Source organism: Barbus barbus (genome assembly GCF_936440315.1).
Source record: "Barbus barbus genome assembly, chromosome: 31".
Classification (NCBI taxonomy): Eukaryota; Metazoa; Chordata; class Actinopteri; order Cypriniformes; family Cyprinidae; genus Barbus; species Barbus barbus.
In genome coordinates, this window is record NC_136759.1 from 7,836,120 (window position 1) to 7,971,406 (window position 135,287).

General features: G+C 36.1%; 8 protein-coding genes across 13 annotated transcripts in view; 3 read left to right on the top strand and 5 right to left on the bottom strand.

The window, feature by feature from the left end:
* LOC306851479 (ankyrin repeat and MYND domain-containing protein 2-like) overlaps positions 1-2,768 on the bottom strand; it is a 7,071-nt gene extending 4,303 nt beyond the window's left edge. Inside the window, exons 1-5 of the mRNA XM_079387745.1 lie at positions 2,159-2,768; positions 1,690-1,754; positions 859-997; positions 652-750; positions 1-135 (exon numbers count right to left, since the gene is read on the bottom strand). The exon at positions 1-135 is cut by the window's left edge and continues 26 nt beyond it. Of these exons, the coding sequence (XP_079243871.1) occupies positions 1-135; positions 652-750; positions 859-997; positions 1,690-1,754; positions 2,159-2,225 (505 nt within the window). The 5' untranslated portion in view covers positions 2,226-2,768. The remainder of the gene's footprint in view (positions 136-651; positions 751-858; positions 998-1,689; positions 1,755-2,158) is intronic.
* Positions 2,769-4,414: 1,646 nt separating this feature from the next.
* LOC306851201 (tetraspanin-13-like) lies at positions 4,415-7,288 on the top strand. Its single transcript, XM_079387352.1, has 6 exons — positions 4,415-4,705; positions 4,985-5,152; positions 5,371-5,451; positions 5,538-5,651; positions 6,058-6,168; positions 6,282-7,288. The coding sequence occupies exons 1-6, from the start codon at positions 4,643-4,645 to the stop codon at positions 6,354-6,356; spliced, it is 612 nt and encodes a 203-aa protein (XP_079243478.1). The 5' UTR covers positions 4,415-4,642; the 3' UTR covers positions 6,357-7,288.
* Positions 7,289-23,773: 16,485 nt separating this feature from the next.
* On the bottom strand, positions 23,774-43,018 carry LOC306851439 (large proline-rich protein BAG6-like). 4 transcript variants are annotated; one of them, XM_079387663.1, is made up of 25 exons: positions 42,621-43,018; positions 42,073-42,161; positions 41,780-41,897; positions 41,349-41,593; positions 41,207-41,278; positions 39,759-39,881; positions 39,449-39,630; positions 36,685-36,814; positions 36,107-36,310; positions 35,667-35,886; positions 35,527-35,586; positions 35,087-35,406; positions 34,593-34,677; positions 34,023-34,333; positions 33,455-33,734; positions 33,185-33,354; positions 32,420-32,473; positions 31,699-31,801; positions 31,371-31,495; positions 30,869-31,003; positions 27,452-27,505; positions 27,147-27,311; positions 26,803-26,910; positions 26,515-26,661; positions 23,774-24,977 (listed from the first exon to the last, which is right to left on the bottom strand). In XM_079387663.1, the coding sequence occupies exons 2-25, from the start codon at positions 42,154-42,156 to the stop codon at positions 24,882-24,884; spliced, it is 3,591 nt and encodes a 1,196-aa protein (XP_079243789.1). In that variant the 5' UTR covers positions 42,157-42,161; positions 42,621-43,018; the 3' UTR covers positions 23,774-24,881. The 4 variants fall into 4 exon arrangements, with proteins under 4 accessions (XP_079243789.1, XP_079243792.1, XP_079243791.1 ...); XM_079387666.1 differs by having other exon boundaries at positions 33,455-33,710; positions 39,759-39,857; positions 42,621-43,007; XM_079387665.1 differs by having other exon boundaries at positions 39,759-39,857; positions 42,621-43,007.
* A 6,402-nt stretch (positions 43,019-49,420) lies between these two features.
* Positions 49,421-55,136, top strand: LOC306851327 (uncharacterized protein). The gene is made up of 6 exons (XM_079387485.1): positions 49,421-49,451; positions 50,557-50,681; positions 51,321-51,405; positions 51,522-51,551; positions 51,755-51,802; positions 54,207-55,136. The coding sequence occupies exons 2-6, from the start codon at positions 50,565-50,567 to the stop codon at positions 54,557-54,559; spliced, it is 633 nt and encodes a 210-aa protein (XP_079243611.1). The 5' UTR covers positions 49,421-49,451; positions 50,557-50,564; the 3' UTR covers positions 54,560-55,136.
* An 11,106-nt stretch (positions 55,137-66,242) lies between these two features.
* On the top strand, positions 66,243-69,032 carry LOC306851703 (tumor necrosis factor-like). Its single transcript, XM_079388139.1, has 4 exons — positions 66,243-66,476; positions 66,590-66,647; positions 66,825-66,884; positions 67,396-69,032. The coding sequence occupies exons 1-4, from the start codon at positions 66,297-66,299 to the stop codon at positions 67,830-67,832; spliced, it is 735 nt and encodes a 244-aa protein (XP_079244265.1). The 5' UTR covers positions 66,243-66,296; the 3' UTR covers positions 67,833-69,032.
* A 4,641-nt stretch (positions 69,033-73,673) lies between these two features.
* On the bottom strand, positions 73,674-120,809 carry LOC306850934 (gamma-aminobutyric acid type B receptor subunit 1-like; the record flags this gene model as incomplete). The annotated part of the gene is made up of 23 exons (XM_079386905.1): positions 73,674-73,934; positions 74,331-74,474; positions 75,436-75,564; positions 79,248-79,375; positions 81,067-81,160; positions 81,368-81,475; positions 86,218-86,334; positions 86,485-86,617; positions 87,343-87,493; positions 94,972-95,049; positions 97,020-97,083; positions 97,350-97,595; positions 97,674-97,865; positions 98,056-98,121; positions 99,032-99,133; positions 101,585-101,755; positions 104,740-104,874; positions 111,903-112,063; positions 117,815-117,832; positions 117,945-118,130; positions 119,011-119,149; positions 119,279-119,343; positions 120,731-120,809. 23 exons carry the CDS (start codon positions 120,807-120,809, stop codon positions 73,674-73,676), a joined length of 2,967 nt encoding a protein of 988 aa, XP_079243031.1.
* Positions 120,810-126,449: 5,640 nt separating this feature from the next.
* LOC306851690 (SH3 domain-binding protein 5-like) lies at positions 126,450-131,684 on the bottom strand. Its single transcript, XM_079388124.1, has 6 exons — positions 131,133-131,684; positions 130,118-130,180; positions 129,372-129,500; positions 128,999-129,157; positions 128,238-128,411; positions 126,450-127,098 (listed from the first exon to the last, which is right to left on the bottom strand). The coding sequence occupies exons 1-6, from the start codon at positions 131,355-131,357 to the stop codon at positions 126,532-126,534; spliced, it is 1,317 nt and encodes a 438-aa protein (XP_079244250.1). The 5' UTR covers positions 131,358-131,684; the 3' UTR covers positions 126,450-126,531.
* A 2,624-nt stretch (positions 131,685-134,308) lies between these two features.
* The window catches only part of LOC306851361 (alpha-1,3-mannosyl-glycoprotein 2-beta-N-acetylglucosaminyltransferase-like), a 9,055-nt gene continuing 8,076 nt past the window's right edge, over positions 134,309-135,287 (bottom strand). For 2 of the 3 annotated variants that reach the window (XM_079387537.1, XM_079387538.1), the window contains exon 3: positions 134,309-135,287. This exon is cut by the window's right edge and continues 326 nt beyond it. In XM_079387537.1, coding sequence (XP_079243663.1) covers positions 134,915-135,287 — 373 coding nt within the window. In that variant the 3' untranslated portion in view covers positions 134,309-134,914. The other variant, XM_079387539.1, reaches the window with a different exon arrangement.

A 135,287-nucleotide genomic window follows, 5' to 3' on the forward strand; every position in this document is an offset into this window, starting at 1 on the left:
TTATAATTTTGTGTAGTGGTCCAGAAAGTTTAGGAGGGAGTTTTGGTTCCTTTTCCAGTCCCTGTGGTTTTGTGTAGTAATCCAACCTCGCCCGGGAGAAGAAGTTATTGATGACCGTCACACAATCATGCTGCCCTATTAAAAAAAAAAAAAAAAGTAGGCTACTATTTACTATTCAGTTTTGGAAACAAAAAAAATACCTTGCATCCTCTCAAAATCTGACATACTGGATGCATTAAATTGATCTTAAGTGACAGTAAAGACATCTATACTGTTAGAAAAGATTTCTATTTCAAATAAATACTGTTCTTTTTATCTCTGTATTTATCAAAGAATCCTAGAAAAAATGTACTTTCCACAAGAATATTAAGCAGGACAACCATTTTCAACATTAGGAAGACTGGAGTAATGGCTGCTGAAAATTCAGATTTATCATCGCAGGAATGAATTTTGTTCTAAAATATATTCAAATAGAAAACACTTTTAAAAAATCCACAGCATTATTGTTATACTGTATTTCTTGTTAAATAAATGCAGCCTTGGTGAGTATAAGAGCCTTGTTTCAAAATATTTACAAATTACCAACCCCATACATTTGAACTGACCAGTAAAGCACACCGTTTTCCCCATAAGGCCATATTTTTGTCATACCTACAAAAGCAGCCATTTGTGCTGCCGTTCTGCCGACCGAGTTCACTGCATCTGTCTCTGCTCCAGCATCCAACATCATCCAGGTGATATCTGTCTTTCCTGTACAATAGAGTGGACATGATTCACTGTCTTTTCATATTACTAGCATAAAATACAGTCAAATTAACAGTACAAGCACCAAAAGAATTTAGCATCTGTGATCCAGACCTGAGAGTCCTGCAAACATGAGTGCGGTGTATCCATGTTCGTGTTCGTTGCAGTTGACGTCTGCTCCATGCTGCAGCAGGAGTTTGCACATGTCTGCCTTGCCCTTATATGCAGCGTGCATGAGAGGAGTCATGCCATACTAAAGAAAAAAAAATGGGGGAAAAAAGCAGTCTTCAGCAAAGCATTTATCATCTTTTAAATATTAATGATGGGTACCTGAAACACTCAAAACATTAACCTGTGAATATGAAATTTTCAGCAAATTTTCTGTTCCTTTAAGTCATCTTTCAGCATTTTAAGCAGCAAGTACACTCATAATTTATTGTGATGTTTTATCATCTGTTTGGACTCTCATTCTGACGGCACCCATTCACCGAAGTGGATCTGTGAATTGTGAGCAAGTGATGTACATTTCTCCAAATCCGTTGAGATGAAGAATCAAACTCATCTATATCTTGGATGGCCTGAGAATGAGTACATTTCCAGCAATCTTTGACTTTTGGGTGAACAATTAATTCCTTAAATCAAGTGAAAGAAAAAATATTCTAAACTGTTTATTTGCTATCCAACAAGTAACTGATTCATAATTTTTTATTCATTTAATTTGTTTCTTTTCAGCTCCAACAGAAGGATTCGTAATGAAAGACAATCAATATAATTTCCAGGCAGCTGCTTTGAAAGGCCACAAGTGCCAGTGACATCTGATTTGGACAGGTCAATGTACTCAACCTGTATTCTATACAGAAGCTAAGCATTGTTTAAAAAGAACAAAGAACTAACAGAGTAATAAATTAAATTTATTAAAATGCATAATGACATTCATTTCCTTACCTCATCCAGACAGTTTACCCTGACATCTTTGGATCCAAGCAGTCTAGAGGCTTCTTGCACATTACCTACAAATGTTCAAACACAGCTATCAGACACTTAATGTAAAGAATAATAACACATCAGAGTCTAATGCATATTTAATGCTAAACGATCATCCTGATATTTTGAGGAATTCAACACCAAGCAACACAAAACATTGATGCTTAAATGATTTTAAATGACCTTTTACTGGTACGTATACGTATTTATCATATAACTGCATATCGTTACCTGTCATATTCAGTTTACATATGCAGGTTTTTGCATGCAACAAATCAAGAATTCATTTATAATATAAACAGATAATTGATTATGTATATTTATGCAACCACAGCTTTCAGATTTTGTAAATTAAGTCATACCTGATCATTTTCTGAACTGTTAAATGTCTTAATCTGCAGTTAGCCTGTTAGCATCATGCTATCATTACCTGCAGCAATAACTTGAAGTAGCTCCTTCTCCGTGTCGGTCAGGTCTCTTTTCTTTGGTGTAGACATTATTATAATCTAAGTGACGCTTTTTGGTTGTAATAAACCATATATAAGTTGACTGTGATGGATAGCTCTGCTGTGCTGTGATTGCTCCACACACCGACTGCGTTCTCCACTAACGGGTTAACACGCTACTGTCTGCAAACGGACTGAACCAACTGCGACAAAAGACGGGGGTGTAATTACCATTGTCGCTTTCCGTTATGGTTTTAGGATTCGTTTAAAATATATATATGGCAATATACAACTCTTTTATCACTTTAAAATACTAAATTTGTAATTGTGCCAAGTATGGGAGTAGTGAAAAACAATTTAATTATGTTTAACTATTTTTGTACCCCATCTGTTTGGTGATGTTTCATTCCCATGAAGTCTAGAACTTTCATCAAAGAGTAGTGCGTCCGAAATCGCATGCTTCATAATATATATATATATAAGTAGGTACTACATTTGAATTTGAACGTACTTCCCGACCGTTAAAAAAGTACGTTCTATATAGTATGAATGAAATTCGAACGTACAACATCCGCCATGTTGATATTATCACGTGACATGCGTGACATATAGCATATAGCAAGTAAAATTTACCTCAGAGTAAAAGTAGCCACAGCTGTGAACCTGCTGAATTTGAGTAATTTATTGTATTAAATGAGTGCGAATAAAAATAAATGATAAATAATTATATACACACACCAATTCATTTTCTTATATATATATATATATATAACAATACATAAACTAAACACAATAGAAGTATCATCACCCATTCATCTAACGTTAGTAAATTTTTACCTCACAATAAAAAAAACCCACAGCCAGCTGTAATAAGTAGTGTAACTAAACTGATTAAATTTGATAACTTCTCTAAATTTCTAATGTTTTCAACTGTTAATTTATTTTCAATCATATAAACTAGACAGGGTTAATTTCACAGTACTCAACAATAATAATAATAGTCTAACCTTGAGGTCATAAACGCATGAATTAGTATTTCTGTATTTGACGTTGAGAGCATAGGTCGCAATTTATGTTTTTGAGATGGAAAACGCAATTTTACAGATGCTAGAAACATGGCTTTCAAATGAAAGATTGCTATCAAACAGCACACCTAGGTTCCTGATGAAGAAGAATTGACAGAGTGTTAGATAGTGTTCTAAGTTATTACATGTGGGGTTTTTAGGTCTGATAATTAACACCTCTGTTTTTTTCAGAATTTAGCAGTAAGATGTTACTCATCATCCAGTTTTTTAGATCGACTATGCATTCCGTTAGTTTCTCAATTTGGTGTGTTTCACTGGGCCGCGAAGAAATATAGAGCTGAGTATCATCAGCATAACAGTGAAAACTAACACCATGTCTCCTGATAATATCTCCCAAGGATAACATGTAAAGTGTGAAAAGTAGCGGCCCTAGTACTGAGCCTTGAGGTACTCCATACTGCACTTGTGATTGATATGATACCTCATCATTCACTGCTACGAACTGATGGCGTTCCGATAAGTACGATTTGAACAATGCACTTCCACTAATGCCAACAAAGTGTTCTAGTCTATTTAAAAGAATGTTGTGGTCGATAGTGTCAAATGCAGCGCTAAGATCCAGTAGCACTAATATGCAACCACGATCAGATGATAGAAGCAGGTCATTTGTAACTCTAATGAGAGCAGTCTCAGTACTATGATATGGTCTAAATCCTGACTGGAATTCCTCACAGATACCATTTTTCTCTAAGAAGGAATATAATTGCGAGGATACTACCTTTTCTAGTATCTTTGACAGAAAAGGTGTCTCATACATACGCATTTGACAGAAAAGGTAAGTGTGTCTCATACTTACGCATCTTACTAGCATTAGGGTTTCAGTAAATTAAAATGATATTAATCAAATATAGAGATGTAAAATAATCCCACCTTTAAGTGGTTGAAAATCATGTTTGTATGAGATGAAAAACTAACACAAATATTAAACCATAGAGACCTATGTGTATATTTAAAACTATACAAGAATCGTTCAGAAGCCAAGAATTGGAAACCTGTCAAAAAAAAATGATCCACACGTCTTACTGAACCATTTGTCCACTGAGTCGGTTTAACCGGTTCTTGTGTGATCAACTGACTCACTGAATTCAGAACTGCGGCATTTGCCTTTGAACAGGTTCTTTCAAACGATCCGTTCGAAGGAACCGATTCACCAGAATGAGCCGGACTTCCTATTATGGTTACTTCACCTTGGAATAACAGTAGCCTACAAACGAGGACTTTGCTTATTTGCATACAGATAAAGAACGGACCAATGGCGTTAAACTTGTCTACCTGAGCAAATCTTAGACAACTTCTAGCTCCAGACGACTTGTCTCAGAGCGGAAAGTCCTACATAGAGGTTATTTGCAGACTATGGTTTAAGTGTGCACTAGATATTTCATCATGGCTTGTGGAGGGTTTGTTTGTTCCAAAACTTCTCTTTGTATCTTGAACCTTATTTATGTGGTAAGTGTCTAACGTTTACATTTAGTCTTTAAGACTTATTCTTATTCACATGAACAATGAGTTTTGTCTTTGTTTAAAAGTTTAACTGTTTGTTTTACATATATTCCTATTATTCTTTACCATAACAATGGCAATAACAATATGTAAGTTCTTTAAATTGTAGCCTGCTGTAAATTGGAAAACCTAATGAGAATGTATTTTTATGCTTATATTCATAATTGCCTTTTCTGGGCATGCACACTCCTTGAAGTGTAACCATCCATCTTTTCTTGTTTTCAGATGGTCAGTCTTCTAATGATTGGTGTTGCAGCATGGGGCAAATGGTTCGGACTGGTCTCTAGTTTCAGGGTGATGGCTGCTGTGATTGCTGTTGGATTGTTTCTCTTCGTCGTGGCCATTATGGGATTGTGTGGAGCTGTGAAGCATCATCAAGTCCTCTTGTTCTTTGTATCCTCCTGAGTTACTCATTCAAGAAATACTCTCCTTATCAATAATATGTCTATATGAGGTTTATCTCTGTTCAACACATCAGTCTTAATTCGTATTGTACTTTGGGCTCTAAACTTGCATTTACCAGTTTTGCTGGCTTTTAAGGATTTCCTTTGTTATCAACAGCTTTTGAATTTGTCCAATATGATGGTGAAACAACCTTAACTGGTCTTTAGTACATGATCATTCTCTTCATGGTATTCATTGTGCAGTTTTCAGTATCGTGTGCCTGCTTGGCGATTAATGAAGAACAGCAGGTAATTATAGTTTGTACTACTTTGACAAGGTGATACTGGTTTCCTCGTTCCTAGGTTTTAAATTCAAATGTTTTGTTCTCCTTCAGAACCTGCTCCTGGAGATAGGATGGAATAAGTCTGAATCAATGCAGGAGGATTTGGAAAGATCACTGGATTGCTGTGACTTCCTTGAAGTTAACTACAATGATACCTGTGTTGCTGTAAGAACTATTATTCTGCTTTTAAATCCAAGATGAATGAATTATGAAGTGTCTTCTGCTACTTGAACTTAATGTAAAAAACAGAAAGAGACTAGAAAGACACTTTAAACTTCTTGAACAAATAGTTGGAGAATGTGTTTATACAGTGAGCTTTGGTAAATACTTTATTTTTGTACATTACAATTTTAGGTATAAGGCTTCTATTTTTATTTATAGTTCATAATTAAGTTACTGAATGTGGACAAAATGAAACATACTTGTCAGATGATGACTGAGTGACTCATGAACGTCTTGAGCAAATAATCTGAGAGGATCACCTGAGTATGACATCATCTTGTTTATATGCAATGAACTAACATACAGTTTTATTGTGGCTATAAAGATTATTTTCTCCTCTTTCCATTAGAACTGTTTCAAGGATCAAACATGTAGACCATGTTCAGTTATAATCCAGGCCTATGCTGACGACGCTTTACAGTTTGTCGGAGGAGTCAGTTTATTTTTCAGTTTTACAGAGGTGAGCACTGGACATCACTTGGTTTGGTTTGCTGCTTGTTTCTTAGTTTTGCGTCAAGTTGAGGTGTTAATAAATTCATTTTTATATGAATTTTGTTATATTTCCTGTTTCAGATTCTGGGCGTCTGGTTAGCACATAGATACAGGAATCAGAAGGATCACCGGCAAAATCCTGGAGCTTTCATTTAAAGCACACACATATTGAAGACTTTCAGCTATACTGAATTTTTGTTCTTGAATGGACTTTTTTTATTTATGATCTGTGGTTCCTTTTGATAACACTCCAATTTCTTGATTTTTTGGGGATAAATTAAACATTCTAAAATATAGAATATATATCCTATATCATGAGTTGCATCTTGGTGGAGTTCACAAATATTTGTCACCGATTATGCAAGTAGGTTAACTGGGCTTGAACTTTGATCCCAATTGAACAACTCTTACAATGATAAACAGTTGCTAAATAAACTTGCAATAAAATGAATATTAAAGAAATGAAAATTCATCTTTCATTATTGATTATAAATCAAACTAGAAAACATGTCCTGCTTCTTAAATAAGCCAACAGTCATTGCATTGATCTCAGTTGCTCAGTAATGAGCTTGCACACTTAAACTACACCCAACCCACTTCCACATAATTCTGATCAGGATCTGACCAGGAAGTCTACATCATCTGTTTGCATTCCACATATTAGCCAATGGTGCAGCTCAGCTGGAGGTTGTCCAGCTGGTTTACCACAGATGCATTCATTGAGATCGTCTTGTTCTGCCCTCTGCTGGTTGCAGCAAAAACATACCAAACATACCCAGCTGCATTTTTACATGGATATGGATCACAACAAACCACCTGCCTGAGATTTGACATTTGATTAAATCTTTGTATTTTATTTCAATGGCAGATTATGGTTTTTGTATATTCATCTGCTTATGGAGATTTATGTAACAGTATACTGGTTCAACATATGTTATTGATTCAATTTTAGAAGGTCCTTTAGGTCATTTTTAAGCATGTAAAAATACAAAATAAGCATGTTTTTTTGTTCCAAATGTTGTAAATGTAAAATGTAATACTGTTTTCAGCTATAAACCACACACCTGGTATTATGTGACAGAATCTGCAAATAAAAAATATAAATGTATTTGTAATATGTATGCAGAGCCTTAAACATACTTAGATTTGTGAAAAATAACAAGAGAGCTACAGTAGTAAAGGGGATTTTGTTTCATTGACTGGAATAATTTAATTTAGTTCAACAAAAAGTTTCAGTTGGTGACTCTTTCTGTACATTAACAAGCCAGTACGTGGCAACTAGCATTTTTTTCAAATTTTTATTGTGTGCTTCACATGGTCTAATAAAAGTATAATCTATTAAGACTTATTTTACCTTCACTTTTAAAGAGTTGGGAAAATTAGAATTGACTTTTTGAAACGATTCCAGAGTCTTTGTAACAGACCTAGATTTCAGTGAAATGAGCGACCATCGCAGCAAAACACTGCGGTCAAGTGGGCCGCGCGTTGGAAATACACGGTCAAGCCAGCCGCACCTTTTTTTGTTTGCGCGTCTAATCGTGCACTTACGGTACGGGTGCTGAGAGCGGTCTAAACAGATGTAAAGAGGCTGTCATACCGGCGTTTCCTTTACACTTTTGATTTTAATGTTTGCAAATACATTATTTTTGTACATAAAAGTTTGTATTGTACATTAATTATCATATTAATGTTAATACATTTTATTTATTTATTTTTTTATTTTAATGTTTGTGTGTGTGTGTATATTTGTCTCATTTTCAAACACTCATAAAAAGCTCATAATATTTGTTCCTGACTATCAATGTATTTGATCCTGACTACCAATATATATGTATTCATTTTCAAGCCAATTTACTGTATAGTTTTGGAGAAAATTAAAATCAAAATCACCCAAAACAACAAAATCAGTCCTGGCACTTGCACTGTGTCCCATTTCCAACTCTTATAAAAAGTGTTTCTTAATAGGTTAGCTCATTCTATCAATTGATATGTATTAAGAGTGACCCTGAATATCACTGTGTTCATTTTCAAGTCATTTTACTGTATAGTTTTGGAGAAAATTAAAATCAAAATCACCAAAAACAAAAAAAGACTAGCACTGCATCCCATTTTCCAACACTCATAAAAAGTGTTTCTTAATAGGTTAGCTCATTATTCCAATTGATATATATTCGGAGTGACCCTAACTATCACTGTGTTCATTTTCAAGTCATTTTACTGTACAGTTTTGGAGAAAATTAAAATCAAAATCACCCAAAACAACAAAATCAGTCCTATCACTTGCACTGCATCCCATTTTCCAACACTTATTAAAAGTGTTTCTTAATAGGTTAGCTCATTATTTCAATTGATATATATTCGGAGTGACCCTGACTATCACTGTGTTCATTTTCAAGTCATTTTACTGTACAGTTTTGGAGAACATTAAAATCAAAATCACCCAAAACAAAAAAAGACTTGCACTGCATCCCATTTTCCAACACTCATAAAAAGTGTTTCTTAATAGGTTAGCTCATTCTATCAATTGATATATATTCGGAGTGACCCTGACTATCACTGTGTTCATTTTCAAGTCATTTTACTGTACAGTTTTGGAGAAAATTAAAATCAAAATCACCCAAAACAAAAAAAGACTTGCACTGCATCCCATTTTCCAACACTCATAAAAAGTGTTTATTAATAGGTTAGCTCATTCTATCAATTGATATATATTCGGAGTGACCCTGACTATCACTGTGTTCATTTTCAAGTCATTTTACTGTACAGTTCTGGAGAAAATTAAAATCAAAATCACCCAAAACAACAAAATCAGTCCTATCACTTGCACTGCATCCCATTTTCCAACACTTATTAAAAGTGTTCCTTTATTGGTTAGCTCATTCTATCAATTGATATATATTCAGAGTGACCCTGGCTATCACTGTGTTCATTGTCAAGTCATTTGACTGTATAGTTTTTGAGAAAATTAAAATCAAATTCACCCAAAACAACAAAATCAGTTCTATCACTTGCACTGCATCCCATTTTCCAACACTTATTAAAAGTGTTTCTTAATAGGTCAGCTCATTATTCCAATTGATATATATTCGGAGTGACCCTAACTATCACTGTGTTCATTTTCAAGTCATTTTACTGTATAGTTTTGGAGAATATTAAAATCAAAATCACCCAAAACAACAAAATCAGTCCTGGCACTTGCACTGTGTCCCATTTCCAACTCTTATAAAAAGTGTTTCTTAATAGGTTAGCTCATTCTATCAATTGATATGTATTAAGAGTGACCCTGACTATCACTGTGTTCATTCTGAAGTCATTTTACTGTATAGTTTTGGAGAATATTAAAATCAAAATCACCCAAAACAACAAAATCAGTCCTATCACTTGCACTGCATCCCATTTTCCAACACTTATTAAAAGTGTTCCTTTATAGGTTAGCTCATTCTATCAATTGATATATATTCAGAGTGACCCTGGCTATCACTGTGTTCATTTTCAAGTCATTTGACTGTATAGTTTTGGAGAAAATTAAAATCAAAATCACCAAAAACAAAAAAAGACTAGCACTGCATCCCATTTTCCAACACTCATAAAACGTGTTTCTTAATAGGTTAGCTCATTATTTCAATTGATATATATTCAGAGTGACCATAACTATCACTGTGTACATTTCCAAGTCATTTTACTGTATAGTTTTGAAGCAAACTAAAAGCAAAATCACCCAAAACAACAAAATCAGTCCTGGCACTTGCACTGCATCCCATTTTCCAACACTCATAAAAAGTGTCCCTTTATAGGTTAGCTCATTGTTTCAATGGATATTTATTAAGAGAGACCCTGACAATTATTGTATTAATTTTCAAGTCATTTTACTGTATAGTTTTGGAGAAATGTAATGGCAAATTCACCCCAAGTTTAAAGGGCATGCTGACACTTAAATCATCTCCCATTTCCAAACACTCATAAAAACCTTTCCTTTATAGGTTTGCTCATTCTTTAAATTGATTCCTGTTCATCATAACTGTTTCTGTATTAATTTTCCAGTAATTTTACCATACAGTTTTGGAGAACATTAATGACAAAATCACTCCAAAAATCGAAGTACATTCCAGCAGTTGCACCATTTCCCATTTTCAAAAAATCATAAAAATAATTTCCTTTATAGGTTTGTTCATTCTGTCAATTGATGCCTATTCACAATAATCCTGTACTGTAATAATTTTCAAGTAATTTTACTCTATAGTTTTAGAGAAACTTCAAAATTACTCCAAAATGAAAGTGCATTTAGCAGTTGCACCATTACCCATTTTCAAACATTCATAAAAATCTTTCCTTTTTTGGTTTGCTCGTTCTTTCAATTGATTCCTCTTCAAAGTGACCCTGACTATTACTGTATTCATTTTCAAGTCGTTTAACTCTACAGTTTTGGCAAAAATTAAAAGCAAATTCACTTCTGGAAATCAAAGTGCGTTCTAGAGTTTGGACCATTTCCCATTTTCAAACACTCATAAAAATATTTTCTTTATTGATTTACTCATCCTTTGAATTGATTCCTGTTCACAGTAATCCTGACTATTTCTGTATTAATTTTGGTGTCATTTTACTGTATGGTTTCTGGTAAAAATTAAAGGCAAACTCAATCCAAATTAGTTTTTGGAGTGCATTCTTGTATTTTCATACACATTTTAAATTGTTTAAAGGCATCATTGTGAAAACGTACCATGCTTATTACCATATAAAACTGAAACATCTCGGTTACATACGTAACCCTCGTTCCTTTTCTGTTGGTCACTACGAGTTACGTTGTGACATTAAGTGTTTACTTAGGAGACCCAGTCATCTCTGAGTTTAAGAGAAAATGCCAATGAAAATTGACTAGTGGAATTTTTATACTGAGCCACTCCCCATTCATACGGGTATATAAGGCGACAGTGTGCATCCACTCATTCAGATGTGTGACCCTGGACCACAAAACCAGTCATAAGTGTCAATTTTTCGAAATTGAGATTTCTTCATCATCTGAAAACTGAATAAATTTAGGATAGGACAATATTTGGCCGAGATACAACTATTTGGAATCTGAGGGGCCAAAATACTGAGAAAATCTCCATTAAAGTTGTCCAAATTAAGTTCTTAGCAATGCATATTACTAAACAAAAATACATTTTTGATATATTTACGGTAGGAAATTCACTAAATATCTTCATGGAACATGATCTTTGCTTAATATCCTAATGATTTTTGGCCTTAAAGAAAAATGGATAATTTTGACCCATACAATGTTTTTTGGCTATTGCTACAAATATACCCCAGCGACTTAAGACTGGTTTTTGTGGTCCAGGGTCAAATTTTTGTTTCGGAGCCGAGTGGTTGAATGAAAGCTGATATACTCCACAAAGGCATTCATCTGCTGTGTCAGAGAGCTGTTCTGGTTGGCGGTACGGTGCTAATAGTGGACTGTTCGCGTCTTTTTAAAGATTGCATTCCATCCGTGTCCTCTTGGTTGCGGGCATTTTTTGTCCTCTGTCGATGGCCACAATCGTTGTCTTCAGTGTCTGGGCATTCAGCATGCTGAAGCTGCATTCGTAGATGGTTCATGTGACCACAGCAACGCTGCGATCGCATCTCTCCTTTTTTAAAGGGAAAGGAGCAGATTCCTCTGTCACTGCCTGTCCTGGTTTCGCTGCCACCAGCAGAGGACTGCCGACTAGTGCTCTGGGAGATCTGAGGGTTACAGGGAGAGCTTCTCTGCCAGGCCAGTCCCCATGGACCTCTCACTCCTCTCGGTAGCTCTTGTCCTGTGTGGCTGCCGGGTGATTTTGCTGGGCTGTCTCTCGGCGGTCCCGGCATTTCATCCTGTGCTCAGCTGGAGGATCAGGTGTCGATGACAGCATCAGGGGATGGGCTATCATCCTCTGAGGATGAAGATTTGGCGGTGCTGCCCCCCTTGGGTGTTGTCACCACTGCCAAATCGGACCCAGAGCTGACAGCCATGCTTGCCTGGGCACCAGTGAGCATCGGGCTGGAGGTGAATACACCACCCAGTTCTGAGCGCTCACGGCTGGACAATTGGTTCACAGCATGGAGCGTGGCTCAAAACCGCATTCTGCCCTGGTTCCTTTCTTCCCAGAGGTGCATAAGAAAATGACGAAGTCGTGGACGGCCCCTTTCACAGCCAGAAGCTGCTCGTCTCCTTCCTCAATTCTCACTACCCTCGATGGCGGGGCAGGAGGGGGTACATGGACATTCCCCAGGTGGAGACTTTGCCTTACAGGCTACTTAAGTCACTGCGTGGTCCCTCGGGAAGAACAACTCTGGCTCAACCTGGTCGAGATGAGAGACGTTGACAAAGTGTGCTTTCTTGACCTCCCATCTCCCAGGCTGGCCTGTTGAGGACTTCAGCCAGCAGTTCTCGGCAGTACAGACTCGATTTGAAAAGGCCAGACTGACACCCAGCACCTGCTCTGATCTGCACTTCACACATTCACCTTCCCCCCCTGCAACCCCCTTTACTCCCTCCCCCACCATTCTACCTGCGTTTAAAGTCTGTGTAGAGGATGTTAGAAGGTCTTCAGAAAACAGAAATCTAGGAAAGCTTCAGGACCAGACGGTATTTCACCTGCCTGTCTAAAAGTCTGTGCCGACCAATTGGCCCCCATCTTTACACAGATCTTCAACAGATCTCTGGAGCTGTGTGAAGTTCCCTGCTGCTTCAAACGCTCCACCATCATTCCCATCCCCAAAAAGCCCAAAATCACCTGTCGCACTCACGTCTGTGGTCATGAAGTCACTTGAGAGACTGGTCCTGGCCTACCTGAAGGACATCACTAGACCCTTGCTGGATCCTCTTCAGTTTGCCTACAGAGCAAACAGGTCTGTGGATGACGCTGTCAACATGGGACTGCATTACATCCTGCAACACCTCGACAAACCTGGGAATTATGCAAGGATCTTATTTGTGGACTTCAGCTCGGCCTTCAATACCATCATACCTGACCTTCTCTCAGACAAACTGAGACATCTCTCTGTGCCCTCCTCCATCTGTCAGTGGATCACCAGCTTCCTGACAGACAGGCAGCAGCTAGTGAGGCTGGGCAAACTCACATCCAGGACTCTCACCATCAGCACTGGCACCCCTCAGGGTTGTGTTCTCTCCCCCACTGCTCTTCTCCCTCTACACGAATGACTGCACTTCAAAGGACCCCTCTGTCAAGCTCCTGAAGTTTGCGGACGACACTACAGTCATAGGCCTCATCAAGGACAGTGACGAGTCTGCTTACAGACAGGAGGTTGAGCAGCTGGCTGTATGGTGCAGTCTTAACAACCTGGAGCTTAACACGCTCAAAACTGTGGAGATGATAGTGGACTTCAGGAGGAAGTCTGCTCCCTGCTCTCCTCCCACTCACCATCATGAACAGCACTGTGACTGCAGTGGAGTCATTCAGATTCCTGGGAACCACCATCTCCCAGGACCTGAAGTGGGACAATCACAGTGACTCTATTGTCAAAAAGGCCCAGCAGAGGCTGTATTTCCTCCGCCAGCTAAGGAAGTTCAACCTGCCTCAGGAGCTGCTGAAACAGTTATACTCTGCCATCATCGAGTCTGTCCTATGTTCTTCTATAACTGTTTGGTTTGGTTCAGCTACCAAAACAGACATCAGAAGACTACAACGGACAGTTAGGACTGCTGAGAGGATTATCGGTGCCCCTCTGCCCAGCCTCCAAGAACTTTACACCTCTAGAGTGAGGAAAAGGACTAAGAAAGTCACTCTGGACCCCTCACACCCAGCTCACTCTCTCTTTGTACTGTTGCCCTCTGGCCGGTGCTACAGATCACTGAGCACCAGAACAGCCAGACACAAGAACAGTTTTTTCCCCCAGGCCGTATCCCACCTGAACAACACATAACACACCCCGGTACTGTACATATGTAAATAACTCATCAAACCTTCATCTGTACATAGGACACATGCACATTCACAGTTCTGTCTATGGTCATGTCTCTTTTCTGTATAGTTTTATTTTTTATTACTATTGTTATTCTTAATTATTGTCTATTCTCTTCATTATTAGTGTTCTTTATCACCTTAATTATATGTCGTCAGCACTATGTTTGTACTTTCTGTACTGGAAGCTCCTAACACCAAGACAAATTCCTTGTGTGTGCAAACACACTTGGCAATAAAGCTCTTTCTGATTCTGATTCTGATACAGAAGCAGACTGAGGCCATACAGCACATCCTGCCCAGACGTGATCCTCCTACTGCAACCGTTCCGTCGCGGGCCGCACCTCAGCCTGCTCGTCACTGTGGGCATCCTCCCGCTTCCTCCACTGCTCTGCCCTGTGCTGAGACACCGTTGAGGCCGGTGCGTCAAGCTCCACGTAGGAAGGTGACATCCCACGTGTCCAAGTGGTCCATTACATCCTACAGGAAGACGACAAAGCGGCCCTGAGACGAGCAACCTGGAGATGTGGGAAGCTGCTCTTTTTCAGGAGGTGCCAGAGACAGCACTTCTCCTTCCCATGGAGCAGGGCCGGGTGAAAAATCCTTTGTTCCTGCTCAATGGCCAGTGGTAACCACTTTTTCAACAAAAGAGCACTTTCCATTTCCTCTTGGTTATCTGGCTCGTGGGTTGACAATGAGCGATGCGCCGCCTCCTCACCATCGCCCACAATGCCCCCTATTGCCAGTGGCCAAGAGATTGCGGTTTGGGGACACATTGCCTCTCCACACGTCTCTGGCCAGTCCCTCCAGGAACAAAGGGAGTTCTGTCGTAATGAGCCAGAACGCGCTGCCTTCTGGACTATCCAGCACGACTCCCCACTGCTGCACCTCCATGGGTATGTCGATTGTCCCTTTGGTGCCACTCGCATGGAGTTTGGGGGCATGGCTTGCACTTTCAGAGTCTCCTGGGGCTTACTGCATCCGCAGCCACAGTCACGCAGCTCGGATTGCTTCATATGATACCACTCTAGCACTGGTTACACTCCCGAGTCCCAAGATGGGCATGACGCTGCGGTACACATCGTGTGACCATCACGCCAATGTGTTGCCACTCATTCAGCCCCTGGTTGGACCTTGCCTTTCTACGGGCTGGGTAGCCCTTAGAACAAGTGTCCCGGCATGTCGTTGTCATGACGAATTCCTCCAGTACGGGCTGGGGCGCTACGATGCAGTGGACCGCTGGTCCCTGGGGAAGTATGACCTGTCGTTAGGTTCCTGAGGGGTGCCGAGACTGTATGAGTTATTATAATCAGTAATAATATCCTCACTGTATGCAACAAATGCCTCGTTTATAGCGGGTTTTTATTGTTTTAGTCTCGTCGCACCGGGACATGTCATCACAACATGGTAAGGGCGGAACATTTCCGTCAAACGCTTGAGGTGTTGGGCCAATTACAATGCACCGGATAGCTGGCCAATCAGAGCACACCTCACTTCTCAGAACAATGAGCTTTGTAGAAATCTGCACGTTTCAGAAAGGCGGGGCATAGAGGAGCAACAATAATGTACAGTGTGTGGAAAATTATGTTTTTTGAACCTCGAACCGCGTAAACATTGCATTACACCAAATACACAAAATAATGTTCTTTTTAGCAATATAATATGACCCCTTTAATTTTTTCCAAAACTATACAGTAAAATTACATGGAAATGAATACAGTAATAGTCAGGGTCACTGTGAACAGGAATTAATTGAAAGAATGAATTAACCTATAAAGGAAACACTTTTATGCATGTTTTAACATGGAACATGATGTAGAAATGCAAGAATACACATGATTGGAGTGAATCTGCCTTTAATTCTCTTCAAAACTATACATTAAAATAACTTAAATGAATACAGCAATAGACAGGGTGACTGTGAACAGGAATCAATTGAAAGAAAAAGTAAACCTATAAAGGACAGATTTTTGTGAGTGTTTGAAAATGGGACATGATGTAAAATGCAAGGAAAAGTTTACGTTTGATTAATTATAAACGCACTCTGATTTTTGGGGTGATATTCTTTACTTTTCTTCAAAACTATACAGTACATTCAGTTGACAATTGATACCGTAATAGTACGCCTCACTCTGAACAGGAATCAATTGAAAGAATGAGCAAACCAGTAAAGGAAACATTTTTATGAATGTTTGGAAATAGGACATGATGTAAGAGTTAGAATGGACTTTTACACTTGGGGTGAATCTGCCATTAATTCTCCAAACCTACACAGTACAATGAGTTGAAAATGAATACAGCGATGGTCAGGGTCACTCTGAATACATATCAGTCGATAGAATGAGCTAACCTATAAAGGAACACTTTTTATATACATAAAAAAAATTTTTAATATACAGAAATAATGCACGTGCAACAATGGAGTTTGATGTTTGGGGAGATTTTGCTTTAAGTTTTCTCCAAAACTATATAGTACAATGATTTAGAAATGAATACAGTGATAGTCAGGGTCACTCTGAATATATATCAATTGATAGAATGAGCTAACCTATTAAGAAACACGTTTTATGAGTGTTGGAAAATGGGATGCAGTGCTAGTCTTTTTTTGTTTTTGGTGATTTTGATTTTAATTTTCTCCAAAACTATACAGTAAAATGACTTGACAATGAACACAGTGATAGACAGGGTCACTCTGAATATATATCAATTGAGATAATGAGCTAACCTATTAAGAAACACTTTTAATAAGTGTTGGAAAATGGGATGCAGTGCAAGTGATAGGACTGATTTTGTTGTTTTTGGTGATTTTGATTTTAATTTTCTCCAAGACTATACAGTACAATGACTTCAAAATGAACACATTGATAGTCAGGGTCACTCAGAATACATATCAACTGAAACAATGAGCTAACCTATAAAGGGACATTTTTTATGAGTGTTGGAAAATGGTATGCAGTGCAAGTGCCAGGACGCATTTTGTTGTTTTGAGTTATTTTGATTTTAATTTTCTCCAAAACTATACAGTAAATTGGCTTGAAAATGAATACATATATATTGGTAGTCCGGATCAAATACATTGATAGTCAGGAACAAATATTATGAGCTTTTTATGAGTGTTTGAAAATGAGACAACTACACACACACACACACACACACACACACAAACATTAAAATAAAAAAATAACATTTATTAACATTAATATGATAATTAATGTACAATACAAACTTTTATGTACAAAAATAATGTATTTGCAAACATTAAAATCAAAAGTGTAAAGAAAACGCCGGTATGACAGCCTCTTTACATCTGTTTAGACCGCTCTCAGCACCCGTACCGTAAGTGCACGATTAGACGCGCAAACAAAAAAAAGGTGCGGCTGGCTTGACCGTGTATTTTCAACGCGCGGCCCACTTGACCGCAGTCGCAAAACGACGCCAACCAAAACACAGAGAGACTTGAATCATCTCATAATCCATCGTCCGTTCTCTTAAACAACTGAAGTTTATCTTTGCCTAAACTGAAGCCAGATGAACCTGCTATGAATACCTCAGAGCATCGTTCACCAATCATAAAGCCTGACGTCTCAATAAAATCCCTGAGCATCTTTTCAAAACTATCCAAAGCTTCATTCGAATTGGAAAGAAAAATCAGGGCCCTGTCTTCATCGATGGCTGACTTTATGGTTTCCTCTTGAACTTTAGGCTCCAAAAACATGTTTTCGCAGTTAATGGAGTTAATCAGAGGAAGAAGGCAGATGCTTACTAGTAAAGGAGTCAGCGGACATCCCACCCTCAGACCTTGTGATCTGTGATCTGCCATCAAAAACAGCTTCAACACGGATCTAAATTGGTCAGGTAGTTTCACAGACTTTAAGCTATTAAACAAATATGGCCATTTCAGTGCACATGGATCTAGTTTTAATGCAATAAAGAGGACTGGGATTCGATCAGTGATGCTGTCTAGAACAGAAAGGTGTGGTTTGCTTTGACCTGGATTTAAAATATGTTCAATAACGCTCTTCAACCTCTCTGCCAGAATCAAAGCCAGAATTTTATAATCCATATTATATATTGTAATCAGGCTGAAGCGATATTGAATATCATAGCTGTAAGTATGATCGTTTTTGTCTTGGCTCAATGATTCAAAAAGTGTTTGTTTAATTGGCTTGAGGTCAAAGATATGGTTGAAAAATGCTTGTAAGAGGTCTATAATTTTACAAGCATAACGTTTATAGAAATGTACTGTTAGTCCATCTGATGTTAGACTCTCAGACTGAGGCAAGGACAGTACGGCGTCCAGAATCTCTTTTCTCGAAACAGGTTCACTTAGAACGGTAATCAGGGTGGATTTTATGTCTTCGAATCTCTCAGTTTGGTGCAAATGATTCAAGAAGTTCAGAAGACTCTGGGATGAAGTATTTGGTGTATGAAGAACCTCAATGGATGATTCTGAACTTGGACAACCTTAAAAAGAAATAGATGTCAAAACAAATATTGAACAATTTTACATCCAAAAACAAGAGCAGGAAAAGAAAAGCCCTACCTCCTTGTTCCATCTCTTGAGGAAGTTCAATCATGCCTAAATGTCTTGCTAGTTTTGGGGGAGATCTTTGTCTTTGAAAAGCTATTGCCTCACATACAAGTCTGACCTTCACTCCTGGCCACATGTATTCATTGCTTTTGGTATTTATTTGTGAAATTTTCTCCATTATGCTTGACAGTTGTTCCATACACGCTTTATCTTCAAGGAGACAAGAATCAAACTGCCATTTTGGTCCATCTGTCTGAATCTGAAGTGACAATGGGGCGTGATCAGAAAGGTACTCTTCTTTATCCGAGTACATTGGTCTCTTGTGAATGTTACAGGCAGTTACACTTGTTAAATTGTGAGTTTGCAAAAAGAAGTAATCCAATCTCGACTGACCTTTCCCATCAAAATACGTAAAGTTTTTTGCTTCTGGGTAAAGACACCGCCAGACATCCACCAAGCTGAAGTTTTCCAAAAAACATTGAAGTGCATCGAAAATCTTTCTGTGACTTCGGTTTCGTAAATTTGAGGTTTTGTCAAGGTCAGAGTCCATGACCGTGTTAAAATCCCCACCGACCACCAGATATGCAGAATGTGGGATGTAGGTTGAAATTTGTGTGAAATCTGTCATCTTAATTTTTTCATCATTTGAGTTATACACATTGATAAATACGAAGTCATGCCCCCAAATTTGACATGAGATTATTATGAATCTTCCCTTTTCATCGCAATTGACACTGAAACCACCACATCCCAGGTTGTTTTTGAAAAGTACGGCCACCCCTCGTGAACTTCCTTTAAATACAGTGAATGCCGCCATGTAATCGCATTCTAAATCTTGAATTTTGATGCTCCCAGCTTTGTAGATTCTATCTGGACCTACATGGGTTTCTTGAAGAAAGACCACATCAGCCTTCAGAAGACTTAAATGATGAAGCACCTCAGACCTTTTGCGGTTAAAACCGTTAACATTCCATGAAAGAATCGTTAATATTCGCTGATCTTCGTTACTGTCTGTCATCCTGATATAATCACTTTCAAAATGTTCAAGTTCAAACAAGGTTTTCGGTGTTGGGTTGGTTTACCTAAAACAATGCAACACAAAACATTTTTTTAAAATTGCAGAAGTGTTTTACAAAACCTGAAGAACTGGATTTTCAGAAAATACTTGTACAGAATTTTGCTTGTTGTTTCTTTAGTACTGCCCTGAACAAGCTATTCCATTTATAATCCAAATATAATCTACAAGATAAATATCTAAATTAAAATAAACACTTTTTCAATTCCATGATCAGGGTAAATATATTTACACACACACGGAGGTTCAAAATTATATTAATGATATTACAAGTTATATAATAGTTTTAACATTTATACATTTTTTACATTTTCCAGTGCAAGCTTCTGTGAAAATTCTTCACAAATTATAAAATTAAAAGGAACTGAAGTGATTAAAATTGTAACCTTCAGTTCAAGGTCAATTATTTGAACACAATTAAAACTATTAAAATAAAATATTAACTTTAATCATTTTATACTTTTTGAAAACTTCATTAAATTAAATTTAATAAAAAAATGTATTAAATGCTTACCACTTTAAACTAGCATCCTACACTTGTCTGAGATGTTTTACTCACCAGCATTACATATAACATCTCTTCCTCTTTTCTCATACCACACATGACCATTATTACATCATTAACATCGTCACATTTTAACTCCCAGTCTACTTCAGGGACATGGTAGATTGGTTCCTGTTCTCAAAGTAAATAATGGTTCCAATGAGATGCAGGAGTTCTTCCTCCTTTACTTATACAAGTTTCACAGATGTACACAGACATGAGGAATGTAGGCAAGCTAGGGAATGTAGGATTTGCTACTTAGTTTGTATTTTGGTTGTAATAAAAGGTCAAATTAATTGTGTTGGCATTTACTCCAATTCACTTATTTGCAAGTCAAAGTATGCAAAGAGTTTTATGCAAATGAGTTTTACAAGGTCATTGTATTGCTTTGGAGAGAAAGTCTGCCAAAATGCACCTACCTAAATTTCCTCCTTCAGGTCCCAGATGTCTTTTCTCATCGTTCATGAAGTAAATCACAGGCAGAAGACAGATGAGTGACGGCCACCCTTTAAGGGCACAGCCAAACTACCAGCAGCAGCAGAACTAGAATTTGAACCTGCCAGACATGTTCAGTGACTTTAATGTGCAGCTGGATCTATAGAAACAATCATCAGTGGGAGTGACCAGCTATCAGCATCCGAGATCCGAGAGCACAAAGGATGAACATATGACAAGCAGAAGACGTATGTTGTGTCTACTCGTTCAGAAAATATAAAGGGTCTTCTGTCATAAAGAAATTCTCAAAAATAAAAAAAGATGTCTCTTTTTCAAGATACTGTATTTTAAAGATAATTTTGTCAAATTCAAATAATCTTTACAGATCTGTATAGGAAATGGTTTGTTGAATGGTTGTTACTCCCTGTCTGGGGGAAAGGGGTGCAACATGAAAGGACTTTCATAGACCACTGATTACAAATAACTGAGTTTGTGGTAATTTAGGAATTTGAGTTCAGGAGACAATTCGGCCAAAATAAACAACTGTCTTGTTTTTAGCCCTGTGTCTTATTACATGAAAAGAAAAGAAAAAACAGTGTACTAATCTGCCTATAGCCATCTGGGGGCCCTTAGCAAAACTTTGTCAGGGGGCCTGTCAATGCGTTCATGAAACCCTCTGTGATAGACATTTCCCGAAACACTTGACAACCAATTTAATACTCTTTTTTTTCGCACGTCTTGGATGACGTCTCGCCCCTTTTGAACGCTATCACTTGGGACTAAGATCTTTATTGTTCTACTAAAGAGATAATCCCCATGACAAAGATGGCATGATTATAATGAATACAAATTGGAGGGCAATCCAAAATCAGTATCATAAAACAGACAAAGGGGTTAAATACCCCAACACAGTTCCACATATACAAACTATTTTCATCTCAAACGAGCAGAACACTCTCGAACACACAAACTCTGCACTACAAATATCTAACTTTCTCCAGTGGAGGTGATGACGGGCTTTTTAAAATAGTGTGCACTAATCAGGAGCAAATCAGATGACACTCCCCAAACAACAAAAATATAGAGTTTGCAACCATCTTTAGAATTTTGACTTTGAACGTCCGTTTTCGCGCTAGCTCTATATTTGCTGAAGCATCACTGTTATTAGCTGGTGAAGTGGATTTACTTGGAGTTAATGAAAGTTATCATGAGCATTGTAATGTTTGCAGCGGACGCCATAAATGTTAGTAGAACGGTAAGATAGGGGTGGGTGATCTGGCAAAAATATATCATGATTGGTTTTTAGAAATATCACGATTCTTTGTCATGTTGGTTTTACTATTTTGTCTGAGCAGTACAGCCAAAATAATTTCCCTGTTATAAAGACAAAGCCTTTCAAGGTAACAAAATATAAAAAAAAGAATTATTTTATCATTATTTTATATTTGTTATTAACATAACAAAGATACACGTTACAAATATACATAATATACAAATAAAACAAACGTGCTTTATTTTCAGGTACAATAGGCCTATTTAGCAGGAGCATTGAAGAAACTGAAAGAACAAATGTAAAAATAAAACATTATATAGATTGATTCCCATTAAAGCAGTATTATTTTTTTCAGTCAAGAGTAGTTTTTTTTCTCTTTGCGTTTTGTTTTAACATTAAAGAATAAAAATGGTCATCTCTGTCAATTCTTAGTGTTTTATATTTATACCATCATTTACTCACTCAAAACCAGTTTTAAACCTGAATGGGTTTCTTTCATCTGCTGAACATACATGATATTTTGAAGAATGTGGAAAACCAAACAGTTGCTGGTCCACAGTGACTTCCATAGTATTTTTTTTTCCTACTATCAAAGTCAATGTAGACCAGCAACTGCTTGGTTACCCACGTTCTTCAAAATATCTTCTTTTGTGCTCAGCACTAGAAAGAAATTAATACAGGTTTGGGACAACGTGAGCGAGTAAATAAATGTCAGAAATTACATTTCTATGTGAACCATCTCTCAACTGTTTACATTCACTTTAGACATAACCAAGAAGTCTACATGTAAATCTGGTGTTTTGACAGTATTTGCTCTATAGATAACTTAGTTGAGTAATCAGGCGCTGTTAGACAGGTTTTTTTAGTGCACGAGCTTCAGGTGTACGGGCTCAGAGAAATAGGCACGTCAGACCAGCGCACGAATGAAAAGCTTAACAGGCAAGGCTTTAAAACACACGCAAATAATGTACTTTTGTGATTGTGAATAAGTGCAGTGTTTCGAGAGTGTAACTCTACCGCTGAGTTAACACTGAAGTGAATGTATGTGGTGTTGAAAGTGTGACAACTAATATTGTATATTTTGTTTACTCACTATAACATTATCTTATTCAAAATAATAGACATGTTTAAAAATGTAATCCATGCACTGTTCTATGCAAACATGTACTAGTCTATGCAAAAGTGTGATATCCTACTGTACTGGATGTCTGAATACATATATATATAAATGGTCTTAGAGTGCCATCTATTGGTCATACTGAGTATAAAATGTTTTGAGGGATGAGCGACGGTCAAGGTCACAGGTGCTGCTTGTGAACTTAGAATAACCCGAGGAACTTTGGGTGACTTCCAGAATATGACAAATACGTGTAAACAACTGTGATGAATGTCTTCTGGGAGCACTGCCAACCAATGGGAGTAGAAAAAGAACTGTTACTTTTTAAAAATGGCGAATATAGACGAACGCCACCCTTAGAAGTTGAACAAGGTAGGCTAGTAATTAAATGTGGTAAAGTAGAACAAGGCCAAATAAGAAAAACAGGAACTACCAAATATGGGCAATAAAAACATATATATGCTCTGTACTGACACTCACAGAACTCAGAAGCAGTTGATGTGGCCGCTGCTTCTCGGCTTTGTTATCTTGTTATGATAAAGTCTTTTCTTCCACATTTGAAACTCTGCTGTTTTGAGCCTTTCTAATTGCACCAACTGAGATCCGGACGAGAGACAACCTCTTGTGCCACGACACTAACCCCAGTATCCGCTACCATAATCTGTATAGATAAGATCACCAGTTCTGTTTGCTTTCTATTTTGTGAATGAGCACATCGATATGAAAACATTTACTTCACCTGATCAAAGACAAATAATGGAAACCAATATTTGGTTATAAGATGGCTTTTTACTATTTTCAGGTTGCTAAAAAATACATTAAAAGTAGTAACCTGCCATTCTTACCTCAAAGAGCTCAATTTAACCCATTAAAGTTTGTTGTGTTTGTATAAATTAATGTAGCCACTTACATAAGAGGATCCACTGGTGAGCAAGTGATGTAACGCCAAGTTCCCTCAAATCTGTTCGAGGGTGAGCACATTTTCATTTTTTTGCTGAACTATTCCTTTAAGTATCCATAAACATTCAAAAGGGGTGGAAACTCACACTTTCATAAAACATAAAAATAGCTTTGTTTTGGTATATTTTATTCTATGACGATAGAGACATTTGAATGACTTAATTTCACAAACTGACTTAACCTTGAATAAAGTGAACTGTGATTTTGAAAAAACAGAACAAAACAAATAACGCATATGCATGCACTAAACCAGTGCAAAATGGTTTAATCTCGGGCATTTTACATTCATGGTTCCAAATTACATAGTTCTTATAATTTTTTGCAATGTATCATAAAGCCATAGCAGAGTAATGGAGGTGAAAGGCAAGGCAAAATGTTATATAATCAATAAAGCTTTAAACAACAGCATCAGTTATCAGTTCTCTCCTGTTCTCATCACGTCTTTACTCAGAATTCAGTTACAACACTGTTATTCATCAGACTGAATCATAAAAACACAACAGTTCTGATACAGCATGCTGGTAGGTGGCTTAAAGACAGGCTCTTGACACACGTGTCTGTATTGACCAGGACAAAACACTTGTCAGATGGTCAGTGTGTAGATCTCACTCAGCACCTCCAGCCACACATGATCAACACATCTGCTGATTAGATTCAGCAAGCAGATAATCAGTCAATTAAAAGGTATCGACAAATGTAGGGTGTGAAGTCATCTGACAACACGAAACTGTGCAAATATAACACATGCCCCACAAAAGGAACAGGGCATGAGGTGAACACATGTAAGCTGGCAGGTACAAAAGTTATGAGTCTGGAGAAAATACTTGATGTGTGTTAGGAAACCGTCTGGGATTGTAATCTGGATCCTCCTTTACTCGTTTCTTGATGTCGTTTTTCAGCTGATAAAAAAAACAACAATGTATATATAAATAAAACTTGTTATATAATATATATTTTACGATATTTAATAAAATAATGGTGGCTTTTATGTTTGTGGAAATGCCCAATGTTTTGTGTGTATTAAAAGTTCATGGGTAACCAATACTGAAAATTGTATATATTAAGAGCATCAAAAAAGGTTATTATACTAAAACGCTTTATTTCAGCTAGTTGCTCATTTTTTAATTTGACAAACATTACATTTTAATTAAAAGTTGTACTAAAATTGTCAAAGTAAAAATTAAAATAAAACTTAAAGACTGTATAGATATTCAATATCTAGTTTGTGGCCTCGATTCAATCAATGTTTCACAATCCTGACTAGAGATGCATCAATCCGATATGCAGTATCGGTATCGGCTCCGATACTGGCCTTTCTGCAGGATCGGGTAACGGTCAGACAAGACTGATCCAAATCTTTTTTCTGACAGTCTAATTCAAGCACTCTGAAAAACTCCCATTAAAATCACTGAAGCGGTTAACACTATGAAATTAATATCTTACAGTTTCGTACACACATTTGCACTTTGTTGTTTCTGACGAGAGAATTCACCAGAAAGAGGTATTCAGTCAGCGAGCAAGTGAAGAAAACACTGGCATTTTAGCGATGACTCATCTGAACACCTCTGATTGGTCATTGCATTCATAAGCTCAACAGAATTGTGTGTGATTGGTTATAAGCACCAGCCAGCGAACGCAGATTTTAATTTAGCAGCTGATAAGTTCTAATCACGCCAGAGTGATTGTATTAAATATAGAAAATATTAAAATCGCCTATATTTTGTCTTTTGGAAGCTGCATTCAAAATCCACTTGGCTCAAAAATCTGAGTTTGAATGGGCATGACGCCTCTGAATGTGAGGTACAGATGAATATTTAGTTGACGTAAACTCTTCTCTCCGCTGCTAGATAGGACTCCTATATATCATATGTTGCTACCTTCGTTACTGTTATACATATAAACTATAAAATTAAGACACTTTTAAATTTATATATAAATACATTTACTTGTTTTCATTCATGTATTTTACACTTATTCACTTTTATTTGTTCCCCATAAATACTGTTATTTCACTAAATTATTGGATTTTATAAAATTGTGCATTCATGACTTTTCTAGAATAACTTTTGCTGCTAAATTATCCACTAACCTAGTTTATAATAGTATTTTTGTCATAAATTATGAATATTTATTTTTTCATTAAAATGAAGTTGTCTATATTTAGTAGATTGTGTTTAACACACAAAAGAGTGACGATCAGGTCAACACACAGAGGTATAGAAATTCTCCACTGATTAAAAAAAACACTGCCCTGGTATCAGAATCGGCCGATATTCAGAACTTCCTGGATCTGATCTGAAAAAATGCTATCGTTGCATCCCTAATCCTGACATGCATAATGGAACAAATATCTAGTTATAGGAACTTGAGCATGTATGTCTGCATATTATGTCTATTTCAAGACATAATATGAAGATATCTTTTCACACAAGGTACCTGTTCACTGTATGCTTCTTGAAGTTCTGGATTTTCTAAATCCCCCTGTAGGGCATTGGGAGCTGAGATGGGTGTTACACCGGCTGACTTGGCAGCTTGACTCACAGCCTCAGAGAGTGACAGTTTCGGGGCGTCACTCTTAACCATCTAGGAGATACACAATAAGAAAAATGTTGTTTATTGTGACTCTTCCAGAGAGGCAGACCAGTCTGAATGAATACAAAGACATCAGCAAATGTGTACATTATCTCAATGTTAACATGTAGCTGCACGAAACTAAACATTTACCTTCCTGCGCTTTGCTGGCATCCCAAGCAGATATGCATCAGAGAGTGGAGGCTGGGCCTTTATCTTCCTCTGACTGATCTGATCTTGTCTGATAATAGGAACCCACTCCTGCAAACAACACGGCACATCAAATGGACACTCAGAATAACATACAGTCTCATATTCAATATTCCATGATCTGACTGGCAAAAAGTGATACACAAGGATGCCACCAACAAAGGTGCCTCGAGTAGATTATATTTTCCAAAATTGTTGTTGCATTTAATGTAAGGTACTAAATCTGTAGAAATAGCATATTTTGGTGGACATTGTTTTCGAGGTGAACAAAAGAAAAATCAACTCACAGGAGGCAATGCAGCTGCCCAGGCTTCAGCATCTCTGCCCGTTTCCTCTCCTCCAACAGCTCCCTCTCCTTCCCTAGCTGGACCGCCCACTGCTCCTGCTTCCTGGGAGGAGGCCAGAGCTTCTTCTACTGTAGTAGCAGGTGTTGGAGAGAGGCTGTCCCCCATCTGAACCATGTATGGGAGACGTTATTATATGAGACCATACAGAACAGTCTGTTAAACTTCCAAAGCCAAGTATATGTTCGGTCTGCAAAGCAATTGCATTTCATTGTAAATCCCCATCAAACCCTTTTATGTTTATTTACCTCCACGTTCTGAGGCTCAGAATGCTGTATGGGCCTCTCTACTGATTCATCACTCTGAGAAAACATATGCATTTATAAAGTAAGTAAATGTGAAATGTCATGTGAGATCCATGGTGTATACACAAAGAAAGAAGGCGCAACTTTTATTCTCGCTGTAGTACTGTCGTCGCCGCCACCATGTCATGGAGATGCCGTGTTTTCAAATATGGTAAGGGACGTAACATTTCTGTCACACACTTGAGGTATTCGGCCAATCACAATGCACTGGATAGCTGACCAACCAGAACACACCACGCTTTGTAAAGCTTTGTAAAAATCGTCGCGTTTCAGAAAGGTAGGGCAGAGAGGAGCAACAATAATGTGGTATGTGGAAAATCATGTTTTTTGAACCTTAAACCGCGTAAACACATTGCATTACACCAAATACAAAAAATAATATTATTTTTAGCAACATCATAGCATCCATGCCATTGATCCTGGCGACCACAAACTCGACAACGAATTAACTTTACTAAGAGGCCTTTGTGTCTGCGTAAAGAGAGAATCGCTATTCATTCCTTTCACAATAATTAAAAAACACGATTCTCTCTCATAAAAGGCTCATAATTGTATGGCTGTGGTCTGTCATACAAGTATGAATAAACATTTACAATTTCCTCAGCGTCCAAACTGCCATTGCGATTCCTATTGTTTAAATTGACTGCGCTCCCGTTACATCACTTCCGGTTTGGTGTTTTTTAGATGTGGAAGTAAAACATTTTTCACAAACAAATCCATTTCTTTCACAATCGTATCAGTTCGCTTCAGAAGGCCTTTATTAACCCCCCCCCGGAGCCGTGTGGAGTACTTTGTATGATTCAAAATCTCAACACCTGTTCCATGCTCTGCTATTACAAAGCATGGAACAGCCAGGATAATTTTAATAACTCCAAATTGTATTCGTCTGAAAGAAGAAAGTCACATACACCTAGGATGGCTTGATGGAGAGTAAATCGTTGGGCTATTTTAATTTTTGGGTCAACTATCCCTTTAACGACTAATTAGAATGAGCAGACCACATTCAAACTAAACAACGTTCACAGTATGTTAACAAAAGCCCTATTCTGACGGGATTAGTTTTACAGGGGTAGATGGGGTAATGTAATTTTACCACAGGACGTCTGTACTCTGTAATATTAATGGCCAATTCGCAAGGGATTAGAAATCTCAGTAAAACTATCAGAAGTGGGAGGGGTAACTCGATTTCCGCACTGCCGTCACCTGCCTGTCGTCACGTGCATTTTATGTTACTTCCTGAATGTAAGTGCTCTTCATCGTTCTGTAACAGTAAACATGCTTGAGGTGGTTTAGACAAGACGAGTGACGCGCTGAGTGATTGACAGGAGCAGAGGTGGGTAGTAACGAGTTACATTTACTTCGTTACATTTACTGGAGTACATTTTTTGGGTAACTAATACTTTTAGAGTATATTTTAAAATGGGTACTTTTACTCTTACTCAAGTATATTTTGAGAAAAAAAACGGTACTTTTACTTCGTTACTGTGGGCGACTCTCCTCTCGTTACTGTATCTTAATGCAATACAAGTTAAAAATGCTTCGGTTTATTCCAAACGCGCCGTCTACTTTTCTCTGGGCAATGAACGATGCCCATTCGCAAATGATTCATTCTTTTGAGTCGATTCTGTTTAAAGGCTCCATAAAACCAGTTGGCAAACCAGTGAATCGGTTCGCGAATCAGTTTGAATGATTCGTTCAGTTCTCTGCCGCACGCGCTGAGTCTCTGAAGCGGTTCTCGCTCAGATAACAGAAAGTTTAAGAACATCAAGAGCGCTGAAGACATGGCTTTGGATCTACAGTCAGTTGAAAGCAAATCTGCAAAGGCTTGTTTGCTAGAGCTATATAAAGATCTTTATTAGATGAACACCGCGTGTGCTGTCTACTGTTCCACAGGTATAGGCCACGATACCACTATGACATTACCAGTTTGTTGTACATGTACCTTACATTAAATACAATGTATAATTTATACATTAAATAAGCTGTCACAGAGTATGACATGAACACACGCGGAACCCGCGTTAGCTCTGCGCAGCGGCGCGCGGCCTGTTCTAGACAATTAATATTCATATTTTTACAATATTTACGCTTGCAAAAATATAGGCTACATTTGTTTACATTTTGCAGAACAGAAGATCTGTCAATATGCATTTGTTTCGTTATGTTCAGAGCAGTCATGTGAGGCGTTTTCAGAGTTTTCAGTGTCAAAGGTTATAGGATAATACAATTAAATTTACTTTAAAATATAATTTAATTCAGTGATGCAAATCAGAATTTTCATCAGCTGTTACTCCAGTTTTCGGAGTCATATGATCCTTCAGAAATCATTATAATATATCGATTTATTACCAGTGTTGGAAACAGTTTTGCTGCTTAATATTTTTTGGAACCTGTAACATTTTGTTCAGTATTCTTTGATGAATAGAAAGCTAAAAAGAGCAGCACTGATAATAAATCAACATGATTTCTGAAGGATTATGCGACTCTGAAGACTGGGGTAAAGGCTGATGAAAATTCTGATTATAGATAGATAGAACGGCAGTGTGTGTGTGTGTGTGTATACACATACACATTACATAAATGTAATCTATATATCTAAATAAAAATAGACTATATTCAGTACCTATATGATCCAAAGTAACTAGTAACTAACTACTTGAGTAGTTTTTTTTTTATCCGATACTTTTTTACTCTTACTCAAGTAACTATTCAGACTATTACTTTTACTTGAGTAAATATTTCTAGAAGTACTTTTACTTGAGTACAGTTTTTGGGTACTCTACCCACCTCTGGACAGGAGGCATGACTATGTAGAACTGCTGTCTGTGATATGAACTCACTGTCTGAGAGAGAAGCAGCATAGCGTAGCTGGTATTATTTTGCTAATCCTATATCGTTTTATGTTGAAAAGAATTGAGGTTTGCCACTGACTTGTCCCTCTGCCTAGAACGCAACTGAAAGCTTCTTCAAGCGCCTCCATATTTGAAAAACCGCAGAAAATGACAGGAAGTGACAGAATATTTACAGATATTTTTACAGCTGGTCTATTTGCAGGGGATTAGTATTACCTGAGGTGATTTCTCCGGACCTTTTTACAGAAGGTAAAAGTCGCCGTAATCTTTACTGACATTGTCTGTAATGATTACTGAGATGGCACATTCGGACGGGACTAAAATAACTAAGAAGCTCTGGTAATAATTACTTTACCCCACCTCTCCATGTAAAACTAATCCCGTCCGAATAGGACTAAAGACCATTTTGACTATGTAAACATCCAGCACTACGCACTAACCAACCATATTAAAAATGGTGGAATCTGAAAAAAAAATAAAAAATTCTGCTGAACGTGTGAAATCAAACCTGAGTGTGAATGACGTATTGAGTGATCTGCTCCTCTGTGATGGGGATGTGCTCCAGTATCACTTGCAGCCTCATGGTCATCATACTTGTTAACCAGTTCACCAGGCTTGGGTTGACCTCAGCTGACATTGTCCTCTAATAGAGAGGCGACATGTAAATTCATGTTAGGGATCCCATTGAGTGTACTTGAACATAAACATACTTTCCTCACAGAATAGATGAGTAAATATGTGCATTCAATTTTACATTTTAATAACCATTTTAATATCCCCTAACATTTTCAGGTTTTCCATGACCACGAAATCCTGTTTTGATGCGTCTAACCCCTAACACCTTTATCATTAATTGCTAAGTTTCCTTCATCAACCCAAGCCCCCACCAACATGGAAATGTCTCCTCCGCAATTTTATTTACAGTGAGCAGGTGTAGGATGAACAAAAAAAAAAAAAAACAAGACAAAAGGGGTTGTAGGAGTCAGATGTCAGTTGTTTTGTAAACTAACAATGCGGTGGTTGATGACGGCAGTAAGGGCATTTTGTTCTCCGTTCAGACAGTAAAGGTTGAGGCCAAGACACTCAAAGAGAGCACGGTTACACAGCTGCAGGAGCCGAGGTCCAAACGTTTGATCTGAAGAGAAAAAAGAAAAAAAAACCCAATGCATTCCATATGCTTCTGTGTGGAAATTTAGCATCACTATTCCTACAGAGCCCTAGGACATGATAAAAGAATGAAACTGCAAGCTAATAATAAGCTAGTATTTGGTGAATGCATGTTGTGTTTATCAATCTAAATAGAGACTGATCCTCGTGACACTTCTTGTCTAGACATACCGGTGCAATGCAGAATGTGGGTGGCGATGCCTACAAGTTGTTGTCTGAGAAAAGCCCGATTTGTCTGGGTGATATCCACCCCATCACGAACTGCGACGGTTGACTAGATGGGATGGACAGGAAGCATACATCTTAAATTTGCATCAGATCCATTGAATGGAAATCTTGTTTTCATTTTCTTTAAGCTAAGAAAATCATCTTTGGCATGCTTTGACTTTATATCATATAAAATCATATACCATGTTCGCAGTAATTCACTAACAATGGAAGTCTAGGCATAACATTCCTTAGAGTTTAAAATTCTGCTTGTATTTTCTTAAAATGCTTTATACATTAATTACCCCATACAAATGTGTTCAAGTTATTCAACATAACCCTGAAAGCAGTAACTATAACTGCTTTTTATTTTAAAATATTCAAAATGTAATTTATTCCTGTGATGTCAAATGCTGAAAACAATATTTTGTGGAAATAAAAATGTTTTGTAACATTATAAAATGTCTTTACCGTTATTTTTGATCAATTTAATGCAACCTTGTTGAATTAATTTCTAAAAAATAAATGTAGCTTGTCTATAGTGAATAGATGTCCACTTTACATTTACAGCACTTGTTACAAACTGAGAGATCAGTGGAATTTATTTTGAGTAGTAATTGCCAGTGTCACAGAGCTTTTCATAGTTAGCTTTCAAAGAGTCAAGAAAGAATCCAGGGATTCTTACAAAACTTTCTGTGATGTACTCCTCAAGTTCAGCAATTAAGTCATCAGCAGCTGCCTATAAAAACAGAAAGAAAAAAATAAGACATGGAAAGAGAAACAGAAAATAGGAAAAATTGAAGAATCAGACCAGGGAAAACAAAAGTGTTCAGGAGAGGACAAATATGCAGAATCAGACAACTGCATAAACACCTTAGAAACTTAAGTGTACAGTAAGAAATGTGATGCAAGATTGCTTACAAATAGTTTCGAATAATGATGTGTACATTCCTTGACTGCTGTCAGTGATAACATTTTATGTCGCATTCAGTTATGTAAATATCCCTATTTGCACTTCATCTGTCTTCATCTTACATTCATCTGTGTTTTTATGTTGAAGTTGTATTATCCTCTCAGGGTTAGTAACTTGTTAAAACAGACAAAGTAATGGCAAATTACTTTCAAAGCGGACAAACTACAGTGACTTCCTGTTTTGAATTTCAATTTAGTCAAAGCAAAATCATGGGATTTTCAGGATATTTAAGGCACTCCAATGCAGCTGTAATGTTTTTTGGAGGTCATTGTAAATATTTTAGACTGCTGTCACTCAACATTTTAGATGTTTCCTTTATGTAACAAACCCATTACAGGTTTTGGAGTCTCTATTAATAACCTGTTGAGTAATCAGGTGTAATTGATTAGAGAGGCATACAAGACGGGCAGTTTTTGGGGGTGTTCCAGGACCAGCATTGGGAATCAGGTCACTTGACACTGCTAAAGAACAACTTACAGTGATGTTGGCCTCTGTGGGCTCCCGGCCTTGCAGGAAATGCTCAATGAAGAACTGAGCGAGTTGGGGCTGGATACGACCAAGTGGCTGGTGCTGCCCATGGAGCAACAATACCATGTCCACCATGGAGAAGTTCTGACAGACCAGAGCCAGTAGATCACCAAAGAAACCTTAACACATACACAGGTTCTTTAGTTTTCCTCATTCTGCTTGGAAAAAAATAAATGAAAATGAACTAAAAAGGAAATGCATTAACCCCTAAGAGCTCACCCATAGCGTCTCCAGTACCAGGGGTGAAGATGTTACTCGTTTGGGAGAGCCTCTGGATGAACTGTGCGATGCTCTCGGTTTCGTTTTGAGGGGTACCCAGAGAGCCCATCATGGTGGACAGTACGCCCTGGACTATCCCAGTGAAGAGTTCAGGATTCAGACCGTCACTGGCTGTGGCGCCCCCAGGAGCGGTGGCTGCGTTTGGTGGGGCCGTGGGAGCAGTAGGGGTCGAGGTGGGAGCCTGTCCCGCAGGAGGCTGAGAGAAAAGTGTTTGGGAAGCCTGATGAAAGATGCATAAAACTGTCTTATAAACACTAGCATGCATTACAAAAACCAGTGAGAGAAAAAAAAAAAAAAAAAAAAAAAAAAGCAGAAATCTAGTGTTCCGGCAAGTGAACAGGAACTGTCGAGATCCAAAATGGGGAAAAAGCCTCAGGATATGTCGCTCAAGGTAAACGGTTTCATATAAGTTGGTCATGGCATCTATGGTATCAATGTTTGAAAATGATGAGTATTGTAATAATAAAATCTGGAAAAAAAGTCTATATAGCCAAAGGAGACTATTCACCTGCATGAAGTCTGTGACCCCCTGGATGAAGGTAGGGACCCCAGGCATGGTGACTGTTATAGAAGGGCCCTGGCCACCTGTGGCAACAGCTCCTCCCAGTAGAGACCCCAACAACTGCTCCAGGTTTCCCCCTAAAGGATTCTCCTGAGGAGGTGGCGGTGCAGATCCAGGTTGAGGAGTGCTGGTATTGGTACTATTAGACTGTGTGGGCCCAGAGCCACTTGTGGTGGTCGAGGTGGCGGATGGAGTGCTTGTGGAATTGGACGTGGAGAAGGTGAACGATTGTGAAGAGGATGTGGTGGTTTGGCCGGCTGTGGATACATAGAACAGTAAAATATATTATACCATGCCCTAACCAGAGGCATTTTACATCAGTATTACATAAAACATTTTCAGTCTTAAGAGAATATCAGATACATCAAGAGGACTATGATCTCGTTTGAGCTGATCCACATGTCAGTTATCAAATAAAATACTCAGAACTCATTATGTTTTATCAATTTTAAACAAAACGGTGTATGTATTATAAATTAAAGTTTTTTTTTTTTTTTTTTTTTTATGCAACTGTACCCATCTGCCCTGCAGCCCCTGACAGAAGCTGGCCAACCAGTCCACCAATCATCTGATTCAGAGCAGCAGGAGGAAAGTGTCCAGCCTGAAAGGAAACACACATCCATATAAAAGCAACACACAATGAACAAGTCTGAGCTAGGACTTGTATAAAACTTGAAAATAATGAATCCTAATGCTCCACATAGTAAAAAAACAATAAAAATAATCTTTATTTGTACATTTTCTCAGTAATTTGTCATCCGATTCCAACAAACCACACATAATTTTGAAGGTCTTTTAATGGAGAATGTGAAAATAAAAATAACTCCTTTTTGAAATTCTGCTCTTTGTGACTCATTTTGCCAGCACAGGTCACATATGTAGGGGTTTGCTGTGTATAGTTAATTAAAAACTGTAATCAAAACTACTTCAAAATTGAATTCATAATACATTCATTCCGGTCTAGAATTTACACCTTTACATTCCGGAAATATCATGTGAATTTAATTCACCTGTCCCTGCTGTTGACCCATCATCGGTGGCACAGCTGCTCTAAGGTTAATAGTGGCTCCCCTTGTGGCAAAAGTGGGGTTGGCCATCCTGTGAGTAAAGGAGGGTCTGGTGAAAACCACTCTGGCCTGAGGTGGGTAGGGGGGCACGGGGGCTGGAGTGGAGTCAGAACCAACGTTTGCTGCAGGTGGTGTGGTCTGTTGCCCCTGCTGGCCAGTAGAGGCAGTGTTTGCCATAGCCATGGCTTGCTGAGTGACTTGACGCACAATGGCTTGCATTAATTCTGGAGGTAGACCTGGAATCTGAACAGTAGGGGGGGCACCTGCAACATGCAAACATGTACATTACATATGGTGCAGATGCAGATCACAAAATCTGAACATGTTATCATCATGTTTATAAATAAAACTGTTTTCTAGTTACAGACAATTTAAAAACTAACCAGGTTGTCCAGTGCCAGCAGCATTCTGTTGTCCATTTGCCTGTGCAGCATTGCCAGAATCTGAAACATTAAACAATTAATTTATATTCAAGTAGGGAAAAAATGGTTACACCACTTACACACATAAAAAAGACACCCACCATCAATGTTCATCTGCATCATCACTACAGGCTCCATGGTTTGATGACTGATCCGGATGACTCTGGGCCCTGGCTGTGCACTCTGCTGATTGGCTGGACCAGGCTGACTGGCAGGCGTTGGTCCCTGGTCTTGCTGATCTGATTGGCCAGTAGACTGAGGTTGACCATCAGCTGCTGGTCTGCCATTGGCTGACATGGTCACACTAGTTCCAAGATTCAACTGCAGAATGTTAAAAGTTAATTGACGTGTTTTAATTAGGCCTACTTCAACAAATTACCATTACGGACCCTGCATTTCAGTATTTCCAGCAACTCTGGAAAATTTACTTCTACCAAAAACACCTCAGTACTCATCTATAAAGTGCTCTACAAAACTTTCACTTTCAGGGTTCTGCAGTGCATGTTTCCCACTGCACGAGTCTCACAGACCACATCCTAACCTGCACTGGTAGGTGATGCATGCCCGCTGGAGTCAGCACAGAGGAGGTGTAGTGAGACATGGGGCGGATAACATGCAGGTGTCGGGGAGGATTGCTCAGGAGGTTACACCGTAAATCACTCAGGGCGACAAGGGCGTTTCCCAAGAGACGGAGGGCCTCCCCCACGAGGTTGAGAATGCGTTGGTCCTCATCCCTCTCTTGGGTCTGTTGTTCAAAAAGAAAAAGAAAAACTGATAAATAATTTAACCCATTTACTGAAATGATGCACAAACATCCAACTAATCAACCTACTGCCATATTTCTGAACAGAAGTATTAATTCTAAGCCACATGATTTAAGCCGTTAATGCAGTACCACGTGAAACAACAAATCACTAAATATTGATATATGACTGGATTGCTAATCAAATTTTTACATTTCACATTTTCAGTAGGCAATGAAAAATGAGAAGATATTTTTATATTATGCTGGCTGAATGACTTATGTCCTCACTTTCAAAATGAATTTGCATTCACAAAGTAATTACGGCGCCTGAGCTCTACATAGAGGAAAACATTTATGATGAGTGGGCTTCTTACATTGTTGTTGTAGTCTGCAGTTGTGGCCGCCTCTAGAATGAGGTGAGCTCTCTGAATGAAGGGCTGGAGTCTTTCCTCCACTCTCCTCAGCTCCGTTAACATCTCCACCATCTCAGCTGGGCTTGGGTGGCTGATGGAAAAGCAGCAATAGGATCATCATATATCAATGTTTCAATATGCAATTTGTGTTAAACCATAAACATCAGGGCATCACTTTAATATACTTATGACAGTGAAAAAGGCTTACACAAACTGCTACTCGGTTTATAGATTACTGTGCAAGAGTAAGTGAAGTAGAGTATGGTTAAGAATATAGTGAATAATTAAACAAAACAAACTCTGCTTAGTCAACAAAACAAGACAGCTTACACTAAACAACCTTTAGTTTGACACTTCAAAAGCAAGTCACTCGTGGTAAGAATGGTGGTTTGTCTGACTTTTAAAACTGAGTAGGATACAGGAGCAGTGGGAGATTCTCTTTTCAGTGGCTAAGCAGACACATCGTATTTTTAACTAAACTCCCACTGATGGTTTGCATCTGCGCTGATTAACTGCACATGAAACCAAGAAAATGTGACTCATCATCTGTTTTGAGTGTTATTGTATGTATTGTATTATATCAACAATAAAAAAGAGGATCCTGCACTCTTTTCAATCCACATGTAACATGATTTCAAGTCATAAATTCTTCCAAAAGGAGTAAAAAATATTCGCTGTGTATTCAAAAAAAGGATTACATGCCGAGATCCTAGCAATATTCTTTTATTGTTACAAAGTGCAAAGTAAATTGCTCAATGCATTTAAAATCTACAACAAATGTTTGTCACGACGGACCTTCCCCTTTTTTTTTTTTTTGGATACACAGCAAATGAAGCATTGTATCATCTACTCTGGTTTTTGATAAAACCACACTGATCACATGCTTTGGAGTCAATGTCTCAAATGGACAATAAAATCATTGTTTTACTAAGGGAGGAAACATGAACAGAGATTTTTATGGAATTTTAGGTTTCTTAAACTTGTTCAAGGATATTGCATAGTTATTTAAGAGTAAGCTAGCTTATAATAACTTACAATGCAAAATAGTATATTTATATTACCGTTCAAAAGTATGGGGGTCAGTACAATAAATCTATTTCAAACAAATGCTGTTCTTTTGTATATCCTATTCATAAAAGAATCCTAAAACGGTTTTCAAAATTGATAAGAAATGTTACTTGAGCACCAAATCAGCATATTACAATGATTTCTGAAAGATCATGTGACACTGAAGACTGAAGTAATGGCTGCTGAAGATTCAATTTTGCATCACAGGAATAAATTGCATGTTAAAATATATTCAAGTAGAAAAGAGTTTTTAAATTGTAATAATATTTCACTGTATTACTGTTTTCACAGTATTTGTGTTTGATTAAATGCAGCCTTGATGAGCATAAGAGACTTTTTTTTTTAGATCATTGTAACCCCAAACTTTCAGATTGTGGTGTAGATAATTGTCTTATATAAATAGCTTACTATATATAAATAGAATTATATGCAGCAAGATGTTAGTTTCCTAACTTAATGAGGTTAATCAAAGCGGCAAACCATTTCTTAACCTGATGTTAAATGTCAACAATGTCTAAGGTAGACTGAACTGAATTCATGCCTACTCCTTCAATAGCGAAACTCAATCTCCCAGTTTTAACTCTGTTTCACCTCACGGTGTAGGCGGTTGATTTTAAAAGTGTCTACACATTTCCCACAAATTTCATTATGGGGCCAAACCAAAAGGTAAAACTAGACAAAAGGAACATTGTTGTCAGGTGTTTATGAAACTTAAAGACAGAAACTCAATTTGTTTCCAATTTGTTAGTCATTCTTCAGAAAGAAATAGAATCTATCTTTCATGTGACAATTCACTGGCGATTCAAATGGATTTAGCAAATTTGGTACACAGTCAGTTTAAGAAACATTAAAGATTTAACCAAAAATAGAATTGTACATTTCCTTTTTTCATGTGGATTTTCTTATTGATTTACCATAGAGATGAGACCTGATAAATATTGGTTACATGTATCATAATTACCAGGCTGTAATTCTCCCAAAAGCCTATTTTAGAAAACACCAGATTTTCTAATCACAATACCAAAGCCTTAACAGGGTAAGAGGAAGAAGTTTGAGCTACTACGAAACTTTACCAGATTTCGAGTGACAAGTGGACATTCCTTGACCTATTAAAAACACACCCCCAAAATGTCCCACTGTGTTTAAATAACCTAACTTATTAACAAGAAGAAATGATGACTAAAATGGTGACAGTGGCATTATAACTGCTGTATGAAAGATGGTTAGTCCTTTAACTTCTTGACTTATATTTTTGACTTCCATTAACTTTAATTTAATTAAAAGCATGTTTCGATAGGAACAAAAAATGCTTAGCAAAACAAAACCGTTTAAGGAACAGTTAATCCAAAAATGAATATTTCGTCAAATAGTAGTGCCATTCTAAAACCCATGTGGTGTTTCCCCTTCCCCTCATGGAACACAAAAAGAGAATTTTAAGAATTAGTATGCAGCTTTTTTACATACAACACCACTGTTCAACTATAAAACAAATCAAAACCGATTATTCAAAAGGTCTCATTTTATGTTTATTTTTAGATTAATTATTCGCTGAAACTACATTGGAAAAACAGAAAAAGAAAAAGTTAATTAATAAATCAGGATTTATTATTTTACTAAGCAAATAATTCAATTATAATTATGAATGAACTGGTCCTACCTGAGGCCTGCTGGAGGGGGTGGAGCACCCTCAGTCTGGGTGGAGGAGGAAGAGGATGGTGGGGTACTGGACGGAGGAGGAGAAGTGTCCATGGGCTGTACAGTAGGAGATGGAGTGGAAGTGGAGGAGGTGGGTGGAGGTGCAGAGTCCTCCTGAGATGCTGAGCCATCTTCGGGCTGCCCCTACGAAAGAAGGCAGAGAAAACGGAATAATCAAACAATCAATAAGCAATGAGCATGCACATTTATTTCTTCCTGATACCACAGTATCCAATAAGCCAAGCAAGGTAATTCTCAGGAATATAGCTTACCTCCAGTCTCTGGATCACAGCATTGGTGTCTCTCAGCAAGTTCTCAGCCAATAACAGCCGCAGTCTTGGCTCACTTTGCAATGACTGGTCCAAATCTATCTGAACATTCACAGAGCCATTGGTCTGGAAGGATTATATGGCATCATTGTATTATAGTAAATTAGTTGTGTGTGTGTGCGTGCGTATGCATGCATATTTACATACATTAATTCATTATTTATAAAACACATTTTAAAACAACCAAAAGGCTGACCAAACACACACACACACACATATATACATACATATACATGCGCTTATGCTAGCCAAGGAAGGCTGTTTTTTTTTTTTTTATAAATATATTTTTATATATTTTAAAATGTAATTTATTTGTGATAGCAAATTGCAAAGCTGACTTTCTCCAGTCTTCAGTGTCACATGATCCTTCAGAAATCATTCTAATATGCTAATTTTGTGCCCAAGAAACATTACTTAGTTTTATCAATGTTGAAAGCAGTTCTGCTGCTTAATAGTTTTGTGGAAACTGTGATGCATTTATTTTTTCGGGAATATCTGATGAACACAAAATTAAAAAAACATTCCATCTATAATTTTTTTTTAGCATTTTAAATATTGCTTGGCCATTTTTTTGTGGTAAACAGGAAAGTGGGTCCAGCTGAATTCAAATAGTGATTTGTTAGATGGATATAAAAAAAAAGGTTATTATACCGCGGCAGCCGTCGTGTAAGCCCTCCTCATGTGAAGACCGAAGAGTGTAAAGACCATCTACCCTACCGTGCGACTCAACAACTCAAACTTTTTATTTTTCCTCTTTCCTACAACTTGTTTCACTTCCGTTTCAGTTTTTATAACCATTTATTACTATGTGCAAGTAAGTTGTTGTTTTAAAACGTGTGCTTGGCTCAGTGTTGATGTCTGTATAAGTTGTTTATACACTTTTAGTTTTACTTAATTTTAGTACTTCATACTATATGGAAATGAAATAATATATATTGAATTTATTTTTATACGCATGTATATGTGTGTGGCTGTACATACACATGTAGTTGTTTTTTGGTGTTTGGCTTAGTGTTACGTTAGAAGCATTATTATATTCATACCTTTTGTTGTTTTAATAATTTGTTATTTTTTTGTTTTCATTTAAATGTTCAGTATTGAAATGTTGTTGTATGCATGTGTCAATATTATATAATTTCTTTATTTTCTTAAATGTGTGTATATTGTATTTACAGAGTTTTGACTTTTAGTTTTACTTTACTTTTAGTCATTTAGCAGACGCTTTTATCCAAAGGGACTTACAAATAAGAAAAATTAACAAAGTAAATATTTCACCCTTATTTTTGATCAACTTAATGCATCCTTGTTGAATAGAAGCATGAATTTATTTGTTTTTGCATGTAACTTCCACCACTACAAAAGGCCTCTCTTTAGTTCACAATGGTCCTCACCCCCGTGCTGGTACTGACACGTGGATTTCTTGCACTGTCTCCCAGGCCTGTCATCATCTGCTGAATGGACATCTAAGGAAAATTAATACATTAAGTAAAAAGAACAAAAATAAAAATGATAGCGAATTTAAAAAATTTCTACCTGAATTTGCTGAGGGTCCATAATGCTAACTGGAACATTAAAAGTACCCAGCATAACATAGCTGTTGGCATTGCGGTCATGCGTAGGCCCAAGAGGGGTCCCTTGAGAGCTACTGGTTGCATTTGGGTTCTGATTTCCTCCCTGTGTCGCCCCAGAGGACCCTGGTACACCACCCGAGCCGGAGCCCTGTTGGGTGGTCTGTGGTGGGGCCCGCTCTACCAGGTGAATTACTTTTCCGTCCACGTCTAGACAGAGATGGATGAACAGGGACAAGTACAGAAGAGTCACAAGACTGCAAAGGGAATATTATCCAAAAGCACATGCCGAATTCGACAGAATTAGCTTTATATGGAATCGTAAATCACAAAATGTAAAAAATGGAGTTCCCTCAAAGGATTTGGAGTCTGCTGTTTTTATGCAAATCAACTCACTGTACTCTGTTAGTGTTTTCTCATCCTGAAGTACTCTGCCCTGATAAATGAGTCTTTGTTTGTCAACAGGAATTCCAACAGAAGGTGATATGTGCTCCTTGAACTCTTTCACGGTCATCTACGAAGCAAAAGGAGAAGCTGTCAATTCAAAAGACAGTTGGCAGACAGTGGACAGTCTTTATCCGCTGTCGCATGACTTGTTCTTCACCTTAAATTGTGGTCAAATGCAGAATGCCAAGTCATCATTATAAAAGACATGTAACAATGAGAATACTACGAAAAATCCAGTTTACCTGTGCCTGAACTGTGTAACTCCTGCTCTGGGAGTCCAGGGTTTTCACAGTCACCTCCATGCTATTGTTTGAATGTTCTTCCATACTGTCTGTGTTAAGATAGAAAACAATAATAACCAGGCAGAAAGTTAAAAAAAGAACCTGCCGTCTACCACTGAACATGTAAAATCCTATAACAAACTACATCACAGCGAAGGAAAAGGGTTACATTACACACACAGGCCACAACTGATACCCAGCTGTCACGGACACCCCACCTTTCTTGATTTACTAGAAACATATGCTTTTAGATATTAAAAGCCATTTAACTGTAAAAACACAGTCTAGGACACCTGCTACAACAACCTGCTAACAGTCACTTGCTGCTAAATGTCCATCAAATATAGCCTTATTAAGATAACATATGTCCATTTATTAAAAATACATTACGTCTTCGCGCATTTTGACTTGATTGTCATCGATCAAATAAACAACAAATCGTAATAAACAGACCAATTAAAGTGCGCTCGAGCTGTGCTAACACCTTAGCACTCCTATATTTGTCCTACCTCGAGACGCGGTTATTCCTGGTTGAAATTTGTTGTTTTACATATACACTATACTTTCTGAGTTTACTAACAGTATGGCTGTAATTTGTGCTTGTTTGTATAAAACCGACTAGTTAATCCATTGATGTAGCGAAGCTAACAGCATCGCGCTATCATGCTAGCCGATTTTGCGCGACAAGCTCACGGAAGTATACGATGACGTCACGTCGTTCTCATAAACTCCAGCGTAAAGCCCCGTTCACACCAAGCACGATAACAATACAGATAACGATAAAGATAACGATATTAGCGTCCACGCCAGCCAACGATATCGTCTATTTATTTATTCTAAGCGCACGCGCGTCTGCCGCTTTAAATTCTCGAGCACATTATAGCAGGATGGATTCTGATTGGCTGTCAGTGTTTTAATCGTTCATCAGCTGGAAAAAATAATTCTGGAAGTGATTCCAACATATAATTTCTTTGTACCTTTATCCTTATATTTGTGGTGTGGACGCTGCTATTCTGTGATACTGAGAACGATTTTTAGAAATATATCTTTATCGTTATCGTGCTTGGTGTGAACGGGCCTTAAAGAACTGTACGTTTAATATTAATAAATGATCGATTTGGCATTTGAATGATCAATTAGTTCAATGTTAAAAGTAATTATAATAATGCATTTTAATGGAAAAATAAAAAAGCATTTTTACACTCATTGTTTACACAAACAGGCCTAGAGCTAGACTGCTATCATGAGATTTAGCTATTGAAACACAAAGGTTTTAATGGATTTCACATTTCTTATATATTTAGTTTGCCTTTGGTTATGCATAAATAATTTACAGTCGGTTTTAATTAACATAGACTACTATCCATATTAACATAGACTACTATCCATATTCATTTAGACTACTATCCATATACCCTGTTGAAAACCCAGCATATGCTGGTTAGGTACGTTCAAAGATGTTTTGAAGCATGGCTGCTGGTTTGAGCTGGTTTAAGCTGGTCTAAGCATATAGTTCCTGCTCAGGACCAGTTTAGGACCAGCACATGACCAGCTTAACCCAGTTTAAACCAGCAACCATGCTTCAAAACATACCTAACCAGCATATGCTTTTCAACAGGGTAGAGAGTAAATATGTAGCCTGTTAGTGTGCCATTTACTGATATGCCTGATTTCCCCTTCAGCAGTGGTCTGTGGAACAGTCAAAGACCACAGTTTCCATTTATGTATGTACTTATTTCATGGTTGGAAAGAGACAGTCATGCATAATGTTTCTGCTCTCTATCGTCATTAGTTATCTTATACCCAGATATCAAAACTGCACATGTGGTCATAGTTTGGACAGTTAGCATTGTAATTTCAAAATAGAGTAAAGGCAACCAATCTGTTTGAATTTCTATAATAATTATTTTGTGAAAATAATATACAAAACACTCCTAATAGATAGATTTTTTTTTTTTTGTGCCATTAAATGAAACAACTGTTTGAAAATTGACTTAGCAATTAAAAGTCAGGATAACTTCCCCTAAATATTTATGCGTTTCTGTAGTTCTGATAAATAGCACTGACTGTTTATGCTATGCATAGAAAAAACAGTGACGCAGCATATTAATTATTGACATATAAGTACAGTGAGGGGGCAATGGAAAATGGAAAAAGATTAACGAAGGTGGGCCAAATTGGGAGCATGAGAAGGGGAAGTGGCCCTGTGGAACAGTGCAGAGGCGTCAACTGATGAGAAGATCTGCGTAATATATATCATTGTATGGTATGCAGAAAAAAGCCTGACCCTGCATAGTGTGGTTAATACCATCTGACACTGGCATTTGATATGGCACTGCTTAGTGAAAGTATCTTAATGTAAAAACACTCTTACTAAAGGTTCCAAAAGAGGATTTTTGCAGTGAAAGAACCATTTTTTAATATTTTGTATCGAACCCAAATAACCGTCCAGTGAAAGGTTCTTAAAAATACAAAATGCTCTATTGGTGTTAAAAGTTCTTCATGGAAACATACAATAGTTTCCAATACCTTTATAATTTAATTAAAGGAGGGTGATGACAGCGTACAATTTGCAGTGCTGCAGACTTATAAGTTTTAAACTGATTGTGTTTACCTCTTAATTATATGATAAATCAATCTTCACCCCCCCCCCCCCCCCCCCCCCCAAAAAAAAAAAAAAAAAACCCTGGTGACATGGTTTTAAGATGAGGCAAATAAATGAAACTGCTTACATGCAGAGATACTGTACATGGAAACTTTACTATTCTTCTTATACCAAAGATTACAGTGAGTTGACAGTTATGAAGCAAATTCTCACTCCCACAGGTCACCAACAGCTGCAGAAATCTCCACAGTCCAGATCTACATCAATCGTACTGCAGGGTGTCAAATAAGAATTCACAAGTAAGACTGCTTGTAGTATACTGATCTGATCTTATCATGGGGCAGACTCCGTTGAAAGAATATTTAATGTAATAGAATAAAATTAATTGTGAATTAATTATTTAGTCTCACCAGAAATAGGATCCAGCTTGAGTGGAAGGTGGATGCTGGAAAAAAAAAAAGCTGTTAGAAACTGTGACACAAGTAGCTGTTTATTCTATAAAACATGTACCCTAAAAATGTAAATGAGTAGTCCACAAACAAACATAGGTGCCTCGGAGTCCAATATCAGCAGTATGCAAATAATTCCGGTAGCCATTGTTCCCACACATTTTGACCTTTCCAGATATTTTTGATTATTGTGTACTTAAAAACATTTTAATATTGATTTGCTTATGAATCAGTCATGTGATTTGTTAGTTTGTTTGAATGATTTATCAAAAATAGGTGACTCTAAACAATGATTTACTTACAATCATCATTAAGGCTTGCAGACAAGAATAAACCTATAAAAAAATGTATGTTAACATACAGACTATTTTCCATGACTTTTGGGATTTCTTAGAACACCTGTCCCAGGAAAGCCTTTTCCAGGCTTGGGGCATTCTAAAAAATCCTTGATATTTATAGGTTTTCCATGACTTATTATTCCATTTTATGCAAGTTTCACAGAAGTTCATGCTAGTAGTATTATCTTCTCATGTGCTTTGCTCCGAAACCTGATGATATAAGTTGTGGTTACTTATATTAAGGCATCCAAAGACTGTTCCAAAAGGATCTTAATGATGTGGCCTCCTGATTTACTTACTTACTTACTTACTTACTTTTGTCATTTAGCAGACGCTTTTGTCCAAAGCGACTTACAAATAAGAAAAAGTAACTAAAACTAAAAAGTTACAACTCTATAAATACTGTCTACCCACATATTTAAGAAAATAAAGAAATTAAATAAAATTGGCACATGCATATAACAACAACATTTCAATAATAAACATATCAATGAAAAAATTTAATAAAAAGCTACTACTATCCCTTGCCGGTGTCCCTGCCCGGTGGAGTCGCACGGTAGAGTCGATGGTCTTTACACTCTTTACTTTTTACTTTTGTCATTTAGCAGACACTTTTGTCCAAAGCGAATTACAAATAAGAAAAAGTAACTTTATTTACACTGTATAATTTACATTGCATTGTGAGTCTACATTGGTAGATCCCAATTGGTAGTTTTCACAGTAATGCCAAAGAAAAAACATTCTGGGTTCACTAAAGAACCTTTTTGGGTGAAGAACATTTTATATAATCTAAAGAACCCTTTTCCTCTATAAAGTGGTTTTCTGTGCAATTTCTTCATGTATGCCAATAAAGAATTTTTATGTTTAAAAGTGCATGTGGAAAGCAACAAATCAGTCACTTTTGGGGTTCTATTGCAGCAGCTAGAAAGCTGAACTGAATATGTAGTACAAAAAAAATGGTGCTAAATAGCACTAAAAGTGGTTTGGCTCGTAAATCATAGGGGAACCACTTCAAATGCTACATAGCACCTATATTTTTAAAGATGGTGCTATATAGCACCTTAACCATCCCAAAGAACCGCTGAAGAATCATTACACGTTCTTTATAGGTGATATACAGCACTTAAATTGGTTCCCCTATGATTACGAGCCAAGGAACCACTTAGCGGTGTTATATAGCACCTCAACTACCACAAAGAACCACTGAAGAACCAATTTTTGTGTGTGTGTCTGTGTCTACTAATGTAAACTGGACAGTTTTACATTCATATCCAGTTTTGTCTTGGTTTGGATCGTTTGTAGCAGGTGCACAACACAACGGTGGGGAAAGCACGGGGCATTTCATAATCGCTGTGGCTAACCTCATAAAGAATGTCACCTCACCAGTTTTTCTTACATAGATGGAATATGATGCTCCCAAAGTTGGATCTCAATCTCGTTTCCTTTATCTTTTTCTCTTTCTTTTTGACTCTTTCATCTGTTGTAAACACATGCATATCAATGCACAGCGGTCTTTTCCCCCTCCCCAACAAATGAAAACAGAGACTCTGGCAAATCACACTAAGGCTGACCTGAAAAAAGTACCAAAAGCAAGTATGAGAGTTTCCCACTGAAGAATCTCCACCTACAATTCGTAATTGACCTTCTATTCATATCTCCACATCTGATCTTATCACAAGTAAACATCTGCTTGAGTTTCCCTCTCATTAATATGAGCGTCCCCGCCTTCATTAATTAGAAAAGGAATCCTGGTTAACTTTTCTCTTTTGTATCTGTGCTAAATACAGTATATGACATATGCAGCTCTATGTTTAGTTGGTATTGTGATACTGATATTTAGATGGTTGTCTTTTCCTAGTAATTTAACTTTGATAGTCCCTGATATAAAACTTACGAGGTAACAATATTAATATCAAATTTAATGCCATATTTAAAGTTTTGGTTCTCTGCATTTATTTTGCCTTCAACGCTTATGCCAGGTTTTTCATTAGTTTTGCTGCCTCAACCATCACAACATCTGTCACAACAGCTTCAAGGCTTGTTTACACTAAGGACGATAGGTAACACTTTTTAGTACTGAATATTCATGCACTAATACCTAAATTGAATGTACTTTAATATGAACTAATGATAAGCTAAGACATGCACTACTCAAGAACAAACCATAATTACGACATGGATCATATTAATTCATGTGAGAATAATGACTGGCCTACATGTTATCATATTTGTTAGTTAACACTTTGGGTATTACACACATGAATGTTTGCTGTATATGTATATAAATATATGTATATAAATATAACAATACTGATTTACATTTATGCATTTAGCAGATGCTTTCATCCAAAGTAACTTACAAAAGAGGAACAAAGTGATTCATCAAATCGTTGTAGTACACATTGCTTTAACTATAATGTTTTAATAATTACTCAAAGTCTACAGGAATGGTGAAGTCCACACCACAAGTATAACAAAAAAGGCCTGTTCACACCAAGAATGGTAACTGTAAAGATAACTATATACTAGCATCCACATCAACGGTTCATAACATTCCGTTTACCATAATCGCACTGCAGTTACAACATCTGACTATCTGAGGAAGCATATTTAATTTTGACAGGAATGAAAACCAGGCTGTGAGAAACAGAAGTAGTGTGTTGAATGGATTGTAGTTTAACAACATACCGATTGTTCAGCTGACGAAATAACAAAATTAAGTTTTTGAGTTGCTCAAATGACAAGATGTAGATAAAGACTGTATAATGATTGTAAATCTATACCTCATAGACTTGTTTTCATCCATGTTCAATTCAATATGGCATCTAACCAGACTAACGTCCAGGGTTCAAGCTCTTTAAAATGAGATGGATTCTGATTGGCTATTAATGTTTTTATTGTTCATCAGCTTATGCACGTGATTTAAACAATAGTGTTGTCATTGTTGAGTGATTATTAAAACTGTATATTTATACTTAACGTCCTCAGTGTGAATGACCCTTAACACCTTAAACATCCTATTAAAAATACTATTAGAGGCAGTGCTGTTTGTGTACACTGATTTCATCTGAAGGATTCCTCCATATATATTCAAGGAATGTGTTTTGTTTATATGTTGATAATGCTATGGTTATTCACTTCACCAGCCACTAAAGAGACAGGGACAGTACAGGAGTGTTTGTTTTTGTGTGGGTTTTTGTGTAGGAGTATGTGGTATGCATGTCTTCATAGGAAAGTACAACGACTGAATTGGGGATGTCCCAAAGGGTTTAACACATCCAAGAGAAAAAAAGAAGAAACGCTGTGGATCAGTGTGAAAAAAACAACAAGTGCCTGCTTATCAGTGTAAACACGCACCTACTATCTCCTCTCATGGATGAAAAACCACATCACTTACACACATCATAACCCCTAATATCTTCTTGGGCAAACCACCTTTTCCTCTTTTTCACAAGTCTGGTAGAGCTGAAGAGAAAGTGCTGCTTTACTGACATATGAGCTTAAACAGAATCCACATATCAGTGACATTTTATTTTCATTATCTTTGTTGTGTTTCTGCTGAAATTCGGTATGTGTTACAATAAATAGGCAGAAGGGTATTCTATATATTTACTGACTGAAACCAAAGTATAAGTCCAATCACTTTCAGCAACTTCAGATCTCGTTTCTGTCAAGAACGTTGATTTCTGACCATCCACCTTCTCTTATGTTTCCAACCACAGCCACTACCACTGAAAAAAGAAAGAGAGAAACACACACACAGAGAGAGCGAGAGAGAGAGAGAGAGAGAGAGAGAGAGAGAGAGAGAGAGAGAGAGAGAGTGAGAGAGAGAGAAAAGGTCCAGGGCTAGAAAATGAGAGCTTGAAAAGGGGAAACCCTGTGGGAGAGACCATGTCTAGATGCTCATTCAGTCCCACAGCCACATTTCACACTACAGCACACACTAAGGTGAGTAAAGCAATCTCTCTCATAATGTAGTACTCAATATTAATAATTCATATTTAATTGTCATTCTTTATATTCCTTGTAGAAGATGTTATTTGAACAATTAATTGAATGATTTTGTAATTCTATTGGGGATTTGCATTTAGCCATAGATCTGTGACAAGTGTTCTTGCACACATACACACTCAGGGCAATAACCAGCATGGAGGGATGTGTCACTCCTAATATTCAGATTAGATGTTGATCAATATGCAATTTTCAATAACCAATTCTAAAAATGTCACTTTAGATCCCCCAATCCTAAATATATGGTAATATATTATCACATTTGCCAGCTAGGCTTCAAGAACTGTCCCATTTAGACTAGATTTATTATATAGTATGACACTTTTTTAAACTTTAAACTGATTAGTTAATTGGCAATCTGGTAAATGCAGGTTTATTTTGTGTTGCTTTTGGGTTCTCAGAAAGCTGAGGCGAATAATAATGGGAAACTCTTTGGAAAACTCTTTAGAAGTCGAGTAGACTAATCGATTTCTTCACCAAATCAAAATGTCAGATCAGTGGTCAAATAAACAAAACAAAAAAAACTTCCTTTAGAAGATAAGGTGTTACCAGTTTACAGAAAATGTCCAGCTTCTAAGTATTGAACACTCAGTAAGTTACATTCAACCCACCTGGGTGTTAGATCAGGGTATCTTTGTGGGCAACATGGGAATTCACCTCACTTAGGTGAGAGGCAAATATACCCCTGCTTTTTTTAGCCATACACACATGCATAACTAGAAACCGATGTGGAGAGAGAGTAGATGGGTCTGGGGGCCTGTAAGTAAAAACATATAGAGGTTTGTATGCAAATTTTTTACATGAAATCTCTGCAGGTTTCTTTCATGATATAAATAGATTTGCTCACCTCACTTGTTTTTTCTTCATTCACCGTTTGCGGTTATATATGCGTGATATTGTACTTTCTAAGACTGTGCATATAGATCAAGTCCATGCATTTAGGTCAGTAGGCTGTTATGGGGGTTTCATCAACATGATTCACTGTAAACATATATCTTTGGTTTCACGATGCATTTGTTTCCTTTTTCTTGGTCTCTGCTAGTCACGAAGATGACCAGCGCAAATCACCCCAGGTTCCGCCTCCTGATTGGCTGGTGCTGCCTGATGACCTCAGCTCTTCTGATAATGACCGTATATCTTATATCAACAACAAAATGTCAAAAAGGGGTAGAGTGACTTGCTATTGCATCCATCCAGATTGCTTTGAGACTGCACAGTATATCACATAGAACTATTTTAGTGTAGCCTGTTTTCAAGCATACTCTCGCCCATCTGCCATTGGTGTGCCAAGCTGATGGTCCCACCCCAATCTTATGCTATAGATCTTAATCAGGATAGATGCCATTGAATTTAACACAGAAACATGGCTGTGTGAGACAGACTTAGAGTCTTTAAAAAGGCACACACAGTATAAAGGTCCTAGATCATGTAATTTTTTTAAACTCTTCAACTTTTATAAAGTTTTTGTCTACTGTATTTTTTTGGGATGTTTCAATCCACTGAACACAGTATTTCGTTTCCTCGCAGCCTCATTTTGATTCCTGTCAAAAATTAAATGACTAAAGTCTATAGGTGTTAAGCAAATGTTGGTGGTTTTGCTGCTCAAATTAACAAAGCAATGATTTAAAAGTCATACCTTTTACACTTTTCAGGGGAAATCAAACTACTAATGGTTTACTTATAGTTGCCTCTCTGCATATTAAGTTGGGATAGAAGTATTTTCAGCATTGCACACTTCAGTTTTACTGCTAGTACCTTTTGTTTGTTCATTTTCAAATATGATTTTTTTTTCTTCTTCTTCTTTAGCTTGAAGCAAGCAAGACTGGAGATGAAAAGCCAAATTCAACAAGTTTGCTTCTTAAATCCAACCCCACCCACCACCCCAATTTAAGTAAAATATAATTTATTTAATATAATTGATATAAATAAAATATATATATAATTGATATAATATCATAATTATTGTGTACCTTTGTCATGACAGTAACAATAAATACTATTTTACAGAAATCAATGGCAAGACTGACCAACAAATAGGTGAGAAATTTTTATTTTTTTTTGTTTTATTTTTTATTTTATCCCCCAGTATGTAAACAATAAATTAAAAAAAGTACCAGTTCTGTCTCTATAAGCTCAATTCCTTTCTTTAAAAAGTTTTCATTCCTATTCAGGGACATTTGTATCTCTTTAAAACAATAGCTTTTATTTAAAAAGTGAAAATCATTTGGTTGCACTTTCAGGTTTTCCTCCTTGTCCATCCTCCAACGACTATATCCGTTTCATCAGAGGTGAGCAATATTTTTCTCCCTGGGGACATCTCTCACTTTTCCTCTGTGTCGTTTCCCCTCATCCTCTTTTGCACTTTCCCTTTCACACTTTTTCTACATCTCTCACTTCTCTGTATATCATGAAAACAAGACATAGCGGGACTTTTGGTTGTGTCATTGTGTCACTTGGTTTCTCTGCTGCATTGAGGAAGTTTGGCATGTGGTTCTCTGCTTTTAAAGAATCTTTTGTGGCTTAAAAGTCACTTGAGTTAGTTTACCACGTTGATATATGGACATCGCATGTCAATAAGCTCAGGCTAGTCATTTTCTGTGAGCTAACATGAGGTTATCTGGCAGCTCACCTTCACTCCATTCAAGTAGGAGGTCGTAACTTTTTTCAAAGCACATTTGTCTCATTCGTGTAATTGCCTGCGCTCGCTCATGAGATGAACCAGATTCAGTAACCACATTGACACTTCTGATGTGACACTGTATGTTTATCGCAGAGGCGTTGTGAATCAGTGGAAATATATCTAGTCTAAATGTGCACGGCTCATATGTGAGGAAGGAGGTGGAAATGTTCCTTTAAAAGACTCTCATTCCCTGATCTCACTTCGCGTCCTGTATGAAATGTGTTTCATATATATGTGGGATGAACGGCAGCTCCGACCCCCACATGTGGAACAATCATGAAAGTAAATGAAAAGAGCGATTACAGGCATATACAAGAATAATTCTGTACTTCTTAAATGAACTCCATTGCTACTCTTTTATTTTACATTTTAATAGCAGGTTTATATGTTAGAGTTTAATTTTGCTTATGTAACAGGATCGAAAGAGAATATTTGCACATGTATATATTTTTCACATTAAACTGATTAAAAATTGAGTGCAAAGACATTTATAATGTTACAAAAGATACTGTTTAAGGCATCTGGAAATTGCTTCCAGCATTAATAATAATAGGAAAGGTTGTGGCACTAAATCAAATTTAGCTTTGCCATCACAGAAACGTAAAAGTAAATTTTATAAAGAGAAAACAGATCTTTTAAATTGTAAAAATATTTCACCATATTAATTTTTACTGTATTTTTGAACAAGTAAACGTAGACGTATTGAGCACAAAAGACTTCTTTTAAAAAAAAATCTTACTGACCCCAAACTACTGGTCAATTCCTCCATTATCAACTTTTAATCAGGCAAAATAAAAGCAAACACTATTTAAAGGAACACTCCACTTTTTTGGAAATAGGCTCAGGGTCTGGCGGTAGCACTTTTAGCTTAGCTTAGCATAGATCATTGAATCAGATTGGACCATTAGCATTTGGTCATCAAAAATGACTAAAGAGCTTCGATAATTTAAAGCTTGACTCTTCTGTAGTTACATAATGTACTAAGACCGACAGAAAATGAAAAGTTGATTTTCTAGGCCGATATGGCTTGGAACTATACTCTCATTCCGGTGTAATAATCAAGGAAATGTGCTGCCGTACCATGGGTGCAGCAGGCGCAGTGATATTACGCAGCACCTGAAAGTAGTCCCCAGCTATATCATAACTAATTACCTAACTGGGGGCTACTTTCAGGCGCTGCGTAATATCACTGCAAAACTCTTTGGTCATTCATATGCTAATGGTCTAATCAGATTCAATGATCTATGCTAAACTAAGCTAAAAGTGCTACCGCCAGACCCGGAGATCGGCTGAATGGATTCGAAAACAGTAAAACTCAACTCTTTAACTCTAGGGGAGTTGTAAAATGAGCCTATTTCCAAAAAAAGTGGAGTGTTCCTTTAAAGTCTTGATGTTAACAATTAATCCATGCAAGTTAATCTGCTGAAAAATATTGTTTGTTTTGGTAATCTTTAATCAAAATCTGAGAATGCTCCTCCCCTCTAAAATGATGGGCCTTCTCTGATGACATCAGTTTGACTGCTTGGGCGTGACATCCTTAACCACGCCCCTCCAACTGTCAGTTAATTTCTGAATGAAACGCCTACTTTACTACATCCAATCAATTCGCAGTAGAAAAAACAAGCCATGCCCTCTATTTTCATTTTTTTTTCTCAGTCAATATTCTGTTTCTCTCGGAAGTACGTCACAATACGGAAGTAAAAACTTCCATTCCATGCGGACTTTAAGACTGTAATTTAAATTTAGGCTAAATTTGGAATAGCATACTATTTGGTAAGAGTAGTATGGTATTTCAATCCCTTTAAAATGCCCCACTCCAACTTCCTGTTCTAATAGGAAGCACGTCAACACAGGTGAGATAACTTTCTTGGGGTTTTGAATCATCAATAACTTTTTATTTATATAAATTTAATTAAAGTATTCCTGCTAAACATACCGAATAAAGAGTTAAAATTTGGAAAATGTTGGGAGATTTTCAGAATGCACACTAATATTTCCATTCTCTTCCTCAGACAAGGAAATCTGGATATGCGACCAGTGTAAAGACGACTTCTTGTCCCCAAAGAACAGCACTGTCGAAATTCTATTCAGTGGTCTATACTATTTCCACGCCCAGGTCACCTTCCTATCCACTGATGAAATGCCGAATTCAGCGACTGTTACCTTGCGCAAGAACAAAACTCCCGGGACACAAGACAGAATCCTCAGCAGGGTCCAGCAAAATGGACCAGGAACAGTGAATATAATCCGTATGGTCAAGCTGATAAAGGGAGACAGCATCAGCCTGGAGATAGAAGCTATCAACAGCATATCAAGACAAGATTCCGATACTTACTGGGAAATGATCTTTTTAAATAACAAATAACAAACAAGTCTAAATCTTTCAGATTCTTCTATGAGGATGTAAAGGGCAAACCTTGATTTAGGGTTTAAAAGAACAGTTCATTATGCCTTAAAGAATTACAATACTCACATTTCAGTGTTTGTCACCTCATTTTAAGTCAAATGATTCTCCTGAAGGATTAAAACTGTCTGTATTTATATTTACCAAAGTAAATGGTAAAAGATGTTTGTATGGTTAGTTCTCAAGCCCATTGTGTGTTTCAAAAGGGATATTTTCATATTTTTGTGTGTTGAAACATTTATAGAGTTTAATTTTATATTATATGACATATTTTAGAGAAATGTTTTGAGATTTATTATATTAAAATATTTTTAAAGACATTCCAATTTAAATGGATTATTGGTTATTTGTGTATAATATTTTAATTTTATTTAATTTCTTTTTTAAGTGCTGTTAATGTTCAAGAATTTCTTAATTTAATACAAAAATCATGACGAACAGTTGTCAATACAATCAACTGAAATGAAGCCATTTTTTCTAAATAATTTATTTGTAAACTTCTCTGTAAGCTATATAAAAATAAAAGTCAATTTGCTGCATTTCACCTTGTATTCTTGAATTTAACTCCATTAACCTCTGACTCACTTTGCATGTAACCCAGTTCCCATTTACTTCAGGCAGCCACATGAGGGAGCCAATCATTACAAGAACGCCTGCTAAACGTAGCCTTCCTTTTTAGCCCTCGGAAAGCAAACCACTGAAACTTAAACCCACTTTAGCCACTGTGTTTCGATTGCGTACACATGCATCAAATCTAAAAGGCCAAAGGCGGGACGAAGCTTCGTTTCATTCTAGAACGAACCAATTTAATTTTAAGGTCAGAGAGACAGAGAACAATGTGTCAAAGGTCAATATATAGTACGCAGTCTAGTTTTGGTTAGTATACTGAAACAATGCTGACATTTGAAGTATCGAGTCTTGATGGGGGGTATACTGTACAAAGTCGAATTTATTTCCAAAAACCTACCCTCGCCAACAAACTGTAACCGCAACATGCACGACAGCTAATTTCATATCCTATGAGTCACAATTCTGAAATTCCCCCCATTTATAAATCCTCTTTATTTAATTTATTCCTTTAGCCCACGCTGAAAAGTCATCTCACCTTCACATCTTAAATCATATCATAACTGTGGTTGAAAAACTGCAGAGTAGAGATGGGATGAGTTGCATAATGTACAAGGAGCATGTGACAACAGTGCTTCACATTAGGATGTCATTGAGAGAAAAAGCAAACTGCACAAACAATTCATGCAACATCACCAAAAAAAAAAAAAAAAACATTCCATTTAAGTCTTTAAATTCTTCCATCAAATAGTTTTGCTATTACAAAAGCAACTGTAGCATTTGAGAGAGATTTTCTCATATTTTTCAAGCCTACTGACAATTTGAGGCTTGGTTCATTTACTTCCTCTCTTTCTATCAGTTGTTGAACGGTGCGGAAAATCATTTGAGGAAGCAAACCATGCCTTTTTTACACAAACATGATATTTTCAGGTAGCGTTTTCTGTTCTTCTTTCACGAGACTGACCTCCACAGTGTCATCAGTATCATTTAAAGCACAATGCAGCTTTCATAAACAACACTTTTCTTGTGTCCTGAGATGAACCAGCCCCTTGCAAAAAATGGCATGTTTATGGACACAGGACTATCTAACTTTAAAATAAATAGAAAAAATAGAAATGCAACCTTTACCTTTAAGCAAAAACTTGCTTTAATATGAAGAACTAGAAGAACGGTGTGTCAGCACAATTCTGTTGCGATATGCAAAGCAATTGAACTTAACCTTTATTTGTGAATGCCTGTTTGTGCACCATCAACCATTTCCTGTTAGCTTGTGGTTTTTTGCACTCATGCATAGAATCATGCATTGAGCTTTATACAGGTGTATATACATTGTCACACATTTGACTCTAGTGAATATTTTGAGTGTTAGCCTAAGGTTAAAAAAAAAAAAACACATTAATGCCCATTAAAAAGTGATACAGTTCATCAAACGCATGTTGACATTTTGTGACAATAAAATGGGCCAAAATTTAGCATCACTCCCTCACCAGTGGATGGGTGCCGTCAGAATGAGAGTTCAAATAGTTGATAAACTATCACAATGCTCCACAAATAATCCACACGACTCCAGTCCATCAGTTGACATTTTGTCCAAAGCAAATATTTTGGTGGATTTTTGATGTGAGAGGACAACAGGGAATGGACACTGGAGGAAGTATTGTTATGGATTATGGAATCTTATTTTGGTCAGAAGTGACATTTAAATTTAGAATGCCTTAATTATGGATTTATTTCTTACAAACATGTAGCTTCTCACTTATAAGATGTTAACTGATGGACTGGAGCCGTGTGGATTACTTGTGGATTATTGTGATAATGTTATCAGACTTTCATTCTGACGGCACCCATTCGCTGCAGAGGATCCAATTGTGAGCAAGTTATGTAATGCTAATGCAAATCTATTCTGAAGAAATCTACATCTTAGATGGCCTGAACAAGTACATTGTCGGCAAAAGTTCACTTTGGAGTGCACTATTCTTTTAAAAGGTAGCATAAAAATATTAAATATTTGTTTAGATTAGTAAATCAGTGTAGCATTAATGCATTTCCAGCATTTAAAAATGTGACAACTTGCCCCATATATTTGTGGAATTTTACTATGAGGAAAAATTTTACAAAATTGCGGGTTTTACAATAGACATTTGAAAACAGCATGCAAAACCACTGGTAGAAAACATTTGTGTAATTCGATTTTTGACTCAAAACCTCACTGTTACTGAGATATGAGTGATACTATGAGTGATATAGATATTGAGTGGGCTCATAACACACATTGGCAAATCCGCTATGAAAATTTCCTCCTAAGCATGTCCTTCAAGTTTATGTGTCATATGGCAACGCAAACAAGGTGCCAGTTGTTAACTGCATGAAGTGGCATGGAGAATTACTGGTTAGAAACTCCTGCTCCTCTGTGCATCTTCCTCTGATAGGTGAAAAGAGAAAAGGTGCTTTTTGTTCTTCTTTGTGGTAGAAGTGTTAACCCAGATGCAGCAAGGAGCTGTGAAACTAAGTGTTCTACGTCACGTATCCCTTCCTACGTGGAGCGTTAAGGGGACACAAGGTAAAGGAAAATGGAGAGAAGGGCCAGAAGTGTGGAAAGCATGGAGGGAATCCTTACAGAATTATCAACCCAGGCATACCACTGAATAACCACATTAATATGACCTAAAACATGGGGGATTTCCCACACTTCCCCCTCTCAAAGATCTGCCCTTTGATGTTACATCACAGGTGCTCTTTGAATGTGGCTAGGTTTCTACAGACAGCACCTGCTATAGACAAAGATTTGTAATGCACGTGAATCTACAACAGTTTGATGACTATGATAATTTTAAAGAAAATTCAGACAACTTTTTCTTTTTGGTAACCAATCATGAAACAAAATGTTGGTACACAAATCTCATGAAATCATGGTCAAATAAAAACTTAAATGGCTTATTGTCAACTTTTGTCTGCTTAAAAATTCTTCAACAATCAGATTAGGCAATAATGAGCTTTTTCAGTCAAATTTACTGAAAAACAGTTTTAGTTAACCTAAATATTAAGCTGGACAATCTTTAATCACATCATGTGTTTTCCTGGATGTTAGCCAGAATACAATGAAAGTGAATGGGGACGGATAATAACAAAAAAAAAAAAAACTATATAAATTTAGTAAAAGTGTGACTTGTATGATATATTCCAAGTCATTTGGTAGCATTGTATGAGTAATAGACTGAAATATACCTTATTTACTGATAATCTCTCACCACAGATTTCTAATCGCATTCCCTTTCACATATATTTAAATATGACAGATAAGGCAAATTTACACCAAGTTTCATGTCAATAATATAAATGGTTCTCATAAACAGTTGGGACAATTCAAGTTTGATGTGAAAAAATAAAATTTAGAGAGATTTAGAGGGCAAGATTTAAGTTAAAACATGACCAGATCTCTTCAGAAGACTTGGATAAAACCGTTCCATCCATATGGATTAATCTTAATATGAACTTCATAATGAACATAACAATCTTTATTTGTGTTTTGAAGATGAACGAAAGATGAGTTTGGAATGACATGAGGGGGTAAATCCTACCATTTTCATTTTAGTTAGCTTCACAAGACTTAAAAGTTGTATGGACTCTTTTTATAATACCTTTTATAGTGTTTTTGTCATTTTTCGAGCTCGACAGTGTTCATTACCATTGAGAGAAGTATCAAGATTCATCCTACCATGTCCTTTTATGGTCCACTTTTATGGTCCAGAAAGAAAGTATGACAGATTTGCTTTTTCAATTACGCTATTATCTAACATTATCTAGTGGTCATTTCTCCACTGATGTCATTTACATAATAACACTTTGCCTAGTTCATAGCAGAAAAATACAGAAGTGCTGTTTGTTGCTATCACTGTACATTGATGCTAAAGATAATGTCAAAGGTATTTTACGTTTATTCAGGGACAGTCTTTCAGAACCTACATACAAACCCAAATCATCACACATAAATGTCATGTCACCCCACAACTACAGAACAGGGCCTGATAAATATCACTTCACACTGACACATCAGTACAACAGAAACCACAAACAAGGCCAGAGGAGTCAAATCCTCAACGAAATCGAGGAAGGCATAATGAGCTTATGAGTTTCCATTGCATTTCCTTAATTGGGCAAAAACAGAATGAGGAATTGTCACATGGAAGAGAGGGAGAGCCCCATGGTGCGATCTTCTGAGCAATCCTCCCATGTTGTACATGTGCATATCTGCTATTATTGTAGCAATAATTTCAAAACATGGCAAAAAGCAGCAAGAATGGGATGACTCACTCTGATCTAATAAACTGTGAGTAAGAAAGGCATGAGTTAACACACTTTCTTTAGGGTTTGTCTGAAGTTTATATGGAAGGGGAAAGAGAGATAGCGAGAGCAATATCAGGCTACTGTGGCTTCATACTTCATTTCCTTTCTCAGCCATTATAGAAGAAGGAAATGAGGCAAGTCCATAACGACATTGTCACACAGACAATTTAAGACCAGCACAGCACAAACAACATTAACAACCTATATAATTCTAGAATAATTCATTAGAACCACTGATCTATAATAAAGATATAAATAGATATATAGAGATCAGTGACTGGAACCAGCACTGCAATAGTTTTTTGTTTAACACATCATAAACAGTAATAATTATAATAATAATCATAATAAATATAATGATAATAATAATAATAAAATGTTGATTGAGAAAAATATATTCATTTTTGGTCTAGGTCATATTTTCAATTTCTCATTTCGAAATATTACAGCTGCCACATTCACACAGAAGCAGAACACATTTGCCTGTACTGCATAAAAATGCACCATCATCCCCGTCCCAAAGAAACCCAAAATTACTGGACTTAATGACTACAGACCTGTGGCCCTAATGTCTGTAGCCATGAAATCATTTGAAAGACTGGTTTTGGCTTATCTGAAGGACTTCACTGGACCCCCTGCAGTTTGCCTACAGAGCAAACAGGTCTGTGGATGATGCAGTCAACATGGAACTGCACTTCATCCTGCAGCATCTGGACAGACCAGGGACTTATGTGAGGATCCTGTTTGTGGACTTCAGCTCCGCTTTTAACACCATCATCACGGAAACCCTTCAGAATAAACTAACTCAGCTCTCCGTCGCCACCTCCGTCTGTCAGTGGATCACCAGCTTCCTGACAGACAGACAGCAGTTAGTAAAGCTTGGCAAATTCACATCCAGCACTCAAACCATCAGCACTGGAGCTCCTCAGGGCTGCATTCTCTCCCCACTGCTATTCTCCCTCTACACCAACGACTGCACATCTAAAGACCCCTCTGTCAAGCTCCTGAAGTTTGCAGACGACACCACACTGATCGGCCTCATCCAGGACGGTGACGAGTCTGCTTACAGACAGGAGGTTAAGGAGCTGGCTGTCTGGTGCAGTTTCAACAACCTGGAGCTGAACATGCTCATAACTGTTAAAATATTATTTTCTATCAATTATTTATATATGATATAATTATATATATATATATATATATATAATCAAACGTTACTGATCATGGACTTCAGGAGAAAACCCCTGCTCTCCCCCCACTCACCATCATGAACAGCACTGTGACTGCAGTGGAGTCATTCAGATTCCTGGGCACCACCATCTCTCTGGACCTGAAGTGGGATATTCACATTGACTCCATTGTCAGGAAGGCCCAGCAGAGGTTGTACTTCCTTCGCCAGCTGAGGATGTTCAACCTGCCACAGGACTTACTGAAACAGTTCTACTCCGCCATCATCGAATCCATCCTCTGCACTTCAATAACTGTCTGGTTTAGCTCAGCTACCAAATCTGACCTCAGAAGACTACAGAGGGTAGTCTGGACTGCTGAGCGAATCATTGGTACAACCCTCCCCACTCTCCAAGAACTGTACTCATCCAGAGCGAGCAAAAGGGCTGGCAAAATCACTCTGGACCCCTCGCATCCAGCACACTCTCTCTTTGAACTGTTACCTTCTGGTCGACGCTACAGAGCTCTGTGCACCAGAACGACCAGACACAGGAACAGTTTCTTCCCTCAGGCAATCTGAGAACACTGAACAATAAACGTGGAACACACAACTATAATACATTATCCATTCACCACACTCACTTATTTTATTTTTATTTTCTCATTTCTAATTTGCACATACTTGACCTGTACATACAAAGTTGTCTATATTATATATTGTGTTTTTGCTGTTTTGTACATTGCCTATTTGGATATTTGGGATATTTGGATATTATTCTTTTATTATCTGTGTCCTGTCCTGTTGCTGTCTTTCTGTTGCACTGTGGAGCTTCTGTCACTACAACAAATTCCTCGTATATGTAAACATACTTGGCCAATAAAGCTCATTCTGATTCTGATATTCTCACTATATCATAATATGTTGCCCATAAAACAAGATTTACAAAACATACAAAACATAAACCATATTTTAGATTTTCTTTTAAATTCAAGAAAATATTCCATTTGAAAAACGTAGATTTTTCTTACTGTTATCCGGGCTTTACAGGGTTAAAAGAGTTACGTTCATAACTTCACATACAGTTCTAGACCCATACATTTTCAGAACTTACAACCTAATTTACATGTCTTTTGCGTGTTTTTGTGTGGTTTCAGTAACTTCCACAGAGACGGACATATGAGTTTTAGATCCAGTCACTGTTTTCCACCATAGTGCTCCTGGACCTAGGCCATTGTTTTTTTTTGCGCGTGACTCAAATCAATGCGTGTATAAAAATCGTTGTTTCGCGTCAACTGTGAGACTCCCCAGTGTTACAGAGAAATTAATGACAATGAAAATATTTGTTTAGAAAGTCACATATCAAGTAGCATAGTTGTCAATCATAAACACTAAATGTAGGCTAACTGCTAGGCTTTATAAAAAGGCAATAGGCAACACAGAAGTAGTCTAAACAAAAGAAACAAATTATATTGTTAACATTATTGAATCTAAATTCAAACTGATGAAAATATTTTCTATCAATTATTTATATATGATATAATGAAATATATATATATATATATATATATAAATATATATAGTCAAACGTTTTTGTTAGGCCTAAAGCTAACAGTAAAAGTTCAGTAATTAACTTTATTTTCCATTTACTGATCTATAGACAGATTATTCTAGATATTGTCTAAATTATAGATCAGTGTTTCAAATTGACACATGGCTTCCAGCATCACAACAAAGTACATTTTTGTAAATTATGACTTTGCCCGGTCATCCATGCTTGGAACTCGAAAGTATTTTCCAGCTGCACCAGAAATCCAAAAGTGACACAAATGATAAGGATTTTTACTTAAGGAGTAGACCTACTTAAGGAAAATTGATTTACTTGAAGTATTTTACTGCAAATTTTATTTGTGCTGTGTTCCCTTTTTTTTCTTGTAAGGAATGTTGTGGCGTGCTAAAAAAAGAATACAATCTCACATCACATTTCATGGGGTTTTTAAGAAACCACAAACAAAATTCTAATCATTAGCCCTAGGCCTCTTGCAAAATGGCTGCACATGTATTTCAGGATTATTACCTTGCATCAGACAGGTTTTATGAATGCCGAATGAAAAAAAAAAAAATCATAAACATGACTCCACTTCAATAACAAACCTGTAGTAGCTTTTGACATAGAAAGTGTGCGTGAGATCATGTTAGAAAGAGAGAGAGAGAGAAAGAGATAGTGAAAAGGAGCGAGAAGTCAAAAACAAGACTGAAAAGGCCAAAAGATTTTCAGGGCGTGGAATCTCCCAATAGGAAGTAAGTCAGCTGTGTGTTGTTAGGCAAGTTGGATTCCCTCTTATTACATCACCAGCCTGAAACTGAAAGTGCCTGTGGCATATTACAGTTTTTTACAATCACGTTGCTACTATTTTCAGAACCTTGATGTCATTTTTAACAACTCTAGACACAAAACGGTTATCACTTGTAACACAGGCTGTCTAATGTTCAAAACATTGCATTGTGCATTCACATCTTTAAAGAAATCTTGCACAATCATTGGTTCAGAAAACTAATTTACTGTGAAATACCATTGAAACAACTATAGATCACCCACAAACAAGCAACCGATAGTTTCATTGTTCGTACAATCATTAAATATTGTAGAACAAAATAGGCGATACAGGTTTCATTATGGTACTACATGTACAGTAAATACATCTCTGTAAAAGTACTGCAGTAGTAGAGAGAATACTACAGACACAGTGGAATCATTGAACACAGTTTGTAATATATTGATGCAAAACACTACAGTACAATCACAACATAGGTTTATTTGAATCAAAGCAAAAAATACAGTAATTAGCTATGAAATAGAAGAAAAGACAGTACTGTAAAACATCAAATGCAGTGTTCCTCAACTTGCTTGTACTGCAAGAAACAAAACAGGAGTGATTACTGTACTTCTACATTGTCATCAACTCTGTTGTGGATTTGGCCACAGGTTCTCATCTACATCACAATGGATGTTTTCATTAGCCAAACATCTTGGAAAAAACCTTCACTGGTCTGCGGTGATGTCATTGCAGGTGTCATCCATGGCCTGGAGAAGAGTGACTTGTTTATGAGGGTGCCTATCATGAACCTTCCATCTCCATGCGGATAAAAATTCCTCAATCGGGTTAAGGAAGGGAGAGTATGGGGGTAAATACAGGGTGGTAAATTGTGCATGGGCCTGAAACCATGCTTGCACCACATGAGCATGATGGAACCTGACATTGTCCCAAACAATGACATAGGTCACACCTTCAGCTCTACAAACCTGATTGAGCTCATCAAGAAAGGTGACAAGGAGAGCTGCATTATATGGTCCAATATGAGGTCTGCATCCCACCACGCCATCTTCTGATATAGCCACACACATGGTAATGTTAGCCCCACGTTGTCCAGGTACTTGGATGGTTGCCCGCTGGCCAATGAAATTCCGACCTCTCCTCCTTGTCTTGGCCAGATTAAAACCTGCCTCATCCAAATATATGAATTTGTGATGGTCGTCATCAGCATCCAGCTCCATCACCCTCTAAAAATACATTTTGGAAAGAGACTTAGAGATTAATGTACAATGTAGAATTTTTGGAATGTTTTTACAACAGCCATCTTGAAACTGAACTTACCTGAACATACTGAGTCCTCATTTGCTTCACTCTGTCTGCATTTCTTTCGAAAGGCACACGGTATAGTTGTTTTCTAGATACCTGGTGCCTTTTCAGTATGTGTGCAATAGTCGGCAAACTTATGGATCCCACATTGTTGAACATGTCTTCATTGTCCAAGATATGTTGGCGAATTTCTGTTGGCGAATATCATTTCTGGCCCGAACCAAATCGACCACAGCCTGCTCTTGTTGGTCAGTTAGAATTTTGCCTCTGCCTCCACTATTTGGCCTGGTCACAATTCTACAGGGAACATTAGAGTAAGAAGACACTTGGTCACATCACCTATTCTGTGATACACATTGCATAATGTGTATCACAGAATAGAGTAGCATAATGTATAGTGCATGCTGATAACTTACCGGTTCTCATTGCGGAAAGTACTGATTATTGAGGCCACGGTTGACCTTCTGAGGTTTGGTTGTATCATTGTAGCCGCCTCAGTCATTGTCATGCCATGATTTATGACATGGTCTACAACTATTGCCCGAATTTCATTGGACACTCTATGCTGTTGCTGCCGCTGTCTTGGTCCGTGGCCTTGTCCTCTACCACGTTCCCCCACACCTCTCAAACGAGGCCCACGACCACCTCTCAGAAGGGGTGCCTGTCTCCTGCCATTCCTTTGACCAACACGTCTTCCACGTCTTCCTCCCACCACTGCTTGACCTCCATTGTGACCTGGATCACCTGCTGGCTCCATGTTACGTATCACTATGCTCTTGCAATTGGATCCCAATCAACTCTTTATATACTCATTCCACAATGTGCACTCAGTCATCAGTAACGAGTTGGCAGAATTGGACAAGCAATTACAAGGGCCTGCATGTATACAGTGCAGTACTGTCAATACTGTAAATAGTCTGAAAAGGTGGTACAGTATTTGGGACCATAGACACAGTGTCTGATGAAGCATTATGATAAAATATTAGGCTACATCCATGGATATTGTAGTCTAATTGGTTCATGCTCCACGCTAATTGATGACAATGAATCTCGTTACAGTATCTTGAAACTTTCATGATTTAAACATGGAAGATTGTCTGTTTCAGAGTAATTAAGAGTAATGCAACAGTTACTTATCATTTTGAGCAGTTGTATCAATTGATAGTTCGATCATTGTAAGGAAATGAATAGACACTCATTTGAAATGTAATGTGTGAATTGCCTTTTGAAATAGTAGTAGCCTACTTTGATGTTAAGTTGTGTCATATTGAACAGGTGATTTTTGTTGAATGAACAAATGATCTAAGTTTTATGTGTATTGCATCCAAGCAATTGAGAAAAGGGTTAGAGTTGTGAAAAATGACATCAAGGTTCTGAAAATAGTAGCAAAGTGATTGTAAAAAAACTGGAACATCAACAGTTTATCAGGTTTTAAATCAGAGAGGAGATTATGAAATTCGCTAATCAAATAATGTAGTTACATTACATTTTTTAAAACAATTAGGAATGCTCAACATTCTTTAAAAAGCCATTGATGAATGTGCTAAACAGATCATGAGAAATGCATGTATTTCAACATAAATTTCATGTAATTTCTAACTTAAAAGTACATTAAGTTAACTAATGATCTGTTGAGCATCATATAAATGCAGTATAAGATGAATTAATTAAATTTATTTTAATGTAAGCGTGTGTAAAGAGGATGCGTCATACTACTATTTGGCATGCAGAGTGTGAGGGTGTGTATGTGTGAGCGCCGTCTGGAGGCTAGTGTAAGTGTATGGGTGGAAAGTTGGTGTTTGAGAGCTGAGGGTGTTCTTTCCCTTTTCAAACCAACCTCTGTTCCTCAAGCAGGTTGCACACTGACATCACTGGAGTTTCCCCTATCTTTAGCATATATATATCACATACAAGAGTATGGCAAGCAGACAACTTCAGTTCAAAAGCTCACTCAAAAAGGAACACATCTCAGAGAACTAACAGCATGGTGAAAAACGAAATGACAATAAATGATCTGGAGGCTGGAGCAGGGGGAGTTTATCAGACAACAGTGGCACCCGTACCGGTGAAGCCCTCCAGAAGCTGGATATGGAAGACAGCTGCTGCTATCGCTTTTCTCGCCCTCTGTGCTGTGGTGGCTTTTTTCTTCGCTTCGCATGTAATGGTAAGACTGAAACTTTAGTGTGGGACGATACTATTATTCAAGAACATAACAGCGTAACCTAATTTGAAATGAGCCTTTGATAATCAACATTTGCAATGTCTTTTTTTTTACAGAATCAGGAACAAAAAGTTCACACTTTTTCAGCGGACAAACAAATCAGCACACCATCAGGTAAAAAAACCATTCCAAGCAATCCATCTCTGTCAGCAAAGCAAAATTTTTGTTTTTCAACCCAGACTCATGAGAACATGTAGCTATTTTGTACATTTACAAACATTATTTTACACATAAATAGGCAACTGATGTTAGAAGCAAACTTGAAACTGACTCCAGTCCTCTTTTCCACAGAGCAAGGAAGAAATCTGAAGCAGATCGCTGAGAGAACAAAAGCAGCCATTCATTTACATGGTGAGTCTCAAACTGCATCTTTGACTTTTCTCTGTGCACCGGGTTCATATACGTCATAGGTTATCTCATTTCAAGAGACTGAGTTTAGTATTCTTAGCCAAATTCATCTTATCAGATTCTCAAAAATCTGAGATTTTTAAAAGGCGCTTGTTGGCGCAGAGCTGCTCAATGGCCTGAACGTTGCAACAAGCCTGAGTTTTTCATTAAACATTAACTAATGTGGATTTACTAGTGTCATAGGCGTAATTCAAATACAGTAATATATTTGGCTCTTGGTGGGCGGCAAGAGGTGGGGAGACTCCAGTAAACTTCCTTTATCACATGCTCTACTGAAAAAGACCGTGATCTTTAACCCAAATTGGAAACAGGCCCGTTTCTACTAGTTTATGACTTCCAACTTTAGGATTCTATATATTCAGTGCAGAATGAGTTTGCATTACATTTTTACCATTCTAACACTTTCAAAGTGCCTGTGGTCCCCTTCTCACACATTTATCTTCTCTGTTCGCAGGTGAGAAAAACAGCAGCCCAGAGTCAAAGTCTCTGACATGGGTCAGCGGTGTAGACCAGTCGTTCGAACAGGGTGGCCTCAAGCTGGCCAACAACATGATTCACATTCCCGCCGACGGCCTTTACTTTGTATACAGCCAAGTGTCCTATGCTATACAGTGCAATTTGAATGAAGCCGATGAAGACGATGGAGCTCATAACTTCCTGAGCCACAGCATCTGGCGTTATACAGATGCGGTGGGAGACTGGAAGCCTCTGCAGAATTCAGCCCACTCCGTATGCCAGTCACAAGATGATGGGAAAACCACGTACAGCACCATCTACCTGGGCGCCGTCTTTAAGCTCATGGATGGCGACAAGCTGACGACCAATACCAGCCACGTGGCGGACATCGATGATAATTATGCCAAAACATTCTTTGGAGTGTTTTCCTTGTAATTTGTTAGCCACCTGAGTTGCGTGGCACAGTATGAAGACAAGTGTTTTACGTTAAAACTTCCAAAGTATGTTCTCAGGGCATTTGCTTTAAAGTAGTCTGATTAACGCTGAGTCCTTATTGCATCGTAACATAATGTTTTGGTTCTAAAACACATCAGATGCAGTGAGAGCCGTGCACTGAATACTATGTACTCAGTCACTATACCAAGGGCACTACAATTCGTATACTTATTTTAAGCTAATATTATGGTTATGTTTCGTTGTAGAAATTGTAAGGAATGTAGATGTTCGAAAGAACTATGGTATTTGTGGTATTATTGATCTATTTATAACTTTTGAGTGTATTTAATATATTTTATTTTGTATGTCCTATTTATCTATTTATTAATGATTGTGTATGCTATACTGTATGAAAATTAATGTACTGAAATTTTTTTGACACTCATCCTGTGATTCTGAAATTTTAATGGTGAATAAACGTGAAGTAATATCGTAATGCACTAGTCTCATTCCTAACAGCATTCAAAAAGAAGCAGCAGCTTGTGACAGGTCATATGAGTACACTGGGGGATTTTTGCATTCCAGTACGTGACTAGTGGTTCTTTATCTTCCTAAAGTCTGACTTCCTTTTATTTGTTAGAAATGAGGTCATGGCTTGTTTCCCTCATGAACGTTCGTGAAGGTGTGATTCGAACAAAAGCCCAGGGTTCTGAATTAACAGAATTGCGTCACTCTTTTATTTACACTTGTGAAGGGTGGAAATCTCACAATTTAGTGCAACATTGTAATTGTGAATTCCAGGAGGTGCTTTAATCTAAAAAGCCCCCTACTGGACAGACTCCAACGTTTTTGTCAGAAATGCCAGAAACTATTTTTAAAAATAAAAATTAAACAGGTTAGATGCCCTCAGTTAAAAAAAAAATATACAGGGGTTGGCATAACCACAATATTCCTTTGAATATCAAAGTCTACAATTCTAAAAACCCAGCAGTGCAAGAAAGCTGTATTTAAATGAGGTGCAACGTGTTTATGAGCTTCTTTGTATCAATTGCATGCATTCCTGATTAACTTCTAGCATACAGTATGCAGTGTTTAAACGTTTTACAAAACCTGTGTATGTAATGTATATATATATATATATATATGTGTGTGTGTGTGTGTGTGTGTGTGTGAGTATGAAATAAAATCACATTTCATACTAGTATATTGTACTTGTATTTTGTACCTGTATATAAATAAAAGAAATAAAAATACATATATTGTATAACAAATTCTAAAATATTTTGTACATGCATATTGTATTTACTGTATATGAGTGTGTGTATTATACACACAGTAAGTACAATATATATTTACAGAATATATATTTACAATTTTTGTATTTATAATACAAACAAAAATAAAAAAGCAGTGTAACCCAGATATTTTTTTTAAATGTGTATATATGTGTGTGTGTGTTTGTATAAAATACATATTTACATGTATACATTTATATTATACAGAAAAATATTTAATATATAAACGTAAAAAAATGTCTTAAATATATACATGCATGGGTGTGTATTTATATACATGATCAATATACACAGTACACACACATATACTATGCGAACAAAAACTTATTTTGATGCGATTAATCAAGATTAATCGTTTGACAGCACTTATATATATTATAAGTAATATAAAAAGGATAAAAATAACTACATTATAGAGTACAGTAAGATATAAGTCATATTTTGTAAGATAATTATAATTATCAATTCTTACAAAATATTGTTTGTATTGATAATTATAATTATCTTACAAAATATTACTTATATATTCTTACTGTACTCTATAATGTAGTTATTTTTATCCTTTTTATTTTAATTTTTATTTTAATCACACACACACACACACACACACACACACACACACACACACAGAGAGACACACACACACACACACACATGTTGGTTTTTGTGGTTTATGGGGACTCTCCATAGGCGTAATGGTTTTTATACTGAACAAACTGTGTGTGCTATTGCCCTACACCAACCCTACACCTAAACTTAGCCCTCACAGGAGACTTTGTGCATTTTTAGATTTTCAAAAATACACCATTTAGTATGTTTTTTAAGCCTTTTGAATTACGGGGACATAGGCAGTGTCCTCATAAACCACCTTCATATTGTAATACCTCTGTCATACCTATGTCATTATACAAATTTGTGTCCTCATAAACCACATAAACGCACACACACACACAGTTAAAGTCCAGGGTTTTACATGTCTTGCATCAGATCTTGAGACTGTTACTCGATCATAAACAATCCCGGCTGCACTCTCAGTGCAAAATAATGAGTTTATTGAATGTTGACATCCAGAAAGTTAGCATATTTAGAGAAACTTTCTAAAGCTTAACATACATACAGTTTTTGTCAGTTGAAAATTTACAAAGGAATTAATTACATTGTTTTTTGACGCTTGGAAGCATCAAAAGAAATTCCTCGTGGTACAGTGCACACACCTGACAATTAAACAGTTCAAGGAAAATCCATAACTGCTGTAATCGCAGAGCCTTTAGAGAAAGAAATGCCTCAGGATAACAAGAACCGTCCCATGTACGCCAACGGTGACTCCACACAGATGTTTCCAAAGAACCCATCCCATCCATTCAAAAGGCACCTTTATCGTGTGTCAAGTGTTACAGTATATAGTCACACACCCTGAGCTACATTACTAGAAAGTTGATATATAGAGGGAAAACGATGTGCTGTACTATGCCTAGCTGTCCAGTCACCAAGTGTCAATCATTGCTTGTTAGTTAGTTTATACACGAGCACTTTTTATACAATGAAACATGCAGCAATGCACAACTTAAATTAAAACCCCAAATATTGTATTATTGTGTAAACAAGTATTACGTGATTGTCTTACCATAGGAAATAAATATTACACCACTGTAATATTGCAATAATTCTAAACATACATAGAGATTGTCCACAGATACAAAAGTTTAAGCATTGACTCTACTTCTTATAATAATATAAAAGAGGAGAGAGTCAATCAAATTTTATAGATCTAGTTTTATGGTTATAGTTTCTATGATTTCTGCCACTATGACAGTGTTTTTGAGGTGATATATAATTGGGAAAGTCTCAAAGCATAACAGTTTAAATGTTAACGAATGGTCATAAATATCATTTTAAAATTTTACAAAAACTGTGGTATTATTCTTACAACACATACAAACAATTGTGAAGAGCACTCATTTGTTTACTGTTACTCAAAAGAGGCACAAAATTATATTTAACCATAATAAAAAACAACAATAAAGAAAATATTGCACATTGCAATGGCCTTGAATTTGGGGAAAGAAATGTATAATATGGAGAAAGAGCACAATACTGTCTACTGTCACTCGTAATAATTTTCAAACTATCAATATATAAATAAAAAAATCAATAAATAATGAAATAATAAATTACCTCCAAAGCACCAAAGTAATGGTCTTGAATTTGGCAAAGAAAATCAATAATTTGGACAGAGTGCTCATCAAAAAATAAATAAATATATAAATATACATTACTTAAAAATCATCTTACAATGTTGTATGTTGTGAGATGCGCTTGTTTGATAAATTTGGCCCAAAAGTGCAAAAGCTACAGAAGCTGTTTAAGAGGCCTGTGCTTGTGCTTGCTTGCTCAAACTGTGACGTAACACACAAATCACAAACCTCACAGATGATTTGACAAACAAATAAGCATGTAGCAATGATCTCATCAGAGGAACCTTGCATCACAACCGTATGATAATAGGAGGAAAAAACAAACCGATGCTTGTTTTGTACAGTCCATACCAAAACAAACTCTTCTTTCATTCTTTTCCATTTCACTCCACTTCTACGGTTGTAAAAAACGAGAGTCGGAGAGGTTGAGACAAGGACAGAAAAGCCATTAAAGCACCCTGGAACACGACCGCATACGAGGAAAATAGAGTATCGACCAGACTCGGGTCAAATACCTTTAGGAGTAAGTAAATCACAGGTTCGGCTAAAACCACGTCTCATTTCCTTTGTGAACTGGATGAGAAAGAGAACAATTCATCTGATATCATCTGTTGGTGCAATGCAAGGTCTGTCTCATTAAAGTGACAGTCTCGTCAGATGCTAAGTCAAGCACGGAGACACGCTCTTCTTCCTTCGCTGTCACTCAACAAAATAATTCAAAGAAATGTTTGACCGGGTCTGGCTCCAGCACCCACACAATCCTTCCTAAACACCCCTGTCCTAGTGTTTAAAAGACGCTTTATCCGAAGGGATTTACCGAGGTCCAATTGCAAAAACAGTCAGTTCCCCTTGAAGAACTCCGATTTAAGTGCTACGGTCAAGGGCACAATAATGACAGAGCACAAACCTGATTTATGTCACTCTCTAGCATTTGGACAGCAGTCTATCTGTTAACACTCTCTTAAAGAAACATTACAAATTCAATACAAGTTGAGCTCAATTCACAATATTCATTAGCAAAATTGATCCCCATTTGTCCCTCTTTTGTCTTCAAAACAAGGACAGACTTGGCTTATAGTGAGGCATTTACAATGGAAGTGAATGGGCCTAAACATTTAAAGCAAACATTTGAATTCCCAATGAAACAAAAGTATTTATAAAAGTATTGGATTATCAAAAACTAAAAAAAAAATTAGGGTGAAACAGTTCTATGAGATCTAGTTATGACATTTTCAAAAATTTAAACCGATTTTTTAATTTTAATGAGATTTAAATACTCATTGCTTCAAAAGTAGTGACATGATATGCATGTTTACATGATTTTAGAATAATAAACTGTTGCTCTCACAAAGAAACACCAAAAAATCCTGTAATATTACTATTTAAACAACTTTACAGTTCAAATAATACACACGTTTTAATTTTAAAAAATGCTTCACGTTTTTGCTTTTCAATCCTCCTTCCATTGTAAATGCCTCAACATAACCTAAAGGACAAGTCAATATGAAATTATTATTTGTGCAATTCAGAAGGTTTGATTAATGCACAAGCAGATACTATTTTCTGACATCACTGGTTTGTATTGTCTGAAAGCACCTCACTCAGTGACTGTGCAACACAATTTTTGTTTCCTTATACACTAACATTCAAAAGTTTGGGGTGAGTAAGGTTGTTTTTTTTTGGGAAGAAAGAAATTAATATATTTATTGAACAAGAATGCATTAAATTGATTAAAAATGACAGTAAATATGTTTATAATGTTACAAAAGATCAAATAAAAGCTGTTCTTTTGAACTTTCTATTCATCAAAGAATCCTGTAAAATGGAACAGTTTCCACAAAGCTTATGAGCAGCACAACTGTTTTCACCATTGCTAATAATAATAATAATAATAAATATTTCTTGAGCAGCAAATTAGAATATTAGAATGATTTCTGAAGGATCATGTGACACTGAAGACTGGAGTCGTGATGCTGAAAATTCAGCTTTGCATCAATTACATTTTAAAATAGAAAATAGAAACAGTTATTTTAAATTGTAATAATATTACTTTTTTTTTACTGTCAAATAAATGCAGCCTTGGTGAGGGATTTTTTTCAAAAACTAAAAGAAAAAAATCTTACTGACCCCAAACCTTACAGTATTTGGAGCAGAAAGTGGATAACAAAAAAATAATAATAATGTGTTTTATAACTGAGATAGGGAGTTATCAAAAGTGAACAATAAGGAAGTCATGGTCAAGAATGTCAGGAATCCAAAAGTGGAGTTAAAAACTCATCGACTTCAAAATAAAGTACATAAACTACAGACACAACTTTACATTGCCTTCTTGAGATTCCACCATCCCCGACTCATTTGTACAGCAGGGGCAGACGGCTGTTGTGGCAGTTGTTTCGGCTCAGTTTGCCCTCGCCCTGGTACAGGTTGGAAGAATTGGAGAAGGACGGAGCCAGGGACTGTTTGTCTGTTGCGGGGGAGTAGCTGGGGGGTTCGGCCTGAGACGACGGGACGCTGTGGTTCTGGTTCTGGTTCTGGACAGACGGGCGTCTGCGAGAGCGCAAGGCCTGGCGTTCTGCAAGCTGATTCCGCAGCTCCGTCACTCTTTCTTCCTTCTGCACATAAAAAAAAAACAGTATTTATATTTATATATCTGCTAAACTTCTCCATTTTTTTTGTTCCATAGAAGAAAGTCAGTCACACTGTATGGGACCACATGAGGCTGAGTAAATGATTTTCCATTTTTGGGTGAACTATTCTTTCGACATTTCCTCTAGCATGTATATTTCCTCATATATAAAGCATAGTCTGGCCTTAATGAATGAACAAATCAGAAGGTCAAAGACAAGGAGGAGTAGGATATCATTTCAATAATTTATTCTATCCTTCTGGGATCCCGTTTCAAGTGTTAATTTGTTAATCTATTATATGGTGATAGTTAAGACTCAAGCTGTGTGCTGTGTGAGGAGAAGAGGAAGTGACGGATGGAGGGAGAGAAAAGGAGCACGTGCCTCTTCAATGATCTTCTGGAGTTCCCTGTTCTCGCGCTCCAGCTGTCTTGACTTCTCCTCATCGTTGTTGTTGGTGGACGAGCCGGTTTTCAGCGTGTCCTGCTGCTCCGACTGCCACTCGCCACGAGTGATCAAACGCCGTATCTGCAGAAACGACCATTAAAATCTATGAGATGCTGCAGGGAACATTCGCTGAATTTATGAAATGTCAGTGAAATCAATAGTTCAGTATGGCTGATGCTGTGCAGGAGAGGACGGGTAATAAGTAAGGGATAATTTACAGCCAGCCAGTCGCAAAATAAATCGCCCTGAAGGGTTTATTCTGCGATAAAGATCTGTTTTTGTACATTATCTAGCTTATTACATGGCTACTAAACTGATAAATAAATAAATGAACATGAAATACTGATTCAAGATTTAACTTATGCGAGATGAGACCGCAAAGCAGGGTTATTAATGTAACTAACAAAACAAATGAAAATATTTTTGAATAATTGAAAAATAAAGCCGAAATAAAATTAAGTAGAAATATTACATGAAAAGTTTCAATTAAAAAAATTAAATGTTGCTTGGCTGCTAATAATCTAAGGCATTAAAATAACTAACTGGAAATGAATATAAACTAAAAGTGAAATAAAACTAAAGTAAACCTAAATAGCACTATTAAAAAAAAAGACAAAAACACAAACTAAAATTAACATTGCAAACTGAAAATATAAAAATAACTAAATTACTGAAGATTAAAAACACAAATAATATTCAATATTTATAAATCACAATATTCATAATAATTCAAACTAGCAGAAAACTGTTTCACATGACATTTAGAGTTCAACAGGCATTATATAAAGAAACTTTCACAGCATAATACTGTGATTGACCAGCACGGTGTAAAAAATAAAACTATTAATAGTATTAAAAAAAAAAAAAAAAAAAAGACAAAGATCCCTTTACTATTCTGAGGAAACATAACCCTAATGCAGTGACAAAAAACGAAACTGCAGCAAGGGAAAGAACCGAAATGAGAAATCGGTCTCTGCCATAAAGTCAAACCAGACTGAATGTGGAAGTGATATGAAGCAGGGGATTATTTGAGTGCATGCACCTTGGGCACAAAGAGCACCACGAGGGTGATGTAGACAGAGAAGATGATGGCCAGAGAGGCGAATGCAAATGAAGCATCCTGCTGAGAGGAGAGGATCATGGTCACCGGAGCAGTAATCATGCACAGCACCTGGAGACAGAATCAAAAAAAGAGAGAATAATGTTAATAATGTGACTCTATAACTGTGAAGATATAACTAAAAATGCGAAGATATAACTTAAACCAGATTGTTAGGACTCACTTAATTTAAATGATAAATTAAATTAAATTAAAGTTAGAAATGTTGCTTAGCATCTAACTGAAATTAAATTTAAGAAATAAATAATAATTAAAACTGAAATAAAAATTTATTAAACCTAAATAGTAATATTAACAAAAGATAAAAAAGCACATAAAATTACTAAAGACAGAACAACGTTATTAATGTGAAGATTTAACTGATTTAGTTTTTCTAATAAGACCTTTAGAACTCAGTCACTATGCAGGTGATACATTTTTTTTAAATAAAATATATATATATATATATATATATATATATATATATATATATATATATATATATATATATATATATATATATATATATATATATATATATATATTATATATACACGGCCTAATGGTTAGAGAGTCGGACTCGTAATCCAAAGTTTGCGGGTTCGAGTCTCGGGCTGGCAGGAATTGTAGGTGGGGGGAGTGAATGTCCAGCGCTCTCTCCACCCTCAATACCACGACTGAGGTGCCCTTGAGCAAGGCACCGAACCCCCAATTGCTCCCCGGGCGCCGCAGCATGGCTGCCCACTGCTCCGGGTGTGTGTTCACGGTGTGTGTGTGTGTGTGTGTGTGTGTGCATTTGTTCACTACTCACTGCTGTGTGTGTGCACTTGGATGGGTTAAACGCAGAGCACCAATTTCGAGTATGGGTCACCATACTTGACAATACGTCACGACTTAAAAAAAAAACAAAAAAAAAACTTATATATATATATATATATATATATATATATATATATATATATATATATATATATATATATATATATATTCAATTTAAACCACTTACAAATTGTGGTCTTGATCGGGTTTCTAAAAATCCGATTTCATGCGTTTGTTTTGCTCTTTGAACAAAAGAAAAATCTAAAATGGACTTGAGTCAGATATGTAAAAGATAAAAAAAACAAACGTGTGTGTGTGCATGTTTATGTGGTTTATGAGGACACAAATTTGTATAATGACATGGGTATGACAGAGGTATTACAATATGAAGGTGGTTTATGAGGACACTGCCTATGTCCCCGTAATTCAAAAGGCTTAAAAAACATACTAAATGGTGTTTTTTTGAAAATCTGAAAATGCACAAAGTCTCCTGTGAGGGCTAAGTTTAGGTGTAGGGTTGGTGTAGGGCAATAGCACACACAGTTTGTTCAGTATAAAAACCATTACGCCTATGGAGAGTCCCCATAAACCACAAAAACCAACATGTGTGTGTGTGTGTGTGTGTGTTCTTGCTGTCTAAACAAGACCTTTGTGTACCAAACTATTATCACCACTAGAGGGCATAAATTAACTAAGTAAAAATTAACTTGCAGAGCAGAAACAGTGTGAATGAAATCTGAGAAAGTGATGAGATAAAGATAGTGGGGGGAAAAGGAAGGAGCATGAGAGAAATGAAAGAGAGAACGAGAGCAAGAACTGTTGATAAAAAAAGAGAGGTCATTTTGTCGAAACACTCGCAGCAGGCGGCAGAGAGATTGAAGATCTTATACGATGAGTGGAGATATCATATCTGACAACAGAGTGGAAAAATAACTGGTATTTACCTTCAACAGATAGATAACAGCGAGCAATGAACTGACTCTCATGACTGTCCGGAGTCAAAACAACATCTAGAGTACCAAAAGTCTTATTTCCTGTTCGACCTCAACAGCACTGGAGCGATATGAGCTACTCTGCTGTTCTACCAGTCACAAAAACATGGCCTGCTTGTTACATTTGAGAGCTCAACAAAAAGACTTTTTTTGCTGTACGTAGATCAGATTTGCACTCTCGCTGAATCTTGCATCACTGTAAAACAGACGGTATATATCCTTTGTTTTTTGATCAACCCAACAACCCTCAAGTAGCATCAGAGCAGGCATGTTATTCCTGACACATGGCAGAAACATGGTGCCGTTCTGAGACTTAATCTGATCTCATGTAAAATAGCTGTAGGACTGACGTAAACCAGTGAAGTGTTACTTGTTTCCTCATTAGGATGTTTTAGTCTGAGTTTGAGCAAATGGGTGCAATTATGCAAATCAGCCTGTGAAGCACTTGGAGTTATTGCTGGAATCAAACTGTTTGCAAGCAGTTGAGAAATTCAGAGCGAAGCACAAAACGCCAGTAATCAACACCTCATTCAAAAACTGTGCTAAAAAAAAGGCTCAAACACAAGGCGAACATGTTGCTTTTGGCAAAAATAAATACACTTACAGTAAAATTAGCATTACGGCAATAGCTATTATTTTGTTTTCACAGTGGGATGTTATTGTAGGTTATAGATTATTTTAATACACTAATTTCATTTAAATTATATAAAAATAAATAAATCATATAAATGTGATATACACACACACACACAGTATAATTTATATTTATACTTTTTAACCGTACTACACAATAAATTACTAGCTATAAATTAAAAGTAAAAAATAAATTTAATTGTAAATACAAAATGTTATATTTTTATGAATAACTTCACTAATAAGTCATAAAAGTCAAGTTAAAATCTGGAATGAGTAAGAAACTAAATAAAATAGCAACTTTAAGCTATTATACACTATTTTTTTTTTTAAGTTTGGGGGCTGATTATTTTAATGTTTTTGAAAGATGTCTCATGTGTACCAATACTGCATTTATTTGATCAAAAAAACAATAAAAAACAGAAATACTGTGAAACATTACTACAATTTAAAATAACTGATTTCTATTTGAATATAATTTATGAACTTTTAGCATCATTACTCCAGTCTTCAGTGTCACATGATCCTTCAGAAACCATTCTATTATGCTGATGTGCTGTTCAAGAAACTTTACTATTATTATTATTATTGTCAAAAACAATCATGCTGCTTAATATTTTTGCAGAAACTGTGATACATTATATAGGATTCTTTGATGAATAGAAAGTTTTAAAGAACGACATGTATTTTCAATGGAAATCTTTTGTAGACATCATTAGAAATGTCTTCACTGTCACTTTTGATCAATGTATTGCATCATTGGGGAAGTATTCATTTCTTTCAAGAAACAAAACATTTCATTTTGTGATTTGAATAACTTTGTGATTTCAAGAGACATTTTTCATGAGCGAGCTGTTTATCCTACTTCTACAGTGCAGACAGAGAGCGTTTGAAGTGAGAGGGGGCGGTAAGTAAAACACTGATAGCTGCTTGGAAAAAGTCACCTTCATTTTCAATGAGACGGTCAAGCAACACAATACCACCCCAGAAACTCCTTCGGCCCCGGGTGACAGCTTATATTGCTTATGCAAGTTTCTGCCACTGCTTTAAGCAGTTTCACAATTAACTTAGCCTTCTGTCATATATTTATTAAGGAGTCACATATTATGGCTGTTAAACACCTAGGGAAGATATAATAGTTTAATAGTTTTGGCTGGACGTGTAGAGTATTCATAATATTCATATGATATATATAGCTATATATTAGATGAAACAGTCAAATGTGTTTCTCCCGGCTGTCAGCAACGGTTGGGCTACACTATAAGAACATTATGTGCTGTGAATATAGAATTAGCCAGCAGTCAGACTTACAGCTACGTTGTAGATGGCCATGCCAACTGCTCTATGGTCATTAATCTTCTCCGTAGAAATGGACTTGGTCTCGTAGGCCAGAAAGATTCCCAGCAGCAGCAGAAGTCCCTTGTAGCCGTACACCACACCTGAAGTGAGAAAGCATTACTTTCAGTATAGTGAGTGCTCTTAAAGCTCTGAGGTTGTCTCACATGGAAACTGTGAGATTTCTATTTCTGTGCTACTTGAGATACATGTGATGGTTTTAAATGTAGGCTCTTTCTTTGTGATGATTCTATTCAACTGATGCACATTAGAAACTAGGGGTTTTGGGAGTGAAACGGTGAGGTGGTTGATTCGTTAAAATCATAAATATCATCACATTCTATACTACCATTTAGATGTTGGGGATCAGTAAGAATTTATTTTGTAAGAAATTAATAGTTGTATTCAGCAAGAATGCATTAAATTGATCAAAAGTGACAGTAAAGGCAATGTTATCACAGTTTTGAACAATGATAATAATACGAAATGTTTATTGAGCACAACATCAGCATATTAGAATGATTTCTGAAGTATCGTGTGACACTGAAGAGTGGAGTAATGATGCTGAAGATTCAGCTTTGATCACAGAAGTAAATTACATTTTAAGATATATTAAATAGAAACCAGTTATTTCAAATATTAGCTTTTAGTGTATTTTTGAATAAATTAATGTAGTCTTAGTGAGAGACTTTTCTCAAAAACATTAATAATTCTTGCCAGCCCCAAACTTTTGAGCAGTAATGTATAAAACCTAATACAAATCATTATTTATAATTTGTCATATTTTTGTGTGGTGTCATAAATGCATGTGTCTGTTGGGGTTGACTATAAGACTTTTTAGATTAAAAATTAAAAGCAACACAACGAATAGCTACCTATGAATACTCAATTTAAATATTACAAAATGTTTTGTGCATTACAGTAAATATTTTTCCATTTTACAGTAATGAAACCTGGTGAAAATGTACTTAATTGTCATAAAAGTGTGGTCCTTCTAGCCCTATAAAAGTGACATATGGCATGTTTGTGAAGATAGATGATCTCTGTCCTGTCTATATGTCTATTTTTAGAAAGCTCTGAAAGAAATCCAATTAAATAAAAAACAGTAAATAAATAAAAAGAGGAAGAATGATAAAGGGTAGATAATGCTAAAGAGTGATATGATAAAGAGTAGAGAGGGACTAATAAGTCACATTAAGAGTTTAATCTCGTTTTGAGTTCAGGGAAGGTTTTTTTTTCTCTGTAATATTATCTTCCTGTACAGTGTGAGAGAGTCAGGCTATGAGATCCAGACCTGGGCACTGACCCACAAAATTTAATTTTACACTGCGGCGCTCTGATAGGAAGTCAGAGCAGGAGGAAACGTGTGAGAAAGAGATAGAGAATGAGAGAGGGAAAGAATGAGTTGTGAAACGGTGAGAGGAATACAAAATGAACTGGAAAAAACTCTTGAGCATATAACAAATTATTAATTTAAATTTCAAAGACAGATTGTATCACTGAAGTGTAGAATGAGAATCAACCGTATAGATAATTAAACTCCTAGATATATATAAATAAATAAAATAAAAATAGACCAGGTGTGTCAAATGCACAGTGCACAGGAAAAATACTAAAGTAAATTCTGCAAAAAAAAAAAAAAAAAAAAAAAGCATGTTTTTTTTATTATCGTTATGACATATTCATATTCTTGAGTTTCACAACAAAGTTTAATATTCAGGAGGATTATGTTTTTTTATTAAAAATACTGCACTAAAAAGACTGTGCACAGAGTGAGTGAGTGTTGGATATTTACCAAGCCACGTGTTCATCTTCTCTGAACTGCAGTGCTCGAGAAGAGGCTGAATCAACACATCTAGATCTTCTTTAGGAGCCTCTTTAGTGAACTTCTGCTTAGAGCGAGAAAACAAGATCGAGCGAGAGCACTTTAAAAGGACAGAGATTGAGGTCAATGCAGCAGAGCACCGCACTACAATCCTTCACCATTAACACCTACTTCCATGAGCTTGCTCGGCAGAAATTTCCAAAGCATCTCAGAGGAAACACATCATAAAAATCACAGTAACAACAAGAAAAAAAATCAAGTGTCACCACACCTCCACAGTTATGTGCAGAGGGTCCATGATCTGCCAGATAAGCAAAGAGAGAACATCAATAGCCAGCAGAACTGCAACGGTCGCATACAGCTTCCACGGCTCCAAATGCTACGGTGAAATAACAAGACCATAATCGTTAGTCAATGATACACAGTTGCAAAATATCAAGACACAAACGAGAAACTGCTATACAGTCACAGCAGTTGTAGACATTATTGGAGACTCTGTATACTGTCATTTTTTCTGTAGAACACAAAAGGAGTTTGCAAGAATGTGTTTCAAATATATATTGTCTTTAAAATAAAAAATATTTATATTTTATATTTATTGTTCTTCTGTTCATATGAATGGGGAATTGTGGAAGGGATTAATAATTGACATTATCTTATTGTTTACCTTGTTATCATTATTTAAATTTGTATTGTCACATAAAATACCAATAAAAAGTTTAAGTAAAAATATATTACATATGAACATCAAAAATGATCACAGTTTCCACAAAAATACTAAGCAGCACAACTGTTTTCAACATTGATAATTAATTAAATAAAATAATTAAATTCTTACCGTTCAGTGAGTCATATGTTGATTCAGTAACCACCCTGACTGATTCTGACGCAAAAACTTCAAACCATTATCTTGTGTTTAAGTCTTTCTAAACAGTAATAACAGGTTTAAAAAGTAATTTGATACTGATTCATAAGTCACAATCATTTGATTATGAATCAAACTACACTTCTGGTGTTGTATGTTTATTGCATGCAGCTTATGAGAACAACTCAGTAGAAAGACATGTTTTCTTGTCACTGTTTTATAATCTTCATAATCCATATTCGCAATTTGGGTAAACATGATTCCTTTTGCGGGCATTAGTGGAAAAGATTAAACATTAAAGGAAAAGGTAACAAACAACAACAAAAAACATCATAAAAGCATTACAATAGCTTTTTTTTGAGTAACAGATTTACACAAAAACATGCAGCAATGAAAATTATCAGTAAATAATTATTTCAATTTTGGTCAGTTTTACGCAAAACTACTGTAAAGGTCTCTCTCTGCACACTGAGTCTGAAATTCTCATCCGAAATTTTCGCACGTTAAAAAATGAAGACAACCTTACGTGTCAATCATGTTTACACACTGCCTCAGAAACTTTCATCTGTCATAAAAAAAATTCGGATCAGGTTCGATTTTCTGCATTTTCGCATCCGTAGCAAGCATTTTGATAAGAAAGGATGATGAATATGAAAAAACGCATACGAAAATTTCGGACTCACAGTGTGCAAGGACCTTAAGAACATATATGAACTACTTATTTGTTCTTTTTTTGGAGTTTGAAAGTCATTGTATGACAAGAGCTTTAAAAAGTTTCTTCAAATAAGTTCTACTTTTATGTTCCACAGAAGAAAAAAAAAGTTAAAAGTATTGGAACGAATCAAGGGTGAGGAAATAGCGACAGAACTCTTAAGAATCACCGCAATAGAGGTGCCGTTCTGAATAACACGTTTATTTTCCTGTCAAGGTAAATGACGGAATTGCTCTGACACCATAACAATTTTGTTTATTCCGCTGCATGGTGGGTAACAGGAAAGCAGAATGCCAATCATCAGCAAACATGACGAAAGTCATGTGTTACAAATGTGGACTTATTTTCAGTTGCAATTCCACCCATTAATCCTTAGCCGCAGGCTCCCTCCAGGCCATCAGACTGGGAAAACGGGATAGAACAGAGCTTCACTGCACATTTTCTCCTCTCTCTCTCTCTCCCTTAATCGCCGTGAAGGCGTCAAATGACCCAAGAGCCCCCTGTTTCTACCACATTCTGCCTGAGCGCCGAACTTTCTTCAAGTGCTGTCGAACCACTTAGGCAAATTGCCCCATTACGGACATCGGGAGAGTTGAAAGTCATCTCGATTCGTCGTGCAGAGCGCTTGAATAATAAAACCCCCTGAAGGTCGGATTTCTGTAAAAGAAGTTTAATGCTCATCCATATTCATACATATTGCATAGTTGGGGTAATCTGGTTGTCGTTTGATGAGGTCTTAGGGTTTCCCTAATGCTGTGTCTTATTGCTTTAGGACACGGGATCAGAGTGAACACACGTGTCAAGATGCTAATAGTGTGTTTGTGTTGTGTAAGGAAGAAACGGACAGAACTTCTCGCAGCAAGAATAAGAGAGAGAAGGGGGGAGGTTCTTCTCTATTTCATACTGGGAAACTTAATCTAACGCTGTAGAGTCAGCGGTGCGGGATTCTTTAATATGCAGCAGATAACAGTGAATTTGGCAGCGCTGCATAACGTGAGCATGCTGCTCGTCACATCTGCAGATTCTGCTAAATTATCTGAAAATTATTAAGGAGTTACTGAAAAATGCAAAGTCTTGTGCAAAACCTACAGCCCTGTCATCATTCTAATTAAACCAGATGTAATTTATTTTAAATTCATTACTCAGTTCACTCAAAAATGAAAATTCCGTCATCATTTACTCACCCTAGTGTTAATCAAAACTCATAGTTTTCTTTATATATATATATATTTTTTTTTTTTCTATATATATATAGTGCCCTCCTCCACTTATATTGGCACCCTTGATAAATATGAGCAAAGGCATCTCATGATGAAAAATGTTTTTCTCCAATGAATGTTGGCCACAATTATTGGCATCCCTAGAAATTCTTATGAGTAAAATATCTCTGAAGTATATTCTGAAGTATATAATTTTTTTTAGCACACCAGGGTGACTAGGAGCATGAAATTGTCCAGCCATGACTTCATGTTCCACAGGATTATAAATATGAGGAACACAACGGCCAAATTCCCTTAATCATCCATCACAAGGAGTAAAACCTAAGAATATAGCTTTGATGTGCAGAACAAGATTGTTGAGCATCACAAAATAGAAAGTGGCTGTAAGAAAAGAGTTAAAGCACTGAAAATCCCCATTTCCACCATCAGGGTAATAATTCAGAGGTTCCAGTCAACTAAAGATGTTAAAAATTTGCCATACAACATACATATACAGTGCACTCCATAAGTATTGGAACAGTAAAGACAAAATTGCTCTGTTGGCTGTGGAGTCAAGACTTAATATGATTAAAAGAGTTAAGACTTAATATGATTAAAAGATGAATAATGAGACACAACTACAGACTGTCACATTTTATTATTAGCCGTTTCAACACATACATGTTTTACCAAATAAAAAGAACAGCACTTTTAGAGTCCATCCCACTCATTGATGTGCGCATAAGTATTGGGACAGTTGAGGCAGATATAAAAGATTAAAAGCAATTATTTAGTTGCAGATCCCTTGCACACAATCACAGCAGTGAGTCTGTGACCCATATACATCACCAGACTCTTGGTCTCATCCTTTGAAATACTTTCCTCAGCCTTTAATGCAGCGAATTCCTATTGTTGCTTGTTTTGGGGAGTTTCTGCCTTTACTCTCCTCTTCAGCTGGTGAAATTCATGTTCAATCGGATTTAAATCTGGAGATTGACTTGGGCAATCTAAGACTTTCCATTTCTTTGCTCTTATAAATTCCTTGACTGAACTGGCAGGGTGTTTTGGGTCATTGTCCTGATGCAATATGAAGCACTTCCCAATGAATCTGGTGGCATTTTCTTGAATATTGGTAGGCAAGATGGTTTTGTACCCTTCCAAATTCATTCTGCTACTGTCATCATACATTAAATCATCAGTAAAGTTGAGAGGGCCTGTTCCAGAGACAGCCATGCATGCCCATGCCATGACACCACCTCCACCATGCTTTACAGATGAGGCTGTATGCTTGGGATCATTTGCAGTTCCCTTTTTTTCTCCACATTTTTGCTTTCCCATCACTTAGATAAAGGTTCATCTTTGTCTCATCGGTCCATAAACACAGTTCCAAAACTCTTCTGGCTCCTTTGTGCTTTTTTGCAAACTCTAATCTTGCCTTTCTATTTTCGGTGCTGGTCAGAGGTTTGCATCTTGCTGTGTAGCGTCTGTAATTCTGTGTCAAAGTCTCCTGAGGACAGTAGATTGTCAGAGCATCACTCCAGCTTTCTAGAAGCTGTTGGTGATTTTAGACATGTCTTTTAGGGTTCATTTTCACAGCTTTTATGATTTGTCTGTCATCAACTACTGTTGTTTTCTCAGCCAATCAGGTAGTTGTTGGTTGCATGCCTTTTATTTTTGCTATAGCTCTAATTGAATTCCTCTTTTCTTTTAGCATCCAAATTGCTTGCTTTTCTCTCAAAGTCAGCTCCCTCATTTTCATCCTGGTTTGTGTGTGTCATAATCGTATGCAAGATTCAGAATAGAGAAGTAATGGATATAACTGATACAACACATTCTCTGCTTTTAATATCTGAAGAATTAATGCATCAGGACACAGCTGATCACTTAGAAAGACCTGTGAGGCAACTGTTCCAATACTTATGCTCACATCAGATGAAACTCTAAAAGTGCTGAACTTCTTAGCTGGTAAAACATTTATGTGTTGAATCACCCAATAATGTGATATTCTGTAGTTTTGTCTCATATTCATCTTTTAATCATATTTGTAAATGTCTTGACTCCACAGCCAACAGAACAATTTTGTGTGTGTGTGTGTTTATATGTATAATTAATTTTACAATTGTAATTTTTATATTAATAATTGTTAATATTAATAATTTATTACAGAAAGATAGACAGACAGGCAGACAGGCAGACAGACAGATAGATAGCTTTCCATTGATATATGGTTTGTTAGGATAGGACAATATTTAGCTGAGCCACAACTTTTTGAAAATCTGGAATCTGGAACCCTCCCTTTATAGGTAAGATACATTTTTTTTTTTTACCCACTCAAAACGATTTACCTTTCTCTTCTCTTTTTTCTCATCTTTCTTGGTGAAGACGGTGTGAACCCACCAGATCTTGGTGAACATGCTGCCATAGGCTAAACTGAAGCCTAGTCCAAGCAGCCACAGGCGAAACTACAAGAGAATGACAGACAGAGTTCATTTGGGAGCTCAGCTCCAAAGCAGTTATTAGTTTTTTACAACAAATCTTCATCTTGCTCAAAGGTCAAGGCTGAATGAGAGGAAACGGCAATAAAAAATTGAGTATAACATTTACGAAACTACCTGGCACACCACTGGGAACTGTGATCGTTGGATATGGAGGCCATCGATGCCCAGAGGAAAGACAGCTGCTAATGCCAGCACGCAGCCCACCGCCGTCATGTTGTTCAGATAGGGCTGAGAGTTCTGAATGTATCTGTCAGAAGAGTTACAACAGACTACAGATATATTACACTGTTTCAAAATGAGAATTCATTTTCCGTCGGTCTTAGTACACAATGTAACTACAGAAGAGTCAAGCTTTAAATATTTTACATTTTTGAGCGAGATGCTAATGGTCTAATCCGATTCAATGATCTATGCTAAGCTAAGATAAAAGTGCTACCGCCAGACACTGAGATCGGCTGAATGGATTCAAAAACGGTAAAACTCGACTGTTTAACTCTAGGGGATTAGCCCATTTTCAAAAAAAGTGGAGTGTTCCTTTAAATTATGCCATACAACAGCAAAAATGTCCATCACAACGTTTTCAGATAACGTCATTTAAAATAACAACAAATATATATTTAAAATGCTTTATTTAAAATAACAACACACATATATATATACATATATAAAATTTTATTTTCTTCTTATTATTTTTTTTTTACCATAAACTTCAATACAACTTTGACAGATTTTTGCTTAAAACAATCTCCCTTTGTTATCAATGAGTTAACAAAAATAAAATAAAATTAAATAAAATAAATGCTCAAGAAAAAAAATTACACATGGGAGGTGCGGTACCATTAAAATAATTCAAATGGACAAAACTGACATACTGACCTACACAAAATAATTCTAAAATTACTTTTAATTGTAAGATTTTACTGCATTTCAGATCTCTTGCATGTGGAATTCTTATGAACACAGGATACTAACCTAACGCTACTGTTGTATATGTTGAAGGAAAGGCAAACTATGCCCAGAAGGATTCCCAGCCCGGCAAAGACAGACACCGATACAAAGAGCTTCTGGGAAAGGTAACGAAACTCCTCAATCACCTTGGTCTGGTCTGCTGGAGGGCCATGGCCTGTCAAAAGAGAAACCAGTCAGGGAATATCAGAGAAAACGAAAGAAACTCTGAAGCGCAGACAGAACGGATCGGCAGATAAGAACTTACAGATCACAATGACGTGACACTAGATGCAGAAAAAGTAAATATAAATAATCAGAGATTGACTTCATTAACAGTTCGAAGAGCAAAGGCGAAGTATTCCAGCTTGGTCATTAGCTACGTCTGTGCTGTCAGACTTCAGAAACACATGACTTGGAGGGAATAGTGATGGATTTTTTTGACTGAAAATTTTCTGTGAAATAAGGCCACTGGGCCAGCTTGAGATGTCAAGTATCTAGAAATTTTCAGGGGAAAAGGAAGCTCACAGCATTCGCACATTAGCAAGACCAGACGGAATCTGACTTCTTTCACACTTTCGCCGCTTGTTTTGGAGGAAAATCTGCCGAATTCTGTGAACCAGATTTAAAGATGTGTTAAATGGAGCTGGAAGTACTACACTTTCATTTCTAGTCCAAAAGATACAAACAAATATACAAAAAATATTCAATAAACAAACATACAAAGGACAAGGAATGTGTACAAATTTGTGACTGAAGGTTGCTATGTTTCTGAGCTGGTCTGAGATCAGGGAGCCAGGTGCCAGTTTCATTTTTTTGTTCAAAACTCTTGTAACAACAAAATGTTGCAAAATGTATATATCTCTGGTCTAATCCGATTCAATGATCTATGCTAAGCTAAGCTAAAAGTGCTACCGCCAGACCCTGAGATCGGCTGAATGGATTCAAAAACGGTAAAACTCAACTGTTTAACTCTTGGGGAGTTGAGCCTATCTTCAAAAAAAGTGGAGTGTTCCTTTAAGTCATAAATTATTTGAGAGAAATATATTATAATTAGTCAAAATAATTGATTAGTTAGTAATTGTTTTATCACAAACTTGTGGTGGACAACTGAAAATTTCGTAGAATTTTAACGTAGACTACAATTCAATAGTTTGGGGTCGATAAGATATTTTATATATCTCACCAAAGCTGCTTTACAGTAAAAACAGTAATATTCTGAAATATATTAAAGAACTGTTTTCTACTTTAATATATTTAAAAATATAATTTATTTCTGTGATGGCAAAGCTTTTGATCATTTGAATACGTCCTAGCTGAATAAAAGTATTAATAAAATTCATACTGACCCCAAACATATAAGTTTATGGATGACGTTGTTTGACTGAAACAAAATAGTTACGATCTCCCCAAAGAGAACATTCATTTTTTCCCAAAAGTTTAAATAAATCATGTTGTGAATTAAACCATCAGCCTTCATTCCTCATTCAAATGTACATCAGTAAGAACCCCTACATATGATCCAAGGAAAATTTACAATTTCACAGATCATCTACGTTTCAATGTATCAATCTAAAATAAGTAAAAAGAGACAACACCATTGTAAACTCATAGTAAAAGGGTTATGTTCTCACTCCTCACAGTAATGTTATCTCTATTACTGAAACTGTGACTAAAATGATGAATTTACGCCTCTCGCTGTTCAATCTGTCACTATAATTATAACCAAAAACAGCATTCCTGTGAGAACAATAATTACAGCGATGATGGCTGTCGTGTGCATATAAAGCTATTTGAAAAAGACAAATAAAAATGACAGCGACTGGCAGAAATCTAACACCGAACGACAGTTAAAATGAGAGTATTTCTCTGTCAGAACGGTGTCATTACCGGGGACGGAAAGCTGACCGTGAGGGACATGTGTCTGTGAAAGATAGCTGGCCCTCGGCTTCGTCAAAAGTAACACAATGGTTGTTGATACTTTTCCGAATGTCAGTACACTGATGGGTCAGGAGTAACACCTGACATTGGCTACTGCAATGTGGCAGCAATGCTGTGAGAGATAAATATGTGTGTATATGTGTGTGTGTGTGTGTGTGTGTGTGTGTGTGTGTGTGAGAGAGAGAGAGAGAGAGTGTTAGAAAGCTCTGTCCTGTCAGTTGATGCATTCGCACAGTAAACCTTCCGTCGTCCTTGATCTAAGAATCAGGACAGGGTGTTGCTATGGAGACCTGGCTTAACAACAGTTTCCACAGCAATTTGGAAGAGAAAGTCATGCTAAAGTGGTTGTCAGGAGCTCCAAAGAGATAGCTGAGAAGCAAGGGCACTGCCATATGTTTCAAGAAGACAGAAGAAACCAAGTCCTGAGTTTTGACCCATGTTGTGTTTTAAAGGGCATGTTTTTAATTTAATAAAGAAACCGCACAAATGCTTGAGAATCTCACCCGATGGATCCCGGAGGATGTTCTGTGCTATTTAGACAGAACATCTGCTGCTTCTGCTATTATCAAGGGCAAAAAACGAAAAGCAATGTCACCAGCTCAATGCTCCACTTTTCTCCATGGGGGAAAGAGGAAGACGTGACTAAATAGGCCATAACTGTGAATTCAGTTTTCTGCAAATAGCCATGATTGGCTAAAAAGGATGTGCATTTGCAAATGAGGGAAGAAAATTATTATTTCAAATGGCTTTTTGGAGGTTTTTGGATTCATGCCCTTTTGCAGTGCCTTTTGGTGACAGGAAGTTACTGCGGAGAAAGGATCACTTGCTATTTTTAATCTGTGGTCAGGTGTTATTAAATGAAGGAAGCATTTGTTTTAAATAGACAACATTTTGTATATGCCTTTACTGGGATATAAGCCTTGTGTGAAAGCAATTTTTTATATATACAATTATATTTAATTGTATACATATATTTGTATATACAATTAAATATATATTTATACACTAATAAACCCTAATGTGCTCACCAAGGCTGAATTTATTAGGTCAAAAACACAATATAAACAGTAATACTGAGAAATACTGTTACAATTTAAAATAACTGTTTTCTATCTTAATATATATTAAAATTGAATTTATTTCTGTGATGCAAAGCTGACTTTTCAGCATCATTACTCCAGTCTTCTGTAGGGCTGGATGACCTAAAATCTAAATCTTGATTAATTGAACATTTTACTTAGATTACAATTAATGAGCAAAAATGTGATTTATTTACTTCATGTTTTTGCCCTTATAGTTCACTGACAAAGTTAGTAATGTAAAAATATTAAACTATTAAAGGGGCTATTTTTTTTTTTAAATGAAAGAGTGCATTTCTTATCTATGGTATTTTAAAATATTTTAAGGAAATGCAAACTGTTTATGGTTATTTATTGATTATTTAAAATAATTGAAATGCAAAGCACACATTTCTTAAAATGAAAAAGGTCACATTTCAGTTTTAATGTAAAAAATATATTTTCACATTAAAAATATGTAAAAAGCACATTATTACGCTGCTCCTGTTGCTCAGGTGTTTGAGTTCTCCAATAAGTTGCTTTTTTGACTGGATGGAGTAGCGTGACAAGGTAGTATGTTTTTAAGGGGAAAGTTAGGGTTGCCAATTCGGGCTGCTGCCGCGGGTTGTTTTTCAGTCCGTTTTTTTAATTAAACCAATCCCCTAAACACAATTATGATGGAGGGAACACACAATGCAGGGGACAACTGTGGGAAAAAATGAGATTGGGCTAGTTTTGGTCTAGTTTTGAATAGCAATTGGGCTTGTTTTGATTTGTGGACCTGGCAACCCTAGGGAAAGTATTAACATGTTTAAAAGACGAAATAACCGACATGAGAAAATTACTTCGGTTAATTACTTTACTTTACAGGGAGTTAATTGTCCAGCCCGTCTTTAGTGTCTCATGATCCTTCAGAAATCATTGCAATATGCTGATTTGCTACTTAAGAAACATTTCGTGTGATTATCAATATTTAAAACAGCTTACATTTCTTTTGGTGTAAACCGTGGTACATTTTTTTCAGGATTCTTGGAATAGAAAGTTCAAAATGACAGCACATATTTCAAATCTAAATTTTTGTAACAATGTGACAGTCTTTGCTGTCACTTTTGATCAGTTTAATGCATCCTTCCCAAGTAATATATATATATATAAATAAATCCAAAAGTTTGGAAACACCCCTGGCAAAGTGTGGTTTTGGATGATATCAGCATAAATCCTTATCATATTTTGGTGCAAATACACCAAAAAATGCCTGATAATGCATTTTAATGCAATGCAATGATAATGCAATGATAATGTCAGTACCTTGACATTATCATTGAAGACCAGCAATAAAACATAATAATGGCAACATACACATGTCAAAGTCAGACATGCCCCTTTGCCAGCTGTGATGCCTGGTTACTGGTTTAAACTTGGCCCAGGTTTTTAAAAGATTTTTGGGTCAGCACACCTTAATAGCTTCAACAATTGATTGCCAATTCAAAGTCAATGTTTGAATAAACTGACAGCTCGGATGCCCAGATTATGCAGAGCTGTAATAGCTGCTAATGGTGGATATTTTGATGAATCAAAAATTTAAGTTTGTTTCTGTGTATAAACGGTCTATGGAATAAAATATGTTTTCGTAGTTTGTATTGTCCCTTATCAGTGCAAAATTATCACAAATTAAAAAGGATTCATGTCAATACTGTCCAAAACCCCACTTTTATAGGGCATTTCCAAACTATTGGAGGGCAGTGTATATATACGTATATATATATATATATATATATATATATATATACACACACACACACACACACACACATCTATCTATCTCTCTCTCTCTCTCTATATATATATATATATAAAAAATTTACTGTAATTCATTTTATCACACTGAACCTTACTATAAAGGATTGCATTTAAAGTTAATCTTGTGAGGATATTAGCATACGCAGTATATGGTCTCAAAAATAATAGCCATTGGACTAAAAGCCACAAAACTCCCATCCCACAGAAAAATTATTAACTATATAAGTAAATTTATGTGTAGCTAATGTATCTAAACACACTCTCTGACTTCATATAACCCAACCTTGTGTGCTTTAATAAAATAAAACCTTCAGAAACTTGCAAATCTGAATGCATTTCATACACTTTGGAAACACTGTAATCACCCCCTCAAATTGAGTAGATTGCAGTGTTCAGTCACTAAGATGACATTGACATCTATAATAATCTTTCACTTTTTCCAAAATTTCTGCCTGCAGCATTGATCTTCACCTTGTAGCCATTCAGAAAACAAGTTCTAGTGAAGTGTGAGGTCATTACTCGTCTAATGTAGGGCAGCGCTGCTTTGTTACCGTCACGCTGGTGGAATCCACTCAATGGGATCACAGCATGAAGGATTGATTAGAGCCTAAATCAAGAATTACTCACAGAAGAGCACTGGGCAAATCCAGCATATAATCGCCTCTGTATCTCTTGGGTGAGAAAATACAGGATTTTGGTGGTGGCGATTCAATTCCCATCTCTTGGCAGAAAACCAATTTGTGGGGTAATAGGAAAGGTTTTTTGTTAATGATTCACTAGAATAGTATCCCGGCATCCATGCAAAAAAAGGAACAAGTAGAATTTTTTATTGAAGCTATTCTAAAAGTGACATTGCACCTGACAGAACGCTTTTAAAAGTAAAGTGTTTCTTTGTTCACACTGCATTTTTAGGATTGGCTGCCCAAAAAGGCCAATGGAAAACTGGCAATGATTTCACGAGGCGCATTGCACAGTATAAGTGTCAGAGGCATTTCTGTACTATTTACACATTCATGCATATGCTGAGTGTGAAACCACTCACCCTTTCGCTCATACAGTACACTCTAAATGCAGTCAATGTGAGCATAAATAAGTGAATTCATTCACAGACACTGCACTTTGTGTGACGGTACAATCACACAGCATCCTGAATGATGAAAAAAAAGTACTTCATCTAATCTGATCATTCAGACTGAAACATATTTCTAAAAATATGATTATAATCATGTTTCAGACAGCATTTAAATATGGTTTGCATTGGGTTCCACATTTTTTCCCCCACAGCTATTCTGAGCTTTGACATTATTAGCAGCAGTATGGGAAAAAAAATACAAGTCAAATTTTCTAGACTGGTAAATATTATGATATTTCATTTTTTTCATATTTTGAATTAGGTTTTATTTTTGTTTCATTTTAATTTTAAAGTTTTAGTAATGTCTATATAGTTTTTATTAATTTTATTTCAGTTTTAAGTACATCAAGTTAAACTAAATGAAAATTAAAAAAAATAATATTTAGATTTGAAATATTTCTATTTATTTAGAAATAAAATCATTTAAGTTTTCTAATATTTTATTTTATTTTTGTTAACATTAACAAAAATGTCAAATGTATTACTTTTATTCAGCAAAGATGCATTAACTGATCAAAAGTGACCGTAAATACATTTACATTGTCCCAAAAAAATCAAATAAACGTTTTGAACTTTCTATTCTTCAAAGAATCCTAAAATGCCTTGAGACTTCATTCAAAAACATGAAAATTTATATCATAATCTTAAAAAAATAATCACACACACACACACACACACACACACACATATATATATATATATATATATATATATATATATATATATATATATATAAGTGCTGTCAAACAATTAATCGCATCAAAAATAAAAAAATAATCTTAAAATAATCACACACACACACACACATATATATATATATATATATATATATATATATATATATATATATATATATATATATATTAGTGCTGTCAAACAATTAATCGCATCAAAAATAAACATTTTTGTTTAAATAATATATGTGTGTGTACTGTGTATATGTCTTGCGTATATAAATACACACACATACTGTATATATTTTGAAAATATGCACATGTATTTACAAAATAAATATACACAGTACACACACACATATATTACGTAAACAAAAACTTTTATTTTGGATGTGATTAATCACGAATAATCATTTGACAGCACTAATATATATATATATATATATATATATATATATATAATTTTTTGGGGACAAAAGACAGCTATTTTGAATGACTGTCAATGGAAAAAAAATGCTTTTTAGAGCCACCAGCAGGGCCACGCTGAACCTTGCTAACTAGTCAAACCTTGACCCTTTGTTCAAGACTGCAAACAACTTAATGGATTGGATTTTGGATGCCTTTCTGAACAAAACCTTGGTTTACCTTTCCACAAGAAGATTAAATTACTTTTTCAATTTCACATTCTTTCCTACGCATTGTACTTTCCCATTTATCGACGAGCATCATCGCACATTTTCATTTGATCCGCTCTGTGCCTTACATCTCTTTCATCAATACCGGTTTGTCAATTGAGAAAATTCACAGAGCTGCACAAAGGTCAGAGCGAGCTCCACTTCTCCGCTCCCCTGGGTCTGTATGGCCTCCTCTAGTAGAAAGGACAGCTAATTGTTAGCGATGTATTAAAGAGCGCGACAGGGCTTTGTTGAGCTAACAGAAATCAATACTGGTAAGCCTCAATCTCGACGGGCCGAGCGCGGCTGTGAAAGGTGACGGGAGTGGAATGGACAGAGCTGTCCAGACGTGCAGAAAAAAGGCTGGTTTCACTTACCGATCCATTTGTCGTTTCCGTACCAGGACAGGTTGCCTTTTGTGCTATCATAGTATCCAATCTTCTTGTAGCTCCCACCTGAGGGGGAAAAAAAAGTAAGAAGTTAAATGAAAGACGAGAAAAGCCTGAAAGAAAAGTGTATATGAAATCATCTTCTTCAGCCTTGACCCGAAACAAAGAGACCCTCATCTCTCCGTGAATTCATGTTGTACTATAGACAATGTAACGAACAATGTTTTTAAAGGCTTGTATTAAAAGTTTCTTGTGTAAATATAGCATGTAATTAACAGTGTGTCAACTAAAGGTCACATTAAGAAAACTTGCTTGCACTAAGCACTGCAATAAAAGTTTCAAAGGATGCCTGACTCGACAAATCTGCAAAAGTAGTCGACTTAGAGCTGCATCAATGGGTCGAAAAAAACAAGCCCAACTGCATTGATCAAAGTTAATCTGAAAGGGAACATATTGTAGAAAAACTTTGCTCTTTTGAAATCTTTTGCAACACTAAACTGAGACTCTCTCACCAGTCCAGACCATTCATTGAAACTAAACAGGAAATTTGGGTCATTCAGAAATCTTTAACACTAAAATACGACCGCAGACACAGTGAAGTAATGAGGACGAAGTAGGATAAATGGGCTTTTCTTTAACTACAGGCAGTTTAGGCCCTATGGTGTTTTAGAAAGTTTCTTTTAGACATTTTACTTCTAACAAAGTGACTTTTCACACTCTCACTAGTTTAATTTGTCTGCTAACAATGTCAAACAGTGGACATTCATACATCATAGAAGAATTTTGTCATTTTGTCCCCCCCATCACAAATGCATAATTTCCACCTCAAATCAAATGTTGCATTCAATAACACTCTTAGTTGGCTTTTTATTTTATGATTCATATTATATATTATACCAAATTACATGACAAAAATTGTAGTTAGTAATGTAACCCATTACATTATACATTTTAGGTAATATAATCTGATTACTTTTGGATTACTTTTGGATTTATTTTGACCTAACTCCTTTATCACATTGATTTAAATAGGAAAATCTTCTACCATATTGCTATAAAAATGCAAAGAGAAAGCAAAAGCATTACATTTGTTGTTATTAAGAACATGAAGTGCATAAAACATCTAGGTTTCACAAACTGGGCTTTGTGAAAGAATTACAGGTGGTTTGTGAGTTTAATGAAAAGCTGTTAATTAATTAAATCATAAAAATGTAAAGCAAAAATAAATCATTTTAAAATGTTTACTATTTTTTACCTGTATGTCACATGACCTTTAACCAACTTTATAAAACAGTGAACATGCAAAAGTTCAAAAATCCAGTGCTGTGTGGCGTCTCAGTTTTCTGTGTAATTATAGCCACCTGACTGGTCTTTGTGTGAATGTCCACAAAACTAGAAGACTTCTGAATAAGTGGTGGTCTATTTTACAAAGGAAAATTTAAAAGATTAAAAAGATCAATAAAGAAGAATCAAATTCTGAAACTTGTATTCCTATTGTGTGACTAATATGTAATCAAATAATCAATAAAAATCAACTATAGTCTGATTAGGAGTATTTTAGAATGTAATATTATCTAATTACAAGTACTTAGTTAATTTTTGGAATCTGATTACGTAATCCAGATTACACGTAATCAGTTACTACCCAGCTCTGTATATGTAATATATTCATATACATTCGATACAATTTGGTGCACTTTTTTTTTTTTTTTCAAGGGGTGGTGGAATTTTTTCTATCCAGCTAAGCAAATATCACAGCTAAAAAAAAAAAAAATCAGTTGACTGGGAACAATAAAATACAAATTTTCAACTGTGGTAGAAATTGTGTCACAGTTATTACAATCATAATCTTAAAAAAACTGTCATATATTTATGTAAAATATTGAAAAAGTGTTTATTGGTTATTCTGTCATAAGTGAACAATTATACAACACCACAAAAATGTAGGATGTGACCCTTTTTAAATGCAGTTAAGTGCATACTGTTATTATCATTATCTTCTACATTAGTTTTTTAGGGATTTTGTTTTTTTGTACCTTGTAGTTGCTCAATGAGAGTCCAGGCCATACGTGAACCTTGAGCATCAAACACGACATGACCCTACGAAACACAAATGCATAAATATAAAAAGTTGAAGACAATACATCAATACAAAATCATTTCTGAAATCCATTTGTGACTCATCATGAAATCAGAAGTATAAAAGGCAAAAAATGTGATCATCTGAGACTGATGAGTGTCTCTACGAGTTTAAGATTTAAAAGGCTCTTTGACAGGTCTGGGAAATTATCGTCTGGAGTGTTTTATCTCATTGTTATCTGACAGCTATTTCTCCTGTTTTTCAGGAAAGTTATTCATCAACTCACAGACACTCCTTCAAACGAGCTGGTGTTGAGGGCTCGGTAAATCTCAGCAGTGATTTCCTTGTTGTTGTAGTTGAAGTTCTCCAATGCCCAGCTTTTGGCCCTCAGAGGGGCCACCGTTTTATTGAGGGCCAGTGCAAGAGCCCACACAGCATCATAGGCCAGCGGAGCTTCCTGAAATCCCCCCGTTTCTTCCGGATTCTTCCCCCCGAGACGTGACATCAGCTGGGCCAGGAACTCTTGGGAGGTCTGTGGAGGGATTTTTATAGACAGTTGTAACATAAGCACCATCCAATGTAAAATCCTTTGTCTGAATTAGTCACTCACCAAGTTGGAGGCACCGCGGACAGTCTCCGGGTTTAGCATGACGATTTCAGTGGTGACGTGCCCTTCCACGGCTTCCGTCATGTTCTCCACTGTGCAATTGATGGCTGGATCTTTGATCTTAAACCAGTTGTCTGCGTACCAGCCGATGAGGAACCATACGTGCTTCTTACCATAGAGTTTCTCTTTGAAGACCTGCCAAAGATGACACCACGTTTTGAAGGTTTGTGCTTAAGCAATAATCTTATTCAATATTTTAATCTCAGTTAAGCCACAGTGAGTTAAATCAAACTGAGTAGAAACATCGAACTGAACTGTTTTGAACTGACATAAAAAAATTGACAGTTCAGATGTACTTGTAAAAAGAACTGTAATTGTCACTTGCCTCGCAAAACACCTTTCTGGCTTCAGTCTCGTAAAAGAGGCCGACTATGATTCTAGCATCTTGTCGCTGGAGACATATTAGAGAAAAGAAAACAAGACAGAAACATCACTCAATGTGTCACTAGCCTGATTTACAGCCACATGTTTTATGCAAATTTGGGATCATGCATAAAAACACTGGATGGAAACAGCATAAAAGATATTTGAGAATCAATCGCTATTGCTTTTTTTCATCATTTTCCCTGGAAGTGATAATTATGTTCTCTTGTGGCTTTATGCACACATTGCTTGCATGAAAATCAGATTTTAAAATTAAATTCACAGCATAGGTGGAAACCTAGCTACAGACAACAAATAGCAAGAATGATTTTTAATTTATACTAACACTAACTACAAAAATATATATCATATAATAAATATATAAATGAATATATATTATTATATTATGCTTTATTATATAATGCTTTAAAGTTGAAGTGTGTTATTTCTGAACAATATGCATTACCAAACAGAATAGCAAAAATAATGACCATTTTCAAAAAGCTTTCCTAAACATCTTCAAGAGAAATCATACAGGATTCCTTATAGTTCTCTCCGCATATTAATGTGAAAGGAGAAAATATTGTAGCAGCGAAATTACACACATGACCTTTAACAGCATTTAAGATTTTATATTTGGCTGAATTATATAAGGCTAGGCATATGCTAAAATATTTTAAGCCAAGCATTTAAAAAGACAGTCTCATGAGATCTTTATGCAATATAATTTTACAATAAAAATGCTGTCTAACTATTCAATAATAACTGTCAGCAGCGACCGAGACGGTATCCGAACCGCCACTTGATCTGACAGAGGGGACCGATCCTTCAGAGTGTTGATTTATTCCACATAAGATTTTCATGCGCTCTGCCTGCTTGCTACCCGACATAGGCTGAGGAGAGGAAGTGAGCGGCTGGTGAATTTTTCATCAAAGCACCTTCAGGTTTTTGACAGCCACTGCGGGATCCGTGAGGAAGCTCTGTCTAACGCTTATCTCGATGCCGGCCTCCTTCACACGCTCCTCCAGATCATCCAAAGTCTGCAGAGAGAAAGAAAGAGCGGTGAGACAGCAGGAGTGACAGGACAGGACTGATGTTTGTGGAGAGTGGAGGACAGACAGGAAGAGCGCACATGAAAAGATCAAGGAGCGAGTGAAAGAAAAGAACAAAAGGAGGCCATGAGATGAATGGTCAAAGTGTACACCAAAGTAAAAAATGACAAAGTAAAGGAAACAGAGAAAAAGAAAACAGTCCAGATTAGAAAGGTGAATGGAAAAAAGATGGAGATATGAGTTCTGTTCCAAAACCCATTTTAAGCCGATATAACAAAATTATTAACCAAAAATATCAAACGCATTTAAAAAAATAAAAAAAACATTTTCATTACATTAAATAAAATGAACTAATTTGATCTCAGTTAGTTTCCAAAGCAACATATCTCAGTTTCTTGTTTAGTTGCTAAAAATAAATTAACTAAATCTAAAATTGAAAAGAAAACTATATAGACATATTTAAATAGTAATATTTATGCCAAAAACACACAACAAATTACTCAAATTTGAACTAAAATTCATTCAAAATGAACTATAAGTGTATCAGTAACACTAATATAACAGATAAAAACTGATGTATATAATATAATAAAAACATAATATACTTATAATATAATTAAAATGTATTAAATAGTAAAAATCTAAATATTACATATAAAAAAATGATAGATATACCCATGATTCTTTCAATATATAACTATAATATAAAAATAGCATCATTACATGACTGATATATTCACTCAGGAGAGCTATATATATACACATAGATCATAGATGCCTATGTAGAGCTTTGTAGATCACTATATGTAGGCAATGAGGCAGAGTATTTTTGAAAAGGTGCCAACGAGACACCCGACTGGGATGAACGTAAATGAGAAAAAGAGATGAGCTGGTGAAGAGATGGAGGGGTATCATTAGCCTAGCGAAATTACACCAGCTCAATATTGAATCGATGCACGAGAGATTTATGACTTGGTCAATATTCCTAGCAGCCAACATGAAGAAAAATGACTTTAAGAGTCCTTCACCACTTAAGGAGAGAATAATCAACCACGGTCTTTGCCATTTACTCGGAGGCATTAACCTTAGAGTAAAGGGGCAGCTAAGCTCGCTAACAGTTTTAAGACCCACAGGAAACCACTTTTCTGGAAAATTACTTCCTTTAAAGGGGTCATTCCATTTTTTTTAACATTTAATTCCCCCCTGAGGTCTACTTATAGCGTTCATCAAAGTTTTTTGCGCAAACACAGTCATAAGTTAGTTTTTATGACCATTTTCCATTTCCATCCTCTTAGTGACCTTTCAAATTTTTGTGCCGTTTTTTTGTTGCTGTGGGTTTAAGACTTTTTTTCATGTGAAATGCATTACAATACTGTGATGCAGCTCTTTGCAAAGCATGTACTACATTGTGTGTACTGTAAAAACTGAGAAGATCTTTTTTAGTAATAGTATATGCAGAGCAGGGGCTCCACACAGCCAAGAGGAGCACATGGTTGGATGGATTTTACTACATTTTCCCCTCATTATTAGTTCTTCAGGTGGACAATTAATATTTTGGTGTTTATTATTAACACTGGCCCATCTAGTCAACTTCCTTCTTCTGAGCATGTCAAGTCACTAAACACTAAATAAAACAAGCGTTCTATGTAAATTTATGTGGATTTTTGCAGTTTCTGAGTTTCTTAGTATTTAAAGTTTCTGTTTAAAGGGTTAGTTCACCCAAAAATTTAAATTCTGTCATTAATTACTCACCCTCATGTCACTACAAACCTTTAAGACCTTCATTCATCTTTGAAACAAAAATGAAGATATTTTGGATGAAATCCGAGAGCTTTCTGACCCTGCATAGACAGCAACGCAACTGAAACCTTCATTACCCAGAAAGGTAGTAAGGACATCGCTAAAATTGTCAAATAGAATGGGCGTCAAAGACTGAAAGGGAAAAGAAGGGATTGTTAAATAAATTTTTTATTTTAGTTTTCTTTGCGCACAAAAATTATTCTTGTAACTTCATAAAATTACGACGTTCATATAATTATCAACGTCCTTACTACCTTTCTGGGTCTTGAACGTGGTAGTTGCATTACTGTCTATGCAGGGTCAGAAAGCTCTCGGATTTTATCAAAAATATCTTAATTTGTGTCCCGAAGATGAACGAAGGTCTTATGGGTTTAGATTGACATGAGGGTGAGTAATTAATCAGAATTTTCATTTTCGAGTGAACTATTCCTTTAAAGTTTCTAACTAAGAAGAGTGACAAGATGCAATTCACAGTGAGCTGTATTTGCGGTTTCACTAAGAGGACGGTATCAACCAAAATCTTATTTGGCACCAGAAATGTTCAGAACCTGGTAGCAATTGGAAAAGCACAGCATGAATATACAGAGTACGATAAATAAGAGAATATACAGAGTACGATAAATTGAATGTTGGACTGACTGAGGTAAAGACTTCAGTGGTCTGCTGGATGGTGGCAATCTTTGTCCATCCCCACTTCTGGAAGAGCCGCACACGTGTGGGATTATGCAGAGTTGCTGACGGGTGCGTACGGAAGAAAGTGGGGAAACGCTGGCGGTTGGATAAAGCTGGAGAACTGGAGCCGTATGAAAACTACAGAGAGACAGACAGAGAGAGAGAGACAGCAGTTAAAAAGGTGGAAGGATAGAGAGAGCACACTGGAAAGATTTACTCAGCTATATGGTTGACCTTATTTGATACCCCTGAAAAGAACAGAACAAAAAGCAAAAGCAGAGCAAAAATATGAGTCAGATTTCTACACACACTGGGAACTGTAAATGTCAACCCAGTGAAGCCAGAAACCGGAATAAATAAGCCAATCTGTTTCTACATCCAATGTTGACGTGTCAATACTTAGAAAGGCACAACGTAGGAATGCTAACTGCTTTCTGCTTCAGAAATAAACCTTTGTATTTCAAGCAAATGAACCAGGTTTCCTGATGGAAAAAAAAACATTCCTGTGTGAAAAATAAATAAATGTGTAGGCTACTTCACATCTTGACGTATTTTGGTAACACTTTATTTTAAGGTTTCCTTGTTACACGTTACATGTACTTACTATTATAATAATAATAAATTATGCATAATTATATTCAAGTAACCCTAAACCAAACCCTAATCCTAATCGTAACCATATAGTAAGTACATCTAGTTAATTAATATTACTCCGTACTTAAATGTATAATTACACTGTAACAAGGACACTTTAAAGGAACACTCCACTTTTTTTGGAAATAGGCTCATTTTACAACTCCCCAAGAGTTAAACAGTTGAGTTTTACCATTTTCGAATCCATTCAGCCGATCTCCGGGTCTGGCGGTAGCACTTTTAGCTTAGTTTAGCATAGATCATGGAATCAGATTAGACCATTAGCATCTCGCTCAAAAATTACTACAGAGTTTCGATAATTTTCCTATTTAAAGCTTGAGTCTTCTGTAGTTACATCGTGCACGAAGACCGACAGAAAATGAAAAGTTGCGATTTTCTAGGCTGATATGGCTAGGAACTATACTCTCGTTCCAACGTAATAATTGAGGAACTTTGCTGCCGTACCATGGGTGCAGCAGGCGTGGTGATATTACGCAGCGCCTGAAAGTAGTCCCCAGCTATATCATAACTAGTTACCTAGCTGGGGACTACTTTAAATGATTTAAATTATCGAAACGCTTTAGTCATTTTTCAGCCAGATGCTAATGGCCTAATCCGATTCAATGATCTATGCTAAGCTAAGCTAAAAGTGCTATCGCCAGACCCGGAGATCGGCTGAATGGATTCAAAAACGGTAAAACTCAACTGTTTATCTCTAGGACAGTTGTAAAATGAGCAAATCTCCAAAAAAAGTTTAATTTAATATAGTTTAATTGTACTCAATGGCAACATTACACGTGTTATTTTAATATAGCCTATATATAAATGATATCAACTTTCAATAGAAATTACATAAATGCTACATTACATACTGTATAAGGATCAGAAAACACCGGTCAAAAATGCACCATAAAGTTCAGAAAAGTCCATTTACTAAAATTTATACTATAATATATTTTATTTTAACTGCAATTAACATTACATTTAGTTTGCTCTTAAGTATATTCTTTTAAAGTATATTATTTCTGTAACAAGAACTATTTTTAAAATATGCTAAAGTGTAATTCTTTTTCACAAGGGTTGATTTGCTGTCACGTATAAACAGTTATTCATTTTTCATGAGCATCTCATAATCTACAGGAGTACTAATCCATCTGTCAAAAATGTAACTGAAGTCTTATAGGTTTCCTTAGAGAGTTGATTTGTTAAAAGTAAACTCACTTTTTCCAACTTCTTCTAAATTACATGCAGCAAACTCAACTTTTCCACATAAGTAAACTCATTCGCAAAAAGAACAAATTCAGTGTTGAGAACATTACATTACAAATTCCTGCAAACCTCGGCGGATGCCAGAAGATGGAAAACTTAATTATTTTGTCAAATTGCTAAGGGTATCTTGTGTATTTTTTTCACTTTCACACTTTCTCATTCGGTTCTCTGACTTCGTTGAGAGCCTCTTTTGACAGTTTTAATTTGTCAGCTTCTTCAAAAGTGTCAACAAACTAAAAAAAGTCAATAAGATCACAAGTCCAAATTCTTTTTGTTCCTTGACCCAAAAACAACACAGAACAGCTTGTTTTATGTAGCACTTTTGCATTGAAATCTCTAATCTAGTTGCAGTTAAAGATAGTGAAACTGTTTTATCATTTTACCATTTTGTTTAATCAGGAATGTATGGAGGCCTGTTTCCGTCACAGAATAAAATATAAATATGTAATTGTTACTTTTTAATCCCAAAACTCTTGACTTTTTTTCTTGTAAATCTGAATTTATATCTCACAATTCTGAATTGTTTACATCTCGCAATTTTGACTTTTTTTCCCCCTAAATTCTGAGTTTACATACTGATATTCTGTTTTTTGTTTCCATCACTTAATAAACAATAAAGAAGGTAATAGCAAGTTTAAACCTCACAATTCTGACCTGTTTTTTTTCCAAATCCTGACTTTATATCTCTCAATTCAGACTTTTTTCCTCTGATCGCAAATCAGACCTTTTCTTCACAATTGCACGTTTACACCTCGCAATTCTGAGAAAAGACGACAGAATTGTGAGATAAAAAAAATCACAATCACCTTTTTTATGTTTTTAATTCCATGACGAAAACAAGCTTCAATAGAAATGACAATAAACCAACTTAAGGTCATTACACAGTCCGAAAAATGTTCGCATGCGTTTTTCCGTATTCCTCATCCTTTCCTATCAAAATGCATGCTACGGATGCGCAGAAAACACAGAGAATCGAACCTGATACAAATTTTTTTATGACGGACAAAAGTTTCGGAGGCAGTGTGTAAACATGATTGACACAACGTGAGGTCGTATTCATTTTTTAAAGTGCGAAAATTTCGGACTCAGAGTGCAATGACCTTTACTTCCCAATACGAAACTCTACATTTCTACAGTCAAATCCATGTGAATGGAGAAACCAATGATCAACAATGCAGATGTAAATAGTTCAGACAGAGATCTGCACAAAGCAAACACACCACTATAAGATTCCACATGCGTGCCGCCTCGGCCACAAGCGTTGACACAGAGCTGCAACCGGGCATCAAGACGATCTTTATGGGCTCTGTGTACAGCAAGTCATACAGCAGTTTAGTGGCCTCTCCTGGATCACACTGAAGAAGGAAAGAGAAGAAAAAAAAAATCAAGACAGTCATAATTAGCCTACTACCTTTGAAAAAGTTAACTGAAGCTTGCAGGATGTAAAAGCTTCACTTGAGCATGTCATAATCAGTAAAGGATCAATGGAATCGGCACAGAAACACAGTATCTCATGGCCCAGAAAAAGGAACTGCAGTGATGCTGTAACCAAAGACCTCTCATGCTGCAGTTCACTGTGACAAATACAACAGGAAGTGATTCACAAATGAGGGGGTGATTGCTTGCACGCCGCAGATGCAGTCACACTGAAATGGTGCCCTTGGTAACAATCAGCAGAAACGCTTAATTAGGAGAGACACGCATGCTTTTATTTTTGGTAAAGTTAGAACTAAATGACACGATGCCAGTCTTAAAATTGATGACAATTAGAAAGCAACCACTTTGGATCCATCTCACCAGGAGTTACTAGAAATAGCTAATAATAATATTTTTGTCAGATATCACTTTTCATATCAATCTAGTAAATTTCTCAAAGAACCATGTTGTTTCCTTGCTCCAGTCTCTCTTGGCGTCTCCAGAGAGCTGAGGCGTTTTCATTCAGCTCACGGCTTCAAAGAAGCAGCCTTCGAGAGGAACTAAAGACGCTTGACGTGACGGAGGCATCTGTGTTCTTAAAGTCCCCGGGGATGAAGGTTATGCAGGTCTCTGGACCAGAATACTGAACGCTGACTAAAAAAAGGGTCAAGATGCTCCTTCTCTCACTGCTGTTGGACACGAGGACAATTTTGTTTTTGTTGGGTCTGACATAATGGTACAGGGTTGGGCTAAAAAAATAAGAATTGAAGAATTGGGTACCTATCAGTTCACAAGTCTTTGAATTTGAATAGATTTGACTGCACTTCGTAAGGACATTAAACTACTATCTACACTATCTACTCTTGTGAAAATAAATGCACTTAACTGTACTGAATGTGCACTTGTAGTGAACAACTCTTAATAGTGTATTTAACAACTGTACTTGCAGATAATATAATATAATACAATATTAATTAAATAAAAGGCCACTTACTTGTACTTAAAGAGAGTTATTACTAAGTTTCTTAACACACTTAAGCGTGCATTGACGGTAGCCATCAACTCCCATAGTATTTTTTTCCATACTATGGAAGTCAATAGCTACCGTCAAGTATTTGGTTACCAACATTCTAAACTCATACAGGTTTGGAACAAGTGGAAGGTGAGTAAATGATGGGTGAACTATCCCTTTAAAGTACATTTTAAATCATTGTTTTAATAAGCTTTATTGTACTTTAAATAATTACACATTTTAATTTTTCAAGGGTTAAAATATAAATAAGCTGAATAAATAAGCTTTCCATTGATGTATGGTTTGTTAGGATCAGACAATATTTGGCTGAGATACAACTATTTGAACATCTGAAATCTGAGGGTGCAAAAAAAAAATTTGATTGCCTTTAAAGTTCTTAGCAATGAATATTACTAAACAAAGTAAGTTTTGATATATTTACAGTAGGAAATTTATAAAATATCTTCATGGAACATGTACAGTAATCATGAAATTACATATAATGTGCTTAAATGAACTCCACTACTTATAAAGTCTTTTGACTGAGCCATAGAAGGATATTTGGCGAACGCAAGCACAGTGTGCGTAAAAATAAAGACATTGTCGCATACAGTGCAAGCTGCTAGCCAGATCTGTAGCTTCGACTTTGTTTACTATACAGGTTCAAATGCTAAATGTCTCATCCCAACGAAGCAAAACACGTCTTCCCGTGACTCAGACCATGAATGAGTCTTTATCTGCTGTTCTGACTCACATTAACTTGCAAGTGTTGGTTTGTTATTCCTAAGCTGTGATTCTGTATCCCTGAACCCAGATGAGAATGAATAAAGCATGCATTTGGATATGGAAATCCTTCTCGTTACAATCTGGATACAACAGATGCCAATTAAAACAGGGAAAGCACAAGTGTCTCATCAGGGCATCAGTCTCTCTCTCTCTCCCCCTCGGTCTCGCTCTATCACAGTTAATAATTGATCAAAGTTTTCAGGCTGAGCTTTGATATAACCATGGCAACGGTCTGGAGAGGGAGAGTGTATCTGTGCAAGGGGGTTCCTGTAAATATCTGCTCTAAAACACACACAAGATGGACCATAACTTCTGACACCAGTGTCTAAGACTGTGTCTTTTGAGATTTCCATTTATGACCAGTATCATAGCATGAATCAAAAGTCAGATGTGTTTTTATTTATTTTTATTATGAAATGTGCAATTTTGTATCATTCTAAAAAAGAGGTGCAGGCTAATGCTGTTAAATTATTATTTAGCTTACCATAAATGCTTGTTAGTAGATATCGCAGTACACTTTCAGCATATTTCAAATACAAAAGAATTATAAAATTACATATAACATTGCACTTAAGTCCTGTAAGTTAGTCAAAACAAGTTCAGCTTTCATTGTATTTCTGATATATATTATAATTGTAATATAAATATTATTAAAATTGTATTTTATATAAATTATTTTTATATTTTATTTTAATATATAAATTAAAATGTTACACTTAAGTATATTAATTATGCAACAATATCATCTCTTTTTTTAAAGTATGTTATGTAATCTAATTTTTTTACCTTTTAAACATGACAAACTTTGTTATTCTAGATTTCAAAAATACAGTTATATGAATTTCTCCAAAGTCCAATTTGTTTTAATTCTACTTTATTAGATTCAGAAATCTAATTCTGCATCCTGTTTCTTTTCTCAGATCAAATTTACATATCTGGTAAATAAAATAAAACTTACAAGTCTTTTGATTAGTGAAAACAGTGATTATTACTGTTGCATGCTAATGCTATTCTCATACTTTTGAAAAAGCTAAATATTCTATTTGTTGTGTAACTCTATGCTGTTTGCATTACAGCTGTTTGTATCTACAGTAAATGATGCCTCAAATCATACGGCTTATTAAATAGAGCTTTGATATTACTTGTCTAAGTGATCAGACTAACAATTGTTGCCTGGCAGATGATAAAATGTGGAAAAAAATAAGAAATCCCATAGGCTTACACTAAAGAAAGAACCCATGTCATATTTACAAAAATCACAGAAACGTAGCATAGCAAGATTTGCATAGACAAGCACCCTTAACATTTTCTTCACAAAAAGTCAAATCTATTTAGTCTCAATTTATCATAAAACAAATGTCCAAAGTGCCATTTCAATATGACATAAAAACGGAAGGAAAAAAATGAAAAGAACAAATGGATTAGAAAAGCACTGATCTGTGTTCTGCTGCCAGAGCATGGAGGGGTTATAATAACTCATTTATGAAATAAATATTTATCAAATGTCAAATGAAATTGGAATTTTGAGGTGACTTTCATGTTTCTATGCAAACATTGCTCAGCGTGATAATTGGCTATTTGAGAGAGATTAAAAGAATGCCCCAAACATGCCTGAGATTCTTTGAACAATAATTAAATGCAAAACCCACTTCAAATTTGATTTTCTCCCTTTGTAATTACATTTCTGACACCCGAAAGCAATTTTGATTAGAATCTCATCCAGGTATGAAGTGCTCACCAATCAAGAGGAAATGCTCAAAATATCTGTCGGTTTAAATGTCAAGGAGTCTGAGCATTTATACAATGTCACACTCGGCCCTTCTGATATTGCATTCTTCTACTTGTGGCACCTGCAGTATGCCTGAGATTTTTATTAAGATTAATGCTAAATTAAAAGAGACTTGAGTCATGGGTGGAATTGGGTGACATTTCTAGAAAGCAGTTAATAACAACTGGAAACGTACATAGCATTTTCATTAAATCAGGTGAATTAAATCAAGATTATTGCAGTACTGTTAATATCGCCTTTTGCATGATAAATTGCTTGTGCTTTTTCTCATTTAAAAGTCACTTTGGATAAAAGTAGCTGCTAAATGATTAAACGTACCCTTATAATCAAAATTAAGTATGAGAAAAGAAAAAACACAATTAAACCCTTTCGACCTAATATTTTTGTATTTTTATGATTTTTTTTTTTTACATTTATTTATTTAAAAAATGTGTACAGAATATAGTTTTAACACAATTACATATTATATATTTATTCTTTATTTATTGTAATTAAAAAAGTTCCAACTGTCAAATTTTACACTGTATTTGCCCCAAAATATTTGACAAAGTCCCTTTATATGTAATTTTTTTTTCTTTCCCAGATAAATTGTGTAACTCAATATAATTTTTTAACACAACACAACATTTTTGGATCTCATTAGGAGATTAAAAGATATATAGAATAAAGAATTGATCTAATTTTGACATGAAATGCACAAAATAATTTCTGCAAGTATTTAGTAACTTAATTTGTACGCTCTTGAATAATTAAGTTTGCATATGTGCTAATATGATCACTAAGGAAAATCCACCAAGTGGTTAATCAAATTTCATTTTCATGCAAGACTAAAAACAACACAAATGCATGTGTTTTTCCCACTTTTAATACAATATACAAGTGTAATTTAAATATTATCAAAATAAATAAAAAATAGTGATTTTTAAAAAATGGTTGCATCTTTCAAATTTGAACCCATATTTAAAGAAACACTCATTGTATCCTAAATATTAAGATTTTTAAATGCTTTTCAGTGTGGGTCTGCTGTGATTATCTTAACACATTACAAACTGTTACCATTCATCTCAGTCGTGAGTGGTCAGACAGGTGCTGCAGATGCACAGGAGTCTGCAGAAGCACCTCCTTATCCTTACAAGATCTACAGGGATGCAAGTTTGTTTGAACTGTGGTTTCACTGGTGGCTGTTGCCATGCCAACCCTCCTCTCCCTGATTCTTCCTCTATATTGAGTGCGATTGCAATGCAGAGTGCGGTTCACCAATCACAACCATGATACAACACATCTCTGTCCACTTAGAGCACTCTTTAACTGTTTCCTCACCGACAGGAGGTCAGAGGCCACACCGGGAAACTAAACTCAACTTCTGAAAGCGCTACATATTTATTGGTGGTCTCACATTTTTGCACATATTTACTATCATAAATTTTTTATATCAAACCAGCACTGGCATATTTGAGGATATAAATGATTTAATGGTTTAACAGCACAGTTATTTGTGGCTGCTGACAGAACTGAAACTCAGGACACCCAACTTTCTACAAAAGGCAGAAAAAAATCTCTCTCCACTTATGCATACTGCACAAAAAATACTATTTAAAAATAAATAGAGTGAGGGATACACTTTGGAGGTGATCTTGGAAAACTCTATGACGCTAAAGGCAAACATAAGCATTTATGGTGCACAAGTATTTTTAGGAAGCCAAATTACTTTATGCAGCTGAAGCCTTACAGGCTGTTGATAACAGCCAAGTGCAGTGACTTGTGAAATATTAATGTACCAACAACTGCAATGTCAATTTGACATCAACTCCTGAATCTCAAGATACAATCACCGCCACAACATTAATGAAGCACCTGCAAAACGCTGATAATTTCTACCATCTTAAATTAACATCTTCTACTTATCTTTGTTTCAGTGCTTGAACGAATAAATTAACAAAAGGTAAAGAGGGCAATGACAATTCAACTTTCTTAGCAAAAGCTTCTGAAAAGTGTAACATTCATTCCTACATGGTTGAAAAACACTATTGCTTGGCTAATGCAATTAAGTGGGATTAGGAGATTAAACAGATATAGTATAAAGACTTTATCTGCAGGAACTATGGCATGAAATATTTTAGAAGTATTCAGTAACTTGTATACTATTGCATAATTAAGTTTGCACTTGCTAATATGATTTCCAAGGGAAGTACATGGTGGTGAACTCAATTTCATTGTAATACAAAATGGGCAGGGTTATTAGTTAACTAAAACTGAAACTGAAAATAAAACCTTAAAAATATCTTTGAAATCCTGAAATAAATGTTATCTGAAATAAAATATACATTTAAAAAAACTAGTCACCAAGTCAACATTTCTCACTTTAATTTAGTTTATCTTGAAGTACAAAAATAACTCAAACTAAAACTAAAAAAAATGATAAACAATAATAAATGGAGAGAAAAAAATGAAAACTACTAAAAATGACAAAAAACACCACAAAATTACAAAACTTTTTTTTTTACTAAAATTAAAATGTAAACAAAAGAAACAAAATAAAAACTGGTTCAAAATATAAACTATAATATTACCTCAATAATACTAAAATAACACTGGTGATGGGACAGTTTAATTTTGGATTAATTTTGCACATTTGCGGGAGAAACTTAATAACTGATGCAGATGAAGTATTATGTCAACTGCAATCTTGAATGCAATTATATAATTAAATGCTGAGAAAAACAACATGAACTTATATATCTATATATGTGTGTGTGTGTGTGTGTGTGTGTGTGTGTGTGTCTGGACCACAAAACCAGTCTTAAGTCGCTGGGGTATATTTGTAGCAATAGACAAAAATACAAAATTGGGTCAAAATTATCTATTTTTATTTTATGCCAAAAATCATTAAGACATTAAGTAAAGATCATGTTCCATGAAGATATTTTGTAAATTTCCTACTGTTAATATATCAAAACTTAATTTTTGATATGTAATATGCATTGCTAAGAACTTAATTTGGAAAACTTTAAAGGCGATTTTCTCAGTATTTAGATTTTTTTGCACCCTCAGATTCCAGATTTTCAAATAGTTGTATCTCAGCCAAATATTGTCCGATCCTAACAAACCATACATCAATGGAAAGACTATTTATTCAGCTTTCAGATGATGTAGAAATCTCAATTTAGAAAAATTTACCCTTATAGCTGGTTTTGTGGTCCAGGGTCACATATATACATACACACACACACACACACACAACTTCATTATATGCATGCACGTACACACACACACACACACAACTTCATTATATGCATGCAGGCTATATGTATACATAACATTTTACATTTACAGTGTTTATATTACAGTAATATAATATAAATATAAATTTAAGTGCTCACCATACTATCGTAATGAATGAGCTCCAGCTCGTAGTCCGGCAGAATATCGGTCCGGTTGTTCACGAGATCTAAAGCCATCTGGGCAGCGGGGAGACACGCTTGACCACCGGGCCATCCTCCACTCATGGGAAACAGAGCTCCGATGTACAGTTTCTTCTTGCCTGCAACCGCACACGGCCAGGAGAAAAAGATAAGCAGTGCGTAAAGGACAGCCAGGCTTCTCCAAACTCTCCCCAAGATCCTGATCCTCTCCGTGGATGCCATCAATATCCGATTCGATATTTATAGGTTTTGAACTTAAATTGTGAGGTTGTGTCCGATGCTGAAAGTGTCCGCACGTGCGACGAGTCCCGTTTAGAGTAGCCTAACAGAACCGTGCACGGAACGCGTAAAAACAGCAGTGCTGAACACTTTAAGCGCAATATGAAATTGCAGGCGGGTTAACCACAGTCTGGATGCTCGTTGGGATTTATATGTTTACAGCAGTTATAATTTCATATCAGATGTCAGTCAGGCATGGCTATGAGCTTTTAGCGTCGTAACACACAGTTAAGACATCTCATCTTGCGCGCTTTCTTGGAACTTATTTCTTATTCTTGAGAGCGTCTAGAATAACTCAGAATCTTCAGACCCGTTTAATCTTAAGAATCTTTTACAATTTGCAGACCTTTCAGAATCTTTTCGATGCTTCAGAACCTTTTGGAATATAATCTTCAGAGTCTGTTATAATCTTTTAATTGTTAGGAATCTTTTAGAATCTTTAGGCTCTTTTGAATCTTCTGAAGTACTTTTTTAGAATCTTCCATCTTTACAATCTTTGGAAAGACGCAGAATCTTTAACAATCATCGAATTATTCTGAATATTTTATAATGTTTAGAATGTTTTCGAATCTTCTGTATATTTAGAGTCTTTAGAATTCTTTAGAATCTTTTCAGCAGTTTGGACTCCGACACCAAATCACTAATGTCCTGTCACAGAATGCGCTTCAGAACAAACCAGCTGTCCAAACATGTAAAAGCACAAAGCTACAGAAATCATGCTTTGAATTTTGGGTAAAAACAAATGCGCCATCGGGCAGTTGTCTCTTTCCCTTTCACAGTCACAGACGGTGTGTTTGTAGTGCAGCTATGCTCATGGTTCACGACAGGAGAGAAAAACAGGTGGTGTTGCGCGACATTGTCGATCAGAAAGCGCTCCGCTGATCCTCTGGCGTTGCTTTATTTACCGCGCCGCTCGCGAAACGTGATTAAGTTTTAAATTGTCGAGCATATTATTCCGGCATCTGATCAGAATATTGGAAAGTAACAATTGTGCTGCGGCATAATCCTTTAATCCGCCGGGAGGAGAGGGGGAGAGATTGACCACCAAACGCAGTACAGAGGGATCCGCACTCAGAGCAGACAGCACAGAACTGATCCACTGACAGACGAACAGTACTGTTATATAGCGGGATGGGGGCGGGGTTAAAGTAAACGCTCTCTTCTGAATCAGAATCACTTTCAAAAGTCATGCAACTGAATAATGCACGATACATCTAAACTCAGCTGGAAAAAATAAACATTATGTGAATATGAATTGTGTCTGTCTTTCCGTGTCTCTCTCTTTCTTTCTTTCTTTCTTTCTTTCTGTTTGTCCGTCCATTCATCAATCAATAGCTGAGTTCGTCCATCCATCGAAAATCCTTCCCTCAAAATAGCCTTTAGAATTCTATTGGAAAACAAACAAATCTATCTATCTATCTATCTATCTATCTATCTATCTATCTATCTATCTATCTATCTATCTATCTATACACATTCCATACACTACATCTATCCATCTGTCCATCTGTCCATCTATCTATCCATCTATCTATCTGTCTGTAGAATAAAAATAAAAATCAAGAAATATTCCTCTATCCATCCATCCATCGATTGATTCTATCCATGTGATCTCAGGGTGCACTTACATAGCCAATATTGACACCAAACACTTAATGTGGGTAATGTTTATTCCCCGCACAGCTCTCTGGATTCGGCTATTCACTTTAAATACTCTAAAACAGAGTAGAGCTGAAGTTGATGATTTGAGCCACTGTGAACCTAAGGCCCTGAGACGCTCCAGTGACATTTGGAGCTCCCTTTGAATTCGCTCTCTCCATATGCCAGTCATTAATTATTCATCCCTGATCTTTAGTTGTTATTTAATAAAAGAAAGGCTGGAGAAGGCTCCTGTGAGGATATATAATTACCCATTAGTTTATGTGATAACTAAATATGTTTACAAAACAGAATGAGATTTTATGTACAACGTCAGTTCTTGTTCATAAAGGGCTTTACAGAGGGCTGGCAAACAAAAGGTCACCTTTATGCTGAATTATCCCTTTAACAACCACAATAAAAGAGATGCAATCACCACCCGGTACACACAGGCTCGAATATAGACACACACATAAACACACTCTGCGCTGAGATGCACACATCACCTCATATACATTCATATACACACAGGGCAGAAATACACACAGTGCTACACACTCTGGCCGAGTGTTAATCTTCAGCCTGCTGAGAGTGCACTACGTTGGTGATCTCTCGCTGTGAGTTAACAGAGGGAGTCGAGAGAGAGAGTGCATTTGCGTGGCTTGATAGTCTAAATCAGCAGAACTGAAAAAAACGAGGGGAAATGAAAGAAAGGACAGAGGGATTAAGAGGAATGGAAGGCAATTAGAGGGAGGAATGGATGGATGAATGATAGGGTGCTACAGTCGTGCTACAGACTCATCCTGCACTACACAGATTTCCGACCAATCAAATGGTCTCTAGAATGAGAATTGCCCTCCATGAGGTCTTACAAATGTATTTGTCACACTTTATAACCAAATAAAAAAAAACTATAAAAAGGTAAAAATTTGTTTAAATATTGTGGGAAAAAATGGTGACAAGTTACAGGATCACTGTCATATAGATTCCTATACATTTTAACTGAAAATCTAGTTGTTGATCAAATAAATAAATGAATAAATAAGATCATGAAGTGCATCCACGTAACACAACAGTTCACAAAAGTTTTAACTAAGAGAGAGAGAGAGACTTTTTAAAAAAAAATAATCAAAACCCTCTCGACTTCCCAATTACACATGAAGAATTTATGAAAAAACTCAAAAGCCAAAAATGTAAAAAATCTTGTGGCCCTGACAACATTCTAGGTGAAATGCTGAAACACAGCACACCTGAGCTTCAGACAGCTGTGCTCAAATTATTCAACCTTGTACTTAGTTCAGGCTGTTTTCCTGACATCTGGAGCCAGGGATTTATTACCCCTATTCACAAGAGTGGAGATAAATTTGACCCTAATAATTTCAGAGGCATTTGTGTGAGCAGTAATCTGGGGAAGTTATTTAGCAGTATTTTAAACAATAGAATAGTAAACTTCCTTAACGAACACAGTGTCCTGAGTCCTAGTCAGATTGGCTTTCTTCCTAATTATAGAACTACTGACCACATTTACACCCTACACACCCTAATCAATAAACATGTAAAACAGACTAAACACGAAAAAATATTTGCATGCTTTGTCGATTTAAAAAAAATCATTTGATTCTATTTGGCACAACGGATTATATTACAAACTTTTACAAAGTGGTGTAGGGGGTAAAGTTTATGACATTATTAAATCAATGTATTCAAGCAACAAATGTGCAATACTAATTGGCAACAAACATACAGAATTCTTCTCCCAGAAGAGAGGAGTACGGCAGGGCTGTAGCCTGAATCCAACACTGTTCAACATTTACATTAATGAACTAGCGATGCAGTTGGAACAGTCTACAGCCCCTGAACTCACTCTACAAGACAAAAAAATCAAGCTTTTGCTGTACACATATGATCTAGTGCTGCTGTCATCCACCCCACAGGGACTACAGCAACACCTAGACCTGCTGGAGAACTACTGCCAGAACTGGGCCCTGGCAGTAAACCTCAAAAAGACCAACATTATGGTCTTTCAGAAAAAGCCCAGATGTCAGGAACACAGATACCAGTTCAGTCTAGGCAGCACCGCCCTAGAACACACGATGCAGTACACTTACCTCGGCCTGATCATCACTGCATCGGGGAGTTTCTGTATGGCAGTGAATGCTCTCAAAGATAAAGCTCGAAGAGCTCTATATGCAATCAAGAAAAAACTCCAAAATATTGAAATACCGCTTCCAATTTGGTGTAAAATCTTTGATAGTGTAATTCAGCCCATAGCGCTGTATGTAAGTGAGGTTTGGGGTCCACTCAGTGATCAGAGCTACACTAGATGGGACAGACATCCAACAGAAGCCCTACACACAGAATTCTGCAAAATGATTCTAAAATTACAAAGGAGAACACCCAATAATGCATGTAGAATTAGGCCGTTTCCCAATGATTATAAATATACAAAAAAGATTCCTCAAATTCTGGATGCATCTAAAATCAAGTCCCACAGAATCACTACATTGTAAAGCACTACAAACCCAAGAACTGAACCCCGAAAAGAGTCCACTCAGTCAGCTGGTTCTGAGACTTACTAACCTGACTAACTCTACTAACACTAACCAGTCTCAGACCAGCACTGCTTCTCACCCAAACATCAAAATAAATCAAATTATCAAACAATCTAAAAATATATATCTGGAACATTGGGATCAAGAAACCAAAACACAAAGTAAATTACAACTCTATCGAACTATAAAATTAAATTATGAATTAGAAGAATATCTCCAGAGTGTCAAAGACACAAAGCAGAGACAGATCCTGAACCAAGTACAGGCTCAGTGAGCACAGACTAGCCATCGAGACCGGCAGACACAGAAAGAGCTGGTTACCCAGAGAGCAAAGAGTGTGTGTTCACTGTGAGACAGGAGAGATCGAGACAGAGACACACTTCCTACTTCACTGTTACCAATTTAAATCAATCAGAGACATATACATCAACAAATTCACAAACATCATAAAGAACTTTACAGCCATGACTGAAGAGGAACAAATAAAGATAATACTAGGAGAGGGACAGACAGCAGCACTGGCTGCGAGATACGTGTGGACGTGCCACAGCCTGAGAGACAGCAGGTGAACGTGTGTGTGTGTGTGTGTGTGTGTGTGTGTGTAATGTGTGTATTATGTCTGACCTCAGTGTGTTTCCCTACTGTCTACCACAGTGACCCTCAGCCTGTGTGTTTATATGTTAAACACTGTGGTATGAAATGTTTACACAAGTTCTAATTTGTTACACTGTTTATTTAAGTTTATATTGTTATAATGTTTTTATTCTATTATTTTGATATTTTCATTGTTATAATATTTCAAGCTTTGGCAATATTGTATTTTTTACAGTCATGCCAATAAAGCAATATTGAATTGAATTGAATTGAATTGAGTCTGTCTGTCTTTTATCTATTTTACACATTCCACATTACACTCTATCTATCTATCTATCTATCTATCTATCTATCTATCTATCTATCTATCTATCTATCTATCTATCTGTCTGTCTGTCTGTCTGTCTGTCTGTCTGTCTGTCTGTCTGTCTGTCTGTCTGTCTGTCTGTCTGTCTGTCTGTCTGTCTGTCTGTCTGAGACAGCACTAAAATCTTGAAAATTATTAGATGCTTGAGGGAGCAGATTTCAGACAACTGATGGTAAACTACAGCCCCCTTGTGGTTGAACTAAGCATTACAATTAGACTTTCACAATTTGGATACATTTAAAAAAAAATTGCGTATTAACATTTTTACAGTGTCATTTTACTCTCTGCTATTTGTTTTTACATATTTTAAGCAAACTAACAAAGTGGACTGTCAAGTGATAAACAGATTATCATGGGCAGTTAAATATCAGTATTTTAGGAAATTCTTGGGAAATGTAACCTCTGAAAAGAGAAATTAAATAACCATTTTTATGTCTTACCTGTATAGTTACTGTCATCTGATAGTGCACAAAAGAAAACAAGAGACATATTAGGTTAAAACGATTCATATTAGGGAAACAGATACATTTGTATTTGTGAGATTGACTGTTAAATCATAAACATACTCACAGATACAGAATGGTTTAGGTGAGTCCCATTTGCCCAGCTTGGTACAGTGTGAGATATTGAAACCCTCCAATAGGAAGCCAGCATGACAGCTGTAGTGAAGAACTGTGCCCTCTACCAGCTGTCCAGGGGGCAGCAGCGCCACCCTCCCGTTCTCCAGAGACATCCAGGAACGCGAGCAAACCATTACTGAGAATTTTAACAAGACTTTTAGCACATCTCACATCCTTTTAGCACATTTATATAAACTTGAAATTACACATCCTTAAAGAGTAACTCCACTAACACAACAACACATAGACAATCCCTTACCAAAAAGTAGTATACTTCAAGTTTATTTTATTAAGTAAAGTTCAAGTATATTTTTAAGTATACTTTATGTAGTAAGTATACAAATATCAGTGTACATGTAGTGTACTTGTAAGTGTGCTATTTCAATACTCCTTGGGACTAAACTGGCCGAAAAAAGTATACTTTAAGTATAACCGTAGTCAACTTTGAGTACACAACTAGTTTAAATTTGTGTTTTTAGCTTGTACTGCAACTATACTAAAAGTTAAAGGTATACTGATAGTTTAGCATTTTTAGTACACTTTAGTTTTATACTGAAAGCATACTCAGTATACTAAGTATACCATTTTTTAATTGAACTTTACATCATACTTTAAGTATACTACTATGTCCCTATTAAGGTATTAATTTGTATATATTTTGTTATATGAATATCAGAACATACAAAACATCAAAAGAAAGAACGGGTATCTGCTTGTAAACAAAAACATTTTATTCTAGCTTCATGCATTCTTTTTTTAAACACTTGAATGTGGGTAAGTTTCATAAAGAAATAAACTGAAAAGCTGAAAAAAGAATATGAATTGGATTCAGAATGATAATCAAATCGTAGATGGTGTCGAGAGAGGTGTGTGAGAGGACTGTTTAGTTCATTTGTAAAGCATTTGAACTCAGAATGCTGTTACTGACCAGAATCCTGATCAGAATCCAGTATTCCACAGAGCTGTGTGAAAAATATAGATATTAATCAATACAATAGGATAGCAAGGGCACCTACAGCATCTGCTGAGCTGGTTCATGTCAGTCCAGGTGCCATTGGGGAGGCATTTTCTGACCTTGGGCCCCACAATAATTCTGCTTCCTCTACAGATATATTCTATCTCATAGTCTACCGGCAAGATCTGCACACTGCGGATCTACAGAGAGAGAGAGAGAAAGAGAGACGTTTTGTAGATTGAATTAGATGTTGCTATGGGTCATAGTCCCTTCAGAACTGACATTGATGTTTATGACTGCCATGTTAATGTGCTGCCGTAGACTTTTACCTGTTCCTGAGTCAGTCCTCTGTAGCGAATCCCTCCGTCTCTGGGGGGGCGAATGATTGCACATCCTGAATGAGAGTAAGAGAGATGGGGGAGGATTAAACGAATAGAGATTAAATGTTTTCAGCTTAGTCCCAATGCACAAACTAACATCAATAAACTAAAATGACAGATGTTCCGGGTAACTTTATATCCGGGACTTTATATCTGAATCCCCTTGCAAGACTGTAATGCAGTGATGGTTTATAAGGATTTTAATGGTACTGTCTCATGTCAAAATACAATCTTCATACCCCTTGGAGAATCTTTGAGATGTTTAACACTTAAAAAGAGAGAATGAGAAATGCATTTAGTTTTTTTACTGAGTACAGCTCTGAGAAACAGATCTCAAATCTCACAAGCAAATATTGAAAGCAACAGCACAATTGTGAGTGTGATGTGATTTAGTTAAGGTAACACTTTTTAAGGGGTCCTTGTTACAAATTACATTTACTTACTATTATAATAACAATGAACTATGCATAATTGCATGCTATTAACCCTAATCCTAACCCCAACCATATACTAAGTACATGTTAATTAATATTATTCAGTACTTAAAGGTATAAATACACTTTATCAATGACCCCCTTAAAATAAAGTTAACATTGAGTACATTTTTAGACACAACATTGCAAGTTGGTATCAATTTTCAAAAACTATTTTTAACAAACCCTCACTGTGCATCTTCGAACAACATATGAAAGGGTTCTGATATAATGAATGATTCAATGACTCACTCATAACACACTTGTTATGTTCCTGAATTAATCAGTTTTGTTGAATGAATTGGTTAAATCAATGATTCACTCATTCATAAATACAGTCACTTGTCTCCACCTACTGGCATAACTATGTAACCTGCATATTCACTGATAATCCCCAGCACTAACTGTTAGAATTAAAAAATATTTAAAGAAAAGTTTAGCAAAAAATATGCATAAGATAATTGTTCAAAACTTTACATTCATTTGGTTAACAAATTAATTATTATTCATTATTTTATCTTGCAATTTTGTGCAATTTGATGATAATCTCTTATGTCAAATAGTTCCCACATAAATAAAAAAATATACATTTTTCACATCTTGCGAGGGGCAATGAAACCTACGAGCTGAACTGTATATGACACTGAATTGTTTTGATTCATGTAGGCTATATATTGCTTTTACAATGAAAAAGGATTTTTCATTTTTTTCCTTCTATAGTTCCGGCTGAACATGATCCCATGAGGCCTGAGGGCAGATCATGGTTTGAAATCCATGAAACTCAGTTTACAGAATCTAAACAGAACGTCTTCTAATCTCACAAAGCAACAGAGGTGGGCCACTTTAGGACCAATGGTGGACCAATTCTGTGGTGTTACATTCAACATGCACGGACCAGACATCATCCCCAAACACACACACACATTACCTCCGGTCGTTGAATTATGTATGGACGAGATGAGAGTAGGAAGCAAGTAGAAAATTACAAGAAATAATAGCTGCTCCATTACTGCATCTGAACAAGAATGAGAGAGAGAGACAGAAAAATGAATAATAATGTTTGATTTCAGCAGGTCACAATTCACGCTCGTTTCAAAGCAATTAAGCTGCTTGTGGCACGACGTGATCTTGTTGGCATTCAGATATGTAAAACATAATAATAACCTGCTGTCTGATTTAATTACACCACACATGGTTGTGGAGGAGGAGGATTCGTACAACATGGAGGCAGTTTGCCGTGCCTGCACTGTAAAGATTTTATGAGCTTTCCCTCAACCACTCTTAAGAGTGAAAAAAGCACATCCAGGGTGGGTCAAACATGAGCATGCAAAATAAACAGAAGCACACGGGTCTAACACACACATACAGCTTCTTACAAAAGACATTTCAGAAGGACAAAGCATTGAACAGAGAGTGCTTTCATCAATATTGACTTCTGTATTGAATACACTTGAACCTAGAGGTCAAGGTTACTTGATACATTATTAGATAGATAGATAGATAGATAGATAGATAGATAGATAGATAGATAGATAGATAGATAGATAGATAGATAGATAGATAGATAGATAGATAGATAGATAGATAGATAGATAGATAGGAGTAAAGGAAAGAGGAAGTGGCAGATAGAGAGGGAGGGCTGTAGGGACTGGGATTTTCTCCAGGCTCACAGTAGGGAGCGACAGAAGATGATTCGGGGAGGTGAGGATCAGAGGGATCAGTTAAACTTTAAACACGTCTCAACAGCACTCTACCTCATTAATTCAGAACAGCACAGCAGACGAGCACAACACTTCACAGATTACAGTAATCCAAACCAACAGGATGCACTAACAGTGATTGGTTTGCATTGCATTGTTGAGCAAATACATTTTTAGCTTTTTCGATTATCCTAAGTGTTCCTATTTTAGGTATTAAACACAGTAAAAATTGCATGAAAACTTTATACAACTGGAGTGAATGTGATAGGGAGTGGACGGAGGTTGCAGTCTCTTTTTTCTTATTTTTTAATGATTGCTTTTGTTGATTTTGTTGTTGTTTTGACAAAGAGTTAAAAAAAAAAAGCTCAAATGTTGGTATTTTTATACTGACCCCATTTATGTTCAAGTTATTTATTCTTCTTTGGTTCAAAACTTTATTATTTATTATTAGTAGTAGATATTATTTTTGTCTTGTTCAGTTTATGAATATCACATCTTCATGACAGATGTTTCATAGTAAATTTATTTTTGATAAATATTGAATTTCATTAGGTCCCTCTTGCTTTACTTACAAGTCTTGAAAGGTATATTTAAACCTGTCCTGAATATGACACCATTAAGAGGCTTTCTTATTTTCAAACAGTTGTTAGGATTTATTAAGAACCTTCTTTTTCCTGATAATTTTTTTTAATGCTGTTTGATGGTGTTTTTATATGATTAACCTCATGTATACTTAAGTCATTTACTCTTCTTCTATTTTCTGTTTTAATTGTAATTTAACTGGCGTGAATCATATTGCTACCCTCTGCTATATTAACAGCTTTTTAATTCTTTAGCCAATTTTATTACTTAATTGTCCATTTTATTCTATAAAACGATAAATAATAATTTGCATTGTTACACAAATATAAAGTCAGCTTTCTGAATATCCTTATTGTAACGCTATGTTATATTTCAGATATTAAACAGTAAACCATCCACATCTACAAGACAGATACAGCGGTCTGAAAGTGGTATTGGCACGGATAATGGATTGTTAAGGTCCCGTTTGGGGAAGGTTTTCAGCACCATGGACAAGGACTTTACGCGGAACCCCATTAAGATGCATCACTGCTGCTTTATTCTTATAACGCTCTCTGTTGTATAATATTACATGCAATTTGATGTTCTCTAGTCTAAAAATGTATGCTGTCGGGGAGACGGTTCCCTGAAGTTTCCATATTAACATGGCTTCGTCTGTCGTTAGGGTACTGTAGTTCGTCTACACCTTTAAGCGCGCTGTTTGTGAAGTTTTGTGTCCCGTGGAAAGCATATTACAACGGGCTTTCGTTAAACAAGCGATATCTGTCAGATATACAGGATAAAAGAGCAGCGAGCTACTTCATCATATAAAACACATGCAAACACAAACATCGCGTAAAAGTGATTTACTCACAGCAAAGGCCCGGTGCATCTCCAGCAGGACCGACCCGAAGAAAATAAACACAATATCCGTTCACGGAGAGTTTAAATATAACATCCACCCAATATATGCGCGATGTGGCTTTGATTGTGCAAATCTGTGCATCACACATTTATGGCTTTTAGAGAAGGGTCTGTATTGCTTTGCATTAGATCATAGCAGGTATAAACCACAGGCTACATAGAGAAGAATTATCTACACAGCGCTCATCCTTCCTCCTTCCTTCCTTTTTTTCCACTCCCTCCTCAATCTCACTTACTTGTGACGTAACGGGGGAACGCAGCCTACGTCATTTCATCCTTGCATCCCGAGTCATATTCTGTGCCAAGTGTACAATTATTAATATACTCAATTTTTTTCTCTCTTCATATAATTTATTTTGTATTTTCCCCCCTTTCTAATATAGTATTTATTTATTATATTTACTGTATTTTTAATATTCTCTTATTTTAATTATAACGTGTTATATAATTGATGACAATATTTTTCAATCATTTTAATTACATATATTTTTATATATATATAAAGAAAAATATTGTTCAAGTTTAATATATATATTTTAAATTATTTAACTTTTTTCTGTATAGAACAATTTTATTCTTAGTCACATTTGCCCTCTATTTGAATATCCAACAGTAATATAATACTATTTATTTATATAACACCTTTTATAAGTGCTTTGCAGCATGAATACGATCAGTTTTCCCTTCCTCCAGGATTGTCTTTTCTTCCTCTAAGCTATTCGTTATGGACAAAGTCGTCTATTTATACTTTGCACTTTAATAATTGAGAAGAGATGAATCCTTTCGAAGAGTCTATTTTCAAGCCAGTGCTGACTGTAAAAAATGAGGTGTTAGCAGAATGAAGAGAACTTAAGAAAATGTCTCGACTGAATTTGAGATGCCAAGTAGCCTTGAAAATGTCAAATCTGCCATTATTGTAACAAATAATTAACTTTAAGGCACTTCGGTTCTGTGCAAATTGTTCTTTATTTAATATTATGTGGATAATCTCATGTTCTATGCAGGATATCTGCAGGGTTTTTAAATCAAATTCAAGTCTTTTTAAGACCTTTTTTAAGACATGCACAAATAAAATCAATACTTGAGTGGGATAGGGCAATGTGTTAACACTAAACTGTAAAAAACACAATTTAAAAAACTTTACAGTTCATACACGGGTTTCAATTTTGACTAAAACAAGAAGTAAAGAATAAATAAACAAACTGTGTGTGTGTGTATATATATACACATGTGTGCGTATGTGTATATATATATATATATATATATATACATACACACACACGTATTTTTTTGTTGTACAGTTTAAAATATTCAATTTTTATGGCCTTCAATTTGATAAAAATTTAATTTAAGACTTTATTAATGACCTTTATTATAGGCCCTATGAAGCGGTAAGAACTAACAAATTATTTTAATATGAGAAACTCACCCTGATACCCCAAGACAAGTTATTACAATTGAAAACAAAACCAACAATATGGTTTCAATATGGCGAACAGCTGCTTGTTGTTTCCACTTCCAAAAATCTGAGATGCATTACTTGTGTTCTTGAAAATTATTAAGATTAGTAAGGAACGAAAAAAATATATATTATGACAATCTATAATATATGGTATAACTCTCTAGATCCAAAAAAGGGAAAAGGCTACAATCGGACTGCACACAGACCAGGGCAAGGAGGAGAATTTTGCAACTGCACCGTGTGAAATCTTTTTGTCTCACTCTTTTTCAGAATCTAAAGAGCTCAGGAGTCAGGAAGGTAGCAGATGCTGTGCAAAATCTGACGGGATGGTACAAGTTGCCAGAGAAAGAGCGCAGGGATGACTTCAGAGAGAATAAATTACAGTCAAAGTGTCTTATTTCAGTCATCTGCTGGAGCTTAACTTTCATATCCAAGGAGAGAGCGCTCTGCCCTTGCAGATCTAAGCCTGTTTTGATGGTGGCAGTTTATTAATACCAGGAGCGACATTTGCTGACAGATACATCCTGAATCTAATTTAACACCTGAATAACACAGAGGTACAGGTCAGTGCCTTTGCCCTGGTCATTTAATTTGTTCTGCTTTTAATATCAGCCTGGATGAACAGAGACAAAGCAATATTTTGTTTTAGATTTTGTAATGTATATAGATTTTTATTTTTTTTTCCTTCATGTGTGAATTTTTTTTTCTTTTGCTTAATGATTGAAAAATATTGTTAAACATGTCACCCTGGCCTATATTAGGCACATCAAAAAAGAATTATTTACGCTATGCTAATCTGACCACGATTCATATATTAAATTCCATTAAAACAAACAAAAAAAAAAAAACTAAAATACCCAAAATAATATGAATTTATACATGTATATTTATTGTTCCATCAGACGTCACAAATGTCACCACTGTGCACATCATCATACAGAACACTATTAAAGACAATAATATCAACATCCAATGCTCACACTGAGGGTTAGCAAAGATGTATAAAGCACACTGAATGAACATAGCCTCTCGAAAAATGAGGAAAACGGCATTCAAAAACACCTGAAAATGCATTAAATGAAAATAAATTCTGAAACTTGGAAAAGTGATTGTCATAAACAGCAAAACATCAAATGCTCAGCAGCGGGTATTTTCAAAACCCTGCATTGAGAATCAACGCTTCATCTCTCCAACAACACAAAACCTGTATTTCGTCGTCGTCGTGACGTATTGACAAGTATGGAGACCCATACTCGAAATTGGTGCTCTGCGTTTAACCCATCCAAGTGCACACACACAACAGTGAGTAGTGAACAAATGCACACACACACACACACCGTGAACACACACCCGGAGCAGTGGGCAGCCATTTATGCTGCGGCGCCCGGGGAACATTTATTCCAATTTCGGTTGGAATAAATGTTTCTTCTGGTGAAAAGGCCAGAGCGCACTAATGCACACAAGACTAACATAAAGAAAACCTCATGCATGCATTTGTCACTTGGGCACAAAGCACTTTTTGTGAACCACTATTTCAAAATCAGCATGGGACTACTGTAAAAATAAAAATAAAATCCATTTTAAATTAAGAAAAATAACTGGCATTTTAGAGTCTAAAGATTGATGGCAAATAGTGTGATTATGTCAGTAAGTGAACTAAAGTTCACCAGTGATCAGTAAAATTTGAAAAGTATAGAGCAAAACGGCCTTATTTTATCATGTCAGCTATAGAGATTATAATAAGAGTGTTTATTAAGACACGGTTTTTTTACATTTGCATAGAAAAACATTAAGTGCTGATTAGGATGAAAAAGAAACATATTTTAGTAATTACAATTAGGTTAATCAAACCACAGTGTTGCAACCCTTACAAATATTGTCAGTCTTTTACCACTTGATTTAACACACCAAACAGTAAAACCTCTCTCTCAAATAAAAAAAACTATTTAAAGAAAAAAATAAAAAAATTTATATATATATATATATATATATATATATATAAATAAATAAAAATGGAGTTACTCTGTCAATCAAAAATGAAGCTTAGAAATGATAAAACATGAGCATTATTCACGGACGCGCTCATAAACTGACACTTCTTATGTGTTGTTTGAAGAACTCCTCTGAAATGTCTGCATTTTTTTGCCACACTCGCTTTTTATCATTCTCCAGCCCGTCTCTCTCCCCTTCTTCCCCTGAGAGACTGACGTTACTGCTGAGGTGGCCCAGGTGTTCGACCGAATCACACTTTTCGAGATCAGAGATGATGGTCTGGAGGCTGACGATGGAAAGAGAGTCTGAACCAGATCGTGTCACCTCTGCTCTTCCCATGTCCACCCACCTGGAGTTCTTATGTGTCTCCACCCACTCTCTCGCATTAGCCATGCCCGCTTTTCCATCCATGCAATCGTTCGGTCTCGGGTAGCCTCTGCAGGCTCCGCCTTCAGTACCTGTGCTGCTGACTGTCTCCGCTCCAACAGGAGGACTCCGCCCACCGCACATTTTGATTGGTCCATCCTTTGGTTGGTCCTGCTCTCTCTGGGCATGAATCTCCTCGCTGATTTGCTCCAGGTGGCGCAGGGTGCTGGAGTAGTTTAACTTGGCTTTGGAAATACGCTCCTCTAACAGTAAAATTTTTGACTTGTGCTCCTGCAAAAACATGTTTTGACCATGTTGAGCTCAGACATTTTAACTGTAAATGAGAATCTTAAAAAGGAACAGTTTATCAAAAAATTTAAATTTGGCTATAATTCACTCATCTTCATATTGAGCTGTAGTAGAAGGCAATATTTTCAGTGAACACTTAAAAATTTGTTTAAAAAATAAATGTCTGTTCCTCTAAAAAAAATCTGTTTTAGGGACTATAGCCCTAAAGTTATATAGATTACTTCTATGGTACTTAAAAAATAATAATAATAAATATATATATTATATACTAGGGTACAAGCTAATGTTTTAACATTAAGACTTTTTAAGACCTCCACAAATCAAATTAATACCATATCCATTAAAAAAAAATTCATGAGAGAAGTCACAATTTATATTGAATTAATTGCCACATACAGCTTATTATGTATCCAAAATTATCCAGAAAAAAAAGAAAGACTTTTTGCATAATGCGTGACTTTTCTATATATATATATTAGCAAACCCGAAACATTTATGCTTTTCTAGCTTCCATCTAGACGTCTAACTGCTAAGAGTCTCTCACAACATATTATAATATAAATACCATAAAGTAAACAATTCATCAACAGTAGATAGGCAATCGCACGCATGGTATTCATAAATTATGAACTGCTCTGAAACCGCATGCTTATAGAGTGCACTATGGCACCGTGTTTTTATTTTGAAAGTGAAGCTCTCACATTTATTTAATGCAATCATAGCCCTTTAAAAGTAATAATCACATTAGGCAATAACACAAATTCAGTTTTTCTGTCCCAAATTTAGGACCTCTTAAATGGATAATTAAGATTTTCTTGTAATTAAGACATTTTATAGCATTACATTTGATTAAACTGAATTTAAGACTTCTTAAGGACCTGCAGGGACCTGACTTTTGGAGCTTCACACATTCATGTTCATTCTATGTAATAAAAATTCATTATAATTCTGCCAAAAATAAAGTAATATGGTTTTGGAATGAAACGACGGTAAGTAAATGATGACAGGATTTTCATTTCTGGTTAAATCATTCCTTTAATTTTAGTAAGTGGCAATATTTTTCATACTTGGTGTATGAAAAATGCAAGTGAAATCTATGCAAGTGTAATAACTCAACATACCTCTAGAATGTCATTGAACTGAGCCTTGAGCTCAAAGTAAGACTTGGACTTGACGATGGATCTCTTGAGTGATTTCTGCAGCTCCTGCACGTGGGCTTCGGCCTCCTGACACAGCTGGGTGACACGCATGTGCTCCCGTTCGCTCTTCATGCGCTCCTCCTCTGCCTCATTCACCTGCGCAGTTTCAAGTCACTTATGACATGCTTAAAGCAATGTTGTGTGTGTGTATATGCAAAATATATTCAGTGTGGATACATAAACTGAAAAATAATTTTGAACTGTAAATCCTATGGCTCATATGGGGGGGGGGGGGGGGGCATTAGTTAATACATAAAAGCCATACAGGCTTTTGTTTGTGCAGTATATACATACACTAAATTGCCAAAAGTATTGGGTTACCCCCTTCTAATGAACATGTTTGACTACTTTAGTAATTTCTATAAGTACAAATCTTAATGTTTAAGCATATAATGATATTCTAGGGAATTGTGTGCTTCTAATTTTAATGCAACAGTTTGGACAGGACCCTTTTCTATTCGAACATGACAGTGCCTCTGTGTATAAGGCACGGTTCAAAAAGACATGATTGATTGAGTCAGTGTGGAACAACTTGACTGGTCTGCATTTTTATATTTTTTTAATAAAATCTGTTGCATGATTTGATCATGTAACAAAGGTCCAAGAAAACAAAGTTCAAAGTCAGAGACATTTAACTGCTTGATACAACTTGATAAGATATGCAGGAGAGACGATCGGCATACCTTTGAGGTAGCATGATTCAACATCTCTTGCCAAGTTGGATCCAGCGTCTTGACTGCAGTGAAGCCCTGTTCAGCCACGTGGACCATCTCTCGGGCAGCCGAGTGCATGGACACAGCTCTCTCAAAGCTGAGTGCAGCTTTCTGAGTCTCCTGCTGGGCCTATAATGGGTGAAACCAATCATAATGCATTTAAGAGACTTTAGGATTTCTTTAGATGAAATTTGTGATAGTAGCCTTTGAGAAACAGGCAAAAATACAATATGATGTTTTGGCATAAAACAGCCATTTTCCACAACTAACTAATGATTAGAATTGTGCATATTATTTATAACCGTTTTTCTCAATGCTAAAGTAAGGATAGGTGCTCTTCCACCTCTTTTGCTTTTCTTCGTGCCTCATAGTACGGCCTGGCCTTCTCAATGCAGGACCCCAGTTCTGAACTTTTCGCCTTGAGTTTAAGCACAGATTCACTCATTATCCTCCTATGGCTGGACCGAACCTCCTGACAACACAAACAGAACGTTTTTACACAAATTGCACATACCATTCACAACAAATTAATAATAAAATAGAGTGTGTGCATCAAGCAAGATAGTGTATATCTTGTTTGGCACCTAAGAGAGAGAATCAAATAGGCCTTATCTTATCTGCATTATATGGGGTGGTGGTAAGGTTATTATACTTAACTAAAACTAATTTAGTTTATCTTGATGTGCTAAAACTAAAGTCAAAATAAAAACTAATAAAAATTATATAGACATATTGAAAAAATAACTAAATACATTACAACAAATAATGCATTAAAATTACTTCAAACTTGGAATGCAAAATATAAAAACAAAAACTAATTCAACATATTTAAAAAAAACTATTATAATCTCTTATGATACTGAAATAACACTGGATGTGGTTGCCTAATGTTCAGTTATTGAGTTAGGCTAGTTTGCAGGTTTGATCCAAAGTACAGTCTACCTAAAAACTGAGATTAGGCCTGTACACTGCATTAAAAGTGTCCATTAAATGACAATAAGCCATAATAATTAGTATATACACAACAGTCCCAAATGTCCTTGAGGTTAGGGGAAATTTTTTTTAAAAGCATTCTGAACTTTCACATACTTGCAGTTCCAGTTCCATCTTGTTGATCTCCTCACTGGCCTCATTCAGACGCTCCAATTCCTCCTAGATACAGAAACAGATACAGCAGGTCATACTTGCCTAATGTAAAATGATCTTGACGGCTAACTTAAGGTTGTGCAAATAAGGTTGACCCAGAAACTGAAGAGTAACTGAGATTATAATAAATTCCATGAAAAAGTATTTGGTGAAACTTCATCATAACCTACATTATTATTAGTTATTATTATAATATTATATAATTTTAATGACCAAAGTGCATAGGTTCAGAATTTAGGCTTAAAATAAGATGGAAAAATCTAAAATATCTTCTAAGAATTTAAAATATAATTTATTATTCTGATGACATAATGAAAAAGTAATAGATAAAATACGTAAAGAATAGTAAAGAATGAATATATATTTGTAGCAATAGCCAAAAAAAAACATTGTGTGGGTCAAAATGATCCATTTTTCTTTTATGCCAAAAATCATTAGGATATTAAGTAAGGATCATGTTCCATGAAGATATTTTGTAAATTTCCGACCATAAATATATCAAAACTTAATTTTTGATTAGTAATATGCATTGCTAAGAACTTCATTTGAACAACTTTAAAGGTGTTTTTCTCAATATTTTGATTTTTTTGCACCCTCAGATTCAAGATTTTCAAATAGTTGTATCTCAGCCAAATATTGTCCGATCCTAACAAACCATACATCAATGGAAAGCTAATAATTTCCAAACATTGACACTTATGACTGGTTTTGTGGCCCATGGTCACACAAATACTTAGAAAAGGCAGTGTTGATGTTCATGAACTACAAAACTTTTAAGCATTCTAAAATATTTGTTAAACATATATTAATAAGGTTTTTACCAGATATTTAATAGTCTTCTACTGGGCGGGGGCTTGTTTTGTTTTTTAATATCAAAAGCGTTTGAAAACATGAATAATTCACTTCAGCGGTGTTGTGTGAGATCTTACTAAAACGTGTTGACTGAGTTTCAGTTTACCTGGATTCTTGGGTCTAATTCCTCCTCAGTCAGTTTTTCATGTAGTGAGTTTTCATCTTGACTTTTAGGTCTCTCCGAGTCTTTACCCTCCATCTCTGTCTCCTCGGATTCCCCATCAGCTTCTCTGCTATCATCTGTCACCTCCTCCGGCTGATTTCCTCCTCTTTCCTCCGCTGAAGGTGCTCCTGAACCCGCAGGACTTTCACGCAAAACCGCCGGATCCATTTACAGGCCTCTTCGTATTAATGTTGACGATTAACAAGGCGAAAACTGTCAGATCAGAAGCGAAACAGAGAAGTAACCTCACTTGTCTATATTTTAAATGTCTTTCTCTTCATTACTTTCTCAGGTAGTTTGTTAGCTTGCTCGCTACTGCAAATGACTAACTGTTATCAGCAAATAAATAAACCGGTTTGATGAGTTTAAAACTGCCATGAAACTGAATAATATGAAGATTACATGACAAATAATCGCCAAACATCCATTAATTTGCTTCAAATTTACCCCATGGCTAACATCGCACTCCCTCCGCCTTTCAATAACATGAAATGTGATACACGAGTGAGGTAAATAGAAAACGCGAAACCAAACCCTTTAGGACTTTCTGAGCTACTGTAGTTGACGTTGTGTAACGTAATAGTGTGGGAGCCTTTGGTGACGCACGCAATGACTCGTTTGTGTGGCTAAAAATAATAATAATACTAATAATTATGCTTGAAGTTAAGTACTTCTGTATAATTGTAAAAAAAAAAAAATAATAATTTCATACACAAAAGCAAAACGAGTAACCTATTTCTAAATTATGTTTTAGGTTGAATTTATCTGCTTATTGACTCTCTTAATTATATTGCTAACAAAACATCTAGATATAAAATTTTATTTGCAAAATGTGAAAGTGAAACTAAAAACTGCTGCCTTATTTTTTCATTTCTCTTTCCTAAACCCTCTGTATTAGTGTTTTCATTATTTGGATGTCTTTTTATATGTAACTTAATGTTGTGTGTTTAGCACTGAAATGATATTATTACTGTTATTGCTATTATTATTATTGGTGTAAATACTTTTGTTTTTCCTCATTTGAAAGCCTGATTATTGTAAATAATTCTAATAATAACGATTGTTCATTTATTATAAATTGCATGTGTTTTAATACATCTAGATCAGTGGTCTCCAACTCAATTCCTGGAGGGCCACAGCTCTGCACAGTTTAGCTCCAAATCACACCTGCTTGGAAGTTTCTAGTGATCCTGAAGACCTTGATTAGCTGGATCTGGTGTGTTTGTAGGGTTGGAGCTAAACTGTGCAGAGCTGTGGCCCTCCAGGGGCCCGTTTCAATAAGGAGGTTCAACCAACTCTGAGTTTAAACTTGAACTCAGAGTTGACTTACTCTGAGACAGGAAACTCTGAGTTTTCGGTTACAAAACAGCTGAACGGAGTTAGTTTACTCAACTCTGAGTAGGTTGACTCTGAGTTAAGCGCATGCACCATGACTATGAAAAGTCATGATCAGCGGAGCGCCGAAATTACGATTCACCATGGCAACAGCTCCCGCCAAAAAGACATCAGCGTGCGTACTTCCGTCAATGCATAACTTTAATTCTTAATAACTGCCAATAACTTAATAACTTTTATAATATCAGAGGTGAAAACCATAAATTATTGAACTAAAATGCATTTTAATGGTATCTCATGATCACAAAAAAAAAAAAAAAGAAAGAAAAAGACAGAAAAAAGAAACAAGAACGTGGCAGCAGCTAAAAATGAAGTATAAAAACACAATTCAATCAAGGTAAAGCTTTAAACATGAAAGGTTCATGGGTGTGGGCTACATGACTTTTGACATTAAATATCATTCAGTGTCTATTTCAATGCACTGCATCTTTTTTCACATAATTAAATATTCTCTAATCCAACCTGTTACATTTCTTAATTACAGTAATAAAATTAACTACTGACTTGTCGACAGCAAGAAGGCAGAGGCTCCCAAAAAGGGGGGAGAACCTGCACCTGCACCACTGACAGATGAAGAGGAGATGGTCAAGTATTGGAAGATTTCTAAAATCCAAAAGTAACTTATAAAAATAACTTTTTCTTTTGTATTAGGAAATAAAGATGACCAAAAAATTGTGACTAATTTGTTTATTTAACAGCTGTGGTGGTGGTTATGGCTTATACTACCCTTCCATCTGGCATCCTTCCATTCCATGGCATAAAGTAATCGGTTTCATTTTCAGAAGGTGCGATGGTGGGGATATGCTTGTCATCAGTGCATCCAAGCTTCCACACTGGAAGTCCTGAAGGAAATTCGGATTATTGGGTTACTTCCAGACGTCACAGAATGATGTTATCAAGTGAACATCATTTATCAGATCAGCCTCATTTAAACCAATTTTTATACCACTGTCTTACAGTCCTGTGAAACCCCTCTTTGACGGATTTGTGCCCAGGAAAAAATTCTCAGAATGAGTGTGAGAGGGATGCACACTTTCCTTAGAATCTGCATACAGTGGACTTATAATGTGCTCTGCATCTCCGATGTTTTAAAGTGCATTTTTCTTATTTTGCTAATTATCTTCCAATAGGGTAAGAAATTAAAAGTATTCTTGTTTCCGTTTGCATTAAGATTATTTTTCTTACCCTATGGCGGACAATTTTACTTGTTTTATGTAAAAGGCACTTAAAAGGAAAATCCCACAGGAAAAAAGACTAAATATAGACAATTATATAAGATGCATATTAAGAATTTTTTTATATTTGTACTTGAAATAAGACAAAAATACTTGGTAAGAAAATCTATTTTGCAGCGTGAATGAATGAATAAGGTATTTAAACTTCGCTAACACTATAAAAAGGGGGAGGAGACCGAAAGAAACTCTGGGTTTACCGAAGAAAACCTGCTCCCGAGCAGGTTAGGTTCACAGAGTAAGTTACTACGGTAACTGACTCAGAATATAAGTTACCTCTCTTTCAGAAACGGGCTTGACTTACCCTGCTTTCTCGGGTTTGACAAACCTCCCATTTTGAAACCGAAAACCCAGAGTTTCCCTGATTTCAGGGTTAACATACTCAGAGTTTTCACTTAACCTCCTTTCTGAAACGGGCCCCAGGAGATAACGATTGTTTTGATAGTGTATTATTTTTATTAGCTTTATTTAAATAAGCAAGAAATGAGTCATCAAATTTAACAAAACATTTATTTTCCTCTTCAAAATATCCCAGTATAGAAGTAAAACACAAAACATAATCAAGTGTCTGTCAAATTATTTTTCCTAACATATTCCAAGCACTATGCCTTGAACCATACACAATTTAATAATGACAGTACACAAAGGTGAATCAAAACAATTCTACATTTATAGGCACTTAGAGCAGTATTCACAGTATTAAAAAAAATAAGTGTTGTTTTTTTTAACATATTTACTCTCATTTTTAGTTACTGAACAAGTATACTTTGTTTGAAAAACATGTATAGCTGGTCAGCATAAGATTTAGGTTTTATCTATCAGTTTAATGATGCATCTAACGTGACAAACTTCTCACATAAATCCTAGTTAACTTAATACCAACAAATAATGAAACCGAAGGCAAAAATCTGAATAAATGGTATTATCTTTGGCATCATCCTGAAACCCCAACTAAAGGTTTTTCCATCATAAAGCAGCACAATGGAATTAAGACAATCACTCTCTGGGAAGGGAATGATGGTAACAGATAATATGCAATATAATTTTGATATACTTTGCACCTTTACAGAAACTCCTGTGATGTGGGCACAGCCCACCTCAACTCCAGCTCGGATCATACTGACTCCAACCAGGCGGTGGAGCTAAATAGACCCTCTTTCCACGTAAAAGGAAACTAACTGCACCTCTATACCCTGCTCGTGGGACTCCTGACTTCAGGTCATCCATCACACCAAGACTGCGTGCCAATGTTTTAAAACTGTCAGGACTGGAATACTGCACCCGAAACGGACCAGACCCAGACAGTTTCCCACTTTGCAAGTCCTCCACGGTGACAACCGGAGCACCGTAAACCTCCTTCACAAAGCTCTCATCATATTTCTTCTTTTCTAAATAAGAAAGGTCAATTTTCGTATAAGGCACAAATTCGGAATTCAGCTTAATGAAGCGGAGGTACTTGTCGTAAAATTGC

What these genes read in the sequence shown, in the direction of transcription:
- LOC306851201 (XM_079387352.1), top strand. Translation starts at nt 4,643, where the DNA reads ATGGCTTGTGGAGGGTTTGTTTGTTCCAAAACTTCTCTTTGTATCTTG. An exon ending in CGATTAATGAAGAACAGCAG is followed by an intron (nt 5,452 to 5,537) that starts GTAATTATAGTT and finishes GTTCTCCTTCAG; the next exon opens with AACCTGCTCCTGGAGATAGG. An exon ending in ACAATGATACCTGTGTTGCT is followed by an intron (nt 5,652 to 6,057) that starts GTAAGAACTATT and finishes TCTTTCCATTAG; the next exon opens with AACTGTTTCAAGGATCAAAC.
- LOC306851439 (XM_079387663.1), bottom strand. Translation starts at nt 42,156, where the DNA reads ATGGAAGAACATTCAAACAATAGCATGGAGGTGACTGTGAAAACCCTG. An exon ending in TGGGTCAACAGCAGGGACAG is followed by an intron (nt 34,678 to 35,086) that starts GTGAATTAAATT and finishes GTTTCCTTTCAG; the next exon opens with GCTGGACACTTTCCTCCTGC. An exon ending in AGTACATCACAGAAAGTTTT is followed by an intron (nt 31,802 to 32,419) that starts GTAAGAATCCCT and finishes CATCCCATCTAG; the next exon opens with TCAACCGTCGCAGTTCGTGA.
- LOC306851327 (XM_079387485.1), top strand. Translation starts at nt 50,565, where the DNA reads ATGACCAGCGCAAATCACCCCAGGTTCCGCCTCCTGATTGGCTGGTGC. An exon ending in CAACAAAATGTCAAAAAGGG is followed by an intron (nt 50,682 to 51,320) that starts GTAGAGTGACTT and finishes CTTCTTCTTTAG; the next exon opens with CTTGAAGCAAGCAAGACTGG. An exon ending in CTATATCCGTTTCATCAGAG is followed by an intron (nt 51,803 to 54,206) that starts GTGAGCAATATT and finishes TCTCTTCCTCAG; the next exon opens with ACAAGGAAATCTGGATATGC.
- LOC306851703 (XM_079388139.1), top strand. Translation starts at nt 66,297, where the DNA reads ATGGTGAAAAACGAAATGACAATAAATGATCTGGAGGCTGGAGCAGGG. An exon ending in ACAAATCAGCACACCATCAG is followed by an intron (nt 66,648 to 66,824) that starts GTAAAAAAACCA and finishes TCTTTTCCACAG; the next exon opens with AGCAAGGAAGAAATCTGAAG. An exon ending in AGCAGCCATTCATTTACATG is followed by an intron (nt 66,885 to 67,395) that starts GTGAGTCTCAAA and finishes CTCTGTTCGCAG; the next exon opens with GTGAGAAAAACAGCAGCCCA.
- LOC306851690 (XM_079388124.1), bottom strand. Translation starts at nt 131,357, where the DNA reads ATGGATCCGGCGGTTTTGCGTGAAAGTCCTGCGGGTTCAGGAGCACCT. An exon ending in TGAATCATGCTACCTCAAAG is followed by an intron (nt 128,412 to 128,998) that starts GTATGCCGATCG and finishes GAAACTGCGCAG; the next exon opens with GTGAATGAGGCAGAGGAGGA. An exon ending in AGTTCAATGACATTCTAGAG is followed by an intron (nt 127,099 to 128,237) that starts GTATGTTGAGTT and finishes ATGTTTTTGCAG; the next exon opens with GAGCACAAGTCAAAAATTTT.